The 144,179-nt window shown below is 39.7% G+C and overlaps 3 protein-coding genes across 4 annotated transcripts in view; 2 read left to right on the top strand and 1 right to left on the bottom strand.

The window, feature by feature from the left end:
- The first annotated feature begins 2,108 nt into the window (after positions 1–2,108).
- LOC108698552 (H-2 class I histocompatibility antigen, Q9 alpha chain) lies at positions 2,109–80,000 on the top strand. Its single transcript, XM_041572862.1, has 7 exons — positions 2,109–2,248; positions 15,072–15,335; positions 63,953–64,231; positions 71,828–72,103; positions 73,039–73,161; positions 76,720–76,776; positions 79,525–80,000. The coding sequence occupies exons 1-6, from the start codon at positions 2,191–2,193 to the stop codon at positions 76,773–76,775; spliced, it is 1,056 nt and encodes a 351-aa protein (XP_041428796.1). The 5' UTR covers positions 2,109–2,190; the 3' UTR covers position 76,776; positions 79,525–80,000.
- Positions 80,001–112,204: 32,204 nt separating this feature from the next.
- On the top strand, positions 112,205–121,314 carry psmb8.L (proteasome subunit beta 8 L homeolog). The gene is made up of 6 exons (NM_001090854.1): positions 112,205–112,814; positions 115,977–116,121; positions 116,799–116,910; positions 118,270–118,399; positions 119,311–119,515; positions 121,070–121,314. The coding sequence occupies exons 1-6, from the start codon at positions 112,683–112,685 to the stop codon at positions 121,159–121,161; spliced, it is 816 nt and encodes a 271-aa protein (NP_001084323.1). The 5' UTR covers positions 112,205–112,682; the 3' UTR covers positions 121,162–121,314.
- A 3,964-nt stretch (positions 121,315–125,278) lies between these two features.
- Positions 125,279–144,179, bottom strand: part of tap1.L (transporter 1, ATP-binding cassette, sub-family B (MDR/TAP) L homeolog) — a 22,941-nt gene continuing 4,040 nt past the window's right edge. Inside the window, exons 4-13 of one of the 2 annotated variants that reach the window (XM_041571878.1) lie at positions 141,307–141,421; positions 140,976–141,106; positions 137,890–138,095; positions 137,268–137,465; positions 136,921–137,049; positions 136,258–136,446; positions 129,705–129,878; positions 128,578–128,737; positions 127,008–127,144; positions 125,279–126,629 (exon numbers count right to left, since the gene is read on the bottom strand). In XM_041571878.1, coding sequence (XP_041427812.1) covers positions 126,399–126,629; positions 127,008–127,144; positions 128,578–128,737; positions 129,705–129,878; positions 136,258–136,446; positions 136,921–137,049; positions 137,268–137,465; positions 137,890–138,095; positions 140,976–141,106; positions 141,307–141,421 — 1,670 coding nt within the window. In that variant the 3' untranslated portion in view covers positions 125,279–126,398. The remainder of the gene's footprint in view (positions 126,630–127,007; positions 127,145–128,577; positions 128,738–129,704; positions 129,879–136,257; positions 136,447–136,920; positions 137,050–137,267; positions 137,466–137,889; positions 138,096–140,975; positions 141,107–141,306; positions 141,422–144,179) is intronic. The other variant, NM_001171889.1, reaches the window with a different exon arrangement.

Below are 144,179 nucleotides of genomic sequence, written 5' to 3' on the forward strand. Positions count from 1 at the left end.
ACCTGCTATACGGGATGGCGGGACAGGCAGGTAAAATCGGAAATGTCCCGCTTAATCCGGGACACTTGGGAGGTATGTACAGTTATCATTTCCTGGTATTACACAGGATCACATGGTAGGGGTGTGGTGGCCTAAAAGGGACATTTCTATAGAAAAGGCATAACTGTTCTGTCCTTCCTACGTATTACCCTGGGGCAGTGTGTAGTTCGACATGCAGCTAAACCTCCCCACAATCCAATAAACAGACTAAGCTTGGAGTCTGTAGATTTTACTGGATAAGCAAGTAGAATAGAGGTGAAACTGTAATACAAACAGCAGAAATATGATAAGTATGCTTGCAATGAACTATATAAAAACATGAAAATGAATATATAACTGCAGCATAAAATATATATACTGGCACAAATGTCTATGCAGCAATGTCTCTGGGGGTGCTGGCAGCTGTGGAGGTGTTTTGGTGTAACTATTTCCTTACCAGCGTTTGTAGCATAAAGGGAGATACAGAACTGTGTGCTTCTTCAGCATCATGGTCTGTGAAATGGAGTCCTGGCTCCTATAAGGCATTGTAGGTCACATGGTGGCAGTACGGTAGCCTGATTAGTTCAGATTCTGCCATAAGCCTTATGGAGGTGAAAATTCAATACAGGAAATGGCATTGTGCAATTACAGCAAGCCTCCAGCAGAGGGAATCCATCGATGAGAGATAAAATGTAACAGCATGATGAAGGCTTATGCTGGAGATATGACAATAACCATACAAATGAATGACAAGCTGATGCAATACAAATAATAAAACAATGCTGGGGGCATAACAACATTCATACCTGTTGTCAGCAGTGACTCTGGGGCTGCTGCCACCTGAGGCAGCAGCCCAGATGCTGCCCCCCTTTCCCACTCCATGCTTAAAAATCAACAACGGAGTGGGTCAAAGGGGGGCAGCATCGCTAGTGCATTGAGCGCAATTTCGCTCTCTGTACTAGCGGAGCCAAATTTCCAGTTTAAAACCCAGAAATTTGGCACTTAATGTTACAAAAGGCATTTTTTTGCCGCCCCTTGTAACTGACCGCTTCTGCCGCTTTATGTAAGGTTCTCACCTTGCCTCATAGCAGTAGCGGCCCTGCCTGTTGTAAAAGTATTTAAAAATCGGAGCTGTTATTCATATATTGTCTGCCTCGCCTCTATGCCTTAGGCATTAAATTGGGTCAGTCAATAACTTTCACTTTACATTGTGAACTATCTAGGTCTTACTGCATTGTTCATATTTCCCCCACTCCTCAAGATCTATAATTATGCAGCCTGTGATTGGCATGGGAATTAAATCCCCGATTCTGGCACATACACAAGATTTTCTTATAATAATGCAGTGCTTGCCTTACTAACAGTGTCCACAAAATAGTCCATGCTTGCTGTTATTCTATAATCCAAAACTGAAGGGAACAATATTTATATAATTTTATAGAGAACATGTAAAATTAATTTTGCTCAACTAGCATGATAAAAAGGTTTGAAATAATTTCTTAGGGTGAGGGTCTCCTTAACAAAACATTTCAGTATGAAAATTAAACTGGGTAAAAAAAAGGATCACGGTCAGGATCAAAAGCAAACTAACTGAACAGTTATAGCCTATATGTAACCCCCTTCAAGTTAGAGTTATGCAAAGGAGGAAATTGGTTTCTGACTAATATCTTAGGCATCAGTTTACTCCAGCCTTTATAGCTTACATTAATGTACTAGCTTGAGAACGTTTTTTTTTTTAGTTTGCACAGCCAATTTAGCCAATTTTATATTTTCAATTAACTGTTCTTTTAAGGCATGATGATGTTAAAAATTATGAAAAGATCCCTTATCTGTAAAAGTAAAAAAAAAGAGAGAGAGATAATAGTAATATACTTAAAAATATGCGCTATAAATAACTTCTCTTCCTGCAGATTTATCATTAGGTTTCTCTTTCACTTTCTCTTCCAATGCTCATAACCTTTTCTTCTGGTTTCTGCCTAGAAACAGCTGAATAACGTCCTATAAGAATTTCTATTGGCTATCTCTCCCTATTTCTCCCTGAACTGTTCAATCAGAACAGAGCACAGTTACACCCTGGCTATACAGAGAGAGCAGTGTTATCTGTGTCATAGTTGCTTTCTTTGCTGGATCCAGTGTGTTGTGTGCTGCCTGGCAGCTCTGTATAACAACAGAATGGATTTGCGTCTTGTTCCTATCCTGCTCACTTTGTGGATATCTGCAGTGTATTCTGGTGAGTACATGGGGAGATCAGCATTAAGCTAAGCAGTTTGAGTATGCATTTATCCACATAATCCGAATTTTTAAAAATGATTTCCCTTTTCTGTGTAATAATAAAACAGTACCTTGTACTTGTTCCAAGATATAATTAATCCTTATTAGAGGCAAAACCAATGTTTAAATGATTTTCTAGTAGACTTAAGGTATGAAAATCCAAATTGGGGAAAGATTTGTTATCCAGAAAACCCCAGGTCCTGAGCATTCTGGATAACAGGTCCTATACTAATCAAATGGTAGACTTACTTAAAAATACGTGAGCCCAAAACGACAATAATGGATAAACTGTAATCACAAAATGGAGGCACTGCAAGACAAACATCTCCACTAAATATACCAGCTTTTTATTGTATCAACAGAAATTTAAAGTAAAAAAGATAATACATTAAACTGGCTTTGTCAAAGAGATCTTTAGGACTAATTAAATTGAAAGGTCTGCCATTTCTGGGGGATACTTCGTTGAAGTTATACCAGACGGAAGTTCAGATATTGGGTCCCACCACCTTGGTGACCCTAGTGGGGCAGAAGCAAAAGGGGTGGTTCATCTATACAGTAATGTTTAGTATGCTATAGAATGTCCAATTTCTTGTAACGTTGTAATAGGTCTTAATTTTTTTTTTTACAGTTTTTGAGTTATTTGCCTTCCTCTGATACATCTTTGGAGTTAACAAATTGTGTCACATCAGCCCAAAAAACTATTGTTCTGTGAGGTTACAATTGTATTGTTACTTTTTAATCCTCATCTTTCCATTTAGTCCCTCTCCTATTTCTATTCCAGTCTCTCTTTCAAACCACTGCCTGGTTGCTAAGGTAAACAAGACCTTAGCATAGGTGGGTTTGACAGTATAGTTGAAGACTATAAATTTTTTTCTGCATCACGGGCAGTATTGGACTGGGGTGTTCAGGGCCCACTGGGGCTGTCACCTGAGGGCCCCCCACCCTAGATGCAAGTGCCACCAACCCCCCACAAAGCACCAACACTGCCCCTCCTGCACTTCACATCAGGGCTGTGGAGTCAATACATAAATCCACCGACTCCTCATTGTATGTACCTCTGACACTGACTCCTATGTTTTTAAAGGAACATTAGCGCCAAAAAAAGTGTATCTAAGTAATTATAATATAATGTACTGTTGCTCTGTACTGGTAAAACTAGCGTGTTTGCTTTAGAAGGACAACTATAGTTTATATAAACAAGCTGTTTAGCCATGGGGGCGCCTGGGCAGCTCTTCAGGCTGAAAAAAGGAGAAAAGGCACAGGTTACATACCACATAACAGATAAGCCCTATCCATTACATAGGAGTTTTATCTGCTATTTGTTATGTAACCTGTGCAAACACACAGCTTTTACCAGTGCATGCTAATAGTATATTATATGTTTATTACTTTATTATTTTGGTGTTACTGTTCCTTTAACCCTTTCACTGCCAGCCGATTTGGCCAATTAGGTGCTTTTATTGCCATACATCTTTTGCCACTTACACTTTAGGGGCCTTTACTAGGGGGGTCTTTTAGTTTACCCAGGAAAACAATATATATTTTTTTTCAGGTAAATCTAAGCTTTCAAAATATGCTAGCACTTTGGTGTAGTTCCACTTTTAAGATATAGTCTATAGGTGACTAAAAAATTAAAAAAATATTGTTTCCTATAATACAAACACATATATCAGAAAAATTATTTATTTTTTGTACAAGAACACAGCAGATTTGGAAATTTCTATGTCTCCTGAATGAGACAATAAATATATGTAGTTTTATGGAGATTTCTCAATTGTATAAGTCAAAAACTCCAAGCAGTACACTACAACATTTCCAAAATACCGTTTCACAAAACGGCATACTTCTGATTTCAAGGCCAAACATTCCACTAACTGTAGGTTTACCCTAAAAAACTACACATTATTGGAAAAAACTAATTCTGATGAACCCAAAATAGGTGAATACAACTATGTACTACAAACTACAGAGCTGCAATTATTTCCTAAATTATCATTTTTTATAAAAATTTGTGAAAAATTACCTAAAAGCTTCCAGTCTCCAGCTTCATATTTCCCATAGATCATTTCAAAATACATCTCAAAACTTCCATTTTGAAGTATTTTATCTCTTATAGTGCATATGAATTTTCTCCGCTGCCAATTTGCCTTCTGTGAACAAAGCCCCCTGGCTGCGTATTATGTGCTGCAAGTACCCATAATAGTATAAAGACCCCCAAGACCATATATTTTTGTAAAGTACACATTCTGAAAAATCCAAAATTAGTAATTATGTCTTTCTACTCCAAATTACCATACTGCAAAGCTACGCCAAACGCAGCTGTTTTTATGACATTACTTATATACAATTGGAAAACACACTTAATATTGACACAATGGTCAATTGAACAGTTTGATGCCCAATATGCATAGACATACCATAGCAGGTGGCACGTGCAGACCTCAAATCAAAATAGTGCATATGAATTTTTTCAACTGACAATTTGCCTTCTGTGATCAAAGCCTCCTGACTGCGTATTATATGCTGCAAGACCAAACCCGGACTGGCAATCTGTGGGTTCGGGGCAAATGCCCAATGGGCCGCTTACTTTAAAATGTAAATGGGCCGCACACCTAAAAATGCAAATTGGGTCTGTCATTAATATGTAAATAAAGCTGGCCATAGACGCAAAGATCCGATCGTACGAATCGTGGATTCGTACGATTTTCGGACCATGTGTGGAGAGTCCCGACATTTTTCGTCCGTCGGAGATCGGTCGTTTGGTCGATCGGACAGGTTAGAAAATTTCTGTCGCCTGCCGATAATATCTCTGCGTGTATTGCCGATCGTACGATTTTCAGAGGGAGACTGTCACTAGTGTTGTCAGACATAAGTATCGTACGATTGCTGTCAGGGGCAGAACATTGGCTGATCTGTTCTTATTTGATCGGAATGGTAAAGACTTTGATCTGAATGGTTAGTGGAGGGTCGGGAGATGGGAAAGTCCGATCGTACGTTGATTCGTACGATCGGATCTTTGCGTCTATGGCCAGCTTAAGTCACTCACTTTATAAATATCAATGTGCTGTCTGTAACAGACAGCCACAGCTAAGCTGATGACTGCATTTGTTAGTGCACATGCCAGTACTGGCATATGGGCAGAACCAAGAATTCTGACCAACTTCAGTTAGTAATATTAGAGTTGCTTGCTATATACCCAATCCCTTATGCAACAGGAGGCTCTGTCCTCAGAACAATCACTTAAACCTGTATGGAAAACTGTGAAATGTATTAATAGCATGAGGAAGCATTTGGCACACAGTGTAATTAAAGGAATTGTTCAGTGTAAAAAGAAAAACTGGGTAAATAGATAGACTGTGCAAAATAAAAAATGTTTCTAATATAGTTACTTAGCCAAAAATGTAATGTATAAAGGCTGGAGTGATTTGATGTATAACATGTCAGTCAGAACACTACTTCCTGCTTTTCAGCTCTCTTGGTTTACACTGACTGGTTACCCTGGCTACCAGGCAGTAACCAATCAGAGACATGAGGGGGGGCACATGGGTCACATCTGTTGCTTTTGAATCTGAGCTGAATGCGGAGGATCAATTACAAACTCACTGAACAGAAATGTACCATGTGGCCCCCCTTCAAGTCGCTGACTAACTCAGAGTTATAGAGCTGAAAAGAAGGAAGTTGGATTCTGGCTGTTTTATTAGACATCTGTTCACTCCAGCCTTTATACATTACATTTTTGGCTAACTAACTATATTAGAAACATTATTTATCTGCCAGGGTGCATGGTCTTGCTGGGGGCACACAAAGGAAAATGTAGAATATACTGTAAGTATAGGGTCAGTAATTCATCTGATAAAATAGTTGTGATAGAAACTAGGGTGAGAGATTTGTTGCAAGGGGCAGTTCCAGTACATAAGGTATATAATATTGCTGGGGATTATATGAAATTTCTATCAATAAACACTAGTTCTAGTTAACCTTTGGATTGGAAATATATATCATGCTTTGCATGCATTTGAATGCATGGGCTGCTTTGATATTTTGCCAGGGCTGCTTTTTCCTCCCAGTCTGGCCCGAAAACCATATATTTTTGAAAAGTACACATTCTGCCGAATACAGAATTTCAAAAAATGTGTTTCTACTCCAAATGATCAAAGTGCAAATAATGCTAAAAATTAAGGAACAACAATGCCTGCATAAAACAGCAATAAAATCACAAAAATCAAATACAATTAGGCTAATCAATGAAATAACAAAATAATGATCTGACAGCATGGTTAGCGATTAGAATGCTTGATCCAATAGTCACACTGTGAAAGCAACAGTTTTTAGGGAAATAACGAGAAACAAACTGATAAAATGACACAGGACCTGTGTGGCAGCCCCCTTGGCTCGTTGCCTAGGGGGTTCGGGGCACAGAGGACTCACTGCACAGTGGGGTACTATGTGCTTGGCATTCAGAGCATTTTCCTGCCAGCACGTAGTATCTATGTGCTTGGTAGTTAAAGGTTTTATCTACTAACGTATTTTCCAAGTTAAGTACACACCATACAAGGCATTTTACCTTTACCTTAAACTGCATCCTTTGGTTATTCTAAACTAAAGTCAAAGTTAAACTACATTTAGAAAACCTTAAACCTTTTAATTGAACTTGGCATATAGCTGTAGAATAGCTGTTAAATACAATCCAAAATTAACTAATGTATTTCCTTCATATTCTCCTTCATAGAAGCTCTTAAATCTGATTGATTTTTTTAATGCTTGTATTTAAATTTATTAGGAGTCTGTATATTTTTTACAAATCCGACTTCAGATACCCAAAAAACTGCCCACATTGTTTAACTGTTCACACCTCATACAAACTGCTGTAGGGGCACCAGCATTGTGTCACTGTATGTAGCACAGTTTTAAATGTTCATCATTGTTCATCATGAATTGGTCCTGATAGGTTTCCCTGTCTCCTGCTCTATTCTGCCTTCCCTATGATCCCTGTGTGTGCCATACTCTTCCTGCCCTATGCTCCCTGTATGTGCCATACTCTGCCTGTGTCATACTATGCCTCTGTGTGCCATGCTCTGCCTGTGGGAGGCAAACCTGGTGGGGGTTTGTTAGCATTTGGAAATACTTATTAGTGTACCCCAAGGTATTTAATCATGTGCTGGGGTTGATGTTATTCACATGGGAGGATAAGGCTTATGGATTTAACCCTTTCCCTGCCAGCCATTTCGTCCTAGATGCGAACATCTACTGCAAAGCAGTTTTTAGATATTTTGCACTCTTTCACTTTAAGGGCCATTCCTGGAGCGGACTTTTAGTTTACCCAGGAAAACAATATATTGTTTTTTTTTTCAGGACAAGCTGAACTTTCAAAATATGCAAGAATTTTGGCGTAATTCTACTTCTGTAAAAAAATATAGGCTTCTAAGTGTCTAAAAAAATCATGTTTCACAAAGAACAATCACATATATCAGAAACATCATTTATTTTATGTACGAGAACACAGCCGATTTGGAAAGGTCTATGTCTCCTGAACACGACAATACTAAATATATATAGTTTTATGGAGATTTCTTACTTGTATCAATCAAAATCTACAAGCAGTACACTACCAAATTTCCAAAGCACCGCTCCCCAAACGGCATACTTCTGATTTCAAGGTCAAACATTCCACTAACAGTAGGTTTACCCTAGAAAACTACCCATTATTAGAAAGAACAGATTCTGGTAAATCAAAACTGGGATGGGTAAATATATTTTTGTACTCCAAACTACCAAGTTGCAATTGTTTCCTAAAGTTATAATGTTTTATAGAAATTGGTGAATTTTTTGAAAAGTGACCTCAAAGCTTCCACTGTACAGCATCATATCTCCCACACATCATTAGGTATCAATGTAAAATATGAAAGCCTGGGGTCCACTGAACAGTTTGATGCCCAATATGTATAGGTGTACCCAAGCATGTGGTATATACAGATGCAGCCACTTTGGTTTGTCTGTTTGACACAGAATAACTAAACACAGATATCCCATTTATCTCATTTAACACAGAAAACTGCGTCACAACATCCCATCTAATTAAAGCATTCACCATTGTGAATAATGGAGCTTTGGTATGCTAATGAAAAGGTTAAATGCATTAAATGAGTTAAGATGACTTAAGATAACACAGTTTCTTCAATTACCCCTGAGTCATGACGCGTTTAACTCACAAATCCAAGTGGCTTCATCTGTAGGGGTCCTAAAATGTAGACAACTCATTTGAGCTATCCAGATACTGCAAAATCAACACATTTATATAGTTTGGGGGTGGGGGAAAGTTAGAAAAAAGTACGTTCACCCCAGAAAACCATATATTTTCGGAAAGTACACATTCCCCCGAATCCAAATTGGGTATGCATGTCTTTCTACTCCAAAGCACCAAGCCGCAAACCCTTCCTAAATTTGGCAATTTTGGTGCCATTTTCTAAAATCGCCTCAAAACTTCCAACCTGCAACATCGTATTTCCAACATACTATTAGGTATCAATATAAATCACCCCAAATATGAAAGCCAGGGGTCCCCTGAATAGTTTTATGCCCAATATGTATAGGTGTACCTAAGCATGTGACATATAGGGGCCCAAAAATGAAGTCACCCCATATGGTCTGTCATTTCAGGTACTGCAAAATCAACATATTTACATAGTTTTGGGGGGGGCAAAAGTAGAGTTCACCCCAGAAAATCATTACTATCTTGTAACATTATCTACACATCTTAATATAGTGATGTGAAACATTTTTATAGTTACATATATAGTATAGTTATAGTTTTTACATTGATATAGTTATTTGTGGATCTTGTATTTTTTATTTTTGTGCATTAACATATTTTATGTATTTTGAGCTATACTATTGGATGCTTAGTAATGATGACAAGTCAACCAATTAAGTCTTCCCGCCATTATAAGTATTTAATAGGGATGCACCGAATCCAGGATTTGGTTCGGGATTCGGCCAGGATTCGGGCTTTTTCAGCAGGATTCGGATTCGGCCGAATCCTTCTGCCCGGCCGAACCGAATCCGAAACCTAATTTGCATATGCAAATTAGGGGCGGGGAGGGAAATCGCGTGACTTTTTGTCACAAAACAAGGAAGTAAAAAATATTTTCCCCTTTCAACCCCTAATTTGCATATGCAAATTAGGGTTCGAATTCGGTTCGGTATTCGGCCGAATCTTTCACGAAGGATTCGGGGGTTCGGCCGAATCCAAAATAGTGGATTCGGTGCATCCCTAGTATTTAATGCATTGTTTCTTGTCTGTAATTACTTTGAGAAAGGCCTCGGAGAGGCTGAAATGTTAGTAATTTTCTGTTAATAAACATTATTTAATTTTTAAGTCCTGAGAGTGCGGACCTTCTTTATGGGATAACTATTTAAAAAATTTTGGACACTGCACCCAGGCAAGTTCAACCCAATGATGAGAGTGCGGACTCCTCCAAAGTACCTATATGGGGGGATATCTTCATTTAAGTCTCACTTCTTTATATAAGTCCACAAAAAGTTTTTTGAGCTAAGTAAAAGTCAGAGTGTCCTTTATCTTCACTTTAAACAGCACCCCTCATTTGAAAATGCCCAAAAGTAAAAGAATATTTAAGAGGAAATTTGGATCAAAGTAAGACATTTTTTCACATCTTACTCGCAGGCTAAAATCCATAATTTGAGTAACAAAGCAAATAATTTGCTTTTTAATCTCACTAAGGCAGAAAATAAGTGAGCTAAGCTTATAAAAATAAGGGATACTCATAAACAATTAACAAATGACCCTAATAAAATTGTGGACATTTTCAAAAATTATTATAAAGACTTGTACTCTAATCCTAATGTTAACTCAGAGAAAATGAAAAATTTTTTGAAAATTGTAAAATCCCTCAGATCTCAAAAGAACAATTGGAAAGTCTTAATAGTCCAATTTCCACTGAAGAAGTCTCCAATATTATAAATAATTTGAAAACTTCTAAAGCAGGTGGTCCTGATGGCTTAACTCCATCTTTTCATAAAATAATGAAAGACAAGATCTAACCTTTTCTAACGAATTTATTTAATGACATGTTATTCTTTGGAAAACATTTACCCTCTAGTGAACTCTCGAATCTTAGAGTTATCCCCAAAAGGACAAAGACTTATCTCTTCCCTCTTCCTATAGACCAATTTCTTTATTAAATCAAGATATCAAGATGCTATCTAAGGTTCTTGCTGATAGGCTCTCATTAATTCTTCCCTCCGTAATTTCAGAAACCCAAAATGGCTTTATTAAAAACAGATCTGGAGTTAAAAATATTAGGGCTTTGATCCATATTTTATTTTTTGCCAAAAAGCATAAAATTCCCAGTTCTATTCTTTGGTATCATGGGCCCATTTTACCAATATATCGAATGCCTCTATAAAAGTCCCAAAACGCAAATAATCTTTGGGGGAGCTAAGTCATCACCCTTTGAAATATTTAAGGGTATGAAACAAGGCTGTCCTTTATCGCCCCTTTTATTTAATATTGCACTAGAACCATTAATTTGTTTCATTGATTTGTCTAAATTGATTAAGGGAATTTCCATTAATAATAAACAAAAAAAAATTTGTTACTGATTTTAAGAAACCCAGAGTCTTCATTTAAGATTGTTTTTGACTTACTACAAGATTTCCAGTCTTTTTCTGATTATAAGGTTAATGTGGATAAATCTGAAGTGATGAATATATATGGTTCTTTTTCAAACTCTTTACTTAAAAAAAATTCACCTGAAATACCCCAAAAATCAGATTAAATATTTAGGATTAATAATTCCTTCAGACTTAAATAATTTATATTCATTAAATATTACTCCAGCTTGTCATAAGGTTTCCTCCATGTGTGAAAAATGGGCCAATGCTCCCCTTAATCTTAAGGGACGAGTGATATTTTTTAAATCATTGATATTCCCCAAGATGATATACCCATTAATTAATCTCCCTTTGCTTATAAAACATTCTGATATCAAGAAACTTGATTCTGCTCTTATCAAGTTTATATGGAATGGGGAAAAAGCAAAGATTGCTCTCCAGAAGTTGAGAGCTCCAGTTAAATCTCCCTAATTTCAGAGCTTTCAATTTATCAGCCCTTACTAGAAATCTCATTTAGTGGATCTCTCAAGGTAATAAGTTTACAAATCCTGAAATTGAAATTTTTCATGAACCTCACTTTGATATTATATCTGTTTTACATAGTAAATGGGGTAGTATTCCTAGCAATTTTAAGAAGAATCCCCTTTTTCGGAACTCTATTTTTGTGTGGAAACACTTATTCTCTCGACATAGCTACAGTTATATGGAAACTCCTTTTATGCTGGCTAAACTCTTACTTAAACCCTCCAATTTTCAAAAGTCTGAGTCCTTTTTATTTTCTTTTAAGAAAAAATTAATAGTCTTAGTAAAAGATTTATTAGATCCACCCAATGAGACTCTGTTATCTTGGTCAAGACTCAAATAAGACTACGGGCTTCTTGAATCTGATAGATATTATTACTTAGCTTGTCAATGTGGTCTTTCTTTGTTAAGTAATAATAGAAACATTGTTTTGTCAGATCATAGGCTAGCTGAAGATTTGGGAGAGTTTTTGGAGTTTCCTTCTTTGATTTCTATTAACTCTATATCTAAAAAATTCTGGAATGATTATTGGTCAGACGCACACCCATTACTTAAAGTATTCAACAAATGGGCTGAGTTTCTACAATGTCAAATATCCCCTTCAGATTTGGTGAAGTCTATTTGTAATTACAATAAATTCATTTTGGCAGAGAGTTGGAGGATACAACATTTTAAGTTAGTTCACTTAGGCTATGGGAATTTTTTTTCTAAAGGTATCTTTTCAAGTCCAGTATCATACTCTCATATAGTGTGATGAGTATAATGTGTCCCTTTTTCACTATCTATGGACTTGTCCAAAGATCAGTATATTTTGGAAGGAAGTTACCAGTTTTCTAAACATTAATCTGAAAATAAAATTTAAATTATCTCCAGGTTTTGCTTTGTTGCTTCTAGATGATTTTAGGCTCTTTTCAAATTTTAATATAGAATTTAAGTCCCAAGAAAATAAAATATTGACAATTTTATTTTTGCCTGCCTCCAGAAAGGCTTTAACTGTTGGCTACAAAATGAATCTCCCTCATTGACAGACACAATGGCTTATATGAACCAGCTTAGTTGGCAGGAAGCTTTATTAGTAAAAATAATTCCAAAGAATCATTTACAGGGGAATGTAATAAAAGTCGCAAAGAGCAAAACAATTCGCACCAATAAGACTAAAAATCCACATCTCGCAATGTAATATTGTTCCTTAAACTGTTATTGCATTGCGAATTTTAATTACGCATTGCGAATTTTAATTGCGCACTCATAAGAAGTGCTTGAAGATGTCGTAATCTTTTGGAGCAAACATAATGACTTTTTCAGTAAGAAGTTTTATTACATTGACTGCGCATTGGCGCAAACTATAAAATTCGCAAACGGTCTTTCACTGTCGGAAGTGGACGCTAAACAGTTTCCAGGCTCGCAAAAGCTATATTAAATTCGCACAAAGCTAAATTTGTTCGTGCAAAGGCATAACTTTTCGCATTGCGAATAGTTTTTCCGTTAGCGATTTTTATTACATTCCCGTTAGACTTATATGGTCTCCTTACTTTGAGTTCTGTGACTCCAATACCAGAAGTCAAATATCTCAGTTTCTTCAATTGTAAAATGTTCATAGGGGGGGTTATCTGACATTCCCAAGACAATGGGCTTTTTCTTTCTTCTTTTTCTTTTCAGAATGTCTATGCGTCCACTGGCTTAGTTAGTGATAGCTCTTGTTAGTTTCTATTTTATATATTACTTTATACATTCTGTATAATATGTCATTGTATTAATCTTCTTATTCTGTATACTATTTATTATCATATAGATTTTTATGGTTTATTGTGAAAACGAAATAAAATATTTCAAACAAAGTACCTATATATATATATATATATATATATATATATATATATATATACTAAAATTTACTGCATACTTTGTGTCTCCATCTGTACTATAAGGGGCAAATTCATCAGTAGTCGAAGATCGAGGGTTAATTAACCCTCGATATTCGACTGGGGAATGAAAATCCTTCGAATATCGAAGTCGAAGGATTTTGCGCAAATACTTTGATCGAACGATCGAAGGAATAATCGTTTGATCGAACGATTAAATCCTTCAAATCGAACAATTCGAAGGATTATCCTTCGACCAAAAAAAGTTAGGCCAGCCTATGGGGACCTTCCCCATAGGCTAACATTGGGTTCGGTAGCTTTTAGGTGGCGAACTAGGGGGTCGAAGTTTTTTCTTAAAGAGACAGTACTTCGACTATCGAATGGTCGAGTAGTCAAACGATTTTTAGTTTGAATCCTTCGATTCAAAGTCATAGTCGAAGGTCGAAGTAGCCCATTCGATGGTCAAAATTCGAAGTTTTTTTTACTTCGAATCCTTTACTCGAAGTAAATGAATTGGCCCCTAAGAGTATGGGGGTTATGTAATAAAAGGCACTAAATTTGCCCATGGGCAGTAAGCCATAGCAACCAGCAGGTAGCATTTACTGGTCACCTGTTTAAAAGCAACCATCTTATTGGTTGCTATAGGTTACTGCTCCTGGGCAAACTTAGCCCTTTTTATTAAATTTGTTTTTTTTTTTAATTACATTTGGGGGTAAGTGTTTTATCTTGTACATAAGTTATTAATTATTATGCTGTGTAAAATGAAATTCACTGAAATGTGGTGTAAAAAAATTGTATTAAATAAATGGCAGATTTATCAAAGTGTGTTTTATTTTACACCATGTGAACGGCAGATTTGCCACCATTAATTTACCTTTGTAGGTAAGTTCCAGTGGAAGTTGCTGTAATAATGCAGTTTTTACATGGGGAAGCCTGGTGATGTGTGGTGTATTTTGTTGCTGTTTTTTATACCTCATAATAAATCTGCCCCTTAATGTATTGTAAAAATGTGCATCATTGTGTATAAATGTAATGCTGTATAAATAATCACAGGACAGGGAAAACACTCCCCTTTGCGCTCATTAGGCAGCACTTATGCCTGGGGGAATGGATGCTCTGTGTGTAGAGACCAGTGTGTTTCTGAGATATGTGTGCCTTTTCCCTAATCTTATCATTATACTATAAAAGATTGTGCCTCTTGGGTGATCATGGATTTTTCTTTCACAGTTATATATAAATAAATGAGAATTTCTTCTCTTTGTTTTACACGATTGCTACAACATGAACTTTTGATAGATTGTATACACTTTTATATGGGATTGCTTAATGGTTACTATTTAACTCATCAGGGGGGGGGGGGCGTGGTTACACACACCCCAGTGTGGTCTATATATATTTCTTTGTAATTCACTTGTATTCACACTTGAAAAAGGGCATATGTTGTCCGAAACATGTTGTGTGGAAAATAAATGAGCATACCAGCAGTAACTCTGCTTCAGCGTCCTGTCTGTTCTCAACCTTTGTGAAGTTATATATAAATAAATAATGATGGCTCATTGAGTTGGTTTAAGTTAGGCTTTTTTGTCACATCTCACATTGAAGAAGGCAAAAGGTGGTCCTGTGCAGCTAGGAGTGTAAGCTGCCTTAAAACCCTGAAATCACTGTTCTCCAATCAGCCTTTATTCAATTACTGCTACAGGATTGACATTCCAATATTATATTTTCCATCTGTGTCTCTCATGCAATTTCTCTCTCTTGTTTCTCCAGGCAGTCACTCCCTGCGCTATTATTATACAGGAGTCTCAGATCGAACCTTTGGGCTGCCAGAGTGCTCTATAGTTGGGTATGTGGATGAGGCACAGATTGTTAGATACAGCAGTGACAATCAAAAGTTTGAACCTGCTACTCAGTGGATGAAACAGAAAGAGGGGCCTGAATACTGGGAGAGAGAAACACAGAAAGCGAAAGGAGAAGAGGCTTGGTTTAAACACAATGTGAAGGTTGCAATGGATCGCTTCAACCAGTCCTCAGGTGAGACATACACAGCTCTGCATATACACAGATGCCCCATTTTCCTGGCAGAGAGCCAGGACTAGTTTTTTTTTATCTCATGGAGCCCTTGGCAGTAATACAATTGGAGCCCCATTCCAATCTCTACCCAGCAGGGGTTATTTATCAACATTCAAATTCGAGTTTTTATCCCAATTCAATGTTTTTCTTGCAGCAAAATTTTCAAATGCAAGTTTCTGAAACCTAAATATTCAAGATTTATTAAGCGCAAAAATGTGAAAAATCAAATATAAAAATTTGGCATCTAAAAGCTACAAACTTGTAGATGTCAAATAGAGTTGTGTTAACAAAAGTCAAGCTATTTTCCATTTCGAGATTTATTGGAAATTTGGCAGACTCATTGAAAATGAAGGGTAAATATAATTTCACTGTGTTCGAGTTTCCATATCACAATGTTTCACAATCCAATTTTTGAAATTTGAGTTTTTGAATAAATAAGCACATATTTAAGATTTTCAAGGTTTCGATTTTTTCAAATTAGAAAGAAACTTGAAAATATGACTTTTCATTAATAACTCCCATTATTTTTCATTCGGATGAGCTGCTGTATGCAGTGTTCCAGAAATGCAAGTATATGGTAATAATAAGATAATAAATGCAAAATAGGGCCCACCAAAATACATCTTGATTGCAGCTTTGATACAATTATTTTGGGGGGGAAAAACTATTTCAGAAATGAATAGATATAATTTTCCTTATGTTACTTTGTGAATTGTAGGATCTTCATGGAAAAATTTGAAAATACTAATCCCTCCTCATCACCCAAGTCCCAAAGCTGTCAAGGAGAAATTTCTGTAGTGTGATGAACAACGCAAACAAAAAATATTATGGGATAGCTTCACAAGCACCAAATATAAAATCTATATTACATGCTCTGGTACATGCTCTGGTACATGTCCTGAATTGCAACTACAACCCAATAATACCAGAATTGTTTCTGTATATTAAATTATTAAACCTTAGACATGGACTGTTGGAGAGAGACATTGTACAATGCATTAATAATAGTCATACAAGTACATCTACTATAGTCAATTCCCCCCATCTATTACATTATCCTAGTCAATATTACTGTATGATAGGATGAACCTCCTGCAGATTACAGAGCTGGTTCTCACTAGGTGATTGCTCCTGGTGTGGGCAAGCCATGCTGTGACACAGTAAGGAAGTGTTCCAGAGAATGACATTTGATCAGTACACACATGACCTGGAACCTGGATGACATGTGCTGCCAATATTGCTGGTTCAGACCAGAGCAGTACTTGGTAGGGGAATGTATATTTGAAGTAATAATTCTCTTTTCCCATCTGGAGGGCAGCATTTGCCAAAGTTCTATTTAAAGGGGATGTTTACCTTCTAACACTGCTTTTAGTTTATTTGCTTTCAAATAGTTCACCAGAAAGACTTTTTCCAATTTCTTTCTATTTTCTCTATGTGACTGTTTTTCTAATATTGAAGTGTAAAGTTTTTGCCTTCTTATGTCTTTCTGAAGCAGCTCTGGGAGGGGGATTCACCTTCTCTAACTGTTCTAAATGGATACATTAGTTGATACATGTCTTATCGTTGTCCCTGCTGACAGGGCCGGCCTTAGGCCTATTGGACCAAATGGGCCCCGCACCTCTGGGGGCCCTGCACGACAGGGCAGCATAGATAATATTTTCCTCAGCACATGATGCTGCCTGGCCTGCCCCCAACTTTGAGAGTCCAGCCCATTCCCAAATCCATAGGTCCAGCCCACCCTCAACTCTGATAAGCCAGCCTATCCCCCAGCTCCATAGGTCTAGCCTGCCCCCATAGGCCCAGCTTTTCTCCAACCTTGATAGGCCCTGCCTGCCTCCAATCCAACCAAGCCTGCTCCCAAGCTGAATCGGCCCAGCCTGCCCTAAACTAATTGGCCCAGTTCACTCTCCTATTTCCTCCCTCTCTCTTACCCTGTGTGCCCCTATTATGTGCCCCTATTTCATCCCTCTCACTCTCTTACCTTGTCTGCCCCTTTCCTTTCTATTTTGTGCCTGTATGCCCTTATTTTCCTAAATACTTGGTGTGTCAGTAGCCAGCAACACTGTCTAGGGGCCCCGCCAACATGGTCCCAATTGGGCCCCACATTTGATAGGATCAGATCAGCCCTGCCTGCTGAGCAGAATCCCTGAATTTCATTAAAGGCAGCTGTCAGAATTTATAAAATATTTGCTAATATTCTAAAGCTAGTGCTGAGAATTAGTGATGTGTGGGCCAGGTTTTTCCCGACCCTAACCCACCCTCCCTCCAGCTGCGCCCACCCGAGCCCGACTTCCGGCTCCCCTTTATAGACCTGTGCTGCCCCTCCCCGCCGATGACATCACAAAATGGGCGGGGTGAGCAGGCGCACGGCTATAAAGCCGGGAGCCGCCAGTGTAAGATGGTGGGCGGGAGAGCAGGAGGAAGAGTTCAACCCGCAAAGAGGGGTGCAAGGTCGGCCCGAACCCAACATCCCACGGGTCCCGCGGATATCGGGCCAGCCCGTACATCACTACTGAGAATGTATCAACTAATGTATGGTAGCAAATTGTAACAGTTCAGAAACTGCACCTGAATTACTGAGCTGCCAGACTGAAACACCAGAGACAGGAACATTCAGCTTTAAACTTAATAACTTGAAAAAATGGTGAAAAAACAAAAGATGGAAAGCAATTGAAAAAAAAGTCTAAATTTATATAAAAACTGAAACTGAAAAAAGTGTTTGGAAGGTGAACAACACTTTTAAAAGGAAAGTTCAGCTTTAAAAAAAAAAACTATTTTTAAGTAGTTCCAATCCATTTCAATTGCTTTTTGCTTTCTTTTTTAATTTGTCGTTTCATTTTGTTTCTCATTGTTTTTCCAGTAGAAGCTTAATAAGTCAGGTTGCCAGTTCTCTAAAGAGTTACGGATCAAAAAAAATTTGCTTACATGTATCAGATACTGCAGAGACATATCAACTAATGTCAGATTTGAAAGTTTGGATAAGTCGGATAACCTGGCTTACATGACTAGAGTATGCTTCGATTTCGATCCAATCCCCAACACCCCATAAATACACTCAATTCACATATCTTTGGGTGAAAAGGCTGCAGCTTGTTTTATTAGATAACATTTGCATTAACTTATTCTTATTTAACTCCAAAACATAAAAGCATAAAAAAATACTGCATAACACTTTGACATCTAGGTAAAAACCAATAGCCGCTGAAGGCTGCATATAACGTTTTTAGTTATAATAACTTACCAATCCCTTCTTAATCAAAACCCGTTAACAAGACTAAGGGGGAAATTTACTATAAGGCGAGGTGGCTATCTAGAGTAGATAGGAGTTCCTCAAAATAAGTTGAACATTTTTCTAAGTACCAAAAAACGCTGGTGTCTCTTCCTTTTTACAGGGTGATGGGCTGAAGTAGATCGAACAAAAATTTTGGGGTACCCTACCCCCTACATTTGATAACATATGGCACCTAAACTATACTGTGGGCACATCTGTAGGGCAATATAACACGTCTATATCATTTTATTAAGGTTCCCTGGCCTTGTGTAGTATAATGTATTTGCTGCAGTATATATGGCCATTGTACTTTAACTGCACGCCATATGCAAATTAGCCAACGCTAGCCTAACTTCAAACTGCTGAGCATATTTTCACTACCGCAACTTCGCCAGCGTTCGATACCCTGTGCGCAACTTAGGATCTTCGTAAATTAGTGTTGTCCAGGCAAATTTACACCTGACGAAGTGTTGTGATGTGCGCGAAGCCAGCACTGGCGAATTTTCACAGGTTAGTGAATTTTCCCCTAAGACTCTGCCACCTACTTCCTCACTTACAGTGCCTCCTTGCCTCTAAGCCTCGTCCCAGGCCTATCCAACCAACCTCACTTTACCTTCTAGCCCCCCTTTTTGGCTACCCAGTACCCAGCCCCACTGTGCCGCATGCATGTCCCCTTTATGCAGACCACGCTACTCCAGACACCAAACTAGCGGCCTTTTCCACCCCATAACCCAAGCCAAGATTAAACAAGTCATGCCCCACTTCCAACAAGTGTACTCCATCACGTCTGTAGTACCCCTGCAATGCACTTTCCAGGTGCTTGTGCCTTACTATTACCCTTCCTGACATACTAACTAAAAACACTAAGTAACTGGTTTAGCTTCCTCCTGCTCCTTTCCATTGCCAAATGATCTCTTGCCCACCTCCAAACCAACCTTGGTACCATTTCCAACCACACAAACAATGACCGAAGCTTGTCAATGTCAATTTTCATCTGTCTTACCAAGTCCCTCTGGTTCATGGTCCCCAGGTTTGGCCGAAGCCTCTGATGAATATGTTCGTCGTAACGCCACCAGGCCAAGCCTCAGTACACTCCCAAATCCCATCTATGTAACTAAAGAGGGACAAGCATTGCTCTGGTTGTTTCTCTCCAATTATGCTGGCTAGAATACAAAACGCCCTAAGCCAATTTCCGAATGTCTTCTGAATATTCCTATACCTCTTACTCCTCTCCTCCTTTTTGTCATCATCCTTCAACTCCACTCATGTGTACCCGTGGCACTACTGGAACACTCACCGTCTGGCCCTTTCACGGGTTCCCCCTGTTGGGCCGTCGCTCCTCTTGTACCGACCTCTCTTGCTTCTTGCCTTCACGCTGGTCTGTGATAGCAACTCCTAGACCGTGATTTCCTTGCTAAAATCCTCCTGTCACCACTGACATCACGCTATCCTGAGAAGCGATGGGAAGACATGGCACCCTCCACTACCTCTGTGTGCTGCTTCCAGACCCGATGGCCCAGCCTCCGGTGAAGGACTTCTGTGTCTCCTTCTGTTTTCCCCTTCAAGGCAGAGGCAATCAGGTGGCCTGCTCCTGAAGCTGCCATGGGCTCATTCCTTAGAGAATTCACAGGAGCAGTTACAAACTGGCGGAGTGAGTCCATTACTAGGAAATCTGCATGCCGGTGTGTCCTAAGGAACCGCTCTGGCCGCGGCAAACAGCAACTCACAAGATTCAAAAATGGACTCCACCGGATCAGTTGACACGTGGAAACCAACGTTTAAAAATATAAATGCTTTATTGGACATAGATTAAAATCACCAGCGGGCAGGGGATGTGTGCTCGACACGTTTCGTGACCATTGTGTCACTTCATCAGAAGCATGAGTGCCCTCTGTCGGGCTCACACTAAAATAACACCTCATATGCCAACCTTTTCATGGGGCATTGGGAACGCCTTTTCATTTATGGTGACCATAATCCGTTTCGATCCCACATAATCTTTTTCTTTAGATACATCGATAATTTGATTCTGATCTGGGATGGCGACGATACGTCCGTGTGTGAATTTGTGAAGTATTGCAATGAAACTGATTGGGGGATTTCTTTTACCAGCGAACATAATTTCACCACCATGTATTTTTTGGACATCAAATTCAGTGTTGAGCATAACAAGATTTTGACAGATTTATTTCGTAAACCAATCACCAGAAATATCCTCTTGCATGCTGCTAGCTGTCATCCCAAAAATGTGTTGCGGGGAGTACCGGTGGGCCAGTTCCTGCGGTTACGCAGGATCTGTACTACATGGGACTCTTTTAATCAACAAGCTATGCAACTATGGGATAGGTTTATACAGCGTGGGTACAAATTTTGGGATGTCAAAAATGCCTATGATAGAGCTGTGGGAGCTAATCGCCATGATCTTTTGGTGCCTAGAAGTAAGATAATACACAGGGTAGATCAAATGGTCGATCTAAGTATAGGGAACATCCGATTCAGGCTAAACGTGATTGCCCACGTATCATTACCACATATTCACACAAAAGTCCACAATTGCGCAGGATAATTCAGAAGTATTGGAGTATTTTGGGCCAGGACCCTAAATTGAAAGGTATTTTGCCCACACAACCCAATTTTGCTTATAAGAGGGGACCCAGCCTTGGTTCTATTCTGTCTCCTAGCCTTTTTACGGATACTGAGGTTTCTGGATCCACACATTGTTTAACAACTAAAGGCTCCTACAGATTGCCGCTTGCCGCTATATGAGGCCAACCAAAACTTTTAAAGGCAGACGAGATCCTAAATCATACAATATACAGTTTTATGCCAATTGTGGTACCAGGAACATTGTTTATTTAATCACCTGTGTTTGTGGTCTCCAGTATGTTGGTAAAACAACTAGACCTTTCAGGAAGCACCTTTCAGAACATCCTAGTTGTGTGGCACGACGTGATTGCAGTTCTGCAGTGGCCAAACATCTGATAAGAGTGTCATAATAGTGCCTTGTGTGTACATGCCCAGATTATAAATAGAGTGATGTCTGGGGTACGCAAGGGTAACTTGGATTTACCACTTCTTAGAAAAGAAGCAATGTGGATATATAAGTTGGGCACTGTTTCTCCAAATGGGCTGAACAGGGAGTGGGAGTTAAATTGCTTTATTGACCGTTAGTTTTCTCCTTTTCCGTTTTCTCTTTTTTGCTTCCCCTTCACATATATGTATTTATTTATATATATTTTTATATTTAAATATATATATATATATATATATATATTTATATAAGAAATTTCTTTGCATATCTGTTTTTTGCATATATGTGTATACATTTTATATGTATTTATGTTTTGTTTTTCCCATTTTTGAATTATGAGTTTTCTAATTTTTTCATTTTTCATGTTTTTTTATTTTTTTATTTTTCAGATTTTTCTAAGTTTTTCAATAATTACTATGTAGATCTAATGTGTTATTTTGTTATTTCAATATTATTTGTTTGATCCATATTCATACTGATGTGGACTGCTTAAAGAGTTTACATTTTTGATATATTACATAGTTTCCCATTTAGTGCAAATGCACGTTACATGATTTTTTATTCAGGTGTTTCAGTTTGATTTTCATGATACGTGTTATTTTAGTGTGAGCCCGACAGAGGGCACTCATGCTTCTGATGAAGCGACACAATGGTCACAAAATGCGTCGAGCGCACATCCCCTGCCCGCTGGTGATTTTAATCTATGTCCAATAAAGCATTTATATTTTTAAACGTTGGTTTCCGCGTGTCAACTGATCCGGTGGAGTCCGTTTTTGAATCTTGTGATGGGCTCATTGCTTACCTACGATATCCCAAGCAGTGCCAGCAGATCCCTCCGGATGCGTTCACTCTCCTGGCCCGTCAAAGCCGCTCTGAGCCCTTGCAGCACATCGGTTCCAGTCTCCTTTGCCATCTTGAACCTCCACGTTGCTTGTACTGTGCAGTCTCCAGGTAATGTGGATTCCCGCACTTTGATGCCTAAATGTTCCATGGCCCTCTGCCACCCCTTAAACTACCTTTGCCATATGGTATACCTCTTTGAACAAAATAGACTGACACATTAGTTTTGGAAGATTTGAAGGGACCAGAGGTCACAGGTTTATTAACTGCAATTCAGTCCCCTCAGTCACTAATGTGGCACCACACAAGCTTCCCTCAAGAGCATCCACCAAGGAGGAGCCAGGATCCCCTGCCCTGCTTTCCCTGGTTTCTCTCTTCTCTGCGCAGCCCATGGTGGTCTATACAACAGGTTTCCCTGCGAGCCTGACCATACTATCGCAGCCTGCTAGCCTGAGCATAGCCCCACCCTCTGGCGCTTTGACTGTTGTGCCGCATTCTGCCATCCAGAAGAGGGGACTCGCTCTTCGCTGTCACTTTTTTTTTCTTTTTTTTTAATAATCTGTGCCTCTGGTCCCAGTACCTTTTCAATACCCTCCTGTATGTCATTGTAAAATATGTCTAGGCCTGATCTTGCTTAAATGGCACCCGTTGATTCCAAGCCCCGTGATATACCTGCCACATTTTTATGGCCACTGCACTCCTTAGAAGCTGCAGTGCCCTTGGGTCCCCAACTGTCACAGTTGTGCTGGGAATGGGTCTCCTTGCTTCTTTGCCCTTGGTGCCGCAGCGAAAAAGCGTGTAAATTCATCTTGACAATACACCAGCAAGTATATTTTTGACTCCTGGTATATGTGTGGCTCGGAAATTGATATTATATAATAGACATCTCAATACTAGCCATCTAAGCAAGGTAATGACTGGACCGGATGATGCTGAAAAATTATTGATTGCATGAACTACGCTCGTGTTATGTGTCCAAAAAACTGCTTCCTTATACCTTAGCTCCTCACCCCACATCTTCAATGAAGCTATGATAGGAAACATTTCCAGGAAAGTTAGGTTCTTTGTCAACCCCTTGCTTTGTCATTCTGTTGGCTATTTCTGCGTACACCGTCTTCTCTGAAAAAAGGCTCCAAACCCTGTACTACCTGCCACAAATGTGAATAGCCTTAACTCCTGATTGGTTTGTGCTGGCTGTGACCATATTCTAACCCTGTTGAATTGCGACAAAAATGCATTCCAGACATGTAAATCCTACGTAACTTCTTTAATAAACCTTATTTTGTGATATTTTTTTTTGCTTTTACTAATAAGCCCTTCACCCTTCTGTTAAATACTCTCCCCATAGGTATTACCTTACAGGCGAAGTTAAGAGTGCCCAAAATTTTTTGAAGCTCCTTCAATGTTACTTTCTCCCGGCCGAGTTAACCAGATTCCTAGTTTTTAAGACCTTTTCAACTGGCAAACCCCCAACCTGGAGTCGATTTCTATACCTATAAAAGTCAGTTTTGTACAAGGCTCTACCGTTTTACCTTTAGCTATGGGGACTCCCATATCCACTAGCATTGCCTCTAATTCTTTCAACAATTGCTTGCATACTGTTGATCCACTTGGGCCCACTACTAAAAAATCATCCAGGTAATGGGCTATGTCCCTTTGCCCTGACTGAGGGGCTCATTTATCAACACTGGGCAAATTTGCCCATGCTCTGTTACCTATAGCAACCAATCAGATTGCTGCATTCATTGTTCTTCTTCAGCTGGCTTTAAAAAGCTAATCACTGATTGGTTGCTATAGATAACAGCCCTTGGGCAAATTTGCCCAGTGTTGATAAATGAGCCCCTTTGTCTCCAAACACCAATGTAAAAATGAACTGAAACACTCAAAAAGGGCACATGAAACTGCATAACCCATAGAAAGGCACATGTCCATAAAAAAAAGAATCCCCTTGGAAAAAACAACCTGTGTATTTAAAATAGGGATGCACCGAATCCACTTTTTTGGATTCGGCCGAACCCCCGAATCCTTCACAAAAGATTTGGCCGAATACCGAACCGAATCGGAACCCTAATTTGCATATGCAAATTAGGGGTGGGAAGGGGAAAACATTTTTTACTTCCTTGTTTTCTGACAAAAAGTCATGCAATGTCCCTCCCGTCCCTAATTTGCATATGCAAATTAGGATTCGGATTCGGTTCGGCCAGGCAGAAGGATTCGGCCGAATCCGAATCCTGCTGAAAAAGGCCGAATCCTGGCCGAATCCCGACCCGAATCCTGGATTCGGTGCATCCCTAATTTAAAACTTCCTGTATTTAAAGGGAGGAACTGGAAAGTCAACTCTACGTATGTCCAGCTTAGCCATTTCGGCATTTAACCCTTTGGCCTTTGCTAAATCCAGGGCCTGGTCAAATGACTGATACTGTACTGAACATTGTTCTTTATCAATACCATCATTTACCGAACTACCTTTTGGGTATGATAGATGCTATATGAGCCTGAATTTACCTGTATCTTTCTTCGATACCACACCTAATGGAGATATGATCAACTCTTCTATGGGGGGTTCTTTAAAAGGCCCTACCATCCTCCCCAGTTCTACTTCGTTTCTCCTTGACTATTTCCGGGTTGTAGTAAGCTGATTTAAGGTTCTTCTTATTCTTTACTCCCTTTACCACTGCCTGAACTGATATCCTAAAACCGTCTTCTAAAAATTTTGCTATAACTTTGTTGGGAAACCTATTTAACCAGGGTATCAGTTTTTCAACCTTATTTGGGTTGGGGCCCTTCCCAGCGTTGTTCTGAAAGAATTATGTGCCGCCACCACCTCCTTCTTTTTCCCACATTCAACTGACAGATGCTTACCACCACTGCAAGAGCGAACATGCCTGAACCTACAATTTGTTCCTTTAACACAACTCTTCTCATTAAAACCCCCAACACTCCTTTCTGCTGTCAAATTGGATGGCCTGTTTGTTGCTAGCCTGCCTATCTCTCTTCTCGCTGCCCACCCATTCCATCCAGACCTTCAGGTCTTTCTGCCCAAAACTCAAAGAATTGTTGTCCTCCAGCTTTTCTCTGAACTCTCATAATTAACCCATGCATTGCCACCGTATGTGGTAAAAGTATTATATAGTGGATAATGTACCCCCTACTGTAATTTATAAAGATATTATGTTACCGAGGAGTTATGTGACCATATAAAAGCACGAGGCCGCAGGCCGAGTGCTTTTATACAGGTCACATAACTCCGAGGTGACTATTAATATCTTTATAAATTTTAAGTGGGGGGTACATTATCTATTATAATCTACAGTTTCTGGGTTCCGTTTTACTTTTTTTGAAGTGTCTCTACAAGTTGGTTTTTATCTTTAACTGCAGCTCTTTTAGGTACCTGTATTTTATTGTTGCTTTCTAAATGGCACACGCCTCCTGCAGCTGCCTCCCTGGTCTCGCTCTTTTCCTCACAGGATTCCTCTACATTTTCACTCCCCCTCCCGTCCACTATCTAAAGAATCGCTCCCCCTCTGTGTCACATCATTTTCTTTTACCGGTCATGCAGGGAAGGAGGGGGAGCGAGTGGACGGGAGGCAGAGCGAGACTTTGTAGTGTAAGGGAGGCAGAGCGAGATTTAGGCAGTGTAAGGGAGGCGGAGCGAGACTTCAGACACTGGACGGGAGGGGGAGTGAAAATGGAGCCGAATCCTGTGAGGAAAGCGACACCAGGGAGGCAGCTGCAGGGAGACTTGTGACAGGAGTGAGAGATGCGATGAAGGAAAGAGAAGCCCTTCATTGCATAAAACGGGTAAATCCGTTGTGGGAAGTGATTAAATGGGGAGCCCCGAAAGCTATAGCGGTGGGAAGCAAGGCAGCAGCTGCGAGTGCTGTCTCTTTAAGCTTATAATCGGCGCGTTCTGACGCATGAACGCGCCGTTTATAAGGATATAATTTACAGTCTGGTCCCATAGGGAAATGACCAGACTGTAGATTATAAACAGTATACATGTGCTTCACCAAATTAACACAATGCTCCGGATGCTCTGTCATATAGCAGCTCATATAAATCATAAACCCTTTCATCCATTCAGGCAAGGATTCATTAATAACTTTCCGTTCCTCTTTTTTTTCTTCCTTCTGTAAGCTTCTTTTGTCAATTCAAAAACATTCATATACTTTCCTGCCCGGTTTTTAAACCACCTTTTTAATTAAATGCTTATGAATTGAGGAAATCCCACAATAATAAGTATCCCCTGATAAAGCCACTTTTATCCTAGACTCTTTGGGGTATATTTATCAAAGAGTGAAGTTCTGCCACTAGAGTGAAATTCCACCACTCTCCATTCATTTCTATGGGATTTTTATAGGTATATTTATCAAAGGGTGAACTTTCACTTCACCCATTAATAAATACGCCTTTCAAAATCGCATAGAAATGAATTGAGACCTTCGGAATTTCACTCTAGTGGCGGAACTTCACTCTTTGATAAATTTACCCCTAAGTCTATCACCAATCTTTCTTTGTCTCCCTTTAGTGCTTTTTTAAGTTCTTTAGCTTTCAAGAACTTCACGTATTTCTTATGGGATCTGTATGTACCATCCCCCTCTACTTCACTATCTGACTCAGATGAATCAGTATCAAAATCTGAAACAATTTTACCCTTTGACGTATTCTCTGCCTCCTTTTGCCCTTGTACCACAGTCACCGACTCCCTTCTCTGCTCCTGCTGTGACTCCTTAGGCTGCCTTTGATGCTTTGTTAAACCGATACTCCACCTTGAACCGGCTCCTCTGTGCTGTTTCTGCTCTCTGTTCACACCTGGCCCTTCTGATCCAGTTCTGCAGTTTCTGTTCCCATTTGTCCTATGCTGCTGATGCCTTTTCTCCTTTGTCCTGCCTTCTCCTTTGTTCTTTCCGTCTGCTGGCCTTGGTCCCTTTCTGAGAGTGCTCCATCAGCTGTCAAGTCTTTGTTCCAATATACATCTTGTCCTTGTGTCTCCACGATCTGTTGCTGGCTGCACCTGCAGATGGATAAGCATACTGGGGGGCCATTAACCCTATCCTGCCTGTCTGGTGGCCCCCTGTTTCCCCTGGATCTACTAAGTGGCCTGCTGAAATGGCTGTTATGGGCCCTGTGCGGCCTGGGTGAACTGGTTGGGCTGTGTGGCCTGGGGCTCCTGGGGTGGCTGCGGTACTGGGATCGGTGGGGTGCTACATGTCTATGGCTTGGAATTGGGGACTCCTGTGCTGCCCCACCCTTGTGACCCCTGTGGCTGTGTGAGGGGAGGTCTCTGTGCCCCCTTCCCCTACTGGGGCTCCTTAATCTGGCCCTCTTGTACTCACCAGATGGATGCCTGCCATGTATACATTCCCTTGTCCCTGCTGCTGATCCTGTGCTGCCAAATGCCTCCGAGCTGTGCCTGTGACTCCTGCTGTCCTGCCTTCTGTCGCTTCTGGCTGGGCTGTAGCTGATCTGGCACGCGGGGAAGCACTTTCCAACGCTAGAGCTCCAAGACACCTGGGAGAATTCTCAACAGCGTCCTCTCTTGGATCCCGCAGGAGTTTCTGCAAGAGTTCGCCTGCACCAAAATGGCTGCTGAAGCCTGCAACACCAGATGTACTTTCCTGGCTTCTTCAGTCTGTGGCTGCCTTTGCTGGGAAGGTTCTGAGCTGGGGTCACTGATCTGTCCTCTTGGAAGGTGTTAGGTGACTGTGTGGGAGGGTGGCTTGGTTTCAAGGGGATTCGGCTGGCTGCTTATGGGCCCTGGCTGAGTCTGACAACGCTGCTTGGGACCGAACTGTACTCCGCTTCTGCCAAGGAGATGGCTATGTAGATTCATTCCTGAATCTTTTGGGGCGGCCCGCTGTCCTTCTCAGCTGTTTTGTCTCCATGAGTATTTGCAATAGAAAAAACAAAATGTTATCTGCCTACCCCTGCCCTGACTGCAACTTTTAACCCCAACTAACTCCACCTCTTCATACTTGTCCTCCCCACCTGGGGGAGGGAGGGGGCCTGCTTAACTCTATGCTCAGCCCCCCTCCCCAGTCTGGGAGAGAACAATAGGCCTCATACGCCTCTGTTTAATCCACTGCAGCTCCCTTTCCTGTCCTATTTGAAGGCTAAGCCCTGCCCCCTTTTTCCCACTTTTCCCACACTACAACTCCCATAATGCCTTTCAACACTCCCCTTTAACATTCCTCTACTCTCCCCTCTGTCATGTGCCTCCTCCACTCCACCTGTCCCAGGCTCGCTATTGGGCTTCTGGATTTGTTTCAGAATTACATTTTTGTGATGTTAAAGATGTCTCTTTCTCTTTAAGAAAGAGAAGGATACTGCAGCAAAGAGATAAGTAGTGTTTACATGTTAGATAACCTAAAATAGAAGCAGATCCAACTTCTTTAAAAAATGGAAAAAAACTGTTCATGGTCCAACCCTTAACCTTAGTTTTGCTGTGAGACTGTTTTCTTTTCACTAATGCCCTGAAATGGAAGTGCTCCCGATGCTGTCATTATGATATACAATTTCTACACAGTAGTACAGAACATATTATGGGGTATATTTATCAAAGAGTGAAGTTAGAGATCACACAGTCCTCTAGAGTGAAATTCCGCCACTCTCCATTAATTTCTATGGAATTTTTTAAAAAGTATTTATCAATGGGTGAAAGTAAAAGTTCATCCTTCGATAAATGCGCCTTTCAAAATCCCATAGAAATGAATAGAGTACTCTAGAGGACTGTGGGGATCTCTAACTTCACTCTTCGATAAATATACCCTTATGTGTTTAGAAGCAGAGGGGTTTGTCTGCTACTGCAGAGTTTAACCTGTCAATCCGTGCTGCGTGACAATGAAGAGACAGCCTCACCCCTCATTTCTATCAAGACCTTGACCTGAAAGGTTCTTTTTGCAGGTCTGGTATAATCACATTTTTAAGACGTAAAATGCATTCAAAGTTTTTTTTTTCCAGCATTACATATTATGGGGAAGGGGGAATATTTATAATAGAAGATGAGTATTATACAAAATGTCTAGTTTAAGGATTGCTCTGCTCTCAATGTGAACTGACCAAGTTGGAGCCATTGCAACTATTTATTGATTATTTTATTAAAGGTAGGTAGAGGTGCGCTCCAAAGACTTAGTAAGTGTCTGCAGGGGGAGAGAGCACTAATAGTATAATACCGTCAGAAACAAAGATAGTAAACTTGATCAGAACTACTCACATTTGGATAGTAGGCGCTTAGGCAGGGAAACATATACAGGAACAAACATCGAAGTATGCCTGTTAAATAAATAGTCGTATATGGTGAAGTATAGCGAGGGAATGTGGCACGGCCCGCACTCAGAGTGTCGCATATCGGGCAGTTGTCATTTAGGGTTCCCCGATCCTTCTCTGCTGGCTGCACTTGGAGCGTATTCGCAGACGCCGTGTCTTCTTCGTGGGTCTCAAACTCAAAAATGGTTCTGGTCCTAACACGCTTTCTGGACTCTGCGTGACTCTGCAAAAGCTGGTCCAGCGGGAGCAGTTTCTTGATCGCAATCCGAATTTTGTAAAATACGGTAACTCCTCTCAATTGGTATAAATTAATTTCACTTTATTGTGTAAAAAGTAAGCCCAAAGCTTTTTATAGACAATATGTACTTCATTAGCGGCAGTTACCCATAAAACAATTCGGTGTTATTTATCGAGTAAGAGCTCAATTAAACACATTTGCATTTCAATTATACAATTAAGTATTCTTCATTGACAATTTCGTTTTTTTAAATGGTTAGCTCATAATTGGATAATTAAATGGAGTAAAAAGATTTAAAACAGCTGAATAAATAAGTAAAATGCAGATAATTTTTAAAATGCAGGTAATTTTTTCCGGGGTAAATAAAGTACCCCTTCGAAAATATGAGGATCTTAGAAGTAACCTCGGAGTTCCATGACCTGTATATGGTCATGGAACTCCTCCGTGACTTATAATATCCTTATATTTTACAATAGGGGGTACTTTATTCACTATATAAATGGGACGTTCCTACGTCATCACGCGCTGTTTATATGCTAGAGAAAGCACTTGCCACTGCTCTCCCTGCAGTTGTTCCTCCACTTTGCCCCCTCCCATCTAATTATCTGGACCAGCTCCTGCTTTAGCACAGCACGCTCCTCCTGACTCACTCGCTATAAGCTATCAGCCGACCAGTCTTAACTTCATTTTCGGGTCTCCCTCTCTCTGTGTCTGCTCCATCTAGTTTCTCCCTCTTCAGTCTAGCTCCCCCTCCCTTTCCCCCACCTTCTCAAGTTTTGCTCCGTGTCCACTCCATCTGGTTTCCCCTCGCAAGGCCTCTCTTCGGTCTCTCACTTCAGTCTTCAGTCTCCCTCCCACCTTAATTCTCCGTCCCGGTTTCAGTCACCCTTTCGTCCCCTTTCCCTCTCCTCAGCTGATGACATCACTGTCATGTTGGGACAGTAAATTCCAGCATAGAAAGAGTTTAGATTTCAATTTTATCCAGTTCTATAAGTCCTCTAGAATCCACATTCTGAGTAAAGCTCACAGTAGGGGGTAATTCACAAATACCCACTAAATGACATGACAGTCTTATAATTAGGACTTCTCAAGGAGTCCAAACCCTCCCGCATTATAATGATCCCTGTCAGTGTTACCTGATATTCTTATAAGGCCAGAATAATATATGTTAGTCCTGGGATGTTTGGTCTCTATGAAAAGAGAATTAAATTTCCTACCTGATATTCATCATTTCATGATTTTGCTATACACCCACAAATAGGCTGGTTGGAAAATCTTTGTCTCCAGAACAGCCTGTTGGAAATTGTTGACCCGTCCTCACCTTTCTCATTGGATGGGGGCATGACCAATCTCTTCCCAACCTGGATATCAAGGGTCCAGGCAACTGGGAAGATATATGCCTTTGGGAACCAAGCTGCTTTGGGAGATATATGTCTTTATTTCTTCAGTTCCCCCAGAACAGGACTCATATAAGATCCTTCTGTAGGTGATGTATGTAGGTTTCTGTAATTGTATTTCATAACTGTTTGCTGCCTTGTATGTAATTTGTAATTATATCTGATCTTTTTATATTTTATGCACTGTCCACTTTGGACTATTAAATCTACAATATAACGAGTTTGTCTTTGCTGCTGTAAACAAACTTTTTACCCGAAGAGATGTGTGTATGCATACCTCCCAACTGTCCCATTTTTAGAGGGACAGTCCCTCTTTTAACAGCTCAACCTGCAGTCCCTTATTTGTACTAGAAAGTCCCATTGCACTGAACAGCCAGAAAAAGAAACAAAGTTTCTAACTTAATTGGCTATCGGCAGAGAGCCCAGAACAACCACAACAGAAGGTAAGATACATTTGTAACAATTCAAATGTATCTAGCTAAGCAATCTAGATAAGCAAATAAGTAATTGTAACAATATAAGATAACAGGTCCCTTGGGAAAAGTTAGACTCACAGGTTAAAGGGCAATTCACCCTCATTAGCAAAACTGTAATCACTAAAAAAAAAACACAGAAATATGTTCAAACTTTTATAACCTGCAAAATTTTGTAAAATGAACATGGTAATTAGGGGGTGTGGCCACAAAAATGGGTGTGGTCAGAAAAAATCACCCCACTGTGCGCGGCAACTTTCCAAAATTTTGGGAGGTATGGTGTGTTAGATGTATGTTAACCCCTCTTGCTACTTAAAAGGAAAGGTGTGGTTGTTTGATCCTTTGTCTGCTGGTGGGGAAATTTTGTGTTTTCTGTCAGCAGCACAGCACTGGTCAGCAAAGAGCCAAGGGCAGTTTATTTTTATAGAAGACCTGCACCAGCTGGGGTAATTTTCTCACTGAGGGGAGCCTAACAAATTGTGATAGAGGGGAAATCACTACCTAAATATATATCTTCCATGAGAAAACAATCTTCCTTTAATATAGAAATGACTGCTGCCTGTGTTTGAACTTTATCAGAATTTTATCAGAACTTGCCTATGTTCCTATGTGGCCACCACAATATGCCCCCCTCCCTATGGCCCGGCACTTATGTAAGCACACCACCCCCTGTGAACATGTATGCATGCATGCATGAGTGACTGCAGCCCCAGGAATGATAAGTGTTTTGCACTGGCTTATACTAAATCCTCTGCCATAATCTTGCTATAATTGTATAAATGATTATGATATTGCTTGTATTCTCGCCAGCCACAATCCAAAATTAAAGAGCAGAGTACTTACGTGTTTTTGTGGGAGTTACTGCATGTAAAAAGCAATGATTGGCTCATATTTACAAACCTTTTTTCACATTACTACTGATTCATGGTACTGATTTGTACTGATTAGGTTAGTCTCTATAGATGAGTGTTGTGTTAACATTTTTAGCAATGTTTGTTGTTTTGTCAGGAACTAACCAAATCAGTATGGTGCTACAGTTGAGCATTGTCCCAACTTCTAAACTCATAGGAAATAATTTGACTGCTCAAAGCTGTTAACATTAATTCTGACAAATTGACACATTTTAAAAATTCAAAAAGTTTTGACAAATGTGCCAGTTTGTTATAAAAAAAAAACTTTCCTGCCAGTAAAACTGTGATAAAATTCAAACTGTTGGAAATTCATAAGGATCCCCCAGTCTGAATTTCAATAAATCTACCCCAGATGAGGCCCTCTAGCATACTTTTTGCCAAGATCAGCAGATTGGAACAAGCATAACAGTATCTAGCAGTCATAAGTCTAAAGTAACTGGACTTAAAGTTTCATTCATCCAGGTGATGATATACAGGATCTAGTAGTGATAAGTCTATGCAGCTATATATTGTCTTGCATTGAATGAATGAAAACTTTCATAGACACCAAACATAATATATTCTCTAAGTGCATTGTTGGTCTGCACAATAAAGAAGATATACAAAAAGAAAAATATTCTCGCCTTAAGTTCCCTGCATACTCTATCAGCCCTGTACTAGTGAGGATCTAGGTTATACAGTATTTGGCAAATATATGGCAGATTTAAAATTAATATATTGTAAGTTTGTCTGGGCAGGGCCTTTTTTACCGCTTGTATCTATTGTTGGTTCTATTCTGTATGTTCAATGGAAACACCTATTTATTGTATAGTGCTTTGGAATACATTGGCACTTAATAGATATATATGTATTAATAATCTGCTTTTCAAGGTACAGGACATCATCTTTCTGCTGCTTCTCATCAGCAGCACACAGCTATGGTATCACATGCTGCAATGCAGATGAGTAGTTACGTCTGATTATAATAAATTTGATTATATCCATTAATTGTCAGGTCTGACTGTATTGTTTGCCATGCAAAATTCTGTTTAATTAGCAATACAGCCACAACTGACTTTAGCAGCAGTGGAAGTGAGGCGCTAAACACTTTTCCAGATACAAGTAATCACAAGCCCAACTTCTATTGCTGCTATACTGAGTTGTAGATGGAAGTCAAATGAAACAATGTGATGTGCTGGAGATGACAGGGATTTTATAAGAACATTTAATACTAGACCCCTCTTTTGTACTAAAGCTGAATTAGCAGTTACTAGAGAATCTGCACTCTAGGGGGTAGATTTTTCAAAGGTCGAGGTTAATTTTCGAATAAAAAAATGTGATTTTCGAGCTATTTTTTGTGTACTTCGACTAGGGAATAATCCAAATTCCATTCGAAAATTCGAATATTGAAATTTATCATGTACTGTCTCTTTAAAAATTTGCCTTCGACCATTTGCCGTCTTAAACTAGCCGAATTGCTGTTTTAGCCTATGGGGGACCTCCTAGAACCTATTTGGAGTCAATTGGTGGACTTTGAAAAATCTTAAGTTTTTTTGGGGAAAAACTTAGAATCAAATTTGATCGAATGCGCTATTACTTCGATTTGTACGATTCGAATTCAGCCAAATATGGACCTATTCGATGGAAAATGGATCTATTCAAAAAAACGGCCTGTAGTTTTGAATAACCAAGTTATCATCCAATTTCATCCCATTTATGTCCAACTTTAGACCTTGTTCATGCAGCTTAGTCAGATTCATATTAGATTCACTCTTAGTGGATGAATGCAAAAACCTAAGGTGTTATCCAGATCCTATAAGACTAAGAATTGTTATGCTCTCAGTGGGGATTATTTATTAACTCTGGGCAAATTTGTACCTGGGCAGTAAATCACAGCAACCAATAAATGTTTTTCTTTCAGTGTTCTACCCTCAGCTAGCCAAAAAAGCATGCCCGGATTTGTGGAAAGGCCACCTAGCCCTGGGCCTATGGCGGCAGAATTTTAGGGGGGCAGCATGCTGCCCAACCACACCCTCATATGTCCAAGAACACTGTGGATGTGCTGGAGATACAATCATTTCTTAAATTCCCAGTACTCAAATCATACCTCCCAACATTTTGGAACTAAAAAAGGGACAAAAAATTTTTTTGCACGTAGAACAGCTACATTTTTTGACCACACCTCTTTCTGTGGCCACACCCCCTAATTACCATGTTCATTTTACAAAATTTGTCAGGTTATGAAAGTTTGAAAATATTTCTCCTCATCTAAACTGTTTTTTTTTTTTTTGTCTCAAAATAGTTACAAAGTATCTTATTTGCACCTGTTACCTGTTCTGTGCTCTCTGCTAAAAGCCAATTAAGTGAGAAACGTTGTTTCTTTTTCTGGCTGTTCAGTGCATAGAAAATAGGGACTTTCCAGTACAAATTAGGGACTGCAGATTGAGCTGTCAAAAGAGGGACTGTCCCTCCGAAAAAGGGACAGTTGGGAGGTATGCTCAAATCCCCATTACTCCGGTCCCGATGACGAAAATTTGCACAAATAAAGGGGAGGGGACAGGGGAGACGGACGACAGTGGGCCTAGGTTACTATGGGTTACTGCCTACGTGCACTAGTGATGTGCGGGCCGACCCGATACCCTTGGGACCCGCGGGTCGGGCGGGTTCGGGTCGACCTCGCACTGCTCCTTGCGGGTGGGGGTTGAGCTCTTCTCCTGCTCTCCCCGCACGCCACCTTCAAATGCTGGCTTCTGTCTTCCGGTTTTATAGTCTCGCTCCTGCTCGCCCCGCCCCTTTAGTGATGTCATCGTGGGGCAGGTTGATGCAGGTCTATATAAGGACCCCGGAAGCGCGGGTTTGGCGGGCGCGGGCTGGAGCAGGTTGGGTGTGGGTCAGGAAAACCCTGACCCGCACATCACTTTCGTGCACATTTACTTATTCTTGCCCATTGATCTGGCAGTTGTAGAAGTTGCAACCATTTATTGACTCCACGTTACATAGCAGTACCATGACTTGTATGTGCATAACTGTATTTAGCCTAGATACACAGCAAGTAAATTTAAAGGGGATGTTCACCTTTATATTAATTTTAGTATGATGTAAAGAGGCATGAGTTATTTAGATTTTTGTTCAGCAGCTCTCCTGTTTGCCTTTTTTAGCAATCTGGTTGCTAAAGTTCAAATTACCCTAGCAACCATGCATTGATTTGAATAAGAGACTGGAATATGAATAGGACCTGAATAGAAAACTGAGTAATACAAAGTAGCAATAGCAATAAATTTGGAGCCTTACAGAGTATATGTTTTTTTTAGATGGGTTTGTGACCTCCATTTGAAAGCTGGAAAGAGTGAAAAGAAGGAGGCAAAAAGTCTAAAAAAAGAAAAAATGAATGCCATTTGAAAAGTTGCTTAGAATTAGCCATTCTATAAAATAATAAAAGTTAACTTAAAGGTAAACCACCCCTGGCATATGCAAAATATTATTATATAGTCTCTTAAAAATGTGTGTAAATCACAATTACAGCATAAACATATAAATACTGTATATATTTATACCATCAGTATCAAAGTACAACGTTTGGAAATGTGAATAAGGCTGACACAGTGAGAATACCTGATGTTTCAGAAGAACTCCTCTCTCAAGGGCATTTCTCAGAGTGTGTAATTTTAGTCTTGAAATGTTCCACTGACTCACAGAACACTGTACATACATATATGGAAGCAGTTTGGCTGGTGCAACGTTTAGGGTGAAGAAACTGAGTTACTAGTAGCAGCTACTTGTCACAGCTACAAAAATTGACAATACTGATAATTTAATGATAACTGTAACTGTCTCTGCGTGTGTTTTAGCAGAGGCAGTTCTGAGCAATGTATATGGCAGGGTATTTTCTGGCATTTTGTAACCATGAAAAGTAGTTGCTACTAGTAGAAACGTTTGTCTTCAACCTTATACTGCAGTAACTGTTGGATCTACAGCAACATAATTCTGTGATCATACAAAAAGAAAATAAACCTGCCTTTGTCCTTAAATTCACATAAACCGCGCTCACATCTCTATCACTAAAGATTTTACTGAAATTGCTGTTACCAATGGCTAAAACACATCTTAATTTTAGGATATCTCTTTAGGGAATGATATTCTGAGAAAATTTGTTGAAAATATGTTTGCTGTTTGGGTCTGATGGAAATAAATGTTACGTGGCAGTATGAATTATCCTTTGCTTTCACTGTCTTTCTTCCATTTTGGAATTAGACATAAAATTACTTTTTTGCACATTACTAGCTGTAGACCCTAACTGAGTTTGCTTTTAGAATTAGTGACTAATTTATTGATACTAAGGGGCAAATTCATTGTGATTCGTAGTTGCGCCAGGCATAACTTCGCCGCACTTCGCCACACTTCGCCAGGCGTAGTTTCGCCAGCGCTCTGCAAATTCACTGAAACCCGAAGTTGCGCTCAGCTGTAGCATAAGGTTGCGAAGTTGCGCTAGCGTTGCTTCGTTAAGCGAAGCGAAGTTACGCTAGCGATGGTTAATTTGCATACGGCGCCAAATTCAAATTTCAATGGAGGAATACGTACAATCACTACGAATGCCTGGGAAACCTTCAAAACATCAAATAATTTTTTTTTTTCCCTACACATGTGCCCACTGTATAGCTAAGTTGCCATGAGTTAGAGGGGAGCCCAAAAAAAAATTATTTTTCAGCCTATCACCCATAATATAGAAAAAACGCCAGCGTCTATTGCGCTTCGCCTGGTCTGAGGTGGTGAAGGAAGTCTAGCGTAAAAGGTAACGTTCAGTACAATGCGCGTGTTAGTGAATTTGCATAGTTACGTCCGTTGCGCAAATTCGCAAGGCGTAAGGGTGCGAAGTAACACTAGCGAATTTACGCCAGCGTTCGTTAGTGAATTTGCAAAGTAACAAAAATGACCAACGATAGCGAATTGACGCTTTGGCGCTTCGGTGCTTAGTGAATTTGCCCCTATGGGGCACATTTATAAAAATTTCAGGTATTTTTTCTAAATTCAAGAAAAACACAGAAACCAAAAACAGTTGTGATAAAACACAAAAGTATTTTCTTACACCTTGTTTAGTCAGGATTTATTTTAAAAAAAAAACATGAAAAGTCAGCAAGTAAAAGCTGCTGAGTTTCCATTTAAGTCAAAAGGAAAAAACTTTTTATTTTCCCAGTTTATTTAAACAATCAATTTTTTCACACTCATTGAAAGTGAATGGAACAATGTGATTATTACAGACATGCAACTTTTTGAACTGCTCAAGCTTTCATACCCTTGCAGTGCTAAAAGATTTTGTAGGATCATCTTTGTATTTGATTTCTTCAGAAATTATAGGGGTTAGTTATGTATCCACTAAACCAAAATGCTAGAGGGCTAAGGGTTGCAAGTGTACCCCGGTGGTGCTCACTTAACAAGCACTTGCTGCACTTTACAGCTGGATTTTTAATATGGTGCTCGGTGCAGAGGGCAGTGTCGGGGGCACATGGCAGCCCTGTCTATACTGACTACCATAGGCCAATGTGGCCTGCATGCTTTGCCTCTTCAAGGTAGAGGTGGTTGCGGGGATGGACCCCCAAAACCTGTCCCACTCTTCACCAATACATTGCTGACCAATGCAGTCAGTGGTGCTTTTGTGGGAAAAGCAGTAAGACTCAGCACTCCTAAATTTAATGCAGATACCTGCGGCAATTTTTAAAGAACACAACTAAGTGTATAAAATGCAAAAGATCAGCACACACTATATACTGTATGTAGGATATTTACCCTCATCAAAAAAGGATATTTCTTCCTGGATTTGTTTTCAAATCAAAAGATTAGGCTTTTCAGCAGAGATGGGGAGTCTTCATGTCATAAATTTACAGATGGAGTAAATTAGACTTGCATCCAGGCATCTAAATATTTCTCATTTAAAACTAACAAGGAACAAGTCTTCCAGCTAAGATGTATGGAGACTCAGGCTTTTTATTTTGTTTGTGAATAATTTCCATCTGGTCTATAATTTCTTTGAAAGGATTATACATGAGTTTAGTTTTAGTGTAACATAAAACAGTTAGAACATAAGACACTATCCCCATATTTAATATAAGGCACCAAAGGGAGAATGTAATTAAAAATTGTAAGCGATGTTTAGAATGTTGTTTTTGCGAATGTTTAGCTCTGCTCACAATGTCAAATAATTCATTGTCAAATAATACATCGATAAGCAGAGGATAGTGTTAACACCTGCTCTGCAGTTTCGTTAAATATTTTATCGCAGAATACGCTTTGCTAATTTTATTACATACACTGTGAATGTTTGCACAAGCCATTTGCAAATTTTGCAAGGAAGTTGTTGAGGTCTGTAATCGGTCGAAAAGGAGGCAAACATGGTTGCTAATAGTGATGGGTGAATCTGACCCATTTCGCAAAGATGCATGAAAGTTTATGGGCGTCAATTTTTTTTTTCTTTTGAAATAATACTGCTTACAGTTTTATTGTACAATGCCTCCACACTGTTGCGGGCACCGCTTAATTAACTGTAGCCTTAAAATTGCATCCTTAGTAGTTTACTTTCATATAAGTATGGGACCTGTTATCCAGAATGCTCGGGACCTGGGTTTTTCCAGATAACCGGCCTTTACGTAATTTGGATCTTCATACCTAAGGTCTACTAGAAAATCATGTAAACATTAAATAAACATAATAGGCTGCTTATGCTTCCAATAAGGATTAATTATATTTTAGTTTGGCTAAAGTACAAGGTACTGTTTTATTATTACAGAGAAAAAGGAAATCATTTAAACAAATTTGGATAAAATTGAGTCTATTGGAGATGGCCTTTTTGTAATTTGGAGATTTCTGGATAACTAGTTTCCAGATAACTGATCGCATACCCAGGGGCGATCCTGGCCATTTTGCCTCCCGAGGCAGCCTTTCTTCTGATGCCCCCCTCCCCACGGCACTCACATTTTCAGCGCTGGAGGGGGTCGGAGGCGTCCACGTCACTAGAAGAGCTGAATATCCTGGTTGAAAAACCTGAAAATCAGCTCTTAGTTAACAGGAGCAGCATTTTTGCTGCCCCTGGGCAGGGGGGGGGGGCGCTGCCGCCTGAGGCGAGATTCTCAACCTGGCCTCATTGGCGGAGCACCCCTGTCCATACCTAACAATCATATATTCTTCAAGCTATCACCATATTATATCTAAGCTACAGAACAGTTTGTAAAAATAACTCCTGCCAGTACATGTACAAAGTATACATCTCAGAGTCTTTAATGCAAATAGCAATACTTTGTTTACTTTTATTTCCACTGACAAAATAACTTTACCAATTAAACATAATCCTGCTCAAATAAAATTATAATACATTAGTAAAGAAACAGTAAAATTTAATTTTAGTACCTGATATTTGGTGTTCTTTTCTTAGTATGTTAGTAAATAATATTAGTAGTTATTAATTCTCTCCAGTATTCATGGAGCTGAAGGATCACTTGAGCAGAAAGATCCAGGCACTAACATTATTTATGAAATTGTGTAGTAAACATTTTCCCTGACTACAGACTGGAATAATAATGTACATACTGTATTATGCCTTCAATGTCAAACAAACTGCATACACATTAGAAACTATGTTTAAGGGGCTAAATTTCTGAATTCTAGAAATTCTACAAATGCATTTATGACTCTGAGACATATATATCTAGGCATATACAATTTCAAATCAAAGCATTCATTAGAACAATATGTGTGCATGTTAGCTTCTACCTTGGTATCACAAGTCTTTATAATATTATAGGAAAATCAGTGTATTAACCAGTCTCATAATATTAGCAATTTTCTCTCTTATCACAAATCATCAGTTTGTTCACATTTCTCACATACTTTATACCACACTTCAGCATCTAACATTAGTTTTAAATTTAAACATCACATTATTGTCATCTGCAAATTTTGAAATAGAGGCAGATTTATCAAGGGTCGAATTTCGAGTGTTAATAAACCCTCAAATTCGACCCTCGAAGTTAAATCCTTCGAATTCAAATATCGAATTCGAAGGATTTAGCGCAAATCATTTGAAAAATCAATCTAGGTAAAAGTCGTTCGATCGAACGATAAAATTCTTCGAATCGAACGTTTTGAACAATTTTAAGCGATCGATCGAAGGATTTTTCTTTGATCAAAAAAAGCTTCGAAAAGTGCTGGGGAAGGTCCCCATAGGCTAACATTGTACCTCGGTAGGTTTAAACTGCCGAAGTATGTAGTCACAGAATTTTTTAAAGAGACAGTACTTCAACTATCGAATAGTAGAACGTTTTTACTTTGAATCGTTCGATGCGAAGTCGAAGGTCGTAGTAGCCTATTCGATGGTCGAGATACCCAAAAAATACTTCGAAATTCGAAGTTTTTTTCATTGAAATCCTTCCCTCGTGCTTAGCAAATGTGCCCCTTAATGTCTATACTTCCCTGTTATGGCTGTCATAGCTCCATAGACTTTTCTCTTAATGTGCCAGTTGAGGAAAACATGAAGCTGCACCTTTTCAATCTCTTCCTGGATCCAAGAAAATGTACAGTGGCCACTGCTTATCCTTCTTTTGTTTTTTTGTTCTTTTAAACAAATCCTCTAGTCCTGTATAGCTTGTGTTAGTAAAGGCAGACCTCCCCCCCCCCTTTTTAAGATGGTAATTTTTTATCTAAAAAGGTCTAAACTTCTGATTTAAAAAAATAAACATATATAAATAACTCCTTATTTGTAATTATACACATATATTTATATTACAACACTTATAATATAAAAACAGATATATTTTAAACTTTAAAACCATGGAATGTCTGTGAAAACCCAGTACATATACCTATTCCTGAATTCTTTGTGACCAGTGCACCTGATACAGTAAAGCCAGAAGTTCAACCTATACAGAGACATCCCTTATTACTGAGCTAAGACAGTTGTCCTGTCATTTGACAAGGAGGCTGGAGTAAATTAGTTTTGTTAGTCATATAAAGTTTTAATATAAAAGAAACATTACAATGAAAAGCAGGGTTTTCAGTGGGGAAAACACATGCACGTCAAGAGATAATAAATAGTGATGAAACTGCCCCATTTTGCTTGAACAAGTATTTAGCAAAACTGCAGAAAAATTTGCAATGTATTGGAGTCAGTGTGTGTTTTTCAAGACATTTTTTCTCGCGCCATATGAATTGTAGTAATGTTGTAATGGGTGTTTTATCTCACACATGTCCTTGCAGCACCTTTATTGGAGTCTGGGGGCAGCGTTTTTTCTTGGGTTTATTCTCATACCAAAAGCATCTTCTCAAGGTTTTTTATTTTTTTTCAAAAAACTAATTTATTCTTACAAAACATGGCAAAATTCTAGCTCCGATTTGTGAAAATTTTGACACCTGTGAAAATGCAAATTTTGCCACAAACATGTATCACACAAAAAAATTAACTAATCCCTAATAATAAACTGTGATGTAAATGACAGATAAATAGATATTTGGACATTTGTTTCCAGAACTTATCCTCACATCACCTTCAGCATCTGTATTCCACACTGAAAGCCAATGGAGCACTTTTTCATCAACAGATGAAACATTTGATTTAGGGGGCAAATTCTGAAATGGGGTTCATGTGTATGCAGGTTTAGTGGGGATTATTTGAATTCTAAAAAGCCCCCAAAATCTCTGTCTTTTTGTCATCATGTCTTCTCATTTGAATATTTGTAACAGGTCTGCTGATGGTTCAGTTTTGAGATTCTGTAAATGTATAAACACCTTTGAAAAGTGTGCAATGTTTGCTCTAAACCAGATCAGACACACACATACAGGTGAACTCTCTACATAACGCTTCCCTTTTACAGACGTTGAAGGACACGTAAACCCTATTTCACTGGGTGAGAGGGGAATGCCAAAATGTTAGGCACTCCCAGTGAAATAGATTGCAAACTTTTTCCATGGGCTGGTGCTCCTGTATATTCTGATCATGTGCTGCTTCTCTAGTATTTAGAGCTGGCACAGACGACGCAAAGGGGCATATTTATCAAGGGTCGAATTTTGAATTGAAAAAAACTTCGAAATTCGAATTCAAAAAGACCAACCGAAATTAAGTCAAAGTTTTTTTTTGGGTCGAATAGGTCTGTTTTCGACCTAATTTGAATTGTACGAATCAAAGGAATAGCGCATTCGATCAAATTAGATTAGAAGTTTTCCCCCAAAAAAATGTATTTATTCCAAATAGGTTCTAGGAGGTCCCCCATAGACTAAAACAGCAATTCGGCAGGTTTTAGATGGTGAATGGTCGAAGTCGAATTTTTAAAGAGACAGTACATGACAAATTTCGATTTCCTGGTCACTATGGCAGCACTCACACCTCTGGGTTATCCCCGCCCCCGCTTTTAATAGGACAGAACAATTAAGTTAATTAAATTAACCCATGATTATATAAATTTTTCATCACATTTGCAATCAACAAGTTATGCTTCTATGGCTTATCGATCACTTGTAGATTCAGATGAAGACGGTTCGATAGAGGAAGGAGATAGTTCAGCCTTTGAGTTTACTTTGGTAGAAGGTAGTAGGGATGTAGCGAACGGCGGAAAAAATGTTCGCGAACATATTCGCGAACTTGCGACAAAACTTGCGAATAGTTCGCGAACGTCGCGAACCCCATAGACTTCAATGGGAAGGCGAATTTTAAAAGCTAGAAAAGACATTTCTGGCCAGAAAAATGATTTTAAAGTTGTTTAAAGGGTGCAACGACCTGGACAGTGGCATGCCAGAGGGGGATCAAGGGCAAAAATGTTTCTGAAAAATACATTGTTGACACAGCGCTGCGTTTTTTGCTGTAAAGGGCAGAAATCACACTACGTCACTCAGGTGATGTTTCTGGACACGGAATGTGAAAAAGCTCACACAGCTAGGTGGCACTTGGTTAAAGACTGGGCAAACAATGCCTGCAAGGGCAACGTATACAGTAGTGGATACGGAATATATTATTGCTGCTGTAAAAACATCACTCAGGTGATGTTTACGGACACGGAATTATTATTGTTATTATTTAGACAGAATGTGAAAAAGCTCACACAGCTAGGTGGCACTTGCATACCTCCCAACTGTCCCTCTTTTGACCACTCAACCCCCTGTCCCTCTTTTGTACTGGAAAGTCCCTCTTTTCTCTGCACTGAACAGCCAGAAAAAAAACAGTTTCTAACGTAATTGGCTTTTGGCAGAGAGCTCAGAACAGCTAACAGGTGCAAATAAGATACTTTGTAACAATTTTGATTCTGGTTGGTGCTGGTAGTGGTGAACTACTAGGAGGAGCAGCACACCAGTCCCACTCCCCAACACAGCTAGACTAATAGCACTGGGCTCTTACAGTAGCAAAGTAAAAAAAACAAAAAAGAAAATAAAAGCAGTCCTTACAAGGACTATTGGGTTACAGGCAGCAGTCAGCAGATGAGAGATCAGCAGCAGGACAGCTGCCCACAGCAGGTACATACAGAGCACTGCAGTAGAAGGTAGATGACTAGTCAGCAAAGCTAACTAACCTAAACGCACTGTCCCTCAAATCCCCGCAGAGTTCTGTCCCTACAATACAGAGCAGTATCAAGTAGATTACTAGCCAGCAAAGTTACTATCAACTGTCCCTCAAATCACTAACAGCTCTCTCCCTACACTAGCTCTTCCAAGCACACACAGGCAGAATGAAAAAACGCTGCAGGGCTTCAGTTTATATCTGGAAGGGGAGTGGTCCAGGGGGTGTGGGGGTGGTCCAGGAGGGAGAGCTTCCTGATTGGCTGCCATGTATCTGCTGGTCTGGGGTGAGAGTTAAAAAATAAGCGCCATAAAAAATAAGCGACAGCTAAGGCGAACGCAATTGGCGAACGTCGCGCAACGTTCGCGAATATTCGGCGGACGCGAACAGCGGATGTTCGCGCGAATTAATTCGCGCGCGAACAGTCCGCGACATCTCTATTAGGGAGCAATTGGAGTTTCCAGAAATTCCAGAGCAACAATCCTCCTCATCAAACCCTTTTAAGTTTCTAAAAAAGGAAAGATCAACTTTTCCTCTGCACGAAATAATAAAAGAAATTGTAATAAAAGAATGGAATAAAACAGATTCAAAATTCCCAATTCCGCAGAAGGTCCAAAAATTTTATCCTTTTTCTACAGAGGAGGAACTAATCTGGGATAAACCACCAAAAGTTGATGCAGCAGTATCAAGGTTATCTAGAAAGACCCTGTTACCAGTGGAGGATGTTATCTCTTTTCTTAATCCTATGGATAGGAAGATGGAGGCTTCTTTGAAGAGAGCCTATCTGGCTTTAGGAGCCACTTCTAGGCCAGCCTTAGCTCTTACATCGGTGTCTAGGGCTATGCAGATGTGGTTACAAAACGTAGAAACGGCTTTAAGAGAAGGAGTGGATAAAAGGAACATTATAGAAGCGTTAGCAGAATTAAAACTGTCGACAGACTGTTACTGAAGCGTCAGTGGATCTAGTTAGATCCTCATCGAGGGCAATGGCTTTGTCAGTAGCCGCAAGAGCTTTGTGGTTAAGGGCATGGAGTGCGGACAAAGCTTCTAAAATGAATCTGTGTAATTTGCCTTTTGAAGGGAATATGTTGTTTGGAACAAAATTGGATGACATAATTAAGAAGGTTACAGGGGGTAAAAGTGTATTTTTACCACAAGAGAAGAGATCTTTTAGGACATCGGATTTTGGATCAAATCGAGCTTCCTTTCGAGACAAAGCATCTAAAGAGCAGAGACAAGCGGGACCATCAGGCAGATTGGAACAGTCTAGTCGTTGGAGAGGAGGTCAATACTCTCTCTTTAAAAGTCAAAGAGGTAGAGGAATGGTTACCAGACCTTCAAGAAAGTTTTGACAGCCCAAACTTCAAAAATACCCAGAAGGTTAATTCATTTTTCACAAGTTTGGGCAAAGTCGGTGACAGATCAGTGGGTATTGAAAACCATCAGACAAGGATACTGTCTGGAATTCGAAAAGATTCCGACACACAATCAATTTGTCATGTCGAAAATTCCCAAGAAAAGACAACAAAGAAAGATATTGAACAATTACATACAACAATTGTTGGAGGAAGGCGCTATTCAACCAGTCCCTCAACATTTTCAGGGACAAGGGATTTATTCAGTCCTGTTCATGTTACGAAAGAAGACAGGGGATTTTCGTCCAGTGCTGGATTTAAGACCAATAAACAGATATCTGAAAATAAAGAGATTCAAGATGGAATCAATTTTTTCAATCATAAAGGAAGTTCAAGAGGGAGATTGGCTTCTATCTCTAGATTTAAAAGATGCTTATTTCCATAATACCATAATAACCTCACATCACAAGTTCCTAAGATTTGCGATAGATCAGAGAAGTCATTATCAATTCAGATGCCTCCCTTTTGGGTTAGCAACTTCACCCCGAGTCTTTTCAAAGGTACTGCAGTCTCTCATTGCGGAAATCAGAAAGTTGGGAATACACATTTTTCATTATCTCAACGATATATTGATAAAGTCACAAAACCCCAACACACTAGAACAACAAAGAGATTATGTTATCCGGTATTTACAGGATCACGGTTGGGTGTTGAATCTAGAAAAGAGTCAGTTACGGCCGACACAGGATTTGATATATTTGGGGGCCAGATTTCTGACAAGTCAGGCAGTAGTAGTGCTGCCAGAAGAGAAAAAGAACAAAATAAAGCAGACAATCAAGGGTCTTATGAGAAGGTCCATATGTTCGGCAAGAGAAATCAGCAGTATTTTGGGTCTCCTAAATTCAACTTTTCCAATGCTGAAATGGGCAAGATGGCATGTCAGGCCTCTGCAAAGAATGTTTTTGAGTCAGTGGAACCCAAGATTGCAAGATTGGAATCAGAAGATATGGATTCAGACTCAAGTAATGGAAGAGATGAAATGGTGGTTAAAAGAGGAGAAGCTAGCACAAGGTCAGGTGTTGAAAGAGATCAGTTGAAAAGTTTTGACCACGGACTCCAGCCCTTTTGGGTGGGGAGCACACATAGACAATGTATATCTACAGGGTCGGTGGTCAGACAAGGAACAGACACTACCAGCCAATGTGTTAGAATTGAGAGCAGTATGGAGATCGATTCAGCGTTGCGAGCATCGATTGAGAGGAACATCATTGATGGTGAAGATAGACAATGTCGCAGCAGTAGCGTACATAAAAAGACAAGGGGGAACACACAGTCTAAGTCTCATGACGGAGCTTCGTCCCATCATGATTTGGGCAGAAGACAATTTACAGAACATTTCAGCTCTGCATCTTCCAGGGAGGAAGAATGTTATAGCAGATTTTCTCAGTCGGTCAGTAATAGACAAACACGAATGGGAGCTTCATCCGGAGGTTTTTGCTCAGATTGTGAAGAGATGGGGCATGCCAGAAGTAGATTTGATGGCCACTCCAGCCAATTGCAAAATAGAGAAGTTTGTTTCGAGATATCATTGTCCCCAAGCAATAGCAATGGATGCTTTTCATCAGTCATGGAGCAAGGGTCTCCTATACATATTTCCTCCCATACCTCTGATTCTTCAAGTATTGAGAAAAATCAAGGCAGAAAAAGCAGAAATGATAGCAATCATCCCAGACTGGCCGAGGAGGTTTTGATACACGTTACTGAAGTCAATGATAGTGGAAGAGCCCTTTCAACTTCCCCACAGAGTAAACTTGTTGACGCAGGGACCAGTCAGCCACCCTTGCTCAAGAAGGTTGTGCCTGAAAGCTTGGAGATTGAAAGGAGCAGGTTGAGTAAAGAGGGCTTTTCGGACTCGGTTATAAATACTATGATGTCGGCCAGAAAATTTTCAACAAATAGAACATATGATAGAGTCTGGCAAGTATTTTCTCAATGGCTTTCTTCAAAAGAAATTACTACGGAACAAATTGCAATTACTCATGTACTAGAATTCCTTCAATTAGGGTTTGATAAAGGCTTGAGACTGAGAACATTGAAATCACAAGTCTCTGCTATCTCGGCATTAACAGGTATTCAGTGGGCAAAGGAGGAAAATATAGCAAAATTTATGGCAGGAGTAATGCATTTGAGGCCTCCAAGGAGGATTTTGTCAGCCACGTGGGATTTACCTTTGGTATTGCAGGCGCTTACATCCAGACCCTTTGAGCCTATAGAAGAAGTGTCTGATATAAATCTGACGTTAAAAACTCTTTTTCTTACGGCAATCACCTCCTCAAGAAGAGTAAGTGATTTACAAGCGCTGTCAGCAGAACCACCTTTTACAGTTATTCAACCTCATCGGGTGGTGTTAAGGACAGTGCCAGAGTATCTACCTAAGGTGGTATCAACTTTCCACATAAATCAAGAATCAATCTTGCCAGTATTTTTTCCAGAACCTGCTTCAGAACAGGAAAAAATATGGAACACGCTAGATCTTGTTAGATGCATATCAGTATATTTAAGAAGATCAAAAGAGTGGAGAAAATCAAACAGAATGTTTGTAATTCCTGACGGTAACAGGAAGGGACAAGCAGCTGCAGTGTCTACAATAAGTAGATGGATAGTAAAATGTATCCACATGGCTTATCAGTCCTCAGGACGTAAAATTCCAAAAGGGGTAAAGGCACACTCCACCAGAGCATTAAGCGCTTCTTGGGCGTTTCAGGCAGAAGCTAGGTTGGAGCAAGTTTGCAAGTCAGCATCTTGGTCTTCAGCCAACACATTCTTGAGACATTATCATGTTAATGTGTTTTCACCAGATAATACTTTATTTGGCAAGAGAGTATTGGAAGCAGTGAAATCTGCAAAATAAATACACTATTCGGCAAATGAAGAGGTTTATTTGAATTTCTTTCTCCCACCCTCTCTAATTGCTAAGGTACTGACCCAGAGTGCTGCCATAGTGACCAGGAAAAACAAAAAAATTATTTCATACTTACCGTAATTTTTGTTTCCTGGTTACTATGGGCAGCACTCACGCCGAACCCTCCCAAAGAAATGAAAGCTCGGACTTAGAAGACACTGGTCTGAGGGGGAGGGGTGTATATATAATCATGGGTTAATTTAATTAACTTAATTGTTCTGTCCTATTAAAAGCGGGGGCGGGGATAACCCAGAGGTGTGAGTGCTGCCCATAGTAACCAGGAAACAAAAATTACGGTAAGTATGAAATAAATTTTTCGTTTATTCACATTTTCAAATTTTTTTCAAATTCAAATTGAATTTGGACTATTCCCTAGTCGAAGTACAAAAAAAATAGTTTGAAATTCAAATTTTTTTCATTCGAAAATTCACTTCGACCTTTGCTAAATCTGCCCCAAAGTGTTGCAAGCTGTAGGAAGTGGCCTTAACTCCCACAATGGCAAAGTAATAATTGCAAAAAACATGAACCTTTGCACCTCCTTTCTGCACTTGGCACCTTGCCCCCATCCTAAATTAACAATAATTTGTTTTAGGATTTAAAAGCAAAGGAAAGAGAGACAAAATTTGGGATTATAAGAATAGTTTTAGAGCATACATCACAAAAAGATGCATTATTAATTAGCCTGCAGCATGAACTTATGAGCTGCCATTTGAATTAGAATATAGTTTATTATCTTGAATTTATAAAGAACCAAAGTATGTCACCATAACTAGATTATACATTATTCATCTGCCAAGTAACCTCTCTGTATGTTTTTTGAGTGTGGGTAGAAACCTGCTTTTAAAACATTTTTTTTTAAATGGTCAATAAACTGTATTGGAATAGGTTAATATACCCAAAGACTGGAGTCCTCTCATCAAGTCACTAGTCTTTATTTTATAAAATTTGTTTTGATCCATTGTCCTTTCTCAAATGTAGAAATGCTAACTAAGAAAGCTACATAACCAGTGTGCATAGAATCATTAGTTAGACAACATCCATCTTGTGGCTTTATAATGGTACTGCAAAATCACAAAGCTATGTGTACTACAATACATATGTACTGGAGTTCTATCCAATTCAGAAGGCCCATCTAACAATTTTAAGCTTCATTAGTTGTGCTAATTACAACAGTAATTAAAGGTATTTATGTGCAAAGCTGCTTCTTGTCATTTTGGTGTCAAGTGCCATTGAGCCCCCCACTCTGGGTTATATGTACCTGTGTGTCTATTTAAAGGAGTTGTTCACCTTTCAGATAACTTTTAGTATGATGTAGAGAGTGGTATTCTGAGACAATTTGCAATTGGTTTTCATTTTTTATTATTTTATTTTTTTCATTTTATTCAGCAGCTCTTCAATTTGCATTTTAGGCAATCTGGTAGCTAGGATCCAAATTACCCGAGCAACCATGCACTGATTTGAATAAGAAACTGGACTATGTATAGGAGGGGTCTGAATAAAAAAATGAGTAATAAAAAGTAGTAATAACAATACATTTGTAGCCTTACAGAGCATTTGTTTTTAGAAGGGGTCAGGGACTCCCATTTGAAAGATGCAAAGAGTCAGAAGAAAAAGGCAAATACCTATAAAAAAAACTATAAAAAATAAATAATGCAAACCAATTGAAAAGTTGCTTAGAATATGCCTTTCTTTAACATACTAATATACTAACAGTTACCTTACAGGTGAACCACCCCTTTAAGCTGGGGAACCCTAGAACAACTGCTGCCTCAAGAGCTCCAGGTTTCCTACAGTTGCCCTGTCAATTGATGCAGCAAACTTGCACCTAAAGAATCAGACGCCAGTGTAATTTTGATGGTGAATGTAAAAAAAAATGTACCCACAGTTGTGTGTATTTTAACATAGATGCAATTACGTCAGGCGCATCACTGCTTTGCAGTGGCAATTACGCTAGAATTATAGAAACAAAAGTTGGTTGTGGGTAAAAAACAGAGCTCAAAATTGCACTGTGCATACTACATAGGGATGCACCGAATCCAGGATTCGGTTCAGGATTCGGCCAGGATTCAGGCTTTTTCAGCAGGATTTGGCTGAATCCTTCTGCCCGGCCGAACCTAATCCGAATCCTAATTATCCGAATACTAATTCCCTCTCAGTCATGGGATTCGGGGGTTCGGCCGAATCAAAAATAGTGGATTTGGTGCATCCCTAATACTTCACTTGTAGAATTGCCTGAAGACTTTTATTTTCTTAATGGCACCTCTAATAGTTTCTTCTCCATCACAGCTAGTTGCTCACACAGCCTGCACTCTGGATGGGGGAAACAATAGTACTACTTTAAGGATGAGTCCGTATAGAGTACTGCATCAGTTCTCACTGGGTACCTACTCCCAGTGCAGCAGCCATACTGTGGGACACATTTCTGCACATTAAATGGTTGTTCCAGAGCAAGACAGTTGCTTACTGACCTCACATGATGTAGAAAATACCTGACATACGTGTACATGAATGTATGGGCCCTGCAATACTACTTCAGTAGGGAGGTTAATTATCAAAGGTCGAATTTTAGAGTAATGTGAATTTTTTTAAAATCGAATAAATTCGTTTTTATTCACAATTCAAATGAAAAAAAACAAACGTCTAAAATTCAATCTAATAGTCCCGACCCGAAAACTTGAATCAAATTCGAATCGAGTTTTCCTTTTTTTTGAAGTGCAACATTTTTTTTCTCCCATTGGAGTCTATGGGGCATCATTTTCAGCGAAACTTGGCAAAAATTTGGCTCGTCACTACTATTAACATCTTCAAATAGTTCAAGGGACCTCTGCCATTGACTTCTACATGAACTCAGCAGGTTCTAGGTCTAGAATAGTCGAATTACAACTGTTTCCATGGTCGAGGTGTGATAAATCTCACATTCAAATTCAAGTTTGTGGTCTTTCAAATTTGTGAGTTTTGACCCAAATTCTTTTTTAAATTTGAATTTACCTTTCAAACCTTAGTAAATCTGCCCCTATGTGTATGTGTTTGCATCACCTGGAGTAGGGACCCACTACTTGGTTATGGGTGTATCCTTGAAGTGGTGTTATTGTTTCCCATTTGGATTGCAGGCTCTGTCAGTCCTGTTGCTGTTGTGGGGGGGGATATATTAATGGTAGGAATCTTTAAAAAGGAAGTTCACATTCACCTTTATTTTATGAAGTGAGTAGAACTACACATCTTCCTGCCCAATCCACTGTGCGTGTGCGCATGTCAGTGCACCTGTAAGAAGGAGCGGATGGGGGGGAATCAAATTTTTTTCTGCCTGGGAAGAAAATGCTGCCAGAAAAAAAGCCAATGAGCAGACAAATCTGCCATTACCATAATGTACTAAGATCGTGCCCATGTCAATTTCTTTACAGCAATCACAACCAAAATAGGATGTCTGTGGATGGGGGATGAAAAAAGAGTTTGAATAGCAACTAATGTCAATGTCACAGACCAACATAGAACTGTCTGTCAATGCACCATGTCTGCAGCTCTTCTTCATTTTCTGCAATTAAGGTTTTTTTAGCCAGATTTATATTTTTTAACTGCATGTTTGTCCTCCCTGTCAAGTATTTACTGTATTGTAAAATGTACAGTGATGCACATACAAGTAGTAAGATAAATATAATTATATATATACGTACTGGGTCTTTGTGGTGGCTCCACTTGTCCTAAAATCATATGAGGCATATTTATTAACATTGGAGACAAACATTATCAGTGATGTTGCCCATAGCAACCAATTAGATCTTTGCTTTTGTTTTCTAACTTGTAGGTGACTGTTTAAATCTAATTGCTGATTGGTTGCTATGGGCAACATCACTGGTGATGTTTGTCTCCAATGTTTATAAATACGCCATAGTTTTGCTCCAGATACAAAACACTGACACTCACAGTAAGAGGAGCTTACTTACTTACAGTAAGAGGGTTTTTTAAAAATTAGTGGTGAGCACAACTTTCCCTTGTTTGTTATAGTTATACAGGAGCAGTGACCAGCTCCATGTTGTATCTCCCACCCTTCCCAGCTATAGTCAGGTGATCCCACTGGTGTCTAATAAAAGGGTAACCATGTTTTGGAGTTTTGGAAACCTTGAAAAGCAGCACATAAGTTGCAGGTAAAATTAATTCCTGTGTAAAATGTATAATGAAGCAATAGAATTCTTAATGAATCAGATTAGGATTCACTGGTATGGCTGGGAGTGTTTTGCATGGCACAAAATAAGATGAAGTGCAAAACTTTTTTATTCTTCTATACCAATAAGATAAATGTCAGGGAGAAACATGAATGGAATCTATGTTGAATACACCCCTTCCGTAGAAGCAAACCTTGCCCCAATGCTCATTCCCAGAATAAGGAAAACATTTAACCCTGTAGTAGATTAACCCTTTAATATATGATATTGGTGACAATGAGAGTGTTGTACAGGATCGGTGCAAAATCACTCAACACAGGACAATTGTTGGGAACTGCAGCATTGCCATATGTCTTCTACTGCCACGTATACATTGCACAGGCTTGGGCTGGGCTCATGGGTACTTTACTCTGACAAGAATTCCTATACTGTGCAAGTGCTGAGCTCAACCACCTACCAAGAGCACTTGGGAGTAGAAGAATCACAGCAGCGCAGCACTGGTCAGCAAAGAGCCCAAGGGCAGTTTATTTTTATAGAAAACCTGCACCACCTGGTATAATTTTCTCACTGAGGGAAGCCTAACAAATTGTGATAGAGGGGAAATCACTACCTAAAAAATATATCTTCCATGAGAAAACAATCTTCCTTTAATATAGAAAGGACTGCTGCCTGTGTTTGAACTTTATCAGAATTCATCAGAACTTGCCTATGTTCCTTCAGGGCACCATAGGCAAGTGGCCACCACAATATGCCCCCTCCCCATGGCCTGGCACCCATGTATGTACACCACCCCCTGTGAACATGTATGCATGCGTGGGTGACTGCAGCCCCGGGACAGCAGAATAGGACAGGCCAGAACTAGGGGAAGGCAAGCAGAAAAGATACATAGCTGCAAGCTACCTTATACTGTGTCCCTTGTTAGAGTTTCAATGAGGAATGATAAGTGTTTTGCACTGGCTTATACTAAGTCCTCCCAGCCATAATCCTGCTATAATTGTATACATCATTGTGATATTGCTTGTTTTCTCTCCAGGCCACAATCCGAAATTAAGGAGCAGAGTAATTATTACGTGTTTTTGGGGGAGTTACTGCATGTAAAAAGCAATGATTGGCTCACATTTACAAACCTTTTTTCACATTACTACTGATTCATGGTACTGATTTGTACTGATTAGGTTAGTCTCTATAGATGAGTGTTGTGTTAACATTTTTAGCAATGCTTGTTGTTTTGTCAGGGACTAACCAAATCAGTATGGTGCTACAGTTGAGCATTGTCCCAAACTCTAAACCAGAGATCCCCAACCTTTAGAACCCGTGAGCAACATTCAGAAGTAAAAAGAGTTGGGGAGCAACATTAGCATGAAAAATGTTACTGGGTGCCAAATAAGTGCTGTGATTGGCCATTTAGAAGCCCCTATGTGGATTATCAATCTACATTGAGGCTCTGTTTGGCAGTGCATCTGTTTTTTATGCAACCAAAACTTGCCTCCAAGCCTGGAATTCAAAAATAAGCACCTGCTTTGAGGCCACTGGGAGCAACATCCAAGGGGTTGGAGAGCAACATGTTACTCTCAAGCTACTGGTTGGGGATCACTGCTCTAAACACTCATAGGTAATAATTTGACTGCTCAAAGCTGTTAACATTAATTCTGACAAATTGACACATTTAAAAAATCCAAAAAGTTTTGACAAATGTGCCAGTTTGTTATAAAAAAAACTTTCCTGCCAGTAAAACTGTGATAAAATTCAAACTGTTGGAAATTCATAAGGATCCCCCAGTCTCAATTTCAATAAATCTACCCCAGATGTGGCCCTCTGGAAGCATATTTTTTTGCCAAAATCAGCAGATTGGAACAAGCATATCAGTATCTAGCAGTCATAAATCTAAAGCAACCAGACTTTGACAAAAATGTACATTAAAGTTTCATTCATCCAGGTGATGATATACAGGATCTAGTAGTGATAAGTCTATGCAACTATATATTGTCTTGCATTGAATGAATGAAAACTTTCATAGACACCAAACATAATATATTCTCTAAGTGCATTGTTGGTCTCCAGAATAAAGAAGATATACAAAAATAAAATTATTCTCACCTTAACTGCATACTCTAGCAGCCCTGTACTAGTGAGGATCTAGGTTATACAGTATTTGGCAAATATAAGGCAGATAAAATAAAATATTGTAAGTTTGTCTGGGCAGGGCCTTTTTTGCATCTTGTATCTATTATTGTTTGTTTTGGTTGTATTATGTATGTTCCATGGAAACACCCATTTATTGTTTAGTGCTTTGGAATACATTGGCACTAAATAGATATAGATATATTAATAATCTGCTTTTCAAGGTACAGGACAGCATCTTTCTGCTGCCTATCTCTTCAGCAGCACACAGCTATGGTATCACATGCTGCAATGCAGATGAGTAGTTAGGTCTGATTATAATAGGTTTGATTATATCCATTAATAGTCAGGTCTGACTGTATTGTTTGCCATGCAAAATTCTGTTTAATTGGCAATACAGCCACAACTCACTTTAGCAGCAGTGGAAGTGAGGCGCTAAACACTTTTCCAGATACAAGTAATCACAAGCCCAACTTATATTGCTGCTAAACTGAGTTGTAGATGGAAGTTTGTTCACAGTCAAAACAAAACTGATTTTTTAGTGAAACGATGTGCTGGAGATGACAGGGATTTTATAAGAACATTTAATACTAGACCCCTCTTTTGTACTAAAGTTGAATTGACATTTATTAGAGAATCAGCACACTTGGTAAATGCACATATTGTAATGTAAGCCAATGCACTTTGCAGCAATCCTGATTTTCTATTCAAAAGCTAACCAAATCAGCCCGTTTATACCAGTTTCATATCATTTCAAGCTGAACCCCTGTCGGGAGACCAACCCATGAACAGCCTTAAGTAGGTCTCACAAAAAGTGCTACTTTTGTTTTATCAAACCAAACACTAGTAATGCAGGTTGTTACTTTCACCCTTTAGTCCAGTAAACCGGCCAGTAGTTTTGAATAACCAAGTTATCAGCCAATTGCATCCCATTTATGGCCAATTTTAGACCTTGTTCACGCAGCTTAGTCAGATTCATATTAGATTCACTCTTAGTGGATTAATGCAAAAACCTAAGGTGCTATCCAGATCCTAGAAGACTAAGAATTGTTAGGCTCTCAGTGTGGATCATTTATTGACTCTGGGCAAATTTGTACCTGGGCAGTAAATCACAGCAACCAATAATAATGTTTTTCTTTCAATGTTCTACCCTCAGCTAGCCGAAAAAGCTCATAATAGATTGGTTACTATGGTTACTGCCCACGTGCACATTTACCTATTCTTGCCCATTGATCTGGCAGGTGTAGAAGTTGCCACCATTTATTGACTCCATGAACATGCATGATACATGGCAGTGCCATGACTTGTATGTGTATGTACGTAACTGTATTTAGCTCAGATACACATCAAGTATATTTAAAGGGGTTGTTCACCTTTATATTCATTTTTAGTATGTAGAGAGGCATGTTCTGAGGCAATTTGCAATTGGTTTTCATTTTTTATTATGTTGGTTTTTGAGTTATTTTGACTTTTGTTCAGCAACTCTCCAGTTTGCCGTTTCAGCAATCTGGTTTCTAAGGTCCAAATTACCCTAGCAACCATGCATTGATTTAAATAAGAGACCGGAATATAAATAGGAGAGGGCCTGAATAGAAAACTGAGTAATAAAAAGTATCAATAACAATAAGGGGCACATTTTTTTGGGGGGTACTTCGGCCATCGAATAGGCTACTACGACTTTGATTCGAACTAAAAATCGTTCAACTATTCGATAGTCGAAGTACTGTCTCTTTAAAAAAAACTTTGACTACATACTTCACCACTTTAAACCTACCGAGGTACAATGTTAGCCTATGGGGACCTTCCCCATCACTTTTCTAAGGTTTTTTTGATCAAAGGAAAATCCTTCGATCGATCAATTAAAATCCTTCGACTCGTTAGATTCGAAGGATTTCATTGTTCGATCAAACAATTTTTCCTTCGATCGTAGGATTTGCGGTAAATCCTTCGAATTCGATATTCGAATTTGTAGGATTTTACTTCGAGGGTCGAATTCGAGGGTTTATTAACCCTCGATATTCGACCCTTAGTAAATGTGCCCCCCAATGTATAACCTTACAGATTTGTTTTTTAGAGTCAACAAAAAGAAGCAAATAATTCAAAAAGTCTAAAAAAGAAAAAATGCCATTTGAAAAGTTGCTTAGAATTAGCCATTCTATAACATACTAAACGTTAACTTAAAAGTGAACCACCCCTGGCATATACAAAATATTATTATATAGTCTCCTAAAAATGTGTGTAAATCACAATCACAGCATAAACATATAAATATATACAGTATATACCATCAGTATCAAAGTACAAAGTTTGCAAATGTGAATAAAGCTGAGGTTGTTAGAAGGTGAGAATACCTGACGTTTCTCCTCTCTCAAGGGCATTTCTCAGAGTGTGTAATTCTAGTCTTGAAATGTTCCACTTCTGATTCACAAAACACTACACAAATGTGATCAGTGTGGCTGATACAACTTATAGAGGCAATTTTACTAACCTCAGCTCAACACTTCACCAGGTGTAGATTCACCAGGACAACGCTAATTCACTAAAATCCGAAGTTGCGTCCTGCGCGCTGACCTCTGGTGAAGTTGCACTAGAGTTACTGCGCCAAGCAAAGCGAAGTTGCGCTAGCGTTGGTAATTTGCATACGGCGGGAAGTTGAATAGACGTATATGTTGCAGTAAATACATTACTCTACACAAGCCCGGGAATCCTTAATAAAATAAAATAAAGTTGTTATAATGCCCTACACATGATCCCAGTGTATAGTTTATGTGCCATATATAAGGAAATGTAGGGGGGAATCCAGTTACCCCAAAAAAAAAATTACGCTCTTTTGCAGCCTATCACCCTGAAAAAAGGAAAAGACGCCAACGTTTTTTGGGACTTCAAATACATTTTGAGGAAGTCCTATCTACTCTATTGCACTTCGCCTGGTCTGAGGTGATGAAGGCAAGTCTGGCGCAAGAGGTAATGTTCAGTAAAATCAGCATCTTAGCGAATTTGCGTAGTTACATCCTTTCACCAGAGCAAAAAATTCACCAGGCGTTAGGGAGTGAAGTACCGCTAGAGTCTCTCTCCTTCGCTAGCGAAGTTACGCCAGGGACTGTTAGTAAATCGGCAAAGTACCAAAATGACGTCATGCTGGCGAATTTTCGTCAGCGTTAGTCACTTCGCCCTTTAGTAAATTTGTCCCATAGGGTGAAGATACTCTTGTGTTACTAGTACCACTACTTGTCACAGCTATAAATGCTGATAATTTACGAACTGTCTCTGCGTGTGTTTTAGCAGAGCCAGTTCTCAGCAATGTCTATGGAAGGGTATTTTCTGTCATTTTGTAACAGTGAAATGTAGCTGCTGCTAGTAACTCTGTGTATCTTCACCCTTATACTGCAGTAACTGTTGGATCTACAGCAGCATCATTCTGTGCTCATTCAGAAAGAAAATAAACCTGCCTTGTTCCTTAAATTCACAGAAACAGCGCTCACATCTCTGTCACTAAGGAATAGGATTTAACAGAAATGGCTGTTACCAGTAGCTAAAACGCATCTTAATTTTAGGATCTCTCTTCAGGAAATGATATTCTGAGAAAATTTGCAATCAGTCTTAACTTCATGTTTTTTCAACTATTTGCCATTCTATTCTATCATTTTCCAGTCTGGAATTAGAATTGCTGTTGAAAAATTGAATAACTCCAAATAATAAAAAAAAATGCTGCAAATTGACATTCAGCCAAATATCACCACTTTATTGCATTCAGAACTATTAGCCATTAAGGCTACTTTAGTTGCGGATAAGTTAAAATGGGTGCAGTCTTTGTGCAAATCAACACCATTCATTAACCATAATTGCATCTCATCCTTCCATTTCTGTTGTGCTCATCACTGGTGTGTCCATTCTGCCTCCAGTTCCAAGTCTTGGGCAAGTGTGCTTATTAATGCAGTACAACTGCCAGAATCAATAGGAACACTGGACTTGGGCCTGAAGAATGGGATATAAAAGTCATTTTGATGCCAAGTGCCGGAAATAACACAATCCCTTTCAGACGCTTCAGCCTCACTTGAGTGTGGTACAACATGCAGCCACAATTACGCTGGAATTTGGGAGAAATGCTGCATTGTGGTAAAAGACATGATAGGTTTTTAGATAGTACCACTGAAACAGTTATTTTTTTCAGATGCTTTTTATGTTTTTATAAGATCTATGTTTAAATTTCCTCTCATGTTTTCTAGGAGCAGGAGGGGCTAGTCTGTAGTCTTCTATAACTGTTACATTATGATTAACATTAGTTGATCATTTTTATAAGGCTAATGTTAGTTAATACATTTCTTAAGACAAATGTTACATGGGAGATTTAGGCTACTGCTACACTCCTGTAGGGAACATCAGTGGTCAAACTGCCCCTGTCCTTCTGTTACGGCTCCTAATAATTTTGACTGTAAAACTCTCCACTGGACAAACACAAAGAGGCATGATGAGTACTAGCTTATATTTTGAAAAATTACTCTTTAATATTTGTTTAACTACTGTATGGGAGCAGAGGTGCAGATGTTACAGTTATAACACTTTAGATAAGACTGGTAAACACTTTAAACTGGTAAACACAAAAATAATTCTTTTGGTCCTCCTCTGTGTCCTAAGAAAACCACCACTCACGTATGAGTTTTCTCATTTTTATTATGCCTAGAACCTACATGTAATATTTTTGCACAATTAGAAAGAATGTTCCCTCTTAAGAAAATTTCAACCTCAAATGTGGACTTATCCACAATATCATTATTTCCCTCACATTTTAATAATGTTCTCCTTGTGGCTGTGGCCAAATTGCTGGGGAGGGGGGAGTAATTGTCATGGGAAGCAGCAAGTGAAGATCCAGTGGCAGGGGCCTGTGCAAACCTAGTGGGGGGGGGGGAACAAGCAGGGGGGGGAGGAGGCAGGGAGTATAATCAGTATACAAAAAAACTGACACAATGTTGAATGTATACTTTTGACTGCAAAACAAAATCAGTTCATTAGAGGTCATTTACAAACAGAAGTACAGTGCAAAAGTGAGTCTGGTTGGAGTCATTCATTCCTGGTGCTTAGCGAGAGAGTGACGTGTGCCAGATTCTTTAGATGCAAATGCAATGCCCCTGTTGAGGAACAGAGCTGAGGAAACCCTGGAGCTTTTGTCTGGTCTGGAGGTGGTGATAGATCCAGAGTTCCTCTGCATCAATAGGCACAGCAACACTTGATTTAGAACAGAAGGCAGGCAGCAAGGAGCACATTTTGACACAAGTACCTTTAATGAGTGGGGTTTTACATGAAATTGACTACTGACTATGGATAACAGCCAATCCTCCAATAAAAAATAATCCTCTTTACCTGATCAGCTTAAAAACATCAAAGCCTCATTACCTTACACAAATCAGTGCTGCCACATATGGACTGTATGTCTGATACAAACAGCTTTTATACTGTTGGTACACCATCGCCATCTAGTGGTTACATTAAAAACATCCAATAACACAGTTACAAATTACAAAAAGAAAAAATGTTACAAAATGTTTCGGCAGCACAAATACCCACAAGGCAAAACTTTAAAAATTGAAACCACATTAGTGAAACTGAATAACATAGCAAGGCCAAATATAACTTGGTTAGTTAACTCAAAGTTAGCATAATAAAAATTTTAAAAATAATGCAAAAAAGGACCCACAGTGACAAAATATCACTTAAGGGAACCCAAAAGAGCAAACCTAATTATATCACTCTTGGGCTGGCAGTCAGCAACAGGACCACAAACCTGTGAACAGAAAAGCCAAAAAACATAATCTCAATAAATTGAGTATATGAGTATCTAACAAGAAGATCCAGTCTGCTTCCCTATAATTGAGATTGCAGACAGATCCCCTTTTCTAAGATTAATATTAATAATACATTCAATCACTTGCACACGTAAGTCCTTAATGCCTCTTTCTGGAATATCCTCCAATGGGAGACTGCAAGTCACCTTTTTCAATTGAACTCATGTGCTCATGCATTATATCCTTTAATCACTTAATTTTGTTTATATGGAGTAAACCTGGCCATACACTGTAATCTTTCCTACGACAGGCCCACCTCGGGTGGGCGATATGGTACTATGAAGCGGATATGAAAAGTCGGGAGTGAGGACCACATCAATGAGCCAATGAGTTACTCAATCCAACAGAACAGAGAAATCAAGCCTACTTGATCGTGATCTGATGATCTTTGGCCAGATATTGATCGAGGATGCCTGTCGGAGGACCCCATACACGGGCAGATAAGCTACTGAATTGGTCTAAAGGACCTGAATTGCTATCTTAAATTTGCCCGTGTATGGCCACCTATCAACTGGTTGAGGTCTAGGTGGGGGTGGGACAAGTGATGTCAGGGGCAGGTGATGGTCCCTGCCATCAGGAGGTGGAGTATGACATGGAGATCACTGTGTCATTCACTTCAAGTCCTCTCTGACTTTCCTATTTTGGAAATTTCCGAAAACTGGACTGTCTGAGTGAAAACCGGACAGGTGGTAACCCTGTATGGAGTAGACTGAAGATTACCATGGCCTTGATCCCAAGGAGGACTACAACACTGGCTCTGGGATTCATATACAGACAGTCAGTCTTCATATACAGACAGTCAGTCTTCATATTGTCTGCATTCTGTAACAATAAAGTCAGGTATAAGCAAGTACCAGGGACTGTCTGGGGATAGTACTGCTATGGGACACAGAGATGCCTTTGATTGAATGAGAATTTGAATTGTAGTGGCCAGATATAGCATTTATGAACTTATCTTTGGCAATACACTATATATTGTAAGTTCTCTAAATCAACTAGAGTACGTTCTGATGGTTCGTAGGTAGAAAAACAATTAATTTCTATGTGCTTAAACTGTAGATCTAATGGGAACATATGATGTCAGGTTGTGATGTATAAGCCAAGCACAGCGACTGTTGAAAAATATAAATGATTCATTATGTTGCACAGGCTTCTAGTGATATATCAATAAAAACAATTGTTTTTACTTTGTGATATGAAGTTCTCTGAGTCACACTTGCTCAGGTTACTGGGACCTGTTCTTGGTCACATATACTTCTCTCCTACTTATTGAGTTATTAGCCCTGTGGTGCCTTCTTGGCAGCAGTGAGATGGGCAATGCCTGGTGCTGTAGGAACCATTACTTTCACTAAAATCTAAAAGGATATGTATAAATAATGGCATGCCCTTTAATAGTATGTTTATATGCAATGATTGGTTTTATAAAGTCAGGGTGTGCTAATCTTATCATTTATCATTATGTCCATGGGTACTGCTGACAGAAATAAATGAAATCAATTCTTGCTGCTGTGGCTATCATTTGTGCAGTTTGCAGTGCTATGGGTGCAGAGAGAAGGTTGTTTTATGGTGTTGGGCACAAACAATAGCAACACTTAACACTCAAGGCAGTGGTAAAACAATGTTTTAATGGGCCCCATAGCAAATTCAATTTAGGACCACAAAACAGTGTCGGACTGGCCCACCAGGATATCAGGAAAACTCCTGGTGGGCCCAGGTGTCAGTGGGCCTCTTGTTTCTAAACATTTGGCCTATTTCATGGTCATTCCCCTATTTCTTTATGGGGAAAATGCTTAATAATGGGAGAATATTGTAAGTATATATAAAAGACTAGAAGAATAAAGTTTGGAAAGGTCCACTGTATAAAGGTTTTCTGGTGGGCCCAAGGTCTAAGGCTTTCTGGTGGGCCCCTGGCATCCCAGTCCGACACTGCCACAAAATATTGGTAATAAGTCATCATATTCTACAAAAATATATTAAACTTATAATAAGTGCCTCACTAGCCCCTCTACTCTCCTGGGCCTCCCTGCAGCATACCTACCAACTGTCCCGTTTGAGCCAAAAAAGATACAATGTTTCTAACTTAATTGGCTCTTGGCATAGAGCCCAGAATAGATACAAAAAAGATACATTTGTAACAGTTTTGTCTCTTGGGAGAACTGACTCACATTAGTAAAACTGTAATAAAACATAAAAACTACAGAAATGTGTTCAAACTAGGGATGCGCCGAATCCAGGATTCGGTTCGGGATTCGGCCTTTTTCAGCAGGATTCGGCCGAATCTTTCTACCCGGCCGAACCGAATCCAAATTTGCATATGCAAATTAGGAGCAGGGAGGGAAATTGCGTGACTTTTTGTCAGAGAACAAGGAAGTAAAAAATGTTTTCCCCTTCCCACCCCTAATTTGCATATGCAAATTAGGGTTCGGATTCGGTATTTGGCCGAATCGTTCACGAAGGATTCGGGGGTTCGGCCGAATCCAAAAAAGTGGATTCGGTGCATCCCTAGTTCAAACTTTCATAACCTGGCAAATCTTGTAAAATGGGCATGGTAATTAGGAGGTGTGGCCACAAAAAGGAGCATGGTGAAAAAATGTTTGTCCCTCTTTCCGTTTCCAGAATGTTGGGAGGTATGCTGCAGCAGCAGGGTCTGTTTCCTCTGTAGATACAACCCTGACTCAAATGCAAATAGTTCATCCATATAAGGCATTGCCTGTGGCTAAATCCCCACTGGGAGACACACCACACATCATACAAAACACTGACAGTTTATTCCCACAGCATTTGATTTTAGTAGGAATGGCTGCATATTCCAATTAGTTATAGCAAGGCCGTGTGACCCACATCCCTCCAGGCAATCTAGATCTACAAATCCCAGCATCACATTGACTGATGCTGGATGTTTTAGTACAACAATATCTTTAAAGCAGTTGGTCTAATATGTCCCACTCTGTAATAGATGAGCAAAGGGGGTGAGCCTTGTTACACATTACCCCAGAGGCGGGGCTGTATCGGTGACCGGAGCATAGAGGTGGTGGGATTGTGATTGGAGTATTGGGGTAATGATGGACACAGCTAATGCTCGATTTCCCTGGCCCTATTATATATCAGTGTGTGTGTATGTACGTGCCCCGTCATATAGTGCGTGTAATTGGGTTGCTGGTTGTACAGTGTGTAAGTGCACGTGTAACACTGCCTATTTCCCCACAGGTACCCATTCCTTACAGATGATGTGCGGCTGTGAGCTGCGAGAGGACAACAGTATCCGGGGGTACAATCAGTATGGATACGATGGGAAAGAGTTCATAGCGCTGGATACAGAGAGATCGGTGTATGTACCTACTGTGCGGGAGGCGCAGCTCACTGAGCAGAAGTGGAACAGCCCGGAGGTTAATAAGCCTGAGAGAGACAAGAATTACCTGCAGAATATCTGTATCGAGTGGCTGAAGAAATACTTGTCCTATGGGCAGGCGGAGCTGGAGCGGAGAGGTGAGTGCTGACACATCCCTCTACCCATAGCCACCCAATACCCCTCCCCCGACCAACCCCTGTTCCCTTCATACTTAGGGGTTTCTTTTTTTACTAGACTCTGTTTAAATTGTCTGTGTATTATCCAGCCATTAAAGTGGATTTGTTTTGTGTCAAAATGAACACAGTTCCCAAGCACAATGCCCTGCATTTGTCTTGCAATAAGTGCCATTATTTATGCAAGATATTCAGCTAATTGCACTGTTATTTTTGGCACCTTTTGGGGTGTTCATTTAATAATTAGATCTTATTTCCAGTCTATTAATGTAATAAATAAAGTCTTCAAAAAGTCAAATAGCTTTTAGATGTGCAAATGCCCAGACAGGGATGCCAGGGTTAAATAACTTTGGGTCACTGATTTTTTTTATTTGCTTTGCATGTGAATATTTACAGACAGGAGTGTTCTGCGTATTGTACAGTTGAATTTAGCATGGCCCAAACTGGGGATGTAAACTGGCAGCTAACTGGGCATGAAATTCTACTGGTTTTAATTAGTGTTTAGTGTTATTAACGTTTAAATGATTGTTGCTGTACATACAGACAAGGGCACAAGAAGTAGTCACAATCATACCTCCCAACTATCCCTACTTTCTCTGCACTGAACAGCCAGAAAAAGAAACAAAGTTTCTAACTTAATTGGCTTTTAGCAGAGAGCTCAGAACAGGTAACAGGTGCAAATAAGATACTTTGTAACAATTTTGAGACACAAAAAACAGTTTAGAAAGGAGAAATATATTCAAACATTCATAACCTGCTAAATTTTGTAAAATTAACATGGTAATTAGTGGGTGTGGTCACAGAAAGGTGCGTGGTCAAAAAATGTTTGCTGCGCTACGTGCAAAAAAATTTTTGGCCCTCTTTTTACTGCCAAAATGTTGGGAGGTATGGTCACAATGCATAGTCCAAGCTCATGGATCTGTTCTGAAAATATTAGTTAATTTATAATATTATTCACATATATCATCTTAACATGCCCACAGTCACAGATGCATATTTGGTTTCATTTTTGCTTTTTGCCCATGTATTTGTCAAAAAACCCTACAATGTAATAAAGCATTATAAATGGACAGGGAAAGACTTATTTACTGGGGGGGGGGTACCAAATCACTAGGCACCCAGTGGATTCAATTAACAAATTTCATCTCCAATCAGTGCTCCTTAAAAAAAAAAAAAAGCACAATAGAAGAAACACCATCCTGACAAAAAACTTACTAAAAGCTGATGTGAGTCTCATTCAGTGGCATTTTTAAGCCTGCCCAATAAATATCTGGGCAATTTTCAACAAGATGCCGGGGAATTAGGACAATTTAGCCAGTTTTTATAGCCAGTATCTGGCTAACTTAAAGGGGTGTTTCACCTTTAAGTAAACTTTCAGTACGTAATAGAATGGCCAATCGTAAGCAACTTTTTCATTGGTTTTCATTATTTATTTTTTATAGTTTTATAATTATTTTCCTTTTCCCTCCGACTCTTTCCAGCTTTCAAATGGGCGTCGCTGACCCCATCTAAAAAGCTCTGTAAGGTTACAAATGTATTGTTATTGCTAATTTGTATTACTCAGCTTTCTAGTAAGGTCTTCTCCTATTCATATCCCAGTCTCTTTTTCAAATCAATGCATGGTTACTAGGGTAATTTGGACCCTAGCAACCAGATTGTTTATAATGCAAATGGAAGAGCTGCTGAATAAAAATCTAAATAATAAAAAATGAAAGCCAATTGCAAATTGTTTCAGAACATTACTCTCTACATCATACTTAAAGTTAACTCAAAGGTGAACAAACCCTTTAAGTTTACTTTTACAAGGACAAAAAAAATCGAAAGGAATTATAAGCACTCTCTCTTTTGCGAATAGCTCAGAGGTGTATTATTGGCAGTGGGCATCACAGTCCAAGGATTCGTCAGCCTCTACACTTTTTTGGTTTCATTGTGATTGGCTACATTAAACTGTGCATTTCTATAAAGCAAAGAGATTGACTGGTATCATTTCTTGTTCATATGATTCTATTGGCAGAAGGGTTTATATGATGCATAAATGTTTGATTGGTGTCACTCTGGTAATGTTGTTGGATAGAATTATCATCAGTCAATAAAGTTTATGAGTTTTGAAGATGCATTTCTAGCCATAAATGTCACAGTAAAAATAGCCATAATAATCGCCATAAAACAAGACTATTTTATAGCATAAATATTCAAAAAAATGTAATTTGTCGCCAGAAAATTCACAACTCGCTAAAATTAGCGCTTACGTAAGCTGGTTCGTTAACGTTGTTACCACAAGTGATCGCAATGACTTCTGAGCGCATCGCTGTTTAGTAAACTTAGTCGCTGCGAATATTCTGGCGGAAAAATATTCTCAGCAATAACATGCAGAAACTTAAAGTCAGATTTACTGCACTTTAGTAAATGGACCCCTAAGATCCAGAAAAAGTACTCTCTGCATACAAAGGTTGCCTTTTGTGGGGAATAGTGGTAATTCCCAAAGCGGAGCAAACCAGTGTTCTGGAGCGTCACCCAGGCATTGTAATTTGTAAATATGAAAGCCCTTGCTAGAAGTTATGTCTGGTGGCCTAAGATGGATGAATGTATTGAAAAATGGGTAAAAACTTGTGTTCCTTGCCAATCCATCTGCCATGCCCCTGCTAAGTCCGGGGTACATCCATGGGAGGGGACGCAGAGCTCATGGTCTCTGCTACATTTAGATTTTGCAGGGCCTTTTCAAGGTCAGACATTCTTACTTGTGGATGTGTCCTTTTCCAAATGATTAGAAGTTGTTCCAGTTGCATCTATAACTAGGGATGCACCAAATCCATTATTTTGGAATCGGCTGAACCCCCGAATCCTTTGCAAAAGATTAGGCCGAATACAGAACCGAATCGGAGGGGGAAGGGGAAAACATTTTTTACTTCCTTGTTTTGTGACAAAAAGTCACGCGATTTCCCTCCCCACTCCTAATTTGCATAGGCAAATTAGAATTCGGATTCGGTTTGGATGGGCAGAAGGATTCGGCCAAATCCTGCTGAAAAAGGATGAATCCTGGATTTGGTGCATCCTGGATGTGGTGCATCCCTATCTATAACCACCCATGCAGTTATTCAAGTGTTGCGGAAGTTGTTTGACACACATGGACTACAACAAACAAGGGAAAGTTGTGCTCACCACTAATTTTTAAAAAAAATAAGCTAGGGTTCAGTGAGGCTGTGACCACAAAATTCACATAGACAAATAAAATAGATTCTCTGCACTCAACCCATTATCAATATATTTAGGACATTGAGACATTTAGAGCCTTGAGCTCCTAAAAAATGCCTTACCCTTTACACAAAACAGGGATTGTTTGTCCATATATTGCAATATATTTAAGATGGCCAACTACATCAAAGTTGCAGCAGATAGAAGCAGAAGCCAAAACATCAAAACATCCTGTCAGCATTAGCTACAGATCTCTCTCTCTCCTGTCAGCAAAGAATGATGGGTAAAAAAAAAAAGTTAAGGGATATTTCCTGCCCCTTGAGAATTTTCAGGCAAAAAAATACTTTTACGCCACTACATAGGTGGCAGTAAAATTTAGCAAATATTCTGGCATTAATTTTGTCTTTTGCACATTTCACTGTTTAGTAAACCAGGCATTGATGTGTACATAGCGTTATTTTCAGCAAACATATTTTTGCGAAAGAAAATTTGCAAATGTATGTTTACCGCAGGTTAGTAAACTGGTAAAAACGTATTTGGCGATTAATCTATATTTTGTGCACATATTTTTACCGCGCTTTAGTAAACGGACCCCTTATACCTGTGCTGATGCAGGCTGTAGTTTAACATACACTTGATGCAGCTCTGGTGCAATACCTGAACTGGAAGAAGCCTGTATTTTCTTGGAATGCACAGATGCAGTCTCATAAGCAAGTGCTTCCTCCTGGGCTAAAGCAAAGGTTAGGTTGTACTTTGCAGTGCTGCATCCCTGACCCCACACACAAGATGGTGCCTTAGCAACGATTCCAAGCTACTGCCAAAACTACAGTTTTCTGCCAATCTGCGCAGCTCTGCTAAATAAGAAACAATACGCTCATCTGACTGCTGGCTACGTCTTTTAAAGTGGAACCTCTTAACACTTTCAGATATTGTGGGTGCAAAATGATTTTTAAAGGGATGGTTCACCTTTAAGTTAACTTTTAGTATGACAGATTGGCTAATTCTAAGCAACTTTTCAATTGGTTGTCATTATATATTTTTAACTGACTCCCATGTAAAAAGAAATGCTCTGTAAGGCTACAAATGTAATATGTCAATTGCTACTTTATTTATTTTTATTACTCTTCTTCCTGCTCAGGCCCTTCCTATTCATATTCCAGTCTCTTATTCAAATCAATGCATATTTGCTAGGGTAATTTGAACCCTAGCAACCAGATTGCTGAAACGCGAACTAGAGAGCTGCCGAATAAAAAACGAAATAACACAAAAAACACAAATAATAAAAAAATGCTAGTTGACTCCGAGGGGTGGTTCACTTTCACGTTAACTTTAGTATGTTATAGAATGGTCAACTCTAAGCAACTTTTCAATTGGTCTTCATTATTTATTTTGTATAGTTTTTTTTATTATTTGCCTTCTTCTTCTGACAGCTTTCAAATGGGAGTCACTGACCCCATCTAAAAACAAATGTGTATTGTCACTGCTACTTTTTATTATTGGTCTATTCAGGCCCTTTCCTATTCATATTGTATACGCCTATTAAAATCAATGCATGGTTGCTAGGGTAAGTTGGACCCTAGCAACAATATTGCTGAAATTGCTGGACAGCCCCTGAATAAAACATTAAATAACTCAAAAACCACAACTAATAAAAAATTAAAACCAATTGCAAATTGTCTCAGACTATCACTCTCTACAGCATACTAAAAGTTAACTCAAAGGTGAATAACTACTTAAATAATTTCCTCAAATGAGCAGTCACTGGGTTTAGTAGGTGATACCAGAGAGAAGGCCCGGACTGGCAATCTGCGGGCTGCCATAGAAAGTCACTATTAAGTGGGCTGCTGGGGAACTGATTGGGCCTCTCTGTATTGGAATGCCAGGGCCTATTTTGACTCCAAATTCCAGACCTGCCAGAGTGCAATATCTCATAAGTCTTTGCGCCTATGACACTATGCCCGTTTCTGCACAGTGTCGGTCACTTTATTTACTTCTAGAAAGAATTGCAGTCTCTCTGCATAGGAATCCCAGGAGAATGGCCTGGCAAACTCCTCTGTGAGGCTCAGGGACACCATTATGGGAATAATAGTCTCTCAAGTTCCTTTGTACTCACTGAAATCTTGTAGTATTTGTATTTATAAGTTTTTCATGCGTTATATCCCATATCCTCGTCACCAGTACTATATTCTGGACTCTGTACAGCAGCTGGGAGTAGAACAAACTTTACTCAGCACAAAACATGGCTGAACTGCCAACAAGGTGGGAGGAAGGAACAGATAGAGAGGCAGATGCTAGGGAAATAATTACCAGCAAAACAGGTTTTTCAGTTTAACATGCAACAGCACCATCTACTGATAACTCCAAGAAACACACACTGCAGCACTACAGACCCTGTGAAAGTGGTTTATTGTGCCAACAAACTAGGCAATGTGGAAACGTTGCCTAGTTTGACTATGAAGATTTTCATTCATCCAGGTCATGGTATATCTAGTATAGGTCAATCTAAAAACAACTGGACTTGCTGAGTAATCAATGAAATTCATTGATTACTCAGCAAGTCCAGTTGTTTTTAGATTGACCTATACTAGATAGTTGCCTACTTTGTTGGCACAATAAACTGCTTTCACAAGATTCGGAGTGCTGCAGCGTGTGTTTCTTGGAGTTATATGTGGGTCCGTGGCAGGGGGACCAGTAACTTGCACCCGATGCAACAACAAGCAGTGAGTTATAGTTGAGCATCACCCCCCATTTGATTGTACTAGCGCCATCTACTGATCTTACATCAATAGTCAATACATAACATGTAAGTGGCTACTTACATCATTCCAGTGTACACAATATACAGTGGAACCCTGTTTTTACATTTTCCTTGGGACTGCAAACATTTGTGTAAAATCCATGAAAGCATAAAATGTGGGAAGGAAAGAATGCTGCTTACCTGCTCCGGACCACAAAGAAATGGCATATCCGGTGATGAGTTATATCCGGGTACATAAACGCAGGGCTCCACTATAAATATATATCAGGTGAGACATAGACCGAGTATTTGAACATTCTATAGTAACTGCAGCTAAAGAGAAAAACAATAAACAAGCAATAATGAACAAAGAGAGGAAAATGTCATAGTGCAGCAGTTACTGAGAAGCAATAAAATACAGAATTTATTCCCAACATAATAAACTTGAAACCAGTTGCGTAACAATGTTGTGCCAGGCCCCCCTGCAAAATAATCTTTAGATGGAGAATCTACCCTCCACCCGCCTGCTTGTGCATGTTCCCCACTCCCTTGCAGCTCGCACCAAAAGTAAGAGAGGGGCTAGGGAGGGGGATTTCTTACAGCTATAGAGAAAGCAGACCCTGTGAATATAAAAGGACATGTTTACTTTTCTTAATATTGTAAAAAAACATATGTATTTTTTAACTGTTTAGGTATTTAGAGCCATATATCTTGCTACAGCTGTATAATCACATGAATCAATGTCTTGAAATAAATCAGTCTAAAATTATCCTAGATAAACTGAGAGTTTTCCTTCAAGTAGTGCAAAGTGCTGCAACATTTCTGGAAGATTTAACTTAATGTATTAAAAGTTTTTACACTATGCCCTCCTCTGTTCCATTGCTTGTAAACAAGCCTGATGATATCCTAGCCAGGCTGGAATTTGTGGGAAAGCCACATAGAGTGGATCCTAGGGCAGTTGTTACTGGCTGCAGAACTATTACTGGACTGGGGATGTGTGTAGGATTCATCTCCTTTGGGAGCAGTGTTCCTCCTTCAATATGTTAATTGTATTTGAAATCAAGAGAACTGCTTTGAGCTAGGGCTGCTTTAAACCATATATAAAAAAGGAAAGTCATATTCTTTTTGTTGGACCGAAAAAGACTGGACCATCCTCAAAGTAGAAGTGAAAATAAAATTGCATATTCATTTGCTCTCTTTTATATTACACACAAGAGAAAGCTTTACATTACTGTTAGAAGAATGTTTTCAGCACCCTTGAATTCACAATATTTAGTGTGGCATTCTTTTTAAGTGGTGCATATAAGAGGCAATGGAGAGGATAAAAAGAAAGTGGAAAAATATATTTTGTTTTTAATATTTCCAGCAGACAATTCAAAAGAAAATATAAAAAATAAAGGTATAGTGGTCCTCTGACATTACACAGGCAGATTAGGGTATATATTACTAACAGCATGTGACTTAGCTGGGTCAGGATGATTACCAAAAAATGTGAGTTGACATACATATATAATGTCTTGTTCCACCTATCATCTTTGTTTACTACACTGCAAAATTGTTTCTGGAATAATATTTCATAGTGCATATTTATTGATAAAATTAATCATTCCTAATACATTTTTCGATTTCAGTTCACCCTCATGTAAGAATTTCAGATCACCAATCAGATGATGCCACAGAGCTTCGCTGCCAGGCATATGGATTTTATCCGAGAGAAATAGATGTGAAATGGGTGAAGAATGGCAGAGATGATGTCCACTCAGAGGCAGCCAAAGAGATCCTTCCTAACCCTGATGGCAGCTACCAGCTCAGAGTCACTGCTGAGATTACACCCAGTGAGGGTGACAGTTATGCCTGTCACGTGGAGCACAGCAGCCTGAAGGAGAAACTTATTGTGGTGTGGCCTGGTCAGTATCACTAAGAAATAATATATTCAGTCCCGCAGAAACAGTCCATTGTGTATTATTAGAACTGTTTCCTTGATCTAAAAGGTGAAATATGTTGCTTGCCCTCCACTCAGTGTATTGGGGTGCAAAAATATGTAAAGGTTTGTATTTGGGGGCTAGTAACAGTTTGCTTGTAACCTCTTTTTGTGTTACTTTTACTTTCTGCTTTAGCAGAGAAAACATGGGCTCTACAAGAGTAGCTCTCAGTAAAATTAGTTAAGGCAGGCAACACAGGCTGATTGGGTACGATGCTGTACTGCCACCTTCAGAAAGAGGAATTGAATTACTCAATGTTATAAGAATTATTCCTCAATATCAGGTAACCATGAAGGGTATAGTAGAACTATAATCACAACTGAAAACAGACAGCCCTCCACGTAGTCCCAAATAAAATTTGATAATTAAAATTATACCATGGCTGATGCTTCTGTTAGCTAAAGACAACACTAGCACTGGGTACTTCTCAGCATGCACACTGTAGTCATTGTATTTTTCCGCTTGCTTTTCACTCTACTGAGCATGCACACCTGGCACAAAAAAGGAAAGAAGCAGGAAGGCGATTGCTCTTTGATGCTCCCTAAAAAGTACCCCAGACCAAGTGCTCTTTTCTGCTGAATAAGTGATTGTTATTTGTTAAAGTGTTACTGGATGCTCTGTGATAGCATAACAGGTAATGTTACAAATAGCATTCAGATGCCTATTTATATTGAGCAGAACCATTAACTGTTGGATGTCCCTTTCCCTTAGACTACAAATTCTGAACTATCCCACAGTCCTCTCCTTCGAATAGTATCTCATGTTTTGAAATATATAATTTGCAGCCCAGAGGCTGAAATTTCTATTATTGGAATTATCATGTACACATAGTGTAATATCATAAATTTCTCTTCTTACAGGCCCCAATAAAGATGGAAACAACATGGGTATAATCATTGCTGTTGTTGTTGCTGCTGTAGTGGTGATTGCTGCTGTTGTCGGATTTGTTTTCTACAAGAAAAGAAATAAAAAGGCTTACATGAGTAAGTATTGCTAGCATTATTTGTGTTAATATTTCCAGATTTTGGGTAAGAGAGAACCATGTTGCAATTCAGTGCATCTGCCAACTCACCGACTCAAGTAAAATATTCAGTTCTCTCCCTTTTGAAGCATTGTTTTTTGTTTTTTTTTAAATCAAAGCTAAATAATGTACAAAAATAGTAACACATCTGCAGCACTCCTTTTGCCAAGTGTGAAATATTGTTTTAATTAAGGTCACAAAAAGCACGTTTTCACTTGGTAAAAGGAGTGTTGCAGCTCTGTTACTATTTTTGTACATAGAACTCTGGCAAGGGTGTAGATCTGTGCAACCTGGCGCAATAGAGTGGTTCAAAGCCAAATGATGACTGATTCCTGCTAATAACCTAATCCTGTTATGATGATATTGTCACTTTAGGGTGTGAGCGAGGACGACACTGCTGGTTTGTGTGCTGTCTGTGTCTAGCAAGGTGTATTCATATGTGAGAATTAGGCAGTCAGTTCTGATGTCTGTATGTAGGATATGAAAGGTGTATATTATGGGAATGCTTGTACATCTAGTACCTTTTGTGTGTGCATATGCTATGCAGACTTGTGTTGAAAAAGTTATAGACCCAACTAGTGCTTTTAAAAAATATATATGATTAAATCTATTAGAAGTGGAGGCATAATGAGGCACAACACCCTGATCTTCAAAGTAACAGAAGCTACACCATACTTAAACAGTAACCAAGACTAAACCAAGGTTCAAACATATACAACAGAATAGTGTCCTTGAGAAGTATATCCTGGTTTGCAGACCTAAACGTATTTGACTCAAGTTCAAATTACCATAGTGTTGGTAAACTCTGATGAAAGCAGTTGTATTCTGTTAGCTTCCGAGAAAGGAGTTTGTTTTCAAGCAACTATATGATCAAGAGTTTTGAATTGAGCCGTACAATTACATCTTTCTAACTGCCCTTAATGCTGCGTATTAGCTGATGCTGGCAGTCCAATATAGACCCAGTACTCTTTCTCATGCTAGACCGATGTGTTACAGTTAAATATATTTTTGTATAACCTTACATATAAACATCGTTTTTCATATTTATCTAAAGGTACTCAGTGCAGGATTCAGTACACAGCTTTGTTTTCACCTGCAAAGATAGTACATTTGCTTTATCAGCCTACTAAAAATGCTTTGAGAAATATGCTGAAAAAGAAGAAGCCTAATACCCAAACCCACCTCTGGCTACACTACGAGTTACGTCTCACCCTGTCTGTAAATATTCAGACAAGAGGCAGTTTGCTTTGCAAGTGTAAATTCGCTAACCTAAATCATATGTGTTAGGCTTATGCAGTAATCTCCCCCCCAATGGTAAGCCTACAAAATAAATACATTGCTTAAGTTCTGCCTCTCTGTTTCAGATCCCTTCTTAATTTTTCATAGAGCTTTAGATTAGCATCTTTATGACCAATTTAATATAACTGAAATTACTCTTCTAAAGTCCAGAGAAGGTTTACTAACGAGAATGAGGTTTCTGAGGGTGCAGGTTTTTTTTTTTCAGGAAAGGTTAAATTGCAGCATGTTCTTGTTCAATCGACCCATGACTTTTTATCTAGTGACGAATATAGAATTACTGCTATTAATTCAAATGCTACAAGGCTGATCCAGAGTCTAGTCCAGTTGCCATTATAAACTCAAAGTGGGTTATTTAATAAAAGGTGCAAGTATTACTACTCGTCTATATAGCAACCAATTAACTGATAGCATATACTGGTCACCTGTTTAAAAGCAAACCACTTCTTAGTTACTATGGGTTTCTGCACTTAGGCAAATTGTGTGCATTTTATTACATACAGGGGAAATATATTCTTTTGCTTCACCAGCAGGTGTATTTATAAACATTGGAAACAAGCATCACAGGTTATATTGCTCATAGCAACCAATCAGATCTTTAATTTTGTTTCGCTAACTTGTAGGTGACTGTTGAAATCTAATTGCTAATTGGTTGCTATGAGCAACATCACTGGTGATGTTTGTCTCCCATGTTAAAGGGGTTGTTCACCTTTAAATTAACTTTTAGTATGATGTAGAGAGTGATATTCTGAGACAATTTGCAACTGGTATTAATTTTTTATTATTTGTGGTTTTGAGTTATTTAGCTTTTTATTCTCCAGTTTGCAATTTCTAAAATGTGGCTAAGGTCCAAAGTGCCCTAGCAACCATGCACTGAATTGAATAAGAGACTAGAATATGATTAGGGGAGGGCCTAAATAGACAGATGTATAATAAATAGTAGCAATAACAATAAAATTGTAGTCTTACGGGGCATTTGCTTTTTAGATGGGGCAAGTGACCCCCATTTGAAAGCTGGAAAGAGTTAGAAGACAGCAAATTATTCAAAAACTATAAAAAAAAATAATGAAGACCAATTGAAAAGTTTTTTTTAGAATTACCCATTCTATAACATACTTTTTCTTTGAGCTGGTGCATTTTTCTAAAAAAAAAAAAAAGAAAAGGAGCACCAGCCTAGGAGAAAAATGAGTATTTGAATCCACAAGAAGATGGCTAACTTATTTGCACCCCTAGTGACTCAGGCTTTCCTAGACTTCTAACAAACAACTTAGAATGACTAAATTCTCGAACAACCTAAACCCTACCCTCTTTATATCCAGATTAACCTATTTATACTTTCTCTTTCCACTTGGTGTAACCCTCTGAATGGGTAGCATTATTGAGGACCCCACATTTGATAGTGACAGTGCATATGGTTCATTTAGCTTAATTTGAAATGTTCAATTTTTTAGGAAGTATTTGAATAAGTGCATATGCTCCTATGCTCCATTTCTGATTTTTTTTATCTTTTCTAAACTGCTGTACAATAGAACATTTGCCATTATGCTCAAGTCTTATTTTTTGTGGCCATACTTAATTGACTTTATTATCATATTGCATACCTGCATATTGTGCAGTTTGTGTGATCTACCATAACATGATGAAAGGGTTAATAGTCTATATTGTTTCTAAGAGAACATGCCCTAGGATGGTGTCCAGAGACTGACCTGTTTTATCAGTATATGCAAAATTCTAATTAATTAGGGCCCTTATGTGCTCCCTTTACCTTCCAGGGCACCCTGCAGCCACATGGTCTGCTTCCTCTGTAGTTATGCCCCAGTAACAGAAGTCTGCCTTCTTAATTAAATAATTCTCTGCTATCAGTGATTGTTTTGGCTTTATGCTGTTCTGCTTCCACCACTAGACTGGAGGGACAACTCCCCCTGGCTGTTGAGTGAATTAACAATGGTTGGTTAGTTAGTGATATCACTGTTGTCATCTTCATCATCACATTTAAATGCTTCAGAGTACTGCCCTATCTTTGTAATAACAAAATGCTTTGCATGATGCCAGTTTTTGCCAGTGTTACCAATTACTTATTTTGATGCAGAATCAAAGATACATTTCTGGGTAAGATATAAATTTTCCCCTTTAAAATATACAGGACAGCAGGGTTTTAATGCATCTCTTTCCATTGTTCATGTCAAATACACTGTTAAATGCGTTTTATTTTTCCTTCTTTCAGAAACTGCAAGCGGCGAAACTGCAAGCAACGAATCTGCTGATAGTGTTAAAGCTTAAGGTAAGGAAGAATGCTGTGCAATTGCCACAGGTAAAGAATGAAACAAGAAGGTGCAAATATTAGCTAAGTGTAAAAGAAACAAGTAGCATTTAGCTGTAATAATTGTCCGCAGAATGTCACCAATGTAGCACTAACTACAAATGGTTGCCCTTGCCACTAGGCATAAGTGATACACCTATACAGGCACTTGTAAATAGGCATTGTGATTAGTAGATTAGTAGAGGAGTCTAACAATTCTGGGTATCAAGCAAATGCAGGGTCGGGCTAGCCCACCAGGATACTAAGACAAATCCAGGTGGGCCCCATCTGTCGCTTGCAACTTGCAGAAAAACATTTTTCTTATTTAAAAGGTGAGAAAAAAAATTAAAGAAATTCATCATGACCTCACTAGCATGTCTGCCACTAGAGTTTTAATTGGCCATTTCCGCAGTGATCTTACTGGCATGTCTGGAGTAAATATGCTAGCTAGCTATTTTCTCTGATTATTATATTGACATGCCTGAGCTTAGTATGGTCATCCATTGTCTGTAGTGATTATACTGGCATAGTTACATAATAGATATATACAGACGTAATGTAGTATGTATACACTCGCATATATATACTATATATATATACCAATATCTATACAGTATCTATTACAGTATCACAATAGTCTTGGATATAATGCTTGTTGGAAATCATCCAAGCCACTCTTAAAGGCAATAATAAAACCAACCATCACAACATCACCTGGCAGTGCATTCCACAACCTCACTGTCCTCTCACTGTGAAGAACCACCTACACTGCTTCATATGAAAGTTCCTGTTTAATCTAAAGGGGTGGCCTCTGGTGCTGTGGTCCTTTTTATAATGGAAAAGAGATTCCCCTATCTATAATGCCCTCTTATTTACTTATAAAGAGTTATCATGTCACCTCACTAGAGTTTTTTTCCCAGAGAACAACCCTAAACTTGACAGTCTACCATCATAATTTAAATCCTGCATCCCCCTAACCAATTTAGTTGCACATCTCTGCACTCTCTCCAGCTCATTTATATCTCTCTTAAGGACTGGAGCCCAAAATTGCACTGCATACTATAGGTGTGGCCTTACCAGGGACCTATAAAAAACAAGATTGTTTCACTCTTGAGTTAATGCCCTTTTTTATGCATTGCTTTAGTAGACACAGAATGGCACTGCCTGGAACACTGTGCTATGCTTTTGCCTTCGACCCCCTTTTTGTTTAGATTGCTCTGCTTGTTTATATTATATATATATATAGCACAAAGTGGGCAGTGGCAAAAGAACACTACTTCCTGCTTTTACCAGGCAGTAACCAATCAATGACTTGAGGGAGGGGTCACATGAGTCATAACTGTTGCTTTTGAATCTGAGCTGAATGCTGAGGATCAATTACAAACTCATTGAACAATTATGTCCCATGTGGCCCCCTTCAAGTCGCTGATTGAGTTAGAGAGCTGAAAAGCAGGAAGTAGTGTTCTGTTCTTTTATGTTAGACATCCAGTCACTCCAGCCTTTATACATTACATTTTTGGCTAACTAACTATATTAGAAACATTTTTTATTTCCGCTTCCTATCTATTTACCCATTTTTTATTTGTACACTGAACTGTTCCTTTAAGCATTAGAATAGTATAACAGACTAAATCAAACCAAATGAACAATAGTAAATCAAAGGCCGAGAGATATATGCTGATTAGCATAGTCTAAACAAAAGTGTTTCCTGAAATATTAATGGCAGCATTACCAGGTTGCTCTGGTCCAGAGTGCAGTGAGAATGAGAGCTAATTAACCTACTCAAGCATAGCATTGGCAGAATAGGAGATGGCTTAAATATTAGTCTTTTTACTAACTCAGATAAACTTTGTAACCCCCAAACCAACAATGTCTGCCCCACAAGAATTCACTCAGTACACTTTAGGAACAGGTCTCCTGGGTTAAAGAACGTTTGAGTTAAAGTGGGTCTCAGCAAAGGGCTTCAGTAAAGACATGAGAAATAGAATGAATCTTAATAAGGAATGAAGCTGCAATCTAAACATTACCAGATTAATTAGGAAGAATATGGGACTGACCGCAAACCATCTGAACTAAATTGGTTGAAATTCAAGGCAGATTTATCAAAATGTGTGTTTTATTAAAAACTTGCCACTTTCTGTTCATTCTTAAGGTATTTTTAGAATCATATCAGTCGGTGGGTAAATGTTTACCATTGGATAAATACACTTCTAAAAATCCCATAAGAATGAATAAAAAGTGGAGCGTTTTTGTTTTCTGTGGTAAACTTTCAGATCTTGATCTCATGTTTTGATCCACATCTTAATCTGGAAACTATGGGGCAGATTTATCAATATTCAAGATTTGAAAGAAATGCAGAAAAGGAAAGGAAATGAGGAAAATACTCAATAATATTTTTTTGAAAACTCAAATAGTTGCAATTGATTTGATTTGATGTGATTTTAGTGCACCTTTTTCTGCGATTAACCGTGGCCAACTATTCTTGAACATTAGCTAGTCCATGAAAAAAAAATATTGAGTTGCAGGACAAAACACTGATTTATTGCTTTTTTTATCCATGATTGTCCCCCCCCCCCTCTAACACAGAAATAGATAAATTGGCATTTAAGTGAATGGCATACACAGAATGTGGGTGCTGATCACGTTTTCCTTCAATGGCTTTTTTAACCTTTTAACTGCAAGGGATTAACATTGCTTTTCTTTTAATATTAACATTTTTTTCTTTTCCAGCATTTCTTGTTCTAAGAAGAGAGCAGTGAAAGCTCCAGATGGAGAGGAGACAAGAAATCTGATTTTAGCTATTTGCATCTGTTATAAAATTTATTTACATTACATAACAGGATTTTTTGCTTTGCTTCATGCATCATTTCTAGTGGGTTAATATAACAATCAATGCTCAGCATTCTGGTGTGATCATATTACTTCAATATAAGGGTGTAGATTTAAGTTTTTCTTAAGTGTGTAAGTTCTGATTGTTTTAGTTGTTTGAAATGTAACAATGAATGTAATTTGTGTACAATTGATCAAAGTCTCATGTTGCACAATATATGGTGGAATTATTTGATTAAATTTGCAGGGATTGAATAAACCCAAGAATAAACTAGTTGGTATATATATAATTTATTTTCTATCCACAAAACACAGCTGTAGTCTTAATGTCTGTTTGATATTTCTTCTAATAAACTCCAAATGAATGTTTCCTACTATATCTTGTATTGGCAGTATAGCCATATTTGCCATTATTGATGTACTTGTGACTTAATTTCACCTTCTGCAGTATTGGATCGCTAAAATTATATGTCCAAAAGGCTGCTCCTTCCAGGATTAGATTTGAGACTGTGCTATACGGAGCAGTGGGTAGATAATGAGAACGTGTGTGCTTGTATGTGTATATATATATATATATATATATATATATATATATATATATATATATATACTTCCCCAAACTCCCAGCACTCACGATAAACGTCCTCTCGTTGCCTGGGTGCATCCCTCAAAAACACTTCATACGATCCTCTCCAGAAGAAGCCGCACAACTCAGGACTTATTGTAAAGTAATAAATTTATTGGACACACTAACGTTTCGGCTGCCACACCAACCTTTGACAAAGGCTGGTGTGGCAGCCGAAACGTTAGTGTGTCCAATAAATTTATTACTTTACAATAAGTCCTGAGTTGTACAGCTTCTTCTGGAGAGGATTATATATATATATATATATATATATATATATATATATATATATATATATATATATATATATATATATACACACTTTACCTATAGCTCCTGACACTTTCACTCTTAAAGGGCAAGTCAACCCCAAAATAAAAAATTTGCCTAATAAAAGAAAACACAATTCTAAGCAACTTTGCAATACAAATTCATTACAAATCTTCAAATTTTTTTAATTCATTTGTATATGTATCCCTTGAAAGCAGTGTTTGTCTGTCCCTTTCTATGGCTAAGACTGTTGATACAATGTAAGATAAGGCAGCTGATTAACAGACCTGACTTTGCAGGGGAACCAAGACTTTGCAACATTCTTTAAAGCAAGCAGGAGTTGAGCAAACGCTGCTTTTAATATAACTCTTATTTACAAATAAAAGCACTGACAATTTTTAATGCTGTTTTCTTTTATTAGGCAATTTTTTATTTTGGGGTTGACTTGCCCTTTATGCTGTGTTTACAGCACTTAGCCTCTTCTGTACTCTTACTTGTGGCACCCAGACTACTGTGCTCACCACTGATGTCAACAGCTGAGACACAGACAATAAAGTGTTGGATCTAATGGATGATAAGCATGGAGAGAGTCTCCCACTGTCTTCCATATTTGCATTATATTGACAGCTTTTATGTGTATATGTCACCAGGCGAGCTCCAGCCTAAAACGCAGCCTGGGGGCGCATCACTTGCACAGAGAGCTAAATTGCGCTCTCTGCGCTAGAAAAGCTTTTTGCCGCCCCTGGTAACTTCTGGGGGGAAGCCGTCTGAGGCGTACTCACTGAGTCAATCATTTGTAATTAAATTCCTGGATTCATCGATGCGATGAGGTTGCATACTTGTTTTTTGTTTAGTTCCAGCTACAGGTCTCTAGACCATTGTGAAATAAAATTTAAGCGAGTAACATCTGTTTTTGGTGTCAGGCAGGAATATATTTGTGAAAGCGCTTGTTGGGGAGGTTGATCTTTTTCAATAAATTTGCCTTTTAACAATAAAATGTATCAGCTGTTAGTTATCATGTATTAGTTGGTAAACTGAGATGAGTCCATACCTGGGGGGAAAGCTGAGTTGTTGATTAATGGTAGTAAAGGGGAGGGATGTCTTGTCAGTTCATTTGATTTTTTAAGATTATCCCACACTGCCACATACAAAAATAAATGTTCAGTATATCACATGATAGAACATATAAAACACAGTGGGGCTCATTTATAAGCAATAGGCAAACTTGCTCCTGGGTAGTAACCCCTGGCAATCAATCAGATGATTGCTTTCAGTGTTCACCCTGCAAATTTTTTTTTCAAATTTCGCCATGAAAATGACTCCCATACCCTCTAATGGGTGAAAATATTTGTTGCGCATGAAAAAGAAATTTGGTGCTCATAGACTTTTCATAGACATTTCTGAGAACTTTCACCATTTTTCAATAATTTTTGGCGAAGCGAAATGGGTCAGATTCACCCATCACTACTAATCACTAATTATAAATGAGCCCCACTGTTATGCTCAACTTTGAATAATAGTAAAAAAACTTTTGTGTGAGGGTTATTTCTTTTGTGGGATGAAGATAGGTGGACCAGTGCTGTCCAAACTTAGGATGGTCATATATTGATAAGCTTTGATCTTGGAGGGCCAGCATATACATACACGTAATGGTATGTAAAACATGGTATCGAGATGTAGTGCTGGCTATCCCAAGTAATTTGAAGATTAGGATATTCCAAAAAGTTTTCTAAAATGGATTACATATACAAAATGATTAAATACTTAAAAGTACTGCAAATGTTGATGCATTTACACAAATGTACTCACAAGTGCTAGACCAAAGATAATAATCAGAACCAGTGGCATAACTTCGTAGCATCAGTACACCCCACCAAAAAATCTACCGAAGGGGTGCAAACATTCCTCTTCCCCTGGCCCCCCTCCCGACACGTATTACCGGCGTTCCGTAGTGAAAGTGCAGACAAGGGCCACAATGCAACCAACAGAATCTGTTTTAAACAGAGGAGCAACACAGACATGTGGCTCAGTTGATGTCCAACTTTAATATGAGCCTCAGGCCCTGGATCTCCTCAGAACATTGCAATAATAACAGAGCTCCCTCTAGTGGCAGCCTTATCATTGTGCTGTTTGGAGGTCTGAGTTTAACCCTGTCACACACTCCCCCTCTTCCATTAAATGTCTCCTGACATTTTATAAATACAGTTCAATCATAGTCCAGATCATAGCAATCGGCATATGTTCTTGGCAAAAAGTATGAACATGAGGGTATTGTTAAAGGTATATAGTTAGGCCTATCTGTTTCTGGGGAATTACAGTGCTGTTTGATCACATTTGCCTGAACATTCCATTTTTGATTGTCGTGGAGGACTGTCCTTTCTCTGTTCTTCCAGAACATTTGGTATAACTGTGTCGTAGTCACATTGTAACTCTGTTTGTTGTAACAATGGTGCTCTATTCCCTTCTGTTGATTCTACAGGCACGTCTTGGACTTCCTTATCTTGTCTTGTACAAATTCCACAGGCAGGTCTTGAGCATTTTCCTCTATCATTCTATGGTTTTCCAGCTGTTCTTGTGTGTCATTACAGTCCCTAGGATAAAATTCTTCAGCCTCAGCTCGTAGCTGCGGAGTTAAACATTGCTCGCTATGTTGGAAAAGTTCAGGACAGAAGTAATACCCTTCATCTGAGGAATCTGACTCTGCGTTCTCTGAATTGTTGTTTACTTCAGCTCTAACCACTGGTCTGGTGAGAGTCCTCTTCTGTGATTCCTTTGGCTTATTTTCCAGGGGTAACTCTCTGACAGGAAGCAGTAAATTGCGATGAATCACTCTGGTTGGTTTATTACCTTTCTCTGTTTCAACTTTATAAATATGTTCTGGCCCTATCTGTTCAATCTTTCTCCCAGTAAGTCCGGAGTTTTCCTGGCCCTCCCCTCTCTGACAGATTTCTTACAAGAACACGGTCACCAGGCTGCAGAGCAACTCCTTTGACATGCTTGTCATAGTACCTCTTCCCCTTTTGAGATGACTTTTGGCTGTTCTCCGAGGCAATTCTGTAAGCTTCCTTCATTTTTGAAGCCCATTTCTCAGCATAGTGTTGAGGTGATGCCGCTCCATTCTCATCATCCAGGTCAAATATCAGATCTATTGGTAGACGAGGTGCCCTACCATAAAGCAGGTAGTAAGGGGCGTAGCCAGTTGCAGCATGCCTGGTACAGTTATATGCATGAACAATGTGTGGTAGATACTCTTTCCACTGAGCTTTCCTCTCCTCTTCTAAAGTCCGGAGCATTTGTAAAAGTGTTCTGTTCAGTCTCTCTACTGGGTTGCCTTGTGGATGGTACAGTGTTGTCCTAGAATGGGCTATTCCTGACAACTGCCTCAATCTTCTAAAGAGGTGGTTCTCAAATTCTTTGCCTTGATCATGATGTAATTTTTCAGGATATCCAAATATAGGGATGAAATTGTCGAAAATCTTCTCTGCAGCTGTTTTTCCTGCTTTGTTTTGAGTAGGATATGCCTGGGCAAAGCGAGTGAAATGATCCATGACTACCAGTATGTATTCATAGCCACCTCTGATCTTCTCTAGGTGAAGGAAATCCACTGAGACAAGTTCAAAGTGGGCACTTGTGTTAATAGAACCCATAGGTGCCCTATCTGGTACTGTCGGACGCTTCTGTTGAAGGCAGCTACATCTTTTAGTAACATAGTCCGTTATCTGTTTCTGCATGAAAGGCCAGTAAAATATTTCTCTTGCAAGCTGCATCACTTTGTCTACTCCACAGTGGCCCATGTCATTATGTAAGTGTTTCAACACTATTGGAGTTTATTTCTCTGGAACCACTATTTTGTTCTGCCGTAGTAAGAGCTTCTCTTTCACACTCATGTACAAGTTGTTTTCCTCTCCTGTCCAGGTTCCTTTTGTCTTCCTTTGAGGGTACTTTCTTCTTCATTTTTAGATCCATTACCACTTGGATAGCTTCGTCTTCTGACTGAGCAGTTCTGAGCTTATCCCTTGTAATAATTTCCTGAGGGTCAATATCTTGAAATTTTTCTTCAATTTGTGGTTCTAGGGCTAATGACATGGCCCAAAGATCTGCTTCATCACTCCCTGCCTTGCTTCCTGTCCATATAGCAGAGATAGTCTGTGGCGTGATCACGTTTATGAATTCATCTTCATCTTCAGCAGTGTTTAATGGCATTCTAGACAGAGTATCAGCATCCGCATTTTTCTTACCTGGACGATATTTAATATGAAAATGAAAATCAGCTAACTCCCCTACCCATCGGTGTCCCAGACTATTTAGTCTTGCTGAGCTGAGAACATAGGTCAGTGGGTTATTGTCTGTAAAAACAGTGAAAGAGGGAGCATAGTACAGATAGTCCCGCAACTTATCACAAATGGCCCACTTCAAGGCCAAGAATTCCAGTTTTCCTGAGTGTAGGTGATAATTTTTTTCAGTGGGTGTCAGTGTCCGTGAACCAAATCCAATGATACGCAGTTTATTCTCCTGATTTTGGTAAAGCACTGCACCTAGCCCATCTTGTGATGCATCAGTATGCAAGATAAATGGCAGATTAAAGTCTGGATAAGCAAGAATTGGAGGTTTGGTTAGCAACACTGTTATCTTGTCAACAGTTTCCTGATGCTTTGCTGTCCACCGAACGGAGGTTCCTGATGGTAACTGTTGTTTTCTTCCTATCCTCACATGCCGTTTCTCATTCACTACATCATTTTTACTTATTTTCTTAGATTCGTTCTTTGTTTGCAGCGAGTCATACAGAGGTTTAGCAATTCTGGAGAAGTTCTGTATAAAACAGCGGTAATAACTTAGGAACCCCAGTAGTTTCCTCACATCTCCCACTGTCCTTGGTGTTTTCTCTCTGACTGCCTGAATTGCTTCTGTATCCTTTGGGTCCATTCAAATTCCTTTGCCTGACACAAGTCTTCCTAGGAACCTCACTTCTCTTTTGAAAAGTTCACACTTATTTGGTCTCAACTTGATTCCATATGCACGCATTTTCTGAAAAACCTTTCTTAGAACTTTAATATGTTCTGGAAATGTCTTAGAATAACACAGAACATCATCTAGATAGGGCGAGCAACATTCATCTCTCAAATCTTCCAGAGTCTCTTCCATACACCTTTGGAACGCTGCTGGGGCATTCGTCAAGCCAAAAGGGATTCGCACCCATTCATGTAACCCCCATGGTGTACTAAATGCTGTCATGTGCCTTGACTCTTCAGAGATAAAGCCTTGATGGTAAGCACTTCCCTGATCCAAGATTGAGAACCATGAGAATCCACTCAGATTATCTAGAAGATCTTGAACTCGTGGTAGGGGATGCTTATCGGGTACAGTCTTCTTATTTAGCTCTCTGAAGTCGATGCACAGTCTCAAGCTGCCATCTTTTTTCCGGACACATACCACAGGTGAGGAGTAAGATGATTTTGACTTGCGTATCCACCCCCTCTTCATTAGCTTCTGAATATAGTCCTTCACTTCCTGAAATAAGGGTCTTGGTATGGAGTTGTAGGACTTCTGTACTGGTATCTTGTCTCTTAAATTAATCTGCAGATTCAGATTAGGAATACACCCAATTTCTCCTTCCTCTCAGGAATACACCCAATTTCTCCTTCCTCCTTGCAAAAATGTCAGACTCCTCAGATAACATCTGCCTAGCAAGCGTCTGCTCTTCTTCCGTGAGATGCTGTAAATCCACTGGCGGATTCCATTTCTTGCCCCGGGAGCTTTTGGCCTTTGCTTGCATCATGGATACTTCATGTTTACTTCTTTTCTGTACCGCTTGTTTTGCAGGTTTAATATAATCCACAGAGATCTCTTCCATAATTGGGTAGATCATGCCTAACTCAGTCCTTGGTTGAATGTATACAGTATGCTTAGTGGTATTCTGAACGGGAATTTTTATCTGTTTTGTTTGCCCTCTGTGCATCTTCACAAGTATAGGGAATGCTTCCAAACCCTCAGGACATTGACTGGGCAATAATGGCTTAAACAGCACTGTTTCCTCTCCCGGCCAGGAGCGAATATTACACAGAATCTCATATGATTTCCAGAACCTTAATGCTTTGACTTCCCGTATATATGCTACGTACCAACTCTTTATCTTTACTCGTGGATGACAATACAAGACCCACCAAAGCATTTGCTTTACATTTTTTTACATGCAATGCCTCACTTAATAGTATTGTGACACTATTTCATCAGAGTTAGCACGGTCAGCATTTTCTTTAATCAATTCTTCTATTGCATTAAACCCTATGATTGGAATGAACGAGCAGTGTTGGCTAACTAGCATGGGTACAAACATGGTTACCTTTTTACCATTATTCTCAATTTTAAGTTCCAGCTCAACCCATCCATCATAGGGAACAACAGAACCATTTGCCGCTCTAATTATTAAGCATTCATTTTCTCCTAACAATTTTTCAATAGGTTGTACTGTAGTGTGCTTTTGGTATTGTTTTAGCCAGTTTGCAGCTACAATACTTATTTGTGACCCTGTGTCAACAAGTACTTTTGTGGACACACCTCCCAAATTACAAGTAAGCAAACATTTATTTCCTATGAGCCTGGCTACTTTCCTTCTTTCCCAACTCTTTGGTGGGTGAGGCATTTCACTGGGTTGTGTAATGGTTTGGGACTTGTCTTGAGAACTGATCACTGGTTGTCCCTCACCTGTGACCATTCCTCGTTTCCCGAGAACCTTTTCTGTTTCATGCAGCCACGTGCACTGTGACCATCCTGACCACATTTAAAACAATGCCAACATTTATCTTTACCCTCATGCATACATTGTTTACATTTATACACCGTCTTGGTTTTAACACTGTCATTTAATACCTTCATAGGTCCAGGTTCATTCTTTTTTTCAGCGCCTGCCTGTAGCAGAGATTGTACATGCTTTGTAAGAGCAACTACTTGCGCTGTTAATTTTACCAATGAGGTTTGATCATCACTAGTATGGTTTATGGACTCTCTTACATCCTGTACCTGAATAACATTTGTGGTAGTCAGCTTGGATCTGCCTGTGCAACTTAATCTGACTTGCCTCTCTGCTTCTATTCTGGCTAGTTTAGTAACTGTTTCTAGGAGCACGTCATCACTTTTTAATAAGTCTGAAATATATGGCTTAATCTCTCTTCTAATGTCACTATATTTCTCACTTAACCCCTGATATAACGTGTGGAGAAACACTCCTTGCACCAAGTTCTTATCATAAGTAACTGCAGCACCAACTTGTTGAGAAGGCCACAATACTTTCTGTTTTAGTCCCATAATTCTATACAAAAACTGCTGCGAAGTTTCTTTATCATGCTGTTTAGCATTCATCAGTTCCTGGAACAAGTCAGTGCTGCTCCTGTCCTGGAGATGTGAGCGCAAAAACCTTTTAAGCTCAGCAACAGAAAGATCCTCCTTGTTTACCAGCATTTCCTTAAAAGTTCCCGGCTTCACAGCTTTCAGCACAGTTCTAATGATTTCTGACTCTGAGGGGCAAATTCACTAAGATGCAAAGTTGCACCAGGCGCAACTTCGCCGCACTTCGCCAGGTGTAGTTTCGTCAGCGCTCGCAAATTCACTAAAATCTGAAGTTGCGCTCAGGGGTAGCGTAAGGTTGCGAAGTTGCGCTAGCGTTTATTCGCTATGTAAAGCGAAGTTACGCTAGCGAAGGCTAATTTGCATACGGCGCGAAATTCAAATTTCAATGGAGGAACACGTATCAGCACTACAAATGCCAAGAAAACCTTCAAATCTGCAAATATAAATTTTATTTTGCCCTACACATGTGCCCACTGTCTAGGTAAGTTGCCATGAGTCAGGAAATGTAGGGGGGAAGGAGGGGAGCCCCAAAAAAATTTTCGATCTTTTTCAGCCTATCACCCATCATGTAGAAAACACGCCAGCGTTTTTTTGGACTTATAAAAAATTTTGACTTTTTTTGAAACAATCCCTATCTACTCTATAGCGCTTCGCCAGGTCTGAGGTGGCGAAGGAAGTCTAGCGTAAAAGGTAGCGTTCAGTACACTGCGCAAGTTAGTGAATTTGTGTAGTAGTGAAAATGCCAAACGCTAGCGAAAATACGCCTGGCGTAAGGGTGCGAAGTAATACTAGCGAAACTACGCCAGCGTTCGTTAGTGAATTCGCGCAGTAGTGAAAATGCCAAACGCTAGCGAATTAACGCTAGCGTTCGGCGCTTCGCGGCTTAGTGAATTTGAGTATCTTTCTTGTATACCTTCATCAATCTGTTTGCATACACTGCTATATGTAAGTTCAGAGTCCCAGTCTGAAATTTGACCGCCATAAATTTCTTTTCTTGGCAGGTAAGCTGCTAAGTCCTTTAATGTAAACCCACTTTCTGTCATTTGCAGTGTTCTTTCCTGTGTGTGGATTGTGCTGTGCTCTCTGCCCCTGCTTACATGGGGGGTGTCAGAGTTTCTCTCCTAGCAAAGACTCAGCCAGCTCTCTAATCTGGAGCAGATATGCCTTGCCACTGTCCTCCATGCTGCCCACTGCTTCTCCCTGTATGTGTTCCAGAATGTACTCACAGATCTCCTGCTCACTTGAACCTGTAGCTTGGGGAACTTCTTTTCCAGCATCTCCCTGAATCTGTACAGCAAGTGAGTGCAACTGATCCTCAGACAATGTGTGCAGAAGCTTCTGCACCTGCCACTGCAGCTTCTTTACTGAAGTAGTGTCAGCCATCTCAGAGCCTGTGTAGCTTGCTTGAAGCCTTTTTCTCTCCCACTTTGCTGTAATGGCCACCTTCTACTTCTGTGACTGCCTTGCATGATGATTACAGAATCCCGGACGAGCCCCCAAATATTACCGGCGTTCCGTAGTGAAAGTGCAGACAAGGGCCACAATGCAACCAACAGCATCTGTTTTAAACAGAGGAGCAACACAGACATGTGGCTCAGTTGATGTCCAACTTTAATATGAGCCTCAGGCCCTGGATCTCCTCAGAACATTGCAATAATAACAGAGCTCCCTCTAGTGGCAGCCTTATCATTGTGCTGTTTGGAGGTCTGAGTTTAACCCTGTCACACACGCTTGTGCCGCACCTCCAGGGCTGGCACTGCAAAGCAAAGTTAAAAGAAGGGTCGAAGTAGGGGATTATGATGCAGAAGGGTCTGCTATATAGGTAGTTACAACAGATATCAGAACACATTGAACATTGAAGGCTTGTACTTTTTACCTATTTTTTTTATTACAAAATATGGTTTCTGTTAGTTATTGATCTAAACAGAGACACTAATTAGATAAATCTAATGAGCACAAGCACCTAATGTGTTTATTGATAGGTTAACTGCCCCTTTAATTCAAATGTTTAGTCTCCACAGAGACCATTATCAAACTTACAGAATGAGGTCAGACACAAACATAAATACTCACACAGCCAAAATAGTTGAGCATTGCCATAGCAACATGTATATAGAGACCATGTAGATATACAAACTCCTATATAAGTCGCACCATAAGCATTGGATAAAGCAACACTGAAACAAGGGGAAACTATATTTTTTTAAATTCTGACAAAAAAATACAATTTGAATTTTTTGTTTTGTCACTAGCATATTTATAAAAAAAATCAAATTGGAAGATTGCAATGAAAATGTAATAAAAAATAAAATAGCTAAAAAACAACACCTTCTGGTTCCAGGTTTTAGATGGGCTGCTATGAGTTACTGCCCAGGTACATATTTTTTTTTTTTTAAAGTTTTTATTTTCAGGTTTTCAACAAAAAGGAGAAAAGAAAGAGAGAGAAAGAAAGAGAAGGGAGAAGATAAGAGAGCAAAGGCAGAGGGAGCAGGGCAAGTTAACATGTCTAGCAATCAGGAACAGCACAGGTCAACAATTTACATTTCTCAGCGGATCAACCGGGTTGTCTCTGTAGGCCAACCACAAGCCCCACATGCTGGTAAATTTTTGCGGACAGCCTCGGGAAAGGTATGTCAGTTTCTGGTTTGACAAAGAGCTGTTGACTAGGTTCAGCCAGAATGGTAGGGACGGAGGGGCAGTAGACTTCCAATTCAATAGGATGGCTTTCTTTGCGAAGTAGAGAAGTTGAAGATAGCAGCTTTTGGTGTAGTGGTCCAGATCCAGGTCCTCAAATATTCCAAGTAGACAGACCAGTGGGGACAAGATACGGGGCACGTCCAAGGCTTCAGAGGAATAAAACACAATGTCCTTCCAAAATTTTTGAATAATTGGACAATGCCAGAATACATGCATATATGAACCAACATCACCCCCACATCTAAAGCAAACATCGGGCACATTAGGGAACATTTTACTCAGCCTATATGGAGTCAGATAGACCCGATTTAGGAACTTCATTTGAATGTACCGATCTCGCACAGGTATAGTTATTTCGGGGATCTGCCTTAAGCTGTCCTCCCACATGTCATCGGTCAGTTCAGGGATATCCCTCTTCCATTTACCCAGGACAGAGATTAGTGGATCAGGGGAGGCCAACCACAGCAGTGTGTACGAGCGGGAGAGAGGTTTGTTTAGACCCTCTTTACGGAGATATTTTTCTATAGTAGTGTCTGACACGTCTAATGGTCTCTCAGGGAATTGGGAGCGAAAGGCGTGGGAAAGCTGGAGGTACCTGAAAAACATACCTTGGGGCAGGTGAAATTCGTCTTTTAGAACTTGGAATGACTTTAAGTCTCCTTCCCTTATTACATCCTGTAAATATTTGATACCACATGCAGCCCATTGAGAGACATCAGGAATAGTGAGGAATTGAGGAAGATAGCTGTTACCCCATAGAGGCGTCCATTTAGACCATGTTGTTCGAGACCCATGTGCCAGTTTAAGTGCTTTCTGGTAAGCAGCCAGTACTGTTCGCATGGGGGCCGTGGTAACGTGTCTTATAGAAGGTCCCCTATACAGGAGGTGTGCGAGGGCTTCCAACGAACCCACAATGTTAGCTTCTAGGATTGTAGCTGTGTTGTCCCGGCAGGGAACCAGCCACCAATGCGAGTATGTCAACTGGCCTGCCAGGAAATAAAGCTTAAGGTTGGGAAGGGCTAGTCCTCCTCTAGCAACTGGGGCTTGTAGAGTTTTAAGACTTAAACGGGGGCGATCCCCAGCCCAGACAAGTCTCCTGATAAGCCTATCCACATATTTGAACCACTGGGATCTGGGTGTGATGGGGGAGTTGTGGAGGGCATAGAGAAATTTGGGGAGGAAAATCATTTTAAAGAGGTTCACTCTGCCAGGGAGAGTAAGTGGTAATTGCGTCCATACCTCAATTTTGTTGGCCAGCGCCTTGGTTATCGGGGACAAATTGGCCTCCTCAAAACCTTTACAATCTTTCGTTATGGTGATCCCTAAATATTTAAAGGACTGTACCACTCTGAGACGGCCAATGTTAGCAGCAAATTCAGCAGGGAGGGGATCTATGGGGAAAATCACTGATTTATCTCGGTTGACTTTTAAGCCAGAAAACCTTCCGAAGTTGTCAATGAGGTCTAAGGCAGCAGTAAAGGCTCCCCTGGGATTGGCCAAATATAATAACATGTCGTCCGCGTATAGGGAGACCTTCTCCTCAAGTCTGCCTATTTGCAGCCCAATTACAGCCGGGGAGTCCCTAATCTGTATTGCGAGTGGCTCAATTGCAAGTGCAAAGAGTAGGGGTGAGAGGGGGCAGCCCTGCCTGGTCCCCCGTTCCAGCTGTATGGCTTCAGAGAGGTTGCCATTGACCACTACCCTAGCCTGTGGTTTTAGGTATAAAGCCTTCACCCAGGAGATGTAACGGGGGCCTATACCAAAGTGTCGGAGGACCTCCCAAAGATAGGTCCAAGAGACCGTGTCAAATGCTTTCGCAGTATCAAGGGACACGACTATCCTACTCCCTGCAATGACATGGGGACCTCAAGGTTATTAAAAAGGCGCCGGATGTTTATGTCCGTGGCATTGTTTGGCATAAAGCCTGTCTGGTCTGGGTGAATTATCCCCCTCACCACTCTCTTAAGCCTATTGGCCAGCACCTTAGCAAAGATCTTAACATCACAGTTTAGGAGCGAGATGGGACGGTAAGAGTCACAATGGTCCGGGGGCTTGCCTTCTTTATGTATGAGGGTGACATGTGCCATATAACACGAATCAGGGAGTGGGTATGTCTCAAAGATGTTGTTCAAGATGTGCTTAAACTGGGGGGTTAGGATTTGGGTGTGCGCCTTGTACCACTCAGTTGGTAAGCCATCAGGCCCCGGGCACCGGCCGGACGGCATGGCCGCTATGGCTGCCCCTATCTCATCCTCCGTGATGTCGGAATCTAGAAAGTGCCTCATGTCTAGGGGGATGGATGGAAATTCTATTTGCCCCAGATACTCCGTGAGCATCAGGCCAGGCAGGGGAGGTATGGCAGCATAGATTCCCTGAAAGTATTCCCCAAATCTCTTGGTGACTTGGGTCTTATCGGTGAGAAGGACCCCAGATTTATCTCTGACTCCTGCAATTGCTAAGTGGGGGGTGTCATCCCTGGACAGGATGGCGAGAAGTTTTCCATTTTTGTCTCCCTGGTTAAACCATGCCGCTGACCGGTATATTTCTTTTTGGGAGTATTTGTCTATGTGAATCAGGTCTACATCTCGTTGTGTAGCTGTCATAGCCTGTTTAGCATCATCGCTGGGGTTAATGGCCAGAGCCTGTTCTGCCTCTCCTAGCCTAAATTTAGCCACTGTCAGGTCCGCCTCAACCTCCCTCCTGGCTGCAGAGATTAGCAAGGTGTACTGGCCCCGAGTGTGTGCCTTGCAGGCGTCACAAACTGATTGGTCAGAGGCTGTGTGCGCATTTATCTCCCAAAAACTGTCTAGCTGGGCAGCATATCTATCTTTTACCCTAGGGTTGGAGAGCCACTTTGTGGGGAGACGCCAGGTGCGGGCATGGGTGGTCCCACCGGTCTCAATAGTCAGCAGCACAGGTGAGTGATCTGAGCATACCCGGGTGCCAAAGTGAATATTCGAAGCCACTGCCAGAAGGTCAGACGTGGTCAGAATGAGATCAATCCTAGATAGGGCAGATGTAGCAACTGAGTAGCAGGTATATTGTCGGAGGTGTGGATATTTCCACCTCCACACGTCTACATAGTGTGTGGAATCTAGCCAGTTCCCGAAGGCCTGGGAGTCATTAGCACTTGGCTTTAGCCTATCTAGGCCAGGGTTGGGTACCATATTAAAGTCACCTCCCCAAATCGTTGGGTAGGGTCCAAGGGTAGCCACTTTTTGAAGAATGTCATTAAGGAGGGTAGTGTCTGCAGGGGGGGGGGGACATATACAGTCACTAAAATGTATAACAGGCAGCTCAGTCTGCATTTAACAATGACATATCTGCCCATCCGATCTGTGATCACCTGTTCTAAAACAAAATTTAGGGATTTCCTAATTAAGACCGCCACCCCTCTTGAGTAGGTAGAGTATTCCGAGTGATAGACAGCCGCTACCCAGTTGCGTTTCAAAGCTAGCACTCGCTGACCTATAAGATGTGTTTCTTGAAGCAAGATTATATCTGCTCCAGATTTCCGAAGCTGGCCCATCACTACAGAGCGTTTTATCTTATTATTTAGCCCCCGGGTATTCCAGGTCAACACCGTAAATTTTACAGACATAGGTCACTGTATAGAATGAACCAGCACCGATGGGGGGTCGCTACCCGGGAGCCACCCAGAGGCCGCGTAACATATTGAAAAGTGTGGCAAACAGCCATGGGTTTCAGGTCCAGGGCAGGTCGCCCCCACGGTGCGTGCACATCAGAGCATTTACATATATAAGACATAGGCATGGTATTCATCACCTGCTCCCAGAAGAGAGAAAGGAAAGAAAGAAGAGAAAGCAAAAAACAATACATACATATCACCCACATTATCCCCCCTCCCCGCATCCCCTCCCCAACTTGGGGATACCTGTATCCCATAACGGAAGAAGATTCTAACTCAGAACGTGGTCAAAGCAGTTCCAGTCTCTAGTCCTTAGTCGAACAAAGGCGTTGTATAGAGATGAAGGGATCTAGGTGCTCACAATATCACGGCCTCCAAAAAGGCCCGGGTAAAACAGAGTGACAGGCCGCAATGGCTTTGTCATGTGCTGGAAAGGGGAGGTAGTGAACTAGGGGGGCACTACAGGAGGCCTGCGGAACTCTCAGCAGGCCGTTCAGGAAAAAACTTTGGGGTCAACAAACTGGGACAGCGTCCCATCCGGAATTCAGGAGAAGGGCCTAGCTCAGGGGCCCGGGGTCTTTTTAGGTAGAGCCGACGTCGTGGATGCAGCAAAGAGTCAGAGCCGCTAGAGGGTGTTAGCAGATCAGCCTCCAAGATGTTGCACATTCAGGCACCAAATACTGGCAGTAGTGCGTCAATGACTGGTCGCAAAAGGAGCTGTCTCTAGCGACTGTGTCGCGACTCCGTACGGCAAAAGTGGGGCCCACAGGATACCACCGTGAGAGAGGGAACCCCCATGCGTATCCGGATGGAAATTGGGGATAGAAAGACATGGGCACCTGTGGGGCCTGCGCATCCATGTCGCAATGAAACTGGTATTCACGGATCCCGAGTCGGACGGTTCCCTCTGGGCCTGGCTTCCAGCCACTCATGGGCACCCGTTGGGTGGTCAAAAAACAGGGATCTGTCACCTTCCATCACTTTCAGTTTGGCCGGGAATAGCATTGCATATTTGATGCCCAGATCTCTCAATTTCCTCATGACGTCAATAAAGGAGCCTCTTTTCTTCTGCACTGCAGCGGAGAAGTCAGGGTACAACGATATACGGGCCCCCGAGTAGTGTAGGGATTCCCTGTTTCGAGCTTCCCGTAGGGCTGCGTCCCGGTCCCTGTAGTTCAGTAGCTTGATCAGGAAAGGGCGTGGTGGTGCTCCGGGTGGCCCGGGCCTAGTAGGGACACGGTGCGCCCTTTCCACCACAAAGTGTGCCGAGAAGGTAGCCGGGCCTAGGAGATCCCTGAGCCAGGCCTCCGCAAACTGTTCAGGGGAGGACCCTTCGCTCCGCTCCGGTAGACCAACCACTCTAACATTAGACCTACGCAGCCTGTTCTCCATATCATCAAGGCGGTCTGTGTTGGCCTGCACTTGGCGGCGCAGAAGCCTCAGATCCTCTGGGAGAGAGGCAGTGCGGTCCTCTAGGTCACCGACTCTGCTTTCGACTCTGCCGGTGCGCTCACGGACATTCTGTAGATCCTGTTTAATCAGGGAGAGATCCACCCGCAGCTCTTCTATCTTGCAAGTAAAGGTGGTAGACAAGGTGGTCTGACATTGCAAAATAGCCGTCATTAGGTCAGACGGTGTTGGCGCTGGCTGCGGGTCAGCTTCCAGAACGTCCGTGTCTAACAGCTGATCCAGTGAGGGTTGGTGCGCGGGACTTCGCCTGCTGCCGCGCAAATTGTTCCAACTTGGAAGCGGCCTCTGAGCGCACCCTCTGGGTATTTTTCCCCATATCCTCGTCTATATAGTCCAAAGAGCGTTGGGGAAGAGAGGATGAGCCTCTTGCAGCCTTTCAGAGTAGTTTAGAGTAAAGTTCAGGATGGATTGAATGCAGAGCACCTAGCGCGCATGTCTTGCTAGGTTGCCATCCAGACCACGCCCCCCACCCAGGTACATATTTGAGTTCATGCATGAGCCCAAGTCCTATTCATTATCAAATAAGTGTTAAATGATACACATGACTATATCACAACAGTTGTGTTAAAATATGCCCAAACGCATGTTTCCAAAACAGTTTGGAATACTCAAGTGTTAAAATATATCTTTTAACACACTATTTTTGCATATTTTTATGCAGAAAAAAAGATCATATAACAATAACATTGTGCATCCCACTACTGGAGCATTTACAGTCTCCACATTCCTATAGAATATCTACAAACCCTAATACTGTATATATTAGGCATATTTACAGAGGGCGATCTACTCTGTTACAATTAAATATATTTCCTGGTATCATCACTCCAAAAAAGTGCAAAAGGAGAGGACTGTGGGACCCAAATGGTGTAAAAATCTTTTTTAATAACACCAGTACATCTGTATTTTGAAATGCAGTTATAAAAAGTTATCAATCACTCCATGGTGACAATAATCCATGTTCTGCACATATATCCACATACGTTCTGTCATACATCCACCTGCTGTAGTACAGTAGTACACAAAGTGAAAGCAGGTGAATGTATGAACTGGCTTGTCCTGCTCATTACTATCCAGTAACAATGCAGCTGAAGGGTTTCCCATAAAGCTTCTTTAGAGGCATAAATGGACAATTTCCATCCACTCCTTTTTAAGTCATATAAATGTTGTAGCTGGTAACTGGGGAAAACTTGAATTACAGGATCCACAATTTGTCTATAGACGAGGGTATAACCTAAGGGACAGAATATCGCCAAGTATGTTGCCCGAAAAACTGATAGAAAGAATTGGCTACAGACCATAGGGACCTATAAGTGTGGGGCCAATATCTGTAAATGTTGCAGATTTGTGAATGTTTCCAAAGAAATACAGAGTACAGTGACAGGACAAACATATCAAAATAAGACATATGCGAATTGTCGTACTGCAAATGTAATATACCTTGCTACGTGCAGATGTAGAAAACAATATGTAGGAAAAACAACTAGGAAAGTCAAAGATAGAATATTAGAACATATAGCCTGTATAAACAGATCGGACATATCCTCAGCTATAGCAGCACACATAATTAATGAACATAGTGCTAACGAGAATTTTATCTCATTTCAGGTTATAGAAACTGTAAGACTGGGAAAAAGGAAAGGAGACATAGACAAATTGTTATCTAAGAGAGAAATCAAGTGGATGTCAATATTGGAGACTGTAGTACCATATGGTTTGAATAAGGACTGTGAGATTAGATTTTTCATTGATTAAGGGAAGTAAATCACAGCTAATATATCTACTGTCCGATGAAATAAATTCCGTAATAGCGCTAGGTAAAGAGGAATTGGAAATATTAGAATTTGAATATAAATTGATATAATAAATATCCTCTGAGTATATTACTTACCAATTAAGTAATTAATTAATTCAGCACTTTATCCATTGAAATTATACAAATTATATTTATATTTACATTACATCATTATTACTCTAACGTGTTAAGAAATAACAACACAAAAAATTATATGATGGGTGTTTTCATTTCAATTTCTTTTTTACTCTATTTAATTGATTATCTTTAAGATGCGGATAAATAATCTAAACAAATTGAATAGAGATCAAGATAGATATGATGATTGATATTAAATTTACTGTATGTATATATAACTTTGTTCACGAATAATTATATAAAAATGTATGCAAATTTTTTTAAAATTTTTTATATAATTTATAAAATTTAGAACACATATCAAATTATTTTATTTATAATATATAATACAAGCACTTGCACTTTAATAACATATTTCATGCATCTTGATGTATTTTCATGAATGTACACATTATTAATAACTATTTGCACATACTGCACCTTTAAATGTGAAATGATATGCACTTTGACCCTATTTAAACACTGAGACACGTGATGTAATTGTAACCCTGAGGAAGTGTCGTTCACTTAGACACGAAACGCGTAGGTTTGTACAGCCCACCCACTGAGAATGTAACTCCACACTGTGTGTAATAATAAAGCCGGATTGATATTAAAACAGTGGTATTCCCTCCGTTGAATGGCCGGCGCTGCTAGCGAGGAATCAATTGTGTGAAGACATATATTGCACCCTGGTTTCTTTTCTTCTTCTTCGTGCACTGTGGTCCTGAGAGGGATAATTCTCCTGGGGGATGATAAACAGGCAGTGATCTGCTAGATTTTAAATTAACGTGGAATATAAAATAAATGCTAAGTGCATCAAGGTTTGCAGAATAGGTTCTGTAGAATTTGTTGATACAGTCTAAAAGTAGTACTGACCATAGTATAATGTATGTACATGTCTTACTCACTCAATCACACATACTTGTAAGTAATTTGGGAAGGACTGGGCCTTGGAACATATTGAGGGATAGGTAAATAGCCAATGAAGGAGGTATATACTCTGAACTCATGGTCTCTTTCTCTCTCTCTCTTCCCTGGAGGGACAGATGAATCTCTCTCCCTGAGAGATGGACACAGACAAACACACACATACATAGATAAAACACGCACCTCAATATACACTGAGGGGAAGAATAGTCAAGTGAAAATTAGAATTTTCAAATTCTACAAAATTACACTGGCCCTTTAAGAATTTGACTATTCGCCACCTTAAACCTGCCAAATTGCTGTTTTAGTCTATGGAAGACATCCTGGGATCAATTTGGAGTTGTTTGCAGCCTTCCTGACATTTGAGAGAAAAACTCAAATCAAATTCGATTACAATTTTTGAGTCAATCCTATTCACACGAGTTTGCCAAATTCAATTTTTTTTAATAAATTACAATTCGTCGAATTTCGAGTTCATGGGAGTTTTAAATGACTCCCATGAACTCAAAATTCGACCCTTGATAAATCTGCCCATTAAACTTTATACTTGTGCTTACCATATATACTCGAGTATAAGCCGACCCGAGTATAAGCCCAGATACCTAATTTTACCTACAAAAACTAGGAAATCTTATTGACTCGAGTATAAGCCTAGGGTGAGAAATGCAGCAGCTACTGGTAAGTTTCAGTCACTGGTACAGAGAGTATCAAGCTACACACCAATGCACAAACTGTACAACTGAGGTTCTAGAACTACAACTCCCAGTCCTTAGGGATGTGTTGAACAGGATAGGGTCACAGTGCAGGTCAAGGAAGTAGTTGCAGTTGACTCGTGACAAGTTCAGACACCTGAGATCCCAGCATCCTGACTATCTCCTGCTAATGTTGCTTTCCCCTTTTTAGAGGCACAGAGGGATAAATGGGAAGGGGGTGAAACCTTCAGCGCCGGCCACAGGGGAGGAGGAGCAGTGGGAGGCTGAATGGCGGAGGAGGTGGGGGGTACAACAGGACATATATCCTCCCTCCCCTTTGGGGGGTAGTCTCTGCTCCAGCCCAAGCTCATTACTTACCGCTCCGCCACCAGCGCATACCGAGCTCACCACTGCAGATGACACGCGGCAGCAGCAAGCACGCAGGGAGAGAGCTGACGGCCGAGCGACTATCCACAATGGGCGGGTTCAGCAACAAACAAGTGGGTGGCTGTTAGTCCGGAGCTGACACAGGAAGTAGGGGCTCCGAATGTGCTTACCGTATTTTGCGTGTTCAGCATGTGTTGCGCAACTGCCCTCTGAGCATCTGATTGGAAACCCTGCAGCACACAGAAGAGAGCACTAGAAGGTGCAGGTCAGCGCAGCCATCCACTCCTATCAGCTACAGTAGGTACCATATATCTGCTTTGTTCAGCTAGGTACAAAGGATACTTTTTGTGCAAACAGCCCTGAATCAAGTATAAGCCGAGGTAGCCTTTTTCAGCATATTTTGGGTGCTGAAAAACTCGATTTATACTCGAGTATATACGGTATGCCTTCACTATACAGATTATTTGCTTAAGGCTGTCAAGGGTATGTTTTACTGTCTATTTGTATATTGCATATAATTTGTAACCATTCCACACAATAAAGATACTTTATCACCTTGGTGAGTAGTAATTTGACCATAGTATTTACACAAAATAATATACAAATATATGCAATGTTACAGGTTCTAAATCAGAAACTTAATTATGCACTAAATACATTTAAAATATAACTTTGATTAATAATTCATTCTAGGACATAATCAACATCTAAAACATTTAAAAAGGACTCTTGTTCATTCTTAATATACTAAGTGGTCACTATAGTATTTCACATCCACCTGCTTTTACCACATTATTTATTACTTTAATCTACACACCTACAGACACTGACACAACACTTTCTATTGTTCAAATAATTCCCTAACATTTTATCTTTAGTGTTAGGAATAGTGGAGAATTTCTAACATTCACCCATGGCCCTTTTCCAAAACGCTATTCATATTCTTTCAGCGTGCCACTGTGATTCTTTCCCTGGCTGATGCTGCAAACCCAGCAGTAATGTAATGCAAACAACCTGGGAGTGGATAAAACTTTTGACCTGGGATGCGTGGAGATATTTTATGAGACTAACTCCTGTTCTTACTGTCCGATAATGGCTCCTTAGCCACATATAGAAGTTCATTGAGGTTCCATTTCAGAGGATTTCCATAGATTTGGAAGCCCCCCTACCAAAGCCCACTAGAGGACACCAACATTTGTACTATTCGATTAAGCAAACTGAATGTAACAACTCACCCAGATGATTTAGTGATGCATCAGGGACGACGCATCCTTCCTCCTCAAGCGACGGTTCCTTAGGGTGCACGCGCTGCGCCTCGGCGCATTTTACAGGCGCAGTAGCACTGGTGTCATTACGGAGCTGGATTTAAAGGGCACCTACGTATCACAGACAAAATCAAACACATATTAACAATTTGAGCAGTACAAGCTAAACACGTTTAATCAAGCTACATATATAGTTTTTTGAAAAAACTGCAGGTTTTAAAAAAATCCCTTACTTTGTCAAATGGGTTCTTCCACTGAGAGAGGCCATATTGAGACTCTAACAGAGACTCTAATATGCAAATTTCAGGAGCATGCTCATATTGTAACACTGCTTTGAGTATTCTACCCAGAATACCTTGATTAAGTAAACTCCTCCACTAGAAGTATCAGGAGATTTCCCTATCTTGTCCCCCTGCTGGTAGAGTCATTATGCAAATGAAGGGCACACAGTAACTTCCAGCAGGTGGCAGCACTACTGTACAGCAGCTAACACAGTGGTTTGGCTGATTTGAAAATATCTTTGAAGGGTTGATAAGCAAGCAAGGAATTTCAACTGAGCATGTGCGAGATTTCAGAACTACAGTTGGCTGGGAAGATATAGGTAGGAGGAGCCAGTGAAATCCAAGATGCCTGCCTCAGCTAGAACTGCAGTGGAGATAGGGGAGATCTTGCAGAAGGAATAGTGAGCTGATAATTTACATTATACAAACAACTCAAACTGTTTTAAAAATCAGATTTCTTGAACTTTCACATAGTGTATTTACTTAGTAAATGATTTTGGTCATGATTGGTGCCCTTTAAGGAGAGTAGCCTGTCTCATTAAAGAGAAAACATACCACCATTTTGACATTTTATCAGTCGAGTTTATGTAGAAAAGCTGCATAAATAGAATGAAAGGATACCAGGAAAGTTTGTCTCTGTGATATAAGGGACAAGTCCCCCCCTAACATTCCCGCTGTAATGCAACCTCTCCCTCCCTTGCAATGTGAACTGATGGATTCTGAGACTTGAAGTCCCTCTGCTTTCCAGAGAATCTGTGCATCCACCAGATTGGAAAGCAGAGAGAAAATCTCACTGGTCTAGGTAGTGTTCCCCTCTACAACTGAGCACCGTACTGATTTTTCCTACTATATGATATTTCCTCTTACCAGGAAATCCACTTGTCTGGTTATGGGTTACATTACCATATAAGCTTAGCCTTGTACTCCTGCTTGAGACATTGTATTTATATCACAGCACACTATATGGTGTTCATTTTGTTTGAACACTATGTTAAGATAATAGAACTGCGAGTGTTCAACATCTTCAGTAAGGCCAAAAAAAAACATTTTTCTGTTTCTATCTAGTAGCACTGTCATATTCATTTACATATGGGTGTTTACTGTCACACTATGGCAACTAGCAGACTTTTTGGCACTTTTTTTAGGTGGGGGGTTTGCTCTTTGTACAGTACTGTAACCTTGATAAAGGTCTTTCAAAATTTTTTTGTTCATCACTAAAGACCATCTCCAGACTCCTACACCCAGGCATATAACCTTATTAAATGGAGTGCCTTTTGAAAAAGGTTTTAGACCAAAACCAAAATGTTAATGTATATAAAGAAAATGATTGCACCCGTGATCATATTGAGTGACTTTATGAGAGTGCGGCCTATGGAGGTACGTATATATATATATATATATATATATATATATATATATATATATATATATATGAAAGCATAGCACTCATCAGTCTTGAAAAAAGGTTTTAAAAATGATTTAAAGCCCATATATTTAGTCACTAGCTGTGACTTTTCTCAAGGGAATATAAATAAAAATATAGTGTAACTGAAAAGATCAATGATAATAAATGAGCTGAAATGTTGGGCTTTAAATATTGTTTTCACTTTTTTCAAGACCTGATGAGTGCTATGTTTTCTTAATTTTTATCATTGATGTTTCATTGACACCCAGGCATTTAATATTCAATGTAAAGTGCTTCTTCCAGACTAATCTCAACCTAACTGGCTCGGACAATGAGTACAAATCAAAATTAATCTTTTTTCTTAGCATACAAGCAAGGAAAGTTGGCTGCCGAGGCTGTCATTCAGTCCATTGATAAGATTTCCTCACCTGTGCACCTCCTGTAATAATGAGCCATGTGAGCAACAGCCTGCGCATCTGCTGCAGAGCCTGACAGAGCGCAGTATATCCTCTGGTGGACTAGGGCAAGTTTGTTAAACACTTGATTTACCACAGCATCACTGTGTAGAGAGACAGTGGTTATAAGAATAGCTAAACATGAGCATGAACAGGTAAATAAAGGGGGTTGTTAGATGCCCCACATTCTTTTTGGGGTTTTATTTTGCTTAAAACACAGCAACCATGACCAAGCTGCAGCATCACCTTTCAAAATCATGCATGTAGTTATATGCCCTCTGCTCAGTTACAGGTCAGTGAATATTATAATGCAGCACAACACACCAACTGTACAGAGGAGAGAGGAAAAGCATCAATCTGAAATATGTCCACAATGGTCAGGATTCATTAGACTGCCGCCGAAATGCTGGGAATTGCAATTCAAAACAGTAAGAAAGTCACAGACTGAAGAGTACACTAGGTCGAAGAGTCCACTCATGTATATACCCTTATTATAGGCACCTAGAAAGTATACTTTAGGTCTGAGGATCCCAAACTATACCTGATACGCTTGTAGCAGTGATGGGGAAAGTGTGAGTAAAAGTTTCATTTTATCAACTAGATTTTGTAATAAAATTGCTGTGATGTGTAGTAAGGTTTCTATTTATGGCAGTGCTCTCCATGGATTTCCAACTTTTACATCATTAATATAATTTATCTTCCTTCCTATTTTACTGGATATCAAATCAATCACTCACTCAACCTCTACAATTCTCCCCAGGGCCAGATTCCCTTGCTCGCTGCCCCGAGGCCTCCTAGTCCTAGCGCCCGCCGGCCGCACGTACATCTGCCCCCTGACCAAGCACAGACATCGTTGCACGCGCATACACTTTAGCGTAAGGGAACTCGGAGTTCCCAACGCAGTTTACAATGCGGCGGCCTAAAATTCCGCCGCCCTAGGCCCGGGCCTTTGTGGCCTCACCACAAATCTGGCCTGATTCTCCCTATAAACTTCATGTAGCCTCTAGACCAGGGGTCCCCATCCTTTTTTACCCATGACCATCATTCAGATTTAAAAAGAATTGGGGAGCATGCAAAAAATTCCTTGCAGTGCAAATAAGGGCAGTGATTGTATATTTGGAAGCCCCTATGCAAATTCTCAGCCTGTAGGAGGCTCTGTTTGGCAACTAAAGTTTGCCTTCAAAACCTGAAATCAAAAATATGCACCTGCTCTGAAGCTCCATTTGATGAAGGACATTTTCCTACTCCTGATGTCAACTGCAATAAGCCTGAAGAAAGAGATCCCCGTTCAGATCAAGTCATGCCCCCAACCCCAATCATGTATGATCTGTTTAATTAGACAGTGTAATAGTGTGCTGATTGCTGATATGTTGGAGTTGTAGTTTACATTAAAAATTACCCCACAGCATGTGGAATAGGGGTAGTGAGGGATATAAGGAGGTTCAAAAATTAATTTTTTTTCAATCTAACCTATCCTGCCAAGTATGGTGGGAGAGAAAGGAGACAAAGACATACTCCTTGGAATTTTATAAAACTTGATGGCATGTGATACCATTTTATTTTCTCATTGTCCTGCCATCAGCTAGTATAATTTAGTTAGAAGACAGATACAAAGGCCAATGCTAGTATACACACATATGTATAGGGTTGCCACCTGTCAGGTTTTGACCCGGGTTTCTTGAAGGGCTGCCCGGTTTTCCAAATTAAGAAAAGCGGACATGATTTCCTGTGATCAACGTGGCAATCGGCTGATCACCACATCATAGCCCGTCCCCTGACGACCCAATCCCGCAATTTCACAGTCCCACCCCCATGATGTCATGGTCCTGCCCCCACAACATTATTGTCCCTCCCCCAGTCCAGAGTTTAACAGCAAGAAAGGTGGCAACCCTACATATGTACATGCATATTGCATGAACATATATCTGTTTTTCTCTTACGTCTCAAAGGGGACACAGGGACAGATGGGGTTAAGCTCCACCCTCTAGGAGGCAGGACACTTAGATAATGAAAAAAGGGGCATGCCAGTATAGTGGCTTAACCCGACACCAAACCATACCATTCAGTTTTTAAGTGTCCTGCTTCCAAGGAGGATGGACAAAAATTCAACACAGATTATTTTTCGCAGAATACTGCCATATGGGGTGTTACCAGGAACAGGGCTACCTGTATCCGTTGGGGTGCACCTCCTCTGTGGGATTCCCCTACCGGAGTCATTCCCTGGCCTTAACCGACCATACCAACTTATCCAGGCATGCCTGCATCCCTAAAAGGAGGGCAGAGGGCCTGACCGGTGCAGTGGATTGTGAGTATAACTCCTAGTTACTCTCCTGCTCTCCTATCCCCAGGGTTCCTTGGGTAGCCAGAGCTGGTATCTCCCCTAGTCCTTCTCCCTGCAGAAATGCCTCTGGGGATTACTGACTGGATACTCCGGTGCCTCCATGCGCACTTCCCCCCTGGGAGGCGGTAACTGCGCCTCTTGCGGCCTGTCCCTGCTGACTCTCCGGCGCTACTCTGTTGAAGGCGCGCCTTGCGTTCCCGCGCCCGCAGTGGAAAGCATGGGCTTCGCGCATCAGGATAGTAGGCGGTTCTAATTATCCGCCATCTTGAATATACGCGTCTCTACACGCTGTTTCTCCCGCTCATTAGACATGAGGGATCACAGCGCAGGGGTCAGCAGCGCCACTCTCCAGGACTGCCTTGACTAGCAGTCACTTGCTACAGCTTCCACTAGGGGTTAATTCAGCATAACTCCCCGTTGCCGGGCCCAACCAGCAGATACCACAGCCACTGCTGAAATGGCAGAAGGTAAGTCAGGGGGACTTTTTCCCAGGACGGGGGGAGAGCACCAGCAGCTCCAATAGCAGCAGCAGTGGCGGGGCAAATTACTTATTTTGCCTGCAAACACTGCCAAGCCAAAATTCCTGGAGGTCAAGGTGAGCCCCTCCATAGGTCTTGTTCAAAGGGGCTGTCTTCCTCCTCTGCCACAGGAGGTAACTCCAATCCCATGCCAACTTGGGCTGGCACACCTCCCCCAGATGTTTCCCCACAGGATAGCAACCCTGGGCTTCCACAGATCCTCCTGCCCCCTTTGGGCAATCCAGCTTTCCCAATCCCTGGCTTCACTACAGAATCTATCTACCATTGCAGATACTCTTGGCAGAGCTCTAGCCAAGCTTGACCAAAAGTCCAGCGGGTAAGGCAAAAGATCGGAGAAGTCCAAGGGGCACACTAGCACCCAGACTCCATCTGAGGAGTCATCAGGGGCAGAGGATTCACCCCACTCTGAGGGCTCCCTCCCTCCGAGGACTCTTCGGAGGCAGAAGACAAGAATGAGGAGACCAAGAACCGCGATGTACAGCATGGCATCGACCATATCATATCAGGGGTAACGGAGATACTCAAGGTCACCTCACCGACGGAGCTACAGACCCAATCCACCAGCCTTTTTAAGAGACAACACAAATATTCTATGTGTTTTCCATCTCATGACCAGCTTGTCGGTATTATCCAAGAGGAGTGGAACTCCCCGGAACGGAAGTTTCAAGCTACTCGAAAAAATTTTAAGTTGTATCCTTTTGCTAAAGACCTATAGACAAGTGGTCCATGCCTCCGACAGTTGACCCCAGTATGTAGACTTTCAAAGTCCACAGCTCTGCCAGTTACGGATGCAGCAGCTTTTAAGGATCCATCTGACAAACGTCTTGAGGGTTTTTTTTAACGCAGTGTATTCCTCAGCGGTATCTACCCTTCACCCAGTGCTGGCTTCAGCATGGGTAGCCAGAGCCATACAGGCATGGCCGAATCCCTTTTCTCAGATATCCAAGACGGTATTCCCAGAGCTGATCTTCTGTCATCGGTACGATCGATAGCAGAGGCATCCACCTATCTTTGTGACACCACACTAGATACGGCGCAGATCACAGTACGCACATCTACTCTATCAGTAGCGGCTCGTCGAACACTTTGGCTAAAGAATTGGGCAGCTGACATTAGCTCCAAAAAGTCCTTAACATCTCTTCCATTTAAGGGACAAAGACTGTTTGGTGATGAACTCAAAAGATCATATCTCAGGCCACGGGGGGGAAAAGCACATTTCTTCCCCAGCCTAAGCACAAATCCTGTACTCCATCTTGACGAGGTAGATTTTTTTCAAGGCCAATCGAGTCGATTTAACAGACGTTACAGTCCTCTGCAACGTTCCAATTTTCATTCCAAACCAGCAGACACGGGACGCCCATCATGGAAGTCCAACAAATTTCATAGTAAGACCTCTACTGACAAGCCCACCTCTGCTTGACGGGGCACCCCCTCCGGGATTACAACAGTCCATGGGGGGCAGACTGCTACAATTCCGGGAGGTTTGGAACCAGCACTCATCAGATGCCTGGGTAAACGAGATCATCTCAGAAGGCTATCACCTGGACTTTTCTTCTTGCCCCCCCAGAAAATTCCTCATGTCCAGATTTCCTACCAGTCCGACCAAAGCATTAGCCTTTCTAGACTGTGTCAACAATATGGAACAGAGTGGAGTGATCATTCCAGTGCCTCCTACAGAGAAATTCTCAGGTTTCTACTCCAACCTGTTCCCCAAGAAAGATGGCTCATTCAGACCGGTACTGGATCTAAAGTTCCTCAACAAGTTCATTCGGTCGGTCCGATTCAAGATGGAGACCCTCCGATCAGTGATACGTGGAATGGAACCGGGACAATGGATGATGTCCCTGGACATCAAGGATGTCTATCTCCATGTACCAATTTGGCCGCCCAATCATCAGTTTCTGACGTTTGCCTTCAAAAATCACCAATTTGTAGCACTTCCCTTCGGACTTACATCAGCACCCAGGGTCTTCACCAAGCTAATGGCAGTGACTGCAGCCACTCTGCGGCTACAGAGCATGTTGGTGACACCCTACCTGGACAATATGCTACTGAAAGCCAGGACGGAAGGGAGGAGCAAACGGGATCTCCAGAAAGCGATCGACCTCCTGCAAGACTTCGGCTGGACCATCAATTGGAGAAATCCAACCTAGTCCCCTGTCACCAGATGGCATTCCTAGGTCTCGACTTCAACACCCTTACGCAGCACGTGAGTCTACCTCTAGACAAACAACAGAAGATAAGGGATCAGGTGTATGCCCTGCTTCAGACTCAAAGACCTACTATACACCTGGCAATGAAGGTTCTAGGGCTGATGGTTTCTTCCATCGAGGCAGTTCCCTTTGCTCAACTACACTTACGACCTCTCCAATCCAACATTCTGGCCACCTGGAAGGGGGGCCCCCTATCGCAGAGTCTGTCCCTACTACCCTCAACTCGGGAGTCTCTCCGTTGGTGGCTCAAGTAGAGCAACCTTGGGCCAATCTTGGGCAACACCGGAATGGACCGTCATGCGAACAGACACAAGTCTTCTCGGCTGGGGCGCAACGTGGAACAATCTTTCCGCACAAGGTCTATGGTCTCCCGGGGATTCCAAACTTCCTATCAACATTCTGGAGCTTCGAGCTGTAAAACTTTCCCTCAACCACTGGTCGCACCTTCTACAAACAAAGGCAGTTAGAGTACAGAGCGACAATTCCACCACAGTCGCGTACATCAACAGACAAGGAGTAACTCGCAGCAAAGCAGCCCTAGCAGAGGTCCAGCTAATACTAAATTGGGCAGACTTCAGTTCAGTGCGACTGTCCATCATTCACATTATGGGAGTGGACAACACCAAGGCAGACTTCCTCAGTCAAAACTTGCTAGATCCGGGGAACTTCATCCAGAAGCCTTTGCGGATCGGGTCAGTCATTGGGGTCTTCCCCAGATCGATCTGATGGCATCCAGGATCAATCGCAAGGTGGCAGCCTTCTTTGCCCACTCCCGGGATCCTCTAGCAGCAGGAGTAGATGCCAGGACCCAGTTCTGGCGCTTCGACCTAGCCTACGTCTTCCCTCTGCTCCCCATGCTACCTCAAGTCCTCAAGAAAATCAGACAATCTCACACCACGGTCATCGTGATAGCTCCCTTTTGGCCCAGAAGGACGTGGTTCTTGGACCTCCAAGAGATGTCCATAGCACAACCCATTCGACTAAACCTCAGTAACGACTTGCTGTGCCAGGGCCTCATAGCCCACCACAATCCAGGCCTATTTGCTTTGATGGGATGGCTGTTGAGGCAGCCATCTGGAGACTGAAGGGATTAGCGGAAGATGTCATTTCCACCATGCTAAAGTCTCGCAAGGCGACTTCGTCCAAGGCCTACCACAGGGTTTGGCGCAGTTATTGGACTTGGTGCAGAGAGACGGGCATACTGAAGCATAGTCCTCCTTTATGGAATGCAATATGAGTACTATCCTTCCTCCAGCGAGGTTTGCAGTTACACCTCAAACTCAGTTCCTTGAAGGTACAGGTTTCAGCACTTTCAGTTCTGCTCCAGTCTCGTCTCGCAATGGACTACTCTATCCACACCTTTCTACAGGGAGTAGCTCATGTCGCCCCTCCATTTCGTCCACCAACACCAGGTTGGGATCTCAACACAGTTCTGGAAGCTCTCCTAGATCCTCCATTTGAACCAATTGGGACAATATCAGATGAATGGCTCACCTGGAAAGTAATGTTCTTGGTAGCAATTTCGTTGGCCAGACGGGTTTCGGAGATAAGCGCCTTATCCTGTGATCCAGCATTCCTTGTATTTCACAAAGACAAAGCAGTACTACGCACTATCCCATCCTTCCTCCCAAAGGTGGTATCGTCCTTCTATATTAATCAGGAGTTTGTAGTACCATCTCTGTGTCCGGATCCCAAGAATGACAAGGAAAGAAGACTCCATAGTCTAGATGTTGTCAGAGCACTTCATTGGTACCTAGAGCAGACCAAGACCTTCAGGCGATCTTAGGCCCTGTTCGTACTTCCTTCAGGGCCTCAACGAGGTATGGCAGCTTCCAAGACCTCCATCGCACGATGGTTGAAGGAGACCATCAAGAGGGCCTATTTATCCAAAGGAAGACCTCCCCAGAAGGTATTCAATCTCATTCTACGAGATCAGTGGGAGCCTCCTGGGCATGGTGCAATGCAGGCTCTTTGGACCAGATCTGCAGAGCAGCTACCTGGTCTTCTGCTCACACATTCACAAGGTTCTACAGCCTTGACACGTTTTCTTCAGCAGAGGCCTCTTTTGGCCGTAAGGTGTTGCACTCTGTAGTTCAATAACGTGTTGAAAACTCGCTCCCATCCTGTTGTTTTTGGGGCTGCTTTGTTAAGTCCCCATCTGTCCCTGTGTCCCCCTTGAGACGTAAGAGAAAACAAGATTTTGATACTTACCGTTGAATCTTTTTCTCTCTAGTCGATAAGGGGGACACTGGGCTTCCCATCACTTCATCGAGTTGCCCTTTTGGTCTGCAAGGGAAAAGTTTTCCTGTTCTTACCAGTTCTGCAGTTTTAAGTTCTAGTGTTTTCAGCAGTCTCTTTGGTACAAACTGAATGGTATGGTTTGGTGTCGGGTTAAGCCACTATCTGGTACTCCCCTTTTTTCATTATCTAAGTGTCCTGCTTCCTAGAGAGTGGAGCTTAACCCCATCTGTCCCTGTGTCCCCCTTATTGACTAGAGAGAAAAAGATTTAACGGTGAGTATAAAAATCCGGTTTTCTGCAAGTGCAGTTCCGAGGGCCTCTAAATTGGCCACAGTCAATTGAGCGCATAATCCCATGTGTTCCTTGCTCTTTTGAAAAGTTTTGTTTAGCCTTGGCCTTCTCCCTGCATCCTGCATCATGTTCTGGAGTTACTGCATCTACGAATAGCGGCTGCATCAATTGCTGCAGCACAGATGCACCAAAGGCATAGAATGCGTGTCAGTCTTATGCTGAATGCCAGAAATAACCACCTGGATTAAAAAAAATTGTTCAGCAAAACTGTGTTCAATTTGCAAATTCAGCGTAAATTTTTATGCATCAGCCAACATTGCTTAAAATGTCTACTTCTGATGAACACAATTAGCCTGGATTCATGGGTATAAAAAACTTACATTGTAGGTTAAAACATGGTATTTGCACCTACAGCACTTGTAGTCTTAATGACTCCTTTAATATATGTTGCATACGTGGCGAAATGTCATATTGATATTATAACTGATAAAAAACGAATGTAATGTAACTGCTTTTGTTCATAAGGATCACAGAATATCAGCCTGACAGGGAAATTCCATCTAATATGCTCAGTGTCTAGTTTTGTAACCTACTGAGAAGATTTCTGCTTGGAAACAGATGATGCTTCCTGGTTTCTAAAACATAATTGGCTGTTTTTTCTTGGGTGTTAAAATTCCTCTATACTTTCTAAACATAGTGCCTGGTTTTTTGCTATTATTGTTTTTTCTGATGACATTTTCCTTAGCAGAAAGATAAACTTAATCAATTTTTACATTCCCTTTCCGAGAATGCCCCTAGAATGCAGCTCTGACTACGTTAGCAATATCAATTACTCTCTCTGCACTAGCGATGTGGGGGCGGCATTAGAAAAGCTGTGTCAGGTCAGCCAGGGGCTCTGAAACTCCCCTGCATATTGTAAACAGAAAGAAATCTTCCTTTCTGCCTATGTATATGTGTACTAGATAATTAGTCTTCCTTAGAGCAAGACAATCTACTGTTCAGTATAAAGGGGAAATGGATAACAATTTTTTAATGTAATTTTATTCATATATAATTATATACTTATATACAGGGGCCCTAAACATTATGCAAACGTTTTTCATGCACATACATACCTCACAACTGTCCCGTTTTCAGCGGGACAGTCCCGCTTTTGACAGCTCAACCCGTTTGTACTGAAAACTCCAGACTTTCTCTGCACTGAACAGCCAGAAAAAGAAACAAAGTTTCTAACTTAATTGGCTTTTGGCAGACAGCCCAGAACAGCCACTAGATGCACAAAGATACTTTTGTAACAATTTTGAGATAAGCAAATAAGTAATAGTAACAATTTAGATAAGGAGGTCCCTTGGGAAAAGTTAGACTCACAGCTTAAAGGGCAATTCAGCTTGATTAACAAAACTGTAATAACTGAAAAAAATACAGAATATGTTTCATAACCTTCAGATTTTGTAAAATGAACATGGTAATTAGGGGGTATGGCCACAAAAATGGGTGTGGTCCGAAAATTTTGCCGTGCTATGCGTGCCATCTTTTATGTCCCTCTTTTTGTTTACAAAATTTTGGGAGGTATATATCCGTTCAAGGCAAGCATTATAACCTGTAGTTGGAATTGTAACCCCGACACAGTGAGAGACCGAGCAGGAAACAGCAGCTTCATTTACACTGGAACAAAGTTTGCTGAGCTGTAGGGCTTTACCCCCTCTTAAATGGGTTAAAACCAGTAGTTTGATCAATTAGTTTGAAATTTTGGAGCAGGCTGGTGTCGGTTATTAGAGGGGGAGGGAAAGGATGGTGGATGTGGCAAAATTACTTTCACTTTCTCTATGAGAGGAGAGGCAGACGAGAAAGGGACAGTGAGACTAAGGATTAACATAAGGAACAAAAACGCTGAAACATGTAAAGAAGTGTGGAAGAGGTATCTGTACATAGACAGCAACTATATTTGACCACAACTAAATTTACAGCAGTTAAAGAATCCAAAGATCTGTGGGGAGAAAGACCAAAGCACTGCAGATACTGGCAAGTAAATATATATCCTGGTTAAACAAACATGGCGCTTCTCACAATGTGTGGACCTACTCAGAGTCACGACTGGCGAATGCCCCTCTACGGAGGTACCATCTCTCCAACAATTCCTTTCCGGGTCTGCAATACTGAGCTGGCAGTGCCTCCTGGATATCAGGTAAAAAATAGAATATAACTAGGACAGCCATGATAGTGTAATCTTGCAGTAGGGCTAAAACTCAAGGGGGTAGTCTAACCTGCAATTAACTGTGCAGTTGGTTATAGTCTAATTCTAATTCTCTTAGGTGATTAGATGGTCCCAATAATAGTTTTGTATGGGTTTCAGAACTTCAAAACCTGGACAAGTTCTTTTGACAAGAAAAAACAGCCTGTTCAGTAGTAAAGTAGACAGAAGCCACCTATATTTTTCTTCTGCTAATTTATATAATGTGTTCTGTGAGAGAGCATGTAGAAATAATAGTTTATGTATGTAAGTATATTAAAAATGACGTAACTATGATACAGTATATGTATGCCACACACATATATTCCTCATGTATAATTAAAGGGATGGTTCACCTTTAAGTTATAGTTTTAGTATGTTATAGAGTATCTAATTGTTAGCAACTTTTCAATTGGTCTTCATTATTTATTTTTATAGTTTTTTTAATTATTTGCCTTTTTCTTCTGACTCTTTCAAGTTTTCTAATGGGGGGTCACTGACCCCATTTAAAAAACAAATGCTCTGTAAAGATACAAATATATTGTTATTGCTACTTTTAATTACTCATCTGTCTATTCAGTCCCTCTCCCTCTCCCATATTCCAGTCTCTTATTCAAATCAATGCATGGTTGCTAGGGTAATTTTGACACTAGCAACCAGATTGCTAAAATTGCAATCAGGAGAGCTGCTGAATAAAAAGCTAAATATCTCAAAAACCACAAATAATAAAAAAATGAAAAACAACTGCAAATTGTCTCAGAATATGACTCTAAATTATATTAAAAGTTATCTCAAAGGTGAACAACACCTTTAAATTATTAGGGAATAAACTGTAAACTTAAAATCTGTTGGTTACAGTCTGCATGTAAATTCTCCAGAGCTGTGGAGTCGGAGTCTCTGTGTTGGAAGCAATTTTGGGTATCTGGAGATGCCAAAAATGTACTGACTCCGACTCCTAATAACTTAAAATAGAAGCACTGAAAATAAGCAAATTTAGGAGCTCCTATGAAGGGGGATCTGGCAGAAGCAATTCTGTTTCTAAGAACAATACTTTAGTTGATTTTGGACTGTATTTAACTGCTATATTCCAGGCTCAATATAAGTTGTTTTAGGTTATCCAATTGTTTTTAGTATATGTAGTTTAACTTTGATGTGATTTATAGTTTTGAGTTTTGGCAGTAATAAAGTGCCTTGTATGTTGTGTACTTAACTTATTTTAACCAACATGGAAAACACATTAGTATATTAAAGGAACAGCAACACGAAAAAATTAGAGGGTTTGTAGTAATTAACATATAATATACTGTTAGCATGCAGTAGTAAAAGCTGTGTGTTTGCTTCAGAAAGACTACTACAAACAAGCTGTTGTTTAGCCACCGGGCAGCCATTCAAGCTGGAAAAAAAGGAGAAAAGGCACAGGTTACATAGCAAATAACAGATAAGCCCTGTCCAATACAAAGGTGTTATCATTAAATTCTATTGAATGGGCAATGGAAAAAGCACTTTAGACACAAAGTTCCTGATAGGGAAGCTGCTTTTTTAAATATATAACTAATAAAGAAAATATATAACTAATAGAGAAAAGCAAGCCAATCCCATGAGGCAGACCAACAATAGGGTAACAACAATGGTATCATCATGAAACTACTGTATGTAATGTAATACTATAGGCCATGTATTTCTGCAGCATCTTGCAATAAAAACCTGCTTTTTTTACCGGAGTGCCGTCCTCCTGTTCATGTATCAAATGTAATACTATAGACATGTACTGTAATATAGGAAACCACAGGCTGATAGAATTACAATCTGAGGGAGTAAAAAAAAGTGAATAACTTAAAGCAGTACAAGTTTAATAATAGTAACAGCAGTACAAGATTCCTCTCGCTGACCCACGCCCTGAACCTCTGAGTCTGCAGCCTCTGCAGTTACACTCTTGTTAATTTGGGTTGAGAAAAGGCAGCTATCCGTAGAATTCAGCCCTTAAAGGGATACTGTCATGGGGAAAAAAATTTTTTCCAAAATGAATCAGTTAATAGTGCTGCCCCAGCAGAATTCTGCACTGAAATCCATTTTTCAAAAGAGCAAACAGATTTTTTTATATTCAATTTTGAAATCTGACATGGGGCTAGACATATTGTCAATTTCCCAGCTGCCCCAAGTCACGTGACTTGTGCTCTGATAAACTTCAATCACTCTTTACTGCTGTACTGCAAGTTGGAGTGATATCACCCCCTCCCTTTTCCCCCCCCCAGCAGCCAAACAAAAGAACAATGGGAAGGTAACCAGATAACAGCTCCCTAACACAAGATAACAGCTGCCTGGTAGATCTAAGAACAACACTCAATAGTAAAAACCCATGTCAGTTACATTGAGAATGAAAAACAGCAGCCTGCCAAAAAGCATTTCTCTCCTAAAGTGCAGGCACAAGTCACATGACCTTGGGCAGCTGGGAAATTGACAAAATGTCTAGCCCCATGTCAGATTTCAAAATTGAATATAAAAAAATCTGTGTGCTCTTTTGAGAAATGGATTTCAGTGCAGAATTCTGCTGAAGCAGCACTATTAACTGATTCACTTTGAAAAAATTTTTTTTTCCCATGACAGTATCCCTTTAATCCCCAGTATTACGAAACCATACTAGGAAACCACAGGTCATGTTGCAAAATGGGGTTCTTCATTTGCCCATTGATCTCCGGCACTGAACAGCCAGAAAAAGCTACAAAGTTTCTAACTTAATTGGCTTTTGGCAGAGAGCCCAGAATATTTGCCAGGTGCACTTTGATACTTTTGTAACAATTTAAGATAAGCAAAGAAACAATTGTTTCAACTATTTAAGATAGAGCAGATCTCTTGGGGGAAACTGTAGTTTGCAGCTTAAAGGGCAATTAAAGGGAAATTGACCTTCATTAGCAAAACTGTAATAACACAAAAACCAGAGAAATGTGTTCAAACTTTCATAACCTGCCGAATATTGTAAAATTAAAATGGTAATTAGGGGGTGTGGCCACAAAAATGGTTGTGGTCAAAAGAAATCCAAAATGTTGGGAGGTATGTACAGAGATGTTAATATCACAGTAAACTTGTTTAAAATAACATTGTACTATTTGTGCCCTGCAGCCTGCAAAGTTTCTACAACATCTGGAGGAAGGTGTAGATGATGTGAAGATTGAGCCTTGGCATGGGACTACCACACTTGCATTTAAATTCCAGCATGGAGTCATAGTAGCAGTAGATTCACGAGCATCAGCTGGATCTTATATCTGTGAGTCAGGCTAAAAACAAGACTGATAAAATATTAAAACAAATATTATATTAATATTAAAATCTATCTATGTATTTAGATACTGCTAAAAAAAATATAAAAATATTGGAAAATATATTCCAGCTGATTTGAAAGTTTGTAAGGGAGCAGTAGAACAATAACTTCGGTCATCTACATGCATTTAATTCTGTAAAGACAACTAGCAAATCAGTTGTAAACCAGTTAGGAAAAGGCCATATGTCAGGTTAACCTCCTGTTATACATGGTGGTGGAAATATTCAGGTAGGGGGTGTCTCACCTATTCTAGAGCTGGTGACTTGCAAAGAGCCAACTACACACTGATCAAAGAGTTGGTTCATAGAAATATGATGCCCATCAACTCTGTTTTCATTTTAAAGCAATTAGCTTTCTCACCACAATTCCTGCCCCACATGTTTTCACTATTACATTCTCCAAGTGCTGTTATCTCATGTTTGCGTTCCTGTCCTTGTGTGCTATTTGCTCCCCTCCAACATTCTCCTTTCTTTCTGCTAGCTTTAACATCCCAAAATATGTGTCTACAGTCAAGCACACAGAAACAGTGTATCATTGTAAAAGGCAACATTTAACATAGCAGTAACTATTTCCTGATGTGCACTTGTAATTGTGTCTCTCTGTTTGCTCCTTATATTAAACAGCTACTATTAAGTTTAACAAAGTGATAGAAATTAACCCCTACCTGCTGGGCACCATGTCTGGAAGTGCTGCAGATTGCCAGTACTGGGAGCGACTGCTGGCTAAAGAGTGCAGGTGAGGAATGTCTGTATGCCTGGTCACTGACTGCCACAATGGAGCACTAGGGCACATGAGTCCATATACCACTGATCAAGATGTTATTCAATGACAAGCTCCTTGGCTAACAGACATGGAACACTCAAGCAAGAATTTTTGTACTGAGAACCATCTGTTTGTACCAACCAGGGCCCTTGTCATAGTATAATATTAGAAGAGATACAGCCAGAGATGGGGTGTTTTGGCAACAGCTGTTCTCTGCCAGAGGGCAGCGGCAGTCAAAACATTCCAAGTACCATCACCCTAATACAAAGTAGAGCAACGGTTCCTGAGCATTTTGTAATACTTGGCGATCCCAAAAGTCTGCAAGTCACTTATTAAAGGTTGTTTTTATAACTCTTTAAGTGTGAGGTGGAGCTTTAATTCAAAATGTGATCATGGGTACCTTTTTATATACTTATATGGATAATATTCTTAGTGGACTAATGTTGTTACTGGAGTACCACAGTGGTCTGCTCCTTTGCTTTTTATGCATTTATGCATAAAATACCTTGAGTTTGGCATTGTATTGTCTCTGTGTTTGCTGATGTCATTAAATTCTGCAAAACTAGAAATTCCATGCAGAATGTATCGACATTAAATGGCTAATGTAAATAAATTGGAGAACTGGGCAGAAAACTGACAATGTTAATAAAGGCAAAGCTATATATGTATGCACTAAATGAAAATGTGCTGACTCCTTACTTGACAGGAACCTGGTATATTTCGAAATAACAACATGCTTCAATTCTTGGACTCTATAAATAAGGGAATTTGTTATGTTTTTGCTGTGAGACTGGACAAAAAAAGAAACTTTGTCTTTTGTGTGCACAGTGCCTCCCCTTGTTCTGGTCCAGATGGGGGTGGTTGGTGAGAGAGGCATTGGGCTTGTTTCAACAGAGCAAGCAGTCCCCCTGGAAATGTATAATATACTAGTAATGCCTCACCATGAGTATATATTGCGGTTCCCTGGATGTGAGAGAGAAAAATTGCACCTCCTGTGGCTGAAGCTGTGTGGGTGGCCAGTGTTAAACAGAGGAGCCATGGATTAGCTTTACTGTAGGTCCTACATTCTTAACTATATATATATATATATATATATATATATATATATATATATATATATATATATATATATATATATATATATACCATTTTAACTGTATTTTGTTGGTGAGAGGCAGTCACAATTCTGTAGCCTTGCAGCTATGCCACTGCTAAATGGTCACTTTCTGAAAAGTAGTGCAGAACTTCATCTTAAATATTGTTCGCCATACAAATATCTGTGGTAATAATTCTTATGTAAAACATTTTATGTCTTTGTACTCTGTCTTTCAGGTTATACCAGCTAAGAAATAACTCAAGAATATCTGTATCTGCTGCTTCAAAGCTAATGTGCAATATGATGTTACAGTACAGAGGAACAGGCCTGTCTGTGGGCAGTATGATCTGTGGTTGGGATAAGAAGGTATATATGATTTCTGTAATATTATATCCACATTTTTTCCTGCAAATTTCCAGAGTCCCTGTGCAATTCCCTATGGCAATATGTACAGTTTACCAGGGCTGTTTATTGGAATGTGGGTTAATATAAATAGGAAACATGAAATCATGCCTCTTTATGATCTTGATTCAAAACTGGGACATTTATAAATATAATAAAGGCCCAAAAGGTCTTATAGTAGTAGGCTTACTGGTAGGGTCAGGAACAGACAAGGGTAATATTATAATATATTCTGTGGTTAATTTTGTTTAATCATGTTTTTTTAGGTAATCATAATATTTTAGCCCTTATTAAAGGGCTTTTTAAGAAATCTACCCAACAATATCAAACAACTTTGCAACAATTCTGCTGCTAACATAAAATGAGCTGAAAGCCTGAAACAACTAGTTGTTTTTGTCTGGTATTTAAGGGCCCACTGCCCAGGTGACTAGTGACCTAATAATTATAGCCTCCTGGGCGCCCTACCATCTTAATAGTTATGGGGCCCCATGATTACTGATAGCAGCCTTGTTGCAAGTACTAAATCAGGTAAACAATTGAGGTAAACTTCTAGTAAATCCATCTGGAAGGACTGCAGTGATTGTATTAAATGAAATACAGCTTGCAATCAGCTTGTATTTATTAGAAGTGTCCCTGATTTTCCAAGTGATCTGGAAACCTTATTCAATAAGGTTATTATATCAATTTCATGAATTTGTATTTTCTGACGGATAACACATTTCCATGCAATTTTCTTATCTAACGTAAACAGGTCTGGGGGTGAGAAGGTCTTTTTATAGAAATGGGCCTCTGGACAGCATTCTGTTTTTTAAGGTTGTTTCTTTACAAATTATCCCAGCAAACCACTTTATTATTATATTTGTCTTTGCATACAGGGGCCTGGTCTATATTATGTGGATGACAATGGTACAAGGTTATGTGGTGACATCTTCTCTACGGGATCAGGAAATTCATATGCCTATGGTGTGATGGACAGTGGCTATCGTTTTGATTTGACCCCAGAAGAGGCCTATGATCTGGGCCGTAGAGCAATTAGCTATGCCACGCACCGTGATGCCTACTCAGGAGGATGTGTTAACTGTAAGAATACTTTATATTTAAAGGACTTCATGCCAATACACATACGTTTGCTGTGTCTTTGCTATATTGCATTTCAGCTGATCAGAGAAACTGATCAGAGAAACTGATCAGAGAAAAGCAGAGTCATTACAGGGCAAGTCAACCACAAAATAAAAATGTGTCTATTAAAAGAAAACATAAATCTAAGCAACTCTCCAATATATGTTTACACTGAAGTGCTCTTCAAGTTATTAATAAATAAAATGCCTATTGAAAGCAGAATTTTCTTAACTCCTTGCTTTTCAAACAGTATAGCATAAGTCTATGTTTTCTTTTATTAGGCAAAATTTTATTTTGGGGTTGACTTGCCATTAAAGGAAAACTATACCCCCAAACAATGTAGGTCTCTATAGAAATATATTGCATAAAACAGCTCATATGTAAAATCCTGCTTCATGTAAATAAACCATTTTCATAATAATATACTTTTCTAGTAGTATGTGCCATTGGGTAATCATAAATAGAAAATTGCCATTTTAAAAAATAAGGGCCGCCCCCTGGGATCGTAGGATTCACTGTACTCACAAACATACCAACAAACCATACATGTTAGGTCACACGAGCCAATTAACAGACAGAGTTGTGTCTTTTGCTTCCACACTTCTTCCTGTTACAGTTAGAGTTGAAGTATTTCTGGTCAGGTGATCTCTGAGGCAGCACACAGACCATCACGAAATGGTGGCTCAAGGCAAGAGATGTAAAAGGGCAATATTTACTTAAATATATAAACCAGTTTGGTAAGATTCTTTAATATGCCACTTAATATGATATGAACTATCTGTTGCTTAAGTGTTCATTTTGGGGGTATAGTTTTCCTTTAATAAATCAGGGAATACAGAAAAATGGAACAAGTAGGGTAGTAGTTTACCTGCATCTGTTTGGATATGTTCCACTAAGAACTGAATTTTTTATTTTTCTCTTGTCACAGTGTGCATAAACTTGCTGGAGTTCACGCAGCCCAGAATTCTGTTGCATACAAGACCATTGTGTAAAAATCTGTATACCATCTATGCCTCCTTCAAGGGGTGGTTCACCTTTAAGTTAACTTTTAGTATGTTATAGAATGACAAATTCTAAGCAACTTTGCAATTGGCCATCATTTTATCTTTTTTTTCTATAGTTTTTGAATTATTTTAAATTATATTTTTCTGAATTTTTTCAGCTTTCAAAATGGGGGTCACTAACCCCATCTAAAAAATGTATTGTCATTGCTACTTTTTATTACTCATCTTTCTATTCAGGCCCTCTCCTATTCATATTTCAGTCTCTTATTCAGATCAGTGCATGGTTGGTAAATTGGACACTAGCACCCAAATTGCAATCATGAGAGTTAAAAAAACATAAAATAAATAAAAACCATAAATAATAAAAAAAAAAATCCAATTGCAATTTATCTCCGAAAATCTCTCTATATATCATATTGAAAGTTAATTTAAAGGTGAACAAATCCTTTAATAAATGGCTAGTTAACACCTGCATATGTTTATTTCTGTGTTCCTTTTTCTTTCTTTTTAGTATACCACATGAAAGAGGATGGCTGGGTGAAGATTGGACAGTTTGATGTGAGCGACTTACTGCACAAATTTACTGAGGAGAAGAACATGTGACTTAGAGGAAGCAGTGGAAGTTTCAATTAACTCCCAGCCTTTTGCATAATTCCTTCTGTGTGGTTTTGTCCTAAACCCATATTATATCCATTTCACGCATGTTAAAACCAAATCAGGTATTTGGAAATTATTCGGAATAAAAATGGATTATTCAGTTTTTGCTTTGTTTTTACCGAAGACAACCTATTGTTTAAGGAGTATGTTGTCTACCCCAAATTATATATATAGAAGGAAACTACTATAAAAGAATCATTTGACTGGCGAGTGGCTGTAACTCAAAGTGTTTTGCCTGTCTTTGTATTTAGCACTATAGAACTATCAAACCAAAGAATAGTCCCTTGCTTGTGCATCATAAATGCTCAAGGCAAAAGTTACGTACAGGTTTCCCCTTGCATGTGAGAGCAGGCACATATTGCACTCATATTTTTGGCCACTTACGCAAAAATGATCACTTGTGTGAGCTTTTCAGAAACTGTCTGCAGAGAAGTTGGTGCATCAGGAATCATTCCAGACAATGGGAAGGTTATTCCCCATGAAACATTGACCATGGGAAAGTGCCAAAAATGAGTGCTGTTTTTATTTCCTGACTGCTTTACCAGGGGAAATGAAAATGTAAAATTTAATATAAGAAACTGAAATAAAAAACTTTCTAAATATCAATTAAAAATTCAGTACAGTTTCTTAAATAATTTAATTTATCTTCAATATCCCTACCTTAGCATATGTTTCTCCTCATTCTCTCTTCATGCAGGAGTTGTGTGTCAGATTTTTAATGACGGTTAAAACTAACATATCTTATATCTTTGCTTTCCTATCAGATAAAATAACCGTTTTCAGCACAAGTCCTACACGTAGAGAAACAGGATTTCTGGTGATTGAGAAAGAGTGAGCTCTAATACATTGTCTAAGTTAAGGGAGCCCCTCCCAAACATTATATTAGACCTATCATTCAAAATCAGACTCCCAACTCCTGCATGATGAGACAATGAAGAGAGACATATGCTGAGAGAGTGAGAGTGAAAAGTACCGTAATGCTTATTTCAGAAACAATGCAGAATTTGTAATTGATTATATGTAGACAATTTCAGTGTGTTCAGAGTGTTATATTAAAACGCTAGCCTTCAGCGAAATATTTCAGATAGTTTACAGTCCTTAAATCAGTTGGTGAAACTGCAAACAGGCTTTTGGAGCTTTCATTAGAAAACCTTGCATGTTGTTTATTCTTAGAATGCTCATCACACAGGTGTCACCAATATGGCTTATTTACTTTTTATCTGTCTGACCTAAAGACACACAGTAGTGACAGCACTATGGTTATGTATTGTAGACTGGTCCATAATCATAGCAATGCTTTCTTAGAGCTATAAAAACCTTAATTCCAAAAGGGAATTTAATGGTAAACTTTGTTTAAACAAATTCTCTACTAATGGATACATTACATTACAGCGTACATTATATAATTTTCTTATAAATGAATTCTGGTTTAATCAGGCAAAACAACCAATTTTGCCTGGGTATTTTTTTTTATTAAACTACTTATGTTCTAATTAGTTTATATTAGAGTACATTACAGACGTTTGGTAAAAACATTCCCAGGCCAAAGCAGTTGTTTTGCCTGATTAAGCCTGAATTAATTTATAACAAACATACTGTATATAATAAAGTTTAGGAAACCAAATATTGTTAGCTATGGACACCTGGGACACATGACAAAGATCCAACATCAAGTGCACCAATCTCTAATGAGACCCTTTTATTGTCTAAACCCCCATGGTGCATGTGCCAGTAGCATATTTTATCTCCTGAGCAGATGGGCTTATTTCTATAATTACATATTACTTCTTGATCCTTACATAGTACCGGTAGGCATTGGCTTCTTGACATTAGTTAGTGTTTGACACTAGTCAGTCAGAAGGCGTGTATTAAAAGTTCTCCTGCTGATCTACTGTATCTGATCACCATACAGCTCACTACTGTCAAATAGTAAGCACCCAATGAAAGAGTTCTGCACCCTACCTCAATGACATGACTCCTTTGAAAGACAGAAACTGAGAGGTCTGTTTTACCAAGTACATTATGAATGCTAAAACCACTGAAGACATATATAGGCTTAGTTCTCCGGCTAGTCATTAAAACATCTTTAAATGCATTTAATGGAAAAACCAACACATTGCTCTATTGGGTTGCCATTGTTTTCTAGTTTGCATGCTTATACTTCTAGCACAATCCATTCCCATCGGGTTAAAGAAGAACTAGCTATGAAATGCTGTATTTTATACACTGAACTTACTGTATCAGCCTAGAACAGTAAGATTCAGACCTACAAAGCTGTGCTCCCCATCTTGGATTTTGTTAGGACTGTGAGTGACCCTGCACATGCTCATTGTGCTCTCTGCAGCTGTTGAGAATCTTAGAGGCTATTTATTAAGGTATGAGCAGTCTTTTCCACAAAAATTCAAGTTGATTTTTTTTGGTCAAAACTCACATTATCGGGTAAAGGTAACAAATTTTCAAGTTTTTTTTAAAAAAAGAATTTTTCTAGATTTATTTTATCCCTGGCCTGAAAATAACTTGAAATTGAAAAAATACACCATCTAAAATCTGCCAAGGTCATGTAGGAGTCAATGGCAGAGGTTTTTTTTCAGAGGGTTTTGCCCAAAAACTCAAGTTTTTCTTACATAAGATACCATTTGATTTGTGAGTTCATTCAAGGTGTTAAAAAGCTCTAACATTCTACCTTTGATAAATAACCACCTTAGTTTAGGGTTTGTCGCAAATCATCAAGCAGAGATTGTGGTTCATCTGTCATAGAATCTGATGCTACAGGGATGATGCAAATTACACTGGTTTCTAAACTGCCCTGTAATGTGAATCTAAATGAACTATTAATCAGTCTTGGATCATGACTATTATATTGTATTTGCACTGTATATTGTGAGTCAGTCCCTAAGCTCATCAGTGGGATGTTAGCAACTATTTTATAAAATTTTAACACCTGCCTTTAATGAAACTCAGGGATTCTACTTAGCAGGGACAAATAAACAAAATGTATAAACTACTGTAGCAAATTAATACAGTTTATAGAATCACTGACCCCCCTGCTCCAGGGAGACGTAGGAGGGTTAAAAATGAAACTTTAAAGGCGTTGTTTACCTTTAAATTAGCTTTTAGTATGATGTCGAGAGTGATATCCTGAAACATATTGCAAAAAAAAATTCTTATGTGTGGTTTTTGAGTTATTTCAGCAATCTGGTTGCTAAGGTTCGAATTATCCTAGCAACCATGTATTGATTGGAATAAGGGACTGGAATATGAATAGGATAAAGAAATAAAGTAGCAATTTTTAGCCTTACAGAGGATTTGTTTTTAAATCGTGTCAGTGACTCCCATTTGAAAGCTGGAAAGAGTCAGAAGCATAAGGCAAATAATTAAAATCTATAAAAAAAATAAAGACCAATTAAAAAGTTTCTTAAAGGACATGTAAACCCAAGTCACAAAAATGTAATCCGAGAACAGCCTTTTTGAAATCTTTAGATACAGTAACTGCCACTCTGTTTTTCTGGCTTTTTCCAGAAAAGCCTGAATCTTTTGGATTTTTGTCAGAAAAGTCCAAAATAGTAGAATTTTCGGGATAATTCGAGTGCAGACCAAAAATTTTTTTAAATAGGATAGGGACCTCTCCCATTGACTTATATACAGTTTAACCTCAGCAGGGCTGAGATGCCGGATTTTCAGATTCTGACTTTTTTCATCCTCTGGGTATAATAAATCTCGATCCACTTAATATTTTAGATTTTATAGTAAAAATACTTGAATTTTTCGAGTTTTTGACATTTGAACTTAAATAAATAAGCCCCTAAAAGTTGATGTAAATGTGAACCACCCCTTTCATATTAGTACTGTTTCTAACTGAACTGAAAAACATTTGGAAAGTGAACAACCCCTTAAAGTGCTAAAAATAGTACTGATTGGAACTTGGGCTTTTCCATATTTACAAAGCAAGTGGAAGGTGTAAAATTGACATGACATCTGCAATGTTTTTTCCACAATGCAGCAGAATTACGATAATTGCAGTGTAATTGTCTGCATCCACAAAGTTGAAACTTAGGAAAAGGGATAAATATGCCACAAAGCACAATTAATGTTTATAAAACACACAATTTCATGTACATGTTTACAGTCAATGTGTATTTATGAAGGAACAGGGTCAAACCATTCTCCAACACATCTACAAGTATTCATTAAGTATTTTTAGAAATGACAGAAAAGTTGTTGCTGTTAAGACCCAATAATCCAAAATGACAACTGCCCATCTCCTACACTACTTCATTCCTCCAGCTGGTGAAATGTGGAAGTTGATAACAAATCTGTCTTCACTAGTTTTCTTCCTATTTTTCCTTTCAGCTGTTATTGATCTTCTTTGCAGTTGCTTTTCAGCAATGCAAACTCAGTGTAACCCCCCAGTTGATTTTTGTCCCGACTCTCTAGCCACTTTCTTCAGCTGTGTGTACCAAAATCCGGACAGGGTCAGACTGGGCTGGTGGGACACCGGGAAAAACCCCAGTGGACCCTGGATCTTCTGAGCCCTCCAGGCCTAGACACACTCCCCACACGGCCACTCTCCTTACCACTCTCCCTGACCCGGTCACTGCCCAACCCCCTTTACTGGCCCTTACTGCCGATGTACAGGAAAAAGTAGGGGGGGGGCAGAGGGGGCTTTGCGGCTGGGTCCTGAATCAGGACAACTAGGTGTAATGGATATTGAGATTATATATGTTGGGTAAGGGGTACAAAACTTGTACACAACAGGCCCAAAGCTGCTCAGCCCACACTAAGGTGATACCTCACCTTCAATTTTCCCTAATGGTATTAATATTCTTCTTTAATATTGTGGCATTATATGCAGCCCTTTGCAAACACTGTTCAGCATTCACACCAGACCATTCCCTACTAGAGTTAACAGCCAACATATCTGCCTGTATATTTCTAGCGTGCTGGTGGATGGCAGAATACTATAAGGAAACCCATACAGACATGAAGAGAGCATACAAACATAACTGTGTATCATCCATGTCACCTGCTTTTTATTCCCCATTACACCTATACTACTATTAGAATACAAAAAATAGTTTGAGCTGATAGTAAGATGTCAGGAAAGATTGCCTATACCTGCTCAAGTGGATATGATCAGAACTGAGCCTATGTCAGAAAAATACTTTGGTAATAAATAACAGATGTTATTGTGAAGGCAGCTGTTCTCCATTCACTCTCTGAAAACTGCTGAGCTGTTTCTGCCACAGTCTTGTATAACTGCCCTCCTGTTCCAGCAGCTGATCATGTGTCCCTTGTTCTGTGATGCGGCCTCCTTCTAGTACGAGGATGCGGTCTGCTCTCTGCACTGTATTTATTCGGTGGGAAATAAGTAGCACTGTCCGATCTCGGGGACCATCATACACTGCACAATGCACCTATTGGGAGAGGAAATATGTGCAAAGTTTATTACTTGATTGTTTCTTCTTTGCATCAAATGTTAATATTTTGTTTAATGGCTTAAAAGGCAGGTGACAAAAATTCCAAGGATCTGTTTGATTTCATGAGCAATAAAGTTTGAGCCTGTGTAATGGATATACCATAATACTTCTAGAATTGTTAGACAAGTGTGCAGCATTTATGATAAAGTTCACAGCTCAATACTGTGTATAGATGTAACAACAAGTAGTGAATATATATGATTTGAATACATGGACAAGCCATTTTTAAACTCCTGCATCAGTAATTGGTTGTTTTGGCATATAAATCTGTATGTTCAATGTATACATCCATGTAGTCATCACTGCTCGTCTCACCTTCTGTTCACTTTCTAAATCAAGTGAGCTAGTAGCATCATCTAAAATGAGGATTTGGGGGTTTCTCAGAAGAGCTCTTGCTAGTGCTACCCGTTGTTTCTGGCCCCCGGATAGCAGTCCACCTTTCTGTCCAGCACCTGAAGATACATATGAAGAATGAACGTATCTTCCAGCACTACTGTTCTAAACATGTATCTAAGCAAAGAGATTAAAAAAAAGCATATCCATTCAGGATTCCACCATAACATTTCCCAACATTTCATATGATCAGTTGGGGCTGGACCCAGGATAAAAATCTTATTGGTGGGTCCTTGCAGCCACCCAAAGAAATTTGTGACAGGAAGTGGAGGAGAATATCACTGTACACTTCTACATATGAACCCACAAGGAAAAACATTAAAGCATTAACATTGGCACAGAGAAACACAGAGAAAATTGGCTCTGCCGCTCTCATTATGTAGATTTTCTACAGGCAGAGATGAGCACATCTGCTTTCTTTTGCATCACCATGTATCTTCACTGAAAAGTGCAGGTACATGGAGCAGAGATTGGCCTGAAAAAATGCCTACTTTTTGCATTTTGTATTACTATAACTGGTTCTGTTGGAGCTCCAGCTTCCTAAAATAATGGGTTGGGGCTTCTCATGTATCACCCAGCACACAGTAATCCCTTGCCATTTAAAGGGGCACTGTCTCAAAAATGAATTTTGAATTATTCTGAGAAACAATGCAGCACACACTATCAAAATCTTAACTGACTCCTGGGTGAAAAGAGACAGATTTCTGACAAATTATACATACCAATACCTTTTCATTAATAGATGTATTATTTTTGTTATAGTTTTTTTGATATTAATGATGTATTGGTAGGCTTCCTCAAACCTCTGCAATGCCATTTGATAGTAGTGCATTGCAAATAACTGACTGTAATTATGCTTTTGAAACCAGATAACTTTTTCTCAGTGATTCACGGCATGTGTATGTTGTTTGTAGCTGGTAGAAAGGTGAAGCTGAGGAACTACTAAGTAAATTATTAAATATGTAAACAGAAAATAATAATATCAATAATAAAGTATAAATATGCAATTCAGTTAAATGGAACCTAATGAAATTTCCATACTATTACCATCCTAGGTAAAAAAAAAAAAAAGGTTTTTCATGCACATAAGGCCTGACTGGAATGCATGTTTAAATTCTATACCTGTACCTCCATGTACGTATCTTTCATTTGCAAATTTTAGTTTTTGCCATTCATGTTATTGAGATGTGTACAACTGGGCTTATACATATTCAATCAATACTCAATCAGATCATGGAATCTACATAGAGCCAGTGGTACAATACTGGTAAAGGCCAAACTGAATGCCAAAAGAGACTCAGGGGCAGCACTGCAGTAGGACATCATTCTAGTCATATGGATACTGTGTCACTAAATAAAAATGCCTTTAAAATATGGTTGAACCAACATTTACTTAACTGTGGAGGTCATGTAGTGAGCAAAGTCTGGTGCTAGATGGGAGTGTGATGAGAGAAAGAAAGAAGAATTGAGACAGAGTGATATGATTACACACCTGTCTGGTATCCACTTGCCATTTCAGAAATAAAATCATGGGCATGTGCAGTCTGTGCTGCCTCCTTTACACATCCGAGGGAGACGTCTCCCATTCCATAGGCTATATTATCCTGCAGGGAGCGGGCAGAGAGAGTGGGCTCCTGACTCACTACTGACACCTGTGTTTGGGGAAAAAAATACAGAGTTTTGAACAGGGAAAAAGAAAAGTGTCATGAAGATACTTGCCAAGAAATATACATATACATAATGATATGAACAGGGCAGAATGGGTAGGAAACATTGCAAAAGTATTATACAATAGTGATCTCATCCTGCAGTGTAAAATTGAATTGTGCTCTCCACACTAAGCGGAGCCGAATTTCAGGGTTTTAACCTGGAGATTCGGCTCTTAAAGTTACAAGAGGCAGCTTTTTGACGCCCCTTGTAACTGCCCTTGCCTCATGGCAGGAGTGGTCCTGCCACTAAAATCACCAAGGTCACCACCAAGATATTTAACTGACCTAGACATGATAAGGATTGACATGATAGGAAAAATTTTGGTAGTGGATTAATTACAGGATCCCCTGCAGTAGAGGGCCCTTCTAACGCCAGAGAAGACAGCAACTTTTACACCACTCCAGAAGGCTCTTGGTGATGTTAGGCTTATGTGCATGATGCCTACTCGTAAAAAATATGCTCATGACCAATATCTTTCATGTTCTGTACATGATCTGATCGCTGAAAAGATGGGCTGAGGTCTGGTGCTTAGGACAGCACTAAACCTTAATACAGCCCTGGGCAGGTGGTAAGCACAGTGCTGCCAAATTCAAGTATTGTATTTACAGTAAGGCAAATCTCCTTGCACTCCATTTTGGTAGTGCAAAGACCAGCACCCAACGTCAGAATGGGCAGAGGGGGGGGGGTTGCGGCTGGGGAGGGGGCCTGTGGAGGGGGTGTGGGGGCCCGAAGGGGGAAGGGTGTGCTGACACTGGTGGACCCATACCCCACAGTCCGACACTGCCAGCATCTTTTTTCAAAAGCTTGCAGGGCAGAGTGCAAAAACACTGGTGTTTGGACATGTTTCTTTGCATGCTATATATATATTAGTAATCTGATATTTTTTGTACATGTAAATAGAAATCTGACCTTTTCCCGATAATACTCATTTTTATAAAGGGTGATGCACTTCCCATCCACAATAATCTCCCCTTTCTGTGGCTGGTAGAATCTCAGGAGGAGTTGCACCACTGTAGACTTTCCTGCATCGCAAGGACCGACCAGGGCAGTGACTTCTCCTGGGTGCAATTCAAAGGAAACATCCTGAGTGCAGAAGAAAGGAAGTGCTGTGATTAGAAATTAGGTTTTTCAATAGCATACTTGCTACGGTAAGGAGTGGGAAATATTAACATTACTATATATATATATATATATATATATATATATATATATATATATATATATATATATATATGGCATTACTTTTGTTTCATAATTAAATATAATGAGAAACATTCTATTTTCATATGTTTTAAAAGCCAGAAATTCTAATGCCAAAATGCCAGTGCCAAATATGTATCATTGCATTGCAATACAAATAAGTATACTTTAGACTGCAAGGCCATCACATATGGTAAATTTCAAAATATGCCCTATATCTTATAATAAATACAATGTAACATAATATATCACTCACTTTAGATGCCCACATAGCTATAGAAATGATACTGATACTGAAAATTACTGCTGGCCTTTACAGGATTTTACAGTTAAAGGGGTATATTTATCAAAGAGTGAAATTCCGCCACTCTCCATTTATTTCAATGGGATTTCGAAAGGCATATTTATCAAAGGATGGAACTTTCACTTTCACCCATTGATAAATACTCTTTTAAAAATCCCATAGAAATAAATGGAGAGTATTGGCCCTTGCCTGCCTGCCTGTACTGACCCCAGTCTGATTGACCTTGCTTGAACTCCGTCTGTACTGACCTCGGCCTGCCTTACTATGCTTTTCATCTACTCCCTGAACTGTTGCCTTCCGTCCAAAACCGGAGGCACGTGCCCCTTTGCATGTTCAGAACATCTGCTTTGCTCTTCTCAAGTTTAAGACCTGGCGGCATCTGAGTAGCTAAGGGCTCCTCCCGAAGCCAGAGGCGGATGCTAAAGGCAGAAGACTGAGCAGAGACCAGACAGCCTAGCACTTGTTCTGAATTTAGGGAGCCTTAGGTGACACTTACAGAGCATTTGAATTTAGATGGGGTCAGTGATCCCCATTTGAAAACTGGAAAGCGTCAGAAGAAGGAGGCAAATAATTAAAAAGCTATAAAAAATAAATAATGAAGACTATTTGAAAAGTTGCGTAGAATCAGCCATTCTATATCATACTAAAAGTGAACTTAAAGGTGAACAACCCCTTTTCGGAATGGGATTTGAGCACCCAGATATTATCTGTTGGTGATCAGATTTATTATTAGTTGTGCCTGTGTTTGTATGCTAGTAGTAAGTTATTTACTATTAATGGTACTTTTTGCTTAAACCAGGGGTGTCCAAACTTTTTACAACGAGGGCCAGATTTGGTGAGGTGAAATTGTGTGGGGGCCGACCATTCATCCTGACATGCTGGATCCCAGGCAAAATGAAATGTGAAGCCACTACAATTTATGGTATCTCTCTGTACAGACTATGAGCAAATTTAGGGGCTGTTCCTGCTGAATTGTGCTTAGTACAGGGAATACCTATGCTGCCATAGTTTTATGGTATCTCTCTGTACAGACTATGAGCAAACTTAGGGACTGTTCCTGCTGAATTGTGCTTAGTACAGGGAATACCTATGCTGCCATAGTTTTAGTCATTTGTAGATTAAAGAGATAACCGTAACCTGTCTAATACCCTAAAAGACAAGAATATGAGTGAGAGACACTGTTAATATATATATATATATATATATATATATATATATATATATATATATATATATATATATACATATTTAATGAAACATCCACCAATTAATAACCTTACATTGCTACCCTCCTCCCTTGTTTATTGCAAGGCACTGAGTGAGAGACACTGTTAATATATATATATATATATATATATATATATATATATTATATATATATATATAGATATAGATATATATATATATATACATATTTAATGAAACATCCACCAATTAATAACCTTACATTGCTACCCTCCTCCCTTGTTTATTGCAAGGCACGGCCAGCTTCTAAGACTGCCTCGGTAGATGGAAATTTAATTTGAGGGTTCTGGCATGTTTTACTTAAGACAGCAGGGCCCACCACCTAAGGGTATCAGTCAGACAGAGAGCTGAAAGCCCAGAGATGCGCGCATGCGGCAGGCCACTTGACTTTACCTCAATGTGCGCATGAACCCGGAAGATACGGCAGACCACTTCACTTTACCTCCGAAGTGCGCAGGGGCCCGGAACCCAGAAGATGCTGGGGGCAGGTGATGTTTCTCTCCATCCTGAGCCGGCCGCACGGCAACCTTCAGATAGGCGGACCCTGATTGGCAGCAGTCTGGAAGTGGAGGATATCGCGTCTTCCATCCATTGCCCCGGGCCCCTTAAATCAGGCGGGCCCTAGCCAACTGCCTAATCCTGCCCTGGCTGCGGGCCAATTCAAAATGGACCGCGGGCCGCAGTTGGCCCGCGGGCCGTAGTTTGGACACCCCTGGCTTAAACAGAAACAGTTACTAAGGGGCATATTTATTATGCTGTGTAAAACAAAATTCGCCTAAAAAAACAGTATAAAAAGCTGTGTAAAATATTGCATGGTGTGTGTAATTTTATACCAATTAGAATGCCAGATTTGCCACTGTATTTTACATTGATTCCAACGGAAGTCACTAAGAACAAACAAATTTTACTCCGTTTTTTACACAGCGTGTATAACAATATACTGAGCAAAAAATGCATGTGATTTTGCCTTCCCATTGACTCCAATGCAATTTGGCAAATTATAACACCGGTTTGCAAATTTTGACACAAATCAAAACATGGCAGATTCACTCAACACAGATTCCAGCCTCCAAATATATATCACAACAGTGCAGCAAAAAGCCACCATGATCCCAACAGCTTGATACTGTACATGCTATTAGTAGCTCTCCTTTTCCTTCATGTGATACAGGTTAGTCTCTGACATAAGTCACATAAGTAATATTGTCAACCCAAAGTTCATAGCTTTTCTATGTCCTTGAATAAGCCTGAAGGGGGACATATAGCCTGAAAACTCTATTCCAAACTTCAAAACACAATTTTCCTTAAACTGATTACAAATTTGTAACATGTCAAGAAAAAAAAGTCATCAATAAGTCTGCTAGAAACCATTTTAAAATAATTTTTAAAAATAGTTTGCTTAAAATGTAATCTATGGGAGATGGCCTTCCCAAAATATTCAGCTTTCTGTATAAGGGGTTTCCAGATAAATTATTCCATACCCATAATGTTCTTAACAGTAGTGATGGGCGAATTTATTCGCCAGGTGCGAATTTGCGGCGAATTTGCGCGATTCGCCGCCAGCGAATAAATTCGCGAAACGCCCGCGAATAAATTCGCGAAACGCCCGCGAAAATTCTCGGCAAAAATTCGTCGGCGCAAAATTTTTTTTTTGAAAAAACGGACGCTGGCGCCAAAAACGAATTTTTCGTCGTTTCGCGAATTTCGCGAATTTTTCTGCGAAACGGCGCAAATTCGCCCATCACTACTTAACAGCAAAACTTAAGCCATATTTTCCTCATATAACAATGGATAGTGCACAAAAGAACATTTATCACCCATTGCAATTGAATACAATACATTATTGAATACTGCATAGTGTATTTAACCATAAATCCAGTCCAGGTAAAAATCTTACTGTTTCCAAATAATAATGGAAATTCCCACTAACCTAACCTGAAGATCTTAAATGTCTATTTACTAATTCTTTACTAAAAGATGTATCAACATGTGAGTTTAGAGCTTAAAGGACACATATTATGTAAAAAAATAAGAACGTACCAGCGCATTAAACTATTTTCGATATAGAAGAAATGTGCTATAAAAAGTTGTGTTTTTGGGGTGATTTATTGAACATTTCTGCAAAAACCCTACTAGTCCCACCCATCTGTTCCACTTCCTGCTGCCTTCTTTCCCAGGCTGTCCTGGGAAGTCGGCAGCATTCAGCACACTGCACTGTAGGATATGAACCAATCAGCAGCTAGGCTGACCTGCTAGGGAACGGAAGCCTGTTTTGCTTGTGTGACTGCAGGTCAGTGATTGGATGTCCCCCATCTACTGTGCTTCTGCTAGAGACCGTTAGGACACACCCACCCTTCATTTGAAACAGGGACAGGGACCAGAGAACAGCTATGGGGAGCACAAATAGAGAGGCTTATTTTGAAGACAATACTAATTTACAGCCAAAAGTAAAACCAGCATCATAAAGTATACATTATTTCCTATGTAGCGCTATAGTAAACTGACTTGTGCGAGGGCAGTTTTAGCTACTTTCCTTTGTGGGCTGATACCACAGATGAGCTCGCGCTCTCTCTCGGGTAAGCCCTCGCAACGCGGTGGAGGCAGTGTGTATTGTAACTGTAACAAGGTGCAATAGCACAATGATGGGCGCCAGTAGTTCTTTAACGGTTGAACATAGAACTGTGTTTATTGAACAATAGCACATAGATCATTTAGCACATTGATCCACAATGGAGCATAGAACATACACAGCAGCATAAAGGAAGCATATACTCACAGCACGTATAGGCTGAATCCCCACAGGCTAGGGAGTACACAGCAGAGAGTGAGTTGACAGCATGTGATGGGTATCGCCCAGTTTTCAGGATATCTTCCAGTGGCAGACTAGGGGAATTCCTACCATCCCTACCTCAACACTTGGTTCCTTACTCTGGGTCAGTAATACCCTGGGATCTTAATCCCTCTAATCTCCTCAGCGGAGCCTTGAGCTGCTCAACTAAATAACCTCTCTATCACTCCTAGAGTGATCTATAATTGAGTATCAGCACTACCCATTCCCTTCCAGCCTGCTTGGTTGGGCTAAAGCAATGGACTCAGAGCACATGGTTCCTAAACCTTTTATACTCTGGCACAGTGCCATCTGGTGTACACTGTGTGAACTACAGGGGTTACATAAGCACAAGGTCCCCATAAGGACCCACTGAGGTGTCCATATTACTAGGGATGTGCCTCTCTGTAAAGTGTAAGGGTGTCTAAGATTTTCACATCCCTACACCTACAAAACTAGTTGTTGTTTTTTTAATTTATCCTATATGTCCCCTTTAATAAAAACAACTCACCCATGTTCTATTCATTTCTATGGGATTTTTAGAACAGTGTATATCGAATGGTGAGTTCTAACTTTCACCTATTGATAAAAAGAGTTCTAAAAATCCCATAGGAATGAATAGAACATGAGTAAGTTTTTATTTATTAAGCTCTAAATTCACATTTAGATAAATCTTCCCCTTAGTATTCTAAGTATTTCTGGATAGTACTCCCCTACCACACCACCGGAACCACACCAGTTTGCCCCCCCCCCCAAAAAAAAATCTGCCCCATTTTCTTTGCCTTTTAAGAACAAGATGAGTAGCACAGATGGGCTATAGACACATATTGTAGCATGTCTAGTTGAAGGGAAATCCAAATTGGCATCAACAACACATGCTTACTGTTGGCAAACTGTCTTAAAGAGAAGATTCAGTGGCACAAGATGATACACATAAACCCTGCTGCTTCCGTAAGGTAAAAAAGGTGCAGTTTATGTAGGGAAAAGTGAGAGAGTGCTCTCTATGAATATTTATCTGAGGAATTTGTGCAGTCATATATCTGAGCTATTCTAGTATACCTGTTGTGACCACCAACAAAATGGGGTAAATTTATCAAAGAGTGAAGTTCCGCCACTAGATTGAAATTCCACAGCTCTCCATTCATTTCTATGGGATTTTGAAAGGCGTATTTATCAATGGGTGAAAGTGAAATTTCACCCTTTGATAAATACGCCTTTAAAAACACCATAGAAATGAATGGAGAGTGGCGGAATTTCACTCTAGTGGCGGAACTTCACTATTACCTTCACTCTTTGATAAATATACCCCAATGTATTCTAAGATATTCTAAATGTATTCTAAACATAGCACTGCAGGGAAAATAAGTTAGTTAAATGCAAGTGGTATGAGTCCATCATAAATCACATGGACGTGTAGTATATTTCAATGCAATGTTTTGTTAAGTGCATTAAATAAGTAACTTGTTAAGTAACTTGCATCGTATGACAAAAACTGGTTCAGGCCTCTGGTTGTGAGTATAGAACAGGGATCCACAACCTTTTGTACCCGTGAGCAACATTCAGAAGTAAAAGGAGTTGAGGAGCAACATTAGCATGAAAACTGTTTTTGGGGTGCCAAATAAGTGCTATGATCGGCCATTTGTAGCCCCATGTGGATTGTAAACCTACATTGAGGCTCTGTTTGGCAGTGAACCTGGTTTTTATAGAACCAAAACTTGCCTCCAAGCCTCAAATTCAAAAATAATCTCCTGCTTTGAGGCCACTGGGAGCAACATCCAAGGGGTTGGAGAGGAACATGTTGCTCACGAGCTACTGGTTGGGGATCACTGGTATAGAAGATAGAGATAATGAGTTGCACAAGAATACAATTAATAAATAAAAGATACCTGTAAAACCAGGGAGTCAGGCCGAGTCGGGTATGCGAAAGTGACGTTCTGAAATCGGACTATCCCTTTAAGATCCTGAGGGGCCAGACTGCCTGGAGCAGGTGACTGAGGTTTACGGTCCATATATTGAAATATTTTCTCTGAAGATCCAACTGCTTTTCTGACCTCTGGGTACATCCTGAGCAATACCTTAGTATATTGCAAAACAGCTTTAGCACATTAAAAGGCCAAAAAATGATTCACATATGAGCCAATAAACACTTTCACTTTGGTATTCACCAGTGTGTAGCTGTAATACATTTTCTTTTCCACAAGAGAACCAATTTCACAGTTCAAATTACACATTCCCAGAGAAAGACATGATAGACAGACTGCGAGAGTGACACACACATGCACTAGTGAGTATTCAGTTATTCAGGCACTTCAAACCATGCAAGATACACAAAATATTGCTTAAGAGATCATTTAGCATTTTAAAGCACAGTGCTTAAACACTTACATTGCCATTCAGCCTAAAGGTTTGGGGATTTCATTTTGTAGAAATCAATACAGGTTTCAGTTTTACAGTTAGTTTGTCTTAATTGCATTAAACTGTTTTTGGACAATGTATACATTAATGATTTAGCCACCTTTAGAAATAATCGTTTGACTTCTATTTCTCACCTCCACAGCTGATGAGAACTGCAGCTGATATAAGACGAAGGACACCAGTTCCCCTCCACTGACCTCTCCATTAGTAACCAAACGTCCACCAAAGTACAGGATTGCAACCTTCAGCACCAGGCCAGAAAACTGTGTTTTAAGAAGATGAGGATGATGTAATGCATGGAATGCATGTTTTTCTATATGAATAATGCCTGCCACTCACTCTTCATTTCAATGTGATTTTAGAGGGGTACGTATCAAATGGTGAACGCTAACATCCACCCAGTGCTAAATACTATAATATAACCACAATAATAACAAAAATTAATCATTTATAAGTTAAAGAGTATATTTATGCTACTCACACTAGTTGCCACCGCAGTGCATCCATAAGCCAAAGCTTCAGTTTTATTGAGTTGGTATGTGTCATGCAACCTTTGCTCATAGCGCTGACATTCACCCTCTTCATTTGCAAAGCTTCTTACAGTCTTCATATTGGAGAATGTTTCCAGGGCTACTTGATTGGCTTTAGAAAAAGATTCCTGGACGCGCACAGCCATACCCTTCAGAGGTTGAAAGATATTTACTCAGCAAAACATTTTAAGCTCCTTTTATTGTACGAAATTATTTTAAAATATATTTACAAATAATGGATTTTTATGGTGCAGCTAAGTCACTTGTAAATAAAATTTACTAAGAATCTTAAGTTTTAATGATATTTTTCCCCAGACATAATTGGGCTTGGGAAAAATGTTCACTGCTTTTCAGTAAGAGATGCAGAAAATATTTCTGCTTTTTAATATAACTGTATGTAGTAATGCAACAATATTTAATGAAAATGGTTTCTAAAAATGGCTAGGATGACAGGTTTTTTGTATAATTTACACCAGGAAAATGGTGAGCGATTTACCATCTAGCCACAATAGCTGAACTCCCTACATGCAAGACACAAGCCTAATGCTATATTAAATAAATCACTTGCCTTACCTCATAAAATGTTCCAGTTAGCTTAGGAACAATTGCAATGACACACAGACATAATATTGTGAAGAAAGTCAGCTTTGGGGACAACATGATCATGTAAAAGCTGAGGAAAACCACTCTCATAAAGTACCACATCAACAGGCTTAGTTGATGGGATAGAGACTCGCTCACTGTTATGGTATCCGTAGTAACATGAGACGTTATGTCACCTGTAAAAGAAGTCATTTTTAATGGAAAAATAATCAACATTATTGTGTATTTGTGTAAACAGATATAGCTAGCTATATGTAGCATGTATGTGTTCCCCAAAACCACTGCTACATAACTTGCACATCATTCTTGACAGCGCTATATAAATAAATGATGATGATGATGTCACAAACCAATATACCTATTTATGCTTTTTCCGATCAACTAAATGCGGGAGAGATTTGTGTTGCTAGATATTTCACTTTATCCCAAATACTGAGAATATGGGTAAAGCTGGACATAGATGTTGATATTTTTAAAAGATCCGATCCTCATTGTGAGACCACGATTTTCGCAGGAACGATCGTACAATCATATGAATTGACCATCAACTAAAAAGACCAATTTGTCAGGAAAACAAAGGGGAGCTGCCTGCTTGGCCCTGCAAACATAGATAGATTGCACTGGGACCGATAAAGATTTTTTAACCTGGCCGATCAATTTCATGACAGATGTAGGCCAAAAAATCGTAAGATGTACGATTGTTCAAATCCCACTAACCGCACGATAATTTTGAAGGATTGGTCGGACTTCACTAAAATCGGTCTTTCGGCAAGAAGAATCGTCGCGTCTATGGGGAGCTTAAGTGTACGATCATTAGTGTTTACTCAAAATAAATGTTATTTATGGTATCCAAGGGAAAGTGCTTGGGGACATTGGTTGAGATACTTTTCAGAAATAGTTACCCACTGTGGTGAATATTTAGGAGGTTTAGGTTATTTACTAAAACTCAATTTTTTCCTATTTTTAAATCAAACAGTCATCCTAACTCATTCACAAATTTAACTAATTTATCAAAATATCTGCTCAAAAAAGTCCCTGAAAAAAAATCATTGCAACAAGATTTGGTAAGAATTCGAATCGTACGACTTTTTCTGATCTGACACTCAATTTTTTCAACTTGTCGCCCGAAAACCCAGACTTTTTGGGAATAATTTACAAAACCAAGCACAGATGACATTATCTTCAATAATATATAATAAAACTTAGGGTTTTTTTGTTTCCCCTTTAAAAACTTGACCAGAAAAAAAATCGAGGTTTAATAAATAGGCCCTTAATGTGCTACTGGAGCTAACTGAACAGCTTTGTAGTTTTTCTTGGTTTTAGATTTTATGAGCACCTCTGAAAAAGAAGATATGGTGTGGACTGAAGAAAGGAAAATAAAACAAAGAAAAGAGAGAAAAAATCACAATGCTGACAATGATAATTGAGAAGAAATTATGAAGGGTTTGTGTATGGCCTGTACTCTATTTCAGCTAGGCCTCAGCTCTACAGATACATACATATGATATGATATGATACTTATGATATGATATTAGACAGGATAAGTTGCAAACAATAACATGAGGTGTTTTTTCCACCAGTGTATCTTCAGTGGCACTATATAAATAAATAAATCTATGCATGAATTAAGCAACATAATATGAATATATAAGGTGATTTAATAGTCTAGAAAACTGGGTAGTGTTTAAAATTGTGACTGTCCACCTTAGTGAAATCATGAGTCATGTGTCTTTCCACTCCTGTGTCTCCATCTCCCAATTTAAAAAAAAAAATCACACAGGTACTATTATTATTATTATTATTATTAACATGTATTTATATAGCGCCAACATATTTCGTAGCACTGTAAAGTAAATGTGTTTATACAACTAAATCACATGAATTACATAGGTAGAACATATGGAGTTACATACATCACAATCAATACCGGTACAAAAGGTGAGGTAGGCCCTGTGCAAATGATCTTACAATCTAAAGGGAAGGCAATAATACACAAGGTGTGGGAGTGGGCAAGATCAGAATTGAGTGGGTGAGAAATGTGGTACTGTATGTGGTATTGCATTTGGTAGTTAAGCATAGTGAGAGATTTCTTGAAATCAGAAAGGTTGGGAGAAAGTCAGACAGACCGTGGGAGAGAGTTCCAGAGGAGGGGTGCAGCCCTTGCAAAGTCTTGAATGCGAGCATGTGAGGTTGTAATGAGAGAAGAGTTGAGTAGCAGGTCAGTAGAGGAGTGTAGTAAGCAGTTTGGTGAGTATATAGAGATGAGATCAGAGATGTACGGTGGGGCAGAGTTATGAAGTGCTTTGAATGTCAGGGTCATTAATTTGAATTTAATTCTGAAGAGTAGTGGAAGCCAGTGCAGGCATTGACAGAATGGCGTGGCAGAGGAAGAGAGTTTGCTGAGGAGTATAAGCCTGAAGGCAGTGTTCATTATGGACTGGAGAGGTGACAGTCTATGGTTTTGTTATCTGTCTAAAGTATATATTTATAGCTATTCTTGTGACTGACAAGGAAACACCACAGTGCTTCACTGCTCCCTAGAGTCATGTTTAATCCTATTGGTTTCGCTTAGTTCCAACATTATTTTATGCCAGGTATAAGCCCTTGCTAGTATTATGTGAAAACTATTGCTAGTATTCTAGTATTAACCAGGCCCTCAGAAACAATATCATATAATGTTTGTTCATCTGACTCACCAACTGTATAATATAGTACAAGAAACCTGATGGGATGTCTTCCATATTGTCAGGCCCGGATTTGTGGAAAGGCCACCTAGGCCCGGGCCTAGGGCGGCAGGATTTTAGGGGGGCGGCATGCTGCCCAACCACACCCACATTGGTTCAAAAACACTGAGCATGTGCAGAAGATACAATACAATAATTGTATACAATAATAATAAAATACAATAATTTTGTAAATTTCCCATACCCAATCCACATTACTCAGGTCCCGATTATGAAAATTTGAATGAATAAAGGGGGGGCATGGGTGACGAACGGCAATGGGCCTAGGGGCACCCACTATGCAAATCCGGCCCTGCATATTGTATGGATTACCTGCAGACATGGAGTCAAAGAATGCCATTTCCTGCTTCAGGATGGAGCGGAGGAGCTGTCCCTGTGTGCGAATGTGGATCATACTCATTGTGACATTGTAGATACAGTCACACACAAATTCAGTAACTGCACTGTTAGAAACATATTGGTAAATGGTTATATAGACTTATTCACATGATAGGTTCTGTTTACCTACAGACGATAAATGAAAACAACTGTTCAATTAATTGGTCATAAGGAATGTCAATATGGATGAACATAAATACAGTAAATATAACATGACTCTGATTTCCTTGCCTATCTGTAAGGGAGGTAATTAGTGAGCTCTCACCTTGCTGCTGTGATCAGACTCATAGCTATAATAGCTGAAGTAAAGGCAGAGGGATCCTCCTTGTTGGCTATCCAGTCTGTCATACGCCCAGTGTAAGAGGGAAGAGCCATCTCACCTATTACAAGTAAGAGGAATAGAAATTTAGTCAGACCAAGAAGACAAAAGATATTTTGGCTTGTCATTAACGTACAGACACTTTTCAAATAGCTAATCGGATTATATTTAATGATTATAAAATTAATCTCTTTCAAAAGTCAATAATATTGAGGGATAATTTACACACCCTTCAGTGGATGAAAAGATGGTGTTGCCATAGGTAAAACAAAAATCCATACAAAAAGCTATGACAGCAATCATTAAAAATATTAATGTTTCCTGTTTCTTCCTTCACTCAGGGAAATATATATACTATTGTTTCCCTAGTTGCTCATTGGCTGCTGTACTAAAGTGCAAAGTACTGCACAGTCTGGGAAAACATCCAGAAATAAGTGGAACAGGTGAGAGGTGCTACCAAGTTTTTTGTGGTTATTTACACAAAATTAAAACTTTAAAAAGCACATTCCTTCAATTTAAACGCAATAGCAAATTTCTTGACACTCATTTACAAGTGCAGTGCAAGGTGCAAACTGACAATTTTCTTTGCACTTTTGCACCCTGCTACACACTTTGCACTGACACTTTTCATTGCACTTTTGCACCCTGCTACACACTTTGCACTAGAGAAGAATCCATTGCTGTCTAGAATCGAGCCTTATAGATCTGTGTTTTACCCATAAATACAGTGCTGCCTGCTGGGGTATGCCACATACTGTTCCAGCACTTGACTTCATAGCAAATCATAAATAAGACCCCTTAAAGGAGAATTCAACCCTTTCTTTAAAAAAAAAAAACCTTCCACTACCCTTCGGAAATCTTCGAAGCTTCTTCCTTCCCTTCGGCAATCTCCAACTGCGCATGCGCCAATACACCGCTCACTTCCTGGAGATTTCCGAAGAGAAGAAGATGGAGCCTGTGAATTCCGATGCCTGAATCTGCACCGAGGGGTAAGTAAAACGTTAGGGGCATTTACCCGGGGTAGCAGATGGGGGGAGGAGGGAGGGGGGACTATGTAGGGTAGGGGTTTTTAAGTAAGGGTTGAATTCAGATTTAAAGGGGTGGTTCACCATTAAATAAACTTTGTTTGTTCTACAATGCCTGATTCTAAGCAACTTTTCAATTGGAATTATTTGCCTTCATCTTCTGACTATTTCCAGACTTCAAATAGGGGTCACTGACCCCAACTAAAAACAACTAAAAACAAATGCTCTGTAAGGCTAAAATGTATTGTTATTGCTACTTTTTATTACTCATTATTTTATTATTTTATTATTCATATCCCAGTTCTTTTATTCAGATCAATGCATGGTTGCTAGGGTAATTTCAAACCTAGCAACCAGAATGCTGAAACTGCAAACTGGAGAGCAGCTGAATAAAATTCTAAATAACTAAAAAAAACTAAAATAATAAAACATTTGCAATTGTTTCAGACTATTCCTCTCTATATCATACTAAAAGTTAATTTGAAGGTGAACAACCCCTTTAAAGAAAACTGTTTCAAGGGGTTGTTCACCTTCAAACAAACTAGCTGTTTTCAGATAGATTATCAGAAATAATGACTTTTTCCAATAACTTTCTATGTGTAACAGTTTTTCTAATATTGAAGTGTAAAGTGTAATTTTTGACCTTCTAAAGCAGTTTTGGGGGGGGGGGTCGCCAACCCTGTAAACTGTTCTAAATTGATACATTTAATTGATACATTTGTTATCTCTTCCTGCTGAGCAGAATCTCTGGGTTTCATTACAGGCAGCTGTTAGAATTGATACAATAGTTGCTAATACTCCAGAGATGCTGCTGAGAAATGTATCATCTAAATGTTGCAAAATTGTATCCGTTTAGAGTCTTCACCTGAATTAATGACCTGCCAGACTCACACACCAGAGACACGAACATTCAACTTTAAAAGTTAGATTTTGAAAAAACAGTAAAAAATAAATAATGGAAAGTAATTTTAAAAAGCCAGAAAATAAAGCAATACCATCACTTAAAGGGGAACTCCACAAAAACATAACTTTAGCTTTTTGAAAAGTAAACATAATTTCAAACAACTTTGCAATATACATCATTTAAAAAATATTTTTAATGGTTTCTGACACTTCACTAAGCCTAGCCCCTTGCTCTCCTGCTGATCTATCTGACTACTTTACTGAGCTGTCTGAGTACTGTTACTTTGTATCAACAGCCATCTGTCCTCAGCCTGCATCCTCCAAACCCCACAATTCCCAGCACATATGATTTCAATAAGTAAAGGAACATCACAGTGCAATGCATTGTGGGTTATGTAGTTCCTGCATGCTGTCTGTAAGCTGTGGAGAAGTTGTTACAATTTGTAACATTAGTGTTTAGTCCCTCCTTCCCTGCCAGGATTTCAAAAGATGCAGAAAGAGAAGAACTGTTAAACAGCTGGATTTCAGCATAGAAAATGGCATTTATTCATACTTTTTGAAGAAACAGGTAACTGTGATGGGTATATTAGGGGTTTCTGGGTTATGTGAGCCTCTTTATCAAATTTTGGTTTGGAAGCCGGAGTTCCCCTTTAATATTATTATATAGTGAATAAAGTACCCCCTCTTGTAAAATATAAGGATATTATAAGTTACCGAGGAGTTTCATGACCATATAAAAACACGAGGCCGAAGGCGAGTGTTTTATACAGGTCATGGAACTCCGAGGTACCTTCTAATATCCTCATATTTTGCAACTGGGGGTACTTTATTAATTATAATACACAAATTTCAATGAGTCATGTGACAGAAATGACATCAGAACTCACCGTT

The sequence above is a fragment of the Xenopus laevis genome, chromosome 8L (genome assembly GCF_017654675.1).
Source record: "Xenopus laevis strain J_2021 chromosome 8L, Xenopus_laevis_v10.1, whole genome shotgun sequence".
Lineage (NCBI taxonomy): Eukaryota > Metazoa > Chordata > Amphibia > Anura > Pipidae > Xenopus > Xenopus laevis.

What these genes read in the sequence shown, in the direction of transcription:
- LOC108698552 (XM_041572862.1), top strand. Translation starts at nt 2,191, where the DNA reads ATGGATTTGCGTCTTGTTCCTATCCTGCTCACTTTGTGGATATCTGCA. An exon ending in GATATCTGCAGTGTATTCTG is followed by an intron (nt 2,249 to 15,071) that starts GTGAGTACATGG and finishes TTGTTTCTCCAG; the next exon opens with GCAGTCACTCCCTGCGCTAT. An exon ending in GGCGGAGCTGGAGCGGAGAG is followed by an intron (nt 64,232 to 71,827) that starts GTGAGTGCTGAC and finishes TTTCGATTTCAG; the next exon opens with TTCACCCTCATGTAAGAATT.
- psmb8.L (NM_001090854.1), top strand. Translation starts at nt 112,683, where the DNA reads ATGGCGCTTCTCACAATGTGTGGACCTACTCAGAGTCACGACTGGCGA. An exon ending in CTGCTGGCTAAAGAGTGCAG is followed by an intron (nt 116,911 to 118,269) that starts GTGAGGAATGTC and finishes TCTGTCTTTCAG; the next exon opens with GTTATACCAGCTAAGAAATA. An exon ending in TCTGTGGTTGGGATAAGAAG is followed by an intron (nt 118,400 to 119,310) that starts GTATATATGATT and finishes CTTTGCATACAG; the next exon opens with GGGCCTGGTCTATATTATGT.